Source organism: Cygnus olor, chromosome 11, assembly GCF_009769625.2.
Source record: "Cygnus olor isolate bCygOlo1 chromosome 11, bCygOlo1.pri.v2, whole genome shotgun sequence".
Classification (NCBI taxonomy): Eukaryota; Metazoa; Chordata; class Aves; order Anseriformes; family Anatidae; genus Cygnus; species Cygnus olor.
Window position 1 is genome coordinate 7903456 of NC_049179.1, and position 141525 is coordinate 8044980.

Sequence of the window (141525 nt, forward strand, 5' to 3'; positions counted from 1 at the left end):
GTATTTCATTTATTGAACAACTGAGTAAATTCGCAAAGCAGGGCCATAGCTCAGTAATGAAAGAAACACCAAATTTAATGTACTTATTCTGGCGCAAAGTTCCAGCCACAGCACTATCAAATGTTAGATTCAATCTGAACAGACATTCCTATGATGAACCAAGAACTTTCCTGTTCTTCAGTGTGTGAAATACCTAGAGATACATGCTAGGAGCACTACTTCGTTCTGTGCAGTCTCCAAGCTTATCTGACCAATTTTTAGCTTTGCAAAATCATTTATCAGCTTTGCATTACCCAATCATAGCAGATTTTGAAGAGGTTCAGAGTTAGCAGAGTGTATGTCCTGTTCACTGGGCTGTACTCAATATTCATAACAGTAAAATACGTCCAAATCTTGATTGTCTTGGGACATCTGTGGCAAAAAAAAATGACTTTGTCTCTTCGTAGCTAAGCAAAAGAATCCCCTTGACGTGATTCTTAAACTGCTGTGGAGAAAATAGCCACCTGTTCTATATATCACGCAGTGAGCTACAGCAGCATAACAGGAGAGAAACAGGATGTTTCCTGTCTCCTCTGCTCCCTGACAGGTCACACCTTCATCAAGGATCAGCATTCAAAATGATTCAAGTTCAAGATTATTCAAATTCACATATTGCAGTTGAAGAGAGGGATCTTTTCCTTCCACACTCTAACTTTAAGCCAAGCCCCATTTTCACAATCTTGGTTCAGTTGGTACCAATTATACAGCGTGTCAGCTTGCACTGAAGCATCAACTGAAATGAGTTCACTTTGGTTTGGATTTATGTCATGCTGCCCACTGATGAGAATAAAACCATAAGGAGGGAAAAACAGCGATCTATCTTTATTTTTTATCTTCTTTTAAGATACAAATTGTAATTTTTCCCCACATAAATTCCATTTAAGGAGTATCTGGACCTGCTTGTGCAATCAGCTACACCAAAGGGACTCCACAAAAAGTGCCAGGCAGAACTAGCTCAAAGCTTCTCGGTGATGTGGACAAAACTGTGTATTGCCACATCAAGGCTGAGAAGAAAAGAGCACTGTGTTGTAGAGCATGCTGGCTCATGCCGTATCTCTGCATCAGCAGGAGCCTGCCAACACTGTAGGGTGGGTGCTTTGCTTCCAACTCCTGACTCTGGGGTGGGTGAGAAGGTGGATGGTGGATGTGAAGGCTGGTACAAGCAAGAGGGGGCAAGTACCAGAGTCAAGGCTGGTAGGTTCAGGACCCTTTTGCCTTACCAGAAAATTGGCAACTACCTTTTCTGCCTGTATCTAAAGTAGCCCTTGTGTACAGTCTGTGAGGACTCAGCAAAGTATTGGTATGAACCTCACTCACACTGTCTAGAGCACGTGAGTGCACTTAATGGAAGCAGTGATGTCTATGTCTCATTTCTAGGAAGGATCATGCTAAGCTGTCATGCTGCTCCATCAAATAGCCTTCAGAAAGCTTTACCATCAGTTGGAAAATACCAACTTAGGTTTCCATCCAGTTGGCAACTGCTGTCCATGCAGTAAAGCACGAGCTGTGAAACTGGGTTGTAGAGGTTATGATTAAAAACAGACTCTTGAGATATGAGCTGCTCAGCGTAACTGGGAACTTTCCTCTTCCAGGATTTAAACTGTTCCCCCAAGCTTTGTTTACAGTCTGGCAAGAAAGAAGTTCATTTCTTTAGTAATTTCAGTGCGGAACCTTCACCACTTGATTACCTTTCATGGAGTTACATTAGAGTTACTGGAGCATGGGTAAATTTGTATGAACAGAGACTAGAATTGGTCCAGAGTTAGTTTTATGGCTCATTCTTGAAATTCTGCAAAGGCCAAATTGCATTTTGTGAGTCCTCCTGGATTTTAAAGCTCTTCAAATCTAGGCACACAAGGATTTGGAATGATTTTGCTGGCCAAAAGCCTTGCAGTCATCTCCTGCCCTTTCTTTCTTTGCTGAGATTAGGCCCCTTGGGAAACATGGGAGTTGAGCAATGCCAGGGTGGCCAACAGAGACAGTTTTATACACTTATTGGGAAAAAAAAAAATGAATTCACTTCTCTCCAGATGAGGTGATGGAAGCAGAGTGGAGTGACTGTAGCCAGCATCCACAAAAGGTTGCTGTCACAGTGTCTGAGTGTTAAACAGTTGCTTAGCAGAGTAAGATCCTCAAAGCTTCAGGTGGCCATTCTGTGCACATGGGAGTGAGGGACTTCTATAGACAAAGATGTCAGGACAATGGAGCACCTAAGGGTTACACAGAGGGTTTGTTGACTACTTGATATCACTTGGATACCTGAAAAGGGCCCATGGCATTTATGGATACTGTTTTCCACATCCAGATCAAACAGACTCTCTGCATCTCTAGGCTTTTGATCAAGCATATGATGGAGCAAGCAGTAGGGCCTGCTCACAGTTGTGTGTATCAGCAAGCAAGCTGTGCTCCTCCAGAGATGAAGAAACTTCCTTCCCTTTGTGCTGCTGTGTTCTAGATAGTGCGTTGGCACTTGGCCTGGAAGCACCCGGTGGTTACAAGCATATCGTGGTGACAAACAGCTCACCTCCGTCCAGCTGGTGGCTGCTCAGTCTCTGTATAGAAACCACTCGCTGCATGTCTGCTGTCTTGCATGTCTCTCTGCCCAAGGAGCTCGACTTCTGAGGTCTGCTGGTGGCCAACCGTGATGGCCAAATGCCCTTAGGGCTTTGTTGCTGTGAACTGTACAAGTGAGTGTGTTCGGGAGCTCTCCTCTGTAATTTTATTCCGTGCTGTTATTTATGGTTAAGAGTATTTCTCCACACAAAGACGGCTGGTTACAGATAACTAAGAAGGTGGGAAGACTTCCTCTCAGGAAGACACTAAAATAGAAATGCCTTGACTTCAGTTGCCTGAGCAGTCCTGCTGGTTTAAGGGGCCAAGGGAGTATTCCATTGCCTAAACATAGGTGCCTGTAGCTGTTTTAGATATCCTGTGTATCCACAAGATCTGCACCAGGCTAGCATATAACACAGGCTGTGCATGAAATCTGTGCCTTTTTTTGGAGAGGCAGAAGCAGACTGGGGACAAAACGTGAGAGCATTACAACGTAGGTGGCTGTGATCAGGCAACTGACTTCCAGCCAATCTGTCTGCGGGCTTGGGGCCGTGCTGTGCACTGCACGACTGATGATAACTGCCTGCCACAGTAAGACAAAGAAGGGGCTATGCAGCTATCTGCAGCAACTTGGAGCATGTGTAACATTTCACAAAAACAAAGCTTCTCCACGAGTGGAATACTAGGATAGAGCAGCCATGTTCTCTTCCCTAGGCAAGAAGAGTTCATTTTAGGATTTTCCTTTGGTTTTCCATACTTTGTTCTCATGCCGCTCTCATAAAACATGTATTGTTTTTCTTTTCTCCATGAAAAATAAACATCCTAACCAGTAAACAGATCAGGCAGTGAAGTTGGATTCAAAATAATCCACTGTGGGAAACCCAGCATAGGCAAAAAAGTCTTAGCCAGAAATGTGATACTGCTTTGAATTGTTCAGTTTGTACATATCTGTCCCAGCAGCTGCTATTGTATGAGAACAGAGCTGTCCCCCTGCATGCTGCATGCCCTGAAGAGCTAGTGCTGCGTTAGCTCAAGGGATCAGTTTTTGCACTCGTAGTGCAAAGGGATCTGTTCCCGCTGGCAGGAAGCTCCAAATGCCGCAGGGCTGCAGAATCCAGAGTCTCCGAGTCCTGTTAAAATATGGGCTGTCTGGATGTTGTCCTGTCAGAAGTGGAACAACCTAGAGTTTTCTCTTTGATACTACAGATGGCTGGCTGGCTGAGGAGGGTGGTGAAAAAATGCTGGTTTTAATAGTGAAGGCATAGGTGGGAACAGACGTCATAGTCCTTTCTGCTAGCCCCTTCATTTCAACATTCCCCATGTTACCTCCCAGGTCATGAAGCCAGTTTGGATCAGAGGCAAAAAAGCCCCACCAGGATTCTTGAAATTTTAGTTCACTCTTCCCTGACTCTTGCTGCACTCCGATAAATCCGAGTTCTGAAAGTTCTGGAACTGAAAACTCGTCCTCTGTCTGTCATCCTGCTTCCATCTGAGGCCTGCCGGGGATGCTCCACCAACATAATCTGTGGCAGGCACTCAGTTGTTTCACCATGTTCTCAAAACAAAGAGGAATCTGGCAGCCCCTTGGTTTTATGAGCTTCAGTACAATTTGCTGTTAGAATTTGCTGTATGATTACACAATGTGACTGGAGAGGAAGATGGCAAGGCTTGAGATGGTTTCAGTGGCAGGCAATGCTTCAGTCTTGTACTAGATACTGCGACCTCCTGCACAAACCAGCTGTTCACTGGGAGACAGTTCGCTTGCCCAGGGGGAAAGGAGGTGAGAGTCCCAGTGACTGACTGAATTACAAATTTCTTAAAAGCTCTGTAGATACATATCTCAGTGTTAATCTTCACAAGGTTTCATCATAGGTCTGATGAATTCACAAAGTTTTCAAAGGGCTAAAGCTTTCATGTCTAAGTAGCTGCCACTGCTGGGAGGTAAAGGTGCATCTGGAAATTGAGTGATCCCATGGAAACTGCAGATAGGAATAGCTGTAGTGGGTAAGAGCAAAGATTCTCTCTCCCTGTGTGTCCACTGCCTAAGGCCCTTCCCTGAGACCCTGATGAGCCTGCATATCACTTCAGCAGGCTGAGAGACATACAGCTAGTCTGCCTCTAAACCAGGCCTTGGAAATCTGTGTGCTTGTGTCCCATTCTCTCAATTTCCTCACCTTTGTGTCCCATCTACACAGAAAAATGCAGGACCCTTCAAAAAGTCGAAGGGGTCTTCCATTGAAACCACCTTTTTAAAAGCATTGAGAATTTTGGGCATCTCAGGCTGGGCTGAGACAAACAGCTTCTCTGAAATCTACAGTAGTTTTGATGACCAATGACTTACAGCTTTTACCTAATGTGAGTAAAATAAAAGCTTTGGTATCCTTTTGTGTTTGGCTTCTGTTCTGCCCTGTGACACAAACCCAGAACATACACCTATGGGGTAAGAGTTTATCTTAGCATCTCTGGAGAAAGATGAGTAATTTAAAGCAATCTTGATAGAAAGCAGTGTTATCAGTGTGAGTCAGGGAGACCTTTTGAGCACTAATTCATTGCCCATGTAAATGCTGAGATTCTGGTGCTATTAGGAGGTTACTGATTGCTGAAACTATTCCTTTCAATTTCTCTTGCTGCAGCTGGGAGATTTTTAAGATGTTCCATATGTGGAAATTTATGTAAAATTGACACTGTGTGACTATGGTGCAGAGTGTGTCTGGAACATCTAAATAATGATTTTAATTTGCAGACGATCCTGCACAGGGTGTGCCAGGACATCAGCAATGACTGCAGTGAGAAGTCTGTGTCTGAAACAAGCACCTAATAACTCTTTTTGCAGCAGTTTTTAACACTGAGTTTATGCAGTCTGTGGCAAGGCTGGAGACTGTGAACATATTGCAGTTATTACAGACCCTGAAGTCCAAGTTCCTTTTTAGACACGTCACCAGTAATGCGTTTTAATCAAAAGTATTTTAGTGAAGGAAATTGGAATCATCTGGACATGGCTGGCATTGTGTTCTCTCAAGTGTGATTTATTTCCTAATTCCCTTAATGATCTTGATATCAATACTTTGTGATGAGCATGAAGAACACTAAAGACCTGTAATGCGGCCATTAGCACAGTTTATACAGCAGTGTTACTGTCCTTGGCTTTGTTGCAGCAGCAGAATCTTCAAAATGGGTCACGAAGCCATAGGGCAGCTATGAGAATGGTCAGAATGCTGTGAAAGGGCCATTCTGGGGATAGAGCTTTCTTCTTTGCTAGTGTTTAAGTAACAGCAGGATGAATTAATTCACTGCTTTACTGCCCTCAGTTCATCCTGCTGGAAAAAATACCTAGGACGATACTTTGGGACGTGGGGTGGGGAACATAGTGCAATGTTTCCCCTCACCCCGTAGCCAGAGTCAGAAGCAGGATGAACACAAAATTACGTTTTCAAGAAAGGGAAAAAGTAGGTGAGAAAGGTGTAGTGTGTGCCTGCGTGGCTGTGAAACAGCCGTCATGCCAGAGGACCTGGTTTTCACACAGCTCTGGCAGTCACAGCTAAAGCTGAATGCAGTACTTTTTTGCCTTCCTTCCAGTTTGTTAAAAAGTGACCAAATTTGTTCAAAAGTTGTTTCAAAAGACAGACTAAAATACGGCGGGAGATGTACAGCTGACACAGCTGCAGTGACAGAAGGGAACGCGATACGCTCCCGTAGGCAGTGCCGTGATACAGATCATTACGTTGTTGCTCCCAGAGCTTTGTGATCTGAGCGAGTCGATCGATGCTGTGGCACACAAGATTTCCTGTACAAAACTCAAACAGCTCTTTTCCCTCTCACCCCAGAGAGCATTCTGTGTATTATGTCAGTAGATAAAAGTGATAAAAATCTAAAGTGTAGTACTTGGAGGCATAGAAGGACCTCAGAATAAAGCCCTGAATCTGTTCCAGGGTAGGGAGGAGGAGAGAGGGAGTTTATAACTTTCTCCATCGTTTTTTTTCTTCTTGATTTTGGCTGAGGAACAGAATTTAAGGAAGAGTTCGAATTCTCTGTTGTAATTAAAAGCCTGGGAAGAGCTTCTTTGTATGCTTTTAAAACTTGATGCAGTTGAACAAATTGCTGTTTAGGTCCCTAAATTGTTTGGCGTTTGCTCATGTTAAGGCAAATTGTGGTTGCATTTAGTTTTGACCCCAATACCTTGTGAAAGAGTATTTTGCTCTCTACCAAGTTTAAACATTTGCATGTGCTAAATGCGTGTAGTAAGTATAATGGTCTGTTAAATTAAGCTTGAATGTATTCAGAATATGTTAATTTACTTCGAATAAGTAATTATCATTTTGCCTGAAGCCTATCATTTGGATGCTGCAATAATTAGGGTGCCCCTTAGCCAGGTTTTATCATAGAATAACACAGAGCAAATAGGTAAGAAAATTGCTGGGTGAGAAGAATAAGCTTATACCTTGAAGAAGATGATACTGGGTTAAACGTAAAAGTCTCCATAAGCAGACAGGATTTAAATAAATTTTTGGAGCTGATTCAACAGTGGCAGAGTGACAGAGCTCCTCTCAGAGAGGAGCAGTCACAGCTGGGTGGCTGGAGGCAGCAGTGGGCAATGGCCCATGGAGACAGTTGGGGGCAGCCGCTCATTGCGGCGGATGGAGCAGAAGAATCCAATGGCAGCCTGCTAATGTGCATCTGGTAAAGAGAACAGTGCACATAAATGGGTCATAAATAGATGAGATCAGCCCCAAATAAATGATGCGAACGTACAAACATCCTGGTGTCTGCTGGCTGGGAATGGTGCGAGTCTCCCTCTTGTTTACCCGGTCCGGGAGGCGTGCAGTCACTGTGAGGCACTGAGATCCGGGCAGCAGGTTCCTACAAAAGTGCATTATGGCCTGGCAAGCAGTTTATGACCATAGTTACCCACACATATAGTAAAGGTGCTTTTTAAAATAAACTTTTCACTCTGTAGATGTGGCTTATGTTCCCACCAGAGTCCACTGAGTCTCTGCAGAAGATGGAAGGAGTTAGCTGGCTTTAGAGGGATATCCGCAGAAATACAATATGAGAAGATGTATGTCACACTGTGAGGCACCGTGGAGCAGCAGGGTAGGGAACGCTGTGCGTGGAGCCAATGCAAATCAGTAGACCAAAACAAGCTGCCTTTGGGCGAGGAAGCAGCTCTTGTTCCTCCTCTGCCCCTGCTTGTGGTGCCTTTCCCGCTATGTCCAGGGGTAAGGCACAGGAATGCAGGAAATGACAGGAAGGTGGGTGGTCAGGGACTGCAGCCATGAGTTGCTAAAATGGAAGGTGTTTGTGTGGGACACATGTTTATCCTTTGGAAATAGATGCAGGAGTCTCCTTAGAGTTCTGGGTGCCTTGCCCAGCCCGTTCCCTCCCCCTAGTTAAGGCCTCAGTCCTGCCATCAGCATGCTGGACGGCTGCTCACTTGAAAGCAAACGGCGTTATGTGCTCGGAAGCTGCTCAGCACGTGTGGGCTGTGTGTGCACACTTCTGCACTAGGAGATTGTGGGGCAGGACTTGAGGAAAACTACTGGCATGGGCATAGGGAATTTCTTTTAAGGTTCGTCTGTAAAGTACCAACTGCATTTCTGACTATAAAAATAGCAATAGTGCCCTTTGTATACATGACTTCAAGGGTAGCATTTGTCTTACATTAGTATAATAACTACTGTCTTTGCATTCTTAGTGTTGCAAGAATAGCCAGAAGGCATTCAGCCTGCATGAAGCCTGCATGAGAGATGCTGTGTTCTCCATAACATGTGGTAAAGTTCACTATTGTTTCTGGAAATCTTTGTACTTTGAACGCATCATTTAGCTGCCTGATCATCTGTGTGCATGATAAACTGTGTGCTTTTGACTACTCTTTTATAAAACTGTGGCTATGAAAATGCAATGGCCTTTTATTTTATTTGGGCAACAAAGTGGTGTATGGCGAGACACACCCATTTCCCTGCTGGGAAATTACCGGGTGCTTTATGCCCCAGAGCTGACTGTGGGCTGTGACTGTGCCTTTGCCATTGTTACTCACCACGGGCGTCGTCAGAGGGCACAGGAGGACTAAGCCCTTCTGTTGCCCCAGACTGTGCTGTGCTAGGTGCTCTACAAAGGCAGTTTGAGGATCTCCCAAACTTCAGCCTCTGTATAGGTGCCCGAGGGCACACTCCTTGTCCCTATGGGGTTCAGACGATCTACGTGTGGGTTTCCAGCTCGTATTTTAATGGTGAGCTGGCGGGACAGAAGTAGGATTAGGGCAGCACAGAAAAGAAGCCATTCACACAGCCTCATTTCAGGGCCCCCCCTCTCAGCGCTCTGCACAGCAAGGCCTTCCTCCAGAGCCACACCATTTTCACTTCGCTGGGTTTTTGACACAACCTGGGCCTGGAAGAAGAGGCATGGCAGCGCTGCCCCATCTGTGCAGTCTGCGGGCTGGGTCTCAGGACAACCTCCACTTGTGTGAAATGAAGCCATGCTCAGCGTTAATCTGGTGTCACAGCCGAGCGCCTCCAGCTTGCTTTGCTCAGCCACGATAGCTGGCTGAGCCCACTAGGCTTCGTCTGGTGAAGGATACATGACTGAAAGATGAATACAGGGCTTGTTAATTGCCAAGCCACCTGAATCAATAGGGAGCTCTGCGTGCTACTTTGCATGGTCTCCATGGACCCCATATGAAAGATGAAGGCAGCTGTGACCTCGCTTCACCACCCTTGCCTCAATCAATAGTGACCAGCTTTTAAAGTCCCAAAAGGTGTGATAAAGCCTCTGCTGCATGAAGTTAGCATTTCTTACCATACAGCCCATTGTCCAGAATGAAAGGGCCTAAAAGCCCTTATACTGTGAGGGTTAATGACCAGATGTCCCTGGAAGGAAGCCCATCAGCCCTGGCCCTCAGTGCCAGGAATTACTGCAGCAGATTTCGTTCCTCTTTGCATCTGTGTCTTAGCTTCAGTGGGCACTCCACTTGAGTAAACAGGTGTATGTGTGCAGGACTAGACCCAGAGGTGTCCTGGGAGAGCACTGGAAGGAGAGTTGTGTTCCTCATTTCTGTGGCGTGAAGGATGCTCCTAGTCAATGACAGGAAACATCAGAGGGTTGCAAGTTCAAACCCTTCCATACCTGGGAGAAGGGTGGCACGTGTTTCTAGTCCATATATCCAGCACTTTCTCTGGACTAGTCCCTCTTACGAAGTGAGTGCTTGCATGAATGGGATAGTGGCCAGCGAGGCTTAAATCAGACTGTCCCCTTGTAAAAGCAAGGCTTTAATAATGCACGAACAGGACGATAGCAATGTCTGGAGGAAAACACTAAGGACAGATTTGTGGTTTGCAACAGCAGATGCACAAGCACCTTTAACAGGAAGGCAATGGGCAGCATTGTTTGGAGAAATTAATGAGGAACGCTAAAGTTGTTTCATATATGATCTACGTAACGTGCAGATTTAGCGGTGCTAATACCGACACACCACTCTCCAAGGGCCGTTCCAATGTCGCTGTTTTCATGCAGCAAGCCACCTGTACATATGCCAACTTAAAAGGATCCTTTGAGCAGCTGGCCTTCCTACTCGCATTTTTCTTTCCCCACCTCTCATTATTGATCCCAGAGCTCAAGAGGCAGTGAGGACATCTCACTCCAATGCTAATACTGATAACTTGCTGTCCACATGGGGTATTATTGACTGTATGTTACTCCACACAATTGGACGGGGAATTTGGTTAGCACAGTATAACTGGGGTCTGTGGTGATTGCTGAGGTGTCATTATTAGTCTTCTGTCATGCTCTTGCAGTTGCTAATTAAGGCTTTTATTTTACCTTAGCTATTTTGAATGTTAAAATTCTGAAAACCTCTGAAAAATATGTATAAACCTCTGGTGCCTATAGCCAGCAGCAGTTTTGCTTTTGGAGAAAGAAAAGCCCTGTAAGGCTTCTTCTCCGCAGTCTGTGCCTTTGCAGGTGAGTTTGTGTGTAAGAACAGGTCGTTAGGGATTTGCTGCTCAAGGATGGAGGCAGAAATAAACTTTTTCAGGCACAGATGAATCTGTTCATAATTCAGTTTGAGTGCGAGATTAGTTTCCTCTGAAACACCATCAGAAAGCACTTGCTCACAATCTAGGTCACAGCAACGAGGGCTGTTGGAGGGACTGACTGAAGGCAATGGGAGTGAGGCTGAAATTACCTGTGTACAACAGCAGCCTGAGTCTCAGCTAGATGTTTGCAAGGATAAATATTGTGTGGGAACAGAGGTCTGTACCCACGTAGACTCTGTAGTGGGAAGAAACTGAATTGCATGTTTAATCAAGTCCACACAATGACCTCGTAATTGTTTTACCTGTGCTATTGCAAATAATCTCTGCTTCTGCTCTTGCTAAAAGTATGCTGAATGCTCATTTTTACAGCTAGCTCGTACTGTGTTTTTCCTACAGTTTTACTTCCTTACCCTGAATAATAGATTTGTGCTTTGAGCTCAGTACCATGAACCAAACCTTGATACAGATTAACATGACCAGCAGATGATGTGAAACAGAAAATCCAGCTAGACTCATTCAGCATAAACAAATATTTAGAGGTGCATTGCTCAGACAGTGATTAGTTTGCCAGCTGTAAGTAGAGCTACAGAGGAAATGAAAAAGATGGAGTATGCTGAAAACTGCAGTGGGAAAGAAACTACATCAGGGTACGCTGATTCATAATGCAGCCGGGAAACGGTGGGGTTTAGACTAGGATCTGCTGGGTTTTAAGATTCTTGCCTCTTTGAGAGTCAGCCCATCTGTGAGATGCTTGTTATGTTGTCAAGTCAGCAGTGGAGTGGAAACTTTTTTTTTTTTTTTCCAAATAGGCAGGAGGAGGGGGGAAAGCCCTGCATAAAAAACAAGCTCCCATGAGAGGAAAATATTGTATGTACCTTTTCAAAATCCTTCAGGATGCAGCTGCAGATATTGAAGACAAATGGTTGCTTGAAAATGCCAATAAAGAGAATAATGGAAACAAGCTATGCCTAGAATTCACCTCAGCCTTAGATTCTGAGAGCAACAAAGATAATAGCATAATGGAGCCTATTAATGCACTAGGAGGCTGAAATATACAACAGCTAGAAAGGTAAAGAGTTATTTAGAATCTGAAAGTGATATGTACAAAAGTCTGAGGTGGCAAATCATTGCTGAGATCATGAAAACACAAACAGTAGGTGCTGAATAATGGAAGTACACTATGGCCTCCCTGCCTGCTCTTGCAGGTAGTATGAGGAGCGTCTCTAGTGCCCTCTCCCAAATGAGATATCTCAGTGAACTGTATTAGGTGGAAAATAGTCACAACATTTTCAGAAATACAATTATTTTTGCCAAGGAACATCAAATGGGCGCCAAACCTTTCCTGTCAGTTATGGAACTTTAGCCAGGAAAATTCAGTAGCTTTTGCACAGGGTTTTAACTGTAAAAGCAATCACTTACAGAAAACATCCCAGTAATTTGGGCACTCAACAGTATTGCAAGAAAATTGGTTCTAAATTACTCTTCCTATTTTAGATGATGCTGTGAGCTTCAATCTGATGATATGAAAGGTGCCCGCTGATGGTAAGAGCTTTTTGATGGCATGGAGATTTCTCCTAAGGCCTAAGAAATGAAGAAAAGATCTGAGAGAAATTAGTCTAAACTCTTCTGAAACAGAACAGAATACTAGTCCCCTTATCACTTCACATCTATGCATCTGATATGTGGCAGGGCAGGAAAGTGTCCAGTTGTCCCACTTCCTCTGCTTTTGAAGAATCCTTGGGACGCAAATTCTCTGCAAAGGAATAGAAAGAACATATTTTGAGCTAGCAGTTCTAGAGAGGGGACTGAGAAGATTGAAGGATGGGACACAACAGATAGGAAAACAGAAAGGTTGGTTCATTTCTGTCAAATTCATCACAGGTTTCTTGGATGCTAATGTGGGCACTGTCTGAGTCTGGGTAGGCCTGTTCTACGTACAACAAAATACAGGTGGTCACTGAGGTCTGCTGAGAGCAAGGCTGTAAGTGTACAGGGCGCACACACCATTGAAGCAGTGGTACTTACAGAGCAGTGCTGAAACACAGCTAGCAGCCTGTATTAATTAGGTTAGATCCATTATCCAAGGAGACCATATCATGGGAGTCTGTGACCTCCCAGAGAGACATCAATTACTAACTTCACTAGGATGGCTTAGAAATGATCCAGTAGCCCTTCATGGCCTCTCCTCTCATGTGCTATTGAGAATCTGTCTCACACCTGCCCTTGAAACCTCAGCCTGCTCCCTTTTGAACTTGCCCTGGTCGCTCACTTAGACTTTCTAACTACACATCTGCAAAAATCCCCAGAGCCACAGCATCGTCCCTCCTCAGGAAGCCTCCCGTGCCAGGGAGTCTGTGACACACGGGGCAGTGCTGTGGCAGCAGAAGGGCTGTGCTGTGCCACTGCTCCTGACGGCTGCTGGTACTTGGGGCTTCCCCAGCCGTCTGTCATCTCTCAGATGCTAAAGCTGTTGCAGCAGGAGCAGCCTCTGTCCCACATGCACATCCATTTTACAGCGGGGCCTCTGGTTGGAGGCAGCAGTCCATTACCTCTAAACAGAAAAATACCACTACCAAGAGAACAAAGGCTTTCAGCTGAGATTAACATTTTATTGCATAGGCGGTAGGTATCAAAGGGCTTTATGGCTCTTCTGGAGGCACTTCAGTCCAGTTGGATTAAAATCAGCACAGCTGTTCCCCAACTGGTCATAAGAATGCTTCCAGCAAGCGCCACATCCTGCTGTAGCTGTCCCTCTTCTGGAGGTTGCGCCATCCACTCCACTCCGCTCAGGCTTGCTCTTCCTCCTCCTCCCCCTCCTCCTCCTCACCTGGGGGTTTGGTTCAGGCCTAGCAGCCTTCATCCCAGTGTCTTCATTCCAGTGTCCTCCCTGCACTTCCCAGCAACAACCTTCAGCACGAAACTGATGAGCAGGGAGCGGGGCATGGGGTTACCAGTAAACAGAATGAAATTGCACAAAGGAAGCGATGCTGTGAGGATGGGAGATGTCAGGCTCCTCTTGCGCTCCTCTCCCCTTGACATTGGGCTTGTAGCCAGCGACTCACCTGCCTTGGGGCTGCTCAGCAGAGGCAGCAGGGCAGGCACTGCTTTGTATGGGCCGCTCTGGAGGTGAGGTGGTGAGGACTGCACAGCCACCACCACTAAGTAATTGTTTCTGCCTCTGCAGAAAACTTTGGTAGCAATGCAGCGAAGAAGAAGGGCTGAAGACTCAGGCCTCTGACCGCACCTGGAAGCGAGCAGTAGAGCGTGTACATTTAAAAGGGAATACACGAGAGGCCCTGTGCCGAAGTGGCCAGGACAGCAGGGCTGGAGCAGCTCCTCTTCTGCTACAGAGCTGCAGACGAGTGATCCTGGTGGGAAGCAGTGACAGAAAGAGGGTTTGGAGTTTGTCTAAGCTTCTTTGATTGCTCTGCGATGTGCTGCATCAAATGAGACTCTTGCTGTGCTCTAGCCTGGATTTCACTCCATCTCTAGGATGCAGATGCCATCTGCAGGAGCCACTCGATCCAGCCTCCTGGAGGCCACAATAGCTGTGAAGGGAAGATTTAATTGTAGCAGCTGAAGAGGCATCAGAGAGGAGACTGCCTGCATCCCAAGATGGAAGCACAACCTTCTTTGTGGCGTGAGCTGCAATGGCAGGTGGCAACAAAACTGCCCTCAGCCAGGGGCTGGGAGGGAGACTGCTTGGCTCAGGCACGCTCCTGGTTTAGGTCATAGATTGTAGATTGCAGGTCTCTCCTGGAAAAGCTTTGGGTTTCCTGCCTCCACCAAACATGTTTGATAGTGTTTAAACAGGAAGACTGGAGTCCCCCAGATGACTTCCATCCCTGAATACCTCTTGGGTTCTCCTAAATGCACAGGTCTCTGGGACTCTTACCTAATCATGACTCGAGGACCATTTTCTAACACGGATGATATGGTGTTCTTATCTCAAAATAATATTCGGTCTCTACCAAGGATGGGTATGGTTTTGATTGGTCGCTAGCTTTATGAATTGGATTTTATCTTGCTAAAAGCCTCATTCACTTGCTGTGAATGAGCCAGGTCCCACTAATCAGAAAACAAAATGCAGAAAGTGGCTTGTCCTGCTCTGGAGTTTTTGGTGGATGACTGAAGATTGTCAGGTGGGCATAAGCTGTCTTCATATTAGAAGCATTTAATAACAATCAGCAGTTAAAAAGAGCTTTAATTCTGTCCATACTCCCCTTGTGCACTAGGGAATTGCAGTGCCTGGTGCTGAAGGGCACAACTTTGCAATCATTCCTGCGAACTGTCTCACTAAATAGACCAATTTTCTGTGTTGTGGGTGTATGAAATGTGTTTCCTGCTGGTGTCCCTCTCTGAAGGCATGGAGCTGTGGCTCTCTGCGGCCCAGATGTGCCCAGCAGCGGTGCCCACATTCAGCCCTCCTGGCTTTTTTTCCCTGCAGCTGTGAGAAATGCACATGGTGGTACTTGCGAAATTAAGAGCCCTCCTGCAGTGAGTGAGGAGCAAGCGATTTGGCTCTCCAGCACGCATGGGAGCAGATGGCAGGTGAGCCCTACCTTCCTGGGAGGGAAAATACTTGTGCCCCGAGGTTTTGGGGTGAAAGCTCTGCCAGCAATGTCCAGGCTTGCGAAACTCCTGAGGTAAGAAAGCTGAACTGTGCCTCCCTCCACAGTTTCCAGCAGCATTTAGGAGAGAAGGCAACAGATGCCATCCATTTAAAACAAGCATGTCAGTAATAACCACAGCCTGAACCAAAACAGATGTCATCTCTGTGGCTGTTAAGCCTGATATTTCACAGACTGCCACAAGCACTGGACAGTGTAGCTTGAGGTTCCCCAGTTGCTTGTAGTTCCTGAAATGAAGACCTCGTGCTCACAACTCAGAATTCAGTTAATCTGCCAGCAGCATAGAATATCCCTTCTTCTTCCTGACATCTCTGAGAAAAGACTTTGCATGTTTAGACTCTAATGAGCAACTAGAAAAAGAGATTTTCAGACTCCCAACAATACAGCAGGACCAACAGTACTGTAACCTGAAAATAGACGTCTGCTGTTGGAATAATAAAAGTTCATCATCTTATTCTTTTATTACATGATTTATTTGGAAGTAAGCATGTTTACCCTGCTGAATTTCCCCTTTGGTGCTAATAAACTCTTCACAGCAAGGCTATTCTCCCACACACCATTTGGACTATGAAATATACTGAGCCCCAGAATTAAGTTTTGAAAAGCAGCTTCCATGATACTTGAACCTCTCCTTATACTCAGCCTGAACTCGAGAACAATTCATGTGCTATCTGCAGATATTTATAAGACAGCATTATCATCTGATTTACTGAGAGTCTGCTGAATGTTTGGGAGGGACTTTTAGAGGGGTTTTAGCGTTGTGTACATCTGTGTAAATGGCAGCTCTTGTAAGAGATTAAAACAAACTTTTTGACTTCCTGAGTGCCATCATTTCAGAGGAGAATTTACTGAGGCAAATGGAATTGCTATCAGTGAATCAAGTAATAAACACCAGTCTGAGATAATTAATATCCCAGGGGATGAGAAATCAAAGGAGTGTTATTTCTCAGTGGAGCCTAAGCATGGGTGAGGAACTTAATTTTCAGTGTCCTTTGTGAAGCTGGCTCATGCAACACAGATTCATTGCCACACAGTTAGTGTTAGCAGTAAATGCTTTTTCCTCTGGAATTTATTTATTTACTCATTTTAATACTAGGGATTTTGTGTAGGGATTATTAAACAAAATGCAATTGAAAGTAAAGCTTAAATTCATATTCTTGAAGACTACATGACGGCACTGAAGATACTGCAATACAAACAAATTACAAAAGCTAAGATGTATCTCAAACCATGTGGTATAAAAACAAAATATTCAGTCGGGTTCTTGCTGAAACATTCAACCTGCCTACATGTCAGGAAGCTACATTCTTTGTTCGTTTAAAGCTAACCTAATTCCTGCAACTTTGCTGCTGTAGCACAAGGCATGGGAACATGGTGTATATATACATATATATATATTTTTTTTTCTTACAGGCTGTCCAATAAAAATTGTATAAACCTTTTCTTCAATTTTTTGTTACTAAAAATATGCTAACGTCAAAAGAGCTTTATGATCCTATTAATTAGCTGCCCCAAGCTACAACTTCGACACAGTCTGTGCATAGATTACTCTGTGTTCTACCCATCTCTGTAGATTTACTTGTGCATTTTAGACTCCTGATTGATTGGTCTGAACTCAATTTCTTAAATATCCTACACGGGTTTCTCTAGTTTTCATTCTTAAACTCCTACATTCTCACATATGGAAAATAAACGGCAGTTTTTCTGGTTTTCAATCTACTACAGCTAGATATGGAAATTAAACATTATGCTCTTCCCCTAAATATCCCTTACTGCTTTAGACAGGAGAACTGTGTAAGGTTTACTGCATTCAAGCTCTAAATACAGCAGTCACATGAAGCCTGTATGTATCCAGGATTAAAAGAGATTTGATTCAAAGGCCTGTACTTCCAACTGCTGGACTGATCTGCTTCTCCTCGAGCGGAACGTATGGGAATGGTGTAACTGCTGCATGGCTGCTCCTGCTATTGCCTTTCATCTAGCTTTATAGAAAGGGGAGAAAGGCACAACCAGAAAAGTGTCTTGCATTACACTGGGTTTTCTCTTCCTTAGCATGGTCTCTCTTCTTTATTATACTACTCTGGGACACAGAACTGAAAGCATTATTTAGCTCAGCTTTTTCTGCAACAAAACTGTGTGCACTGGCTGCCTTTTGTAGAAGTAGCACAAAGTGCTTCCTTCTATTTGCATTCTCTTCTTCACTAAGACATTTCCATTTAGCCTGCTTCTGTCAGCTCCAATTAACTATAAACCAGCAGTATCTATCCCCATTTTTCTTCTGGGCAAGCCCTTCCTTGAATTTGACTTATTTTGGGATGTTATACTCCAGCCGGGAAATGGAGAAAACATTTTGGAAACTGCAAAAACACCTTTCTTTTTAGACAGTCACATAACACCTTAAAGGACACCCTGATTCTCAAAGAATCACACAGAATGCAGAACAGTGGGGTAACCCAACTGCTACTAAGCAAAGAGAAAGAAAAAATTTTGGTACAAATTAAGACCATACACCAAGTGGCCAAACATTGTGTTAAATCAAAATATATATGGGATTTGCTGTCCAAAAATCCATCTGATTTGATGGATTTGATGTTCCTTTCATATGAGAAAGGAACTTAAAAACTAAGCATTTGATAATAAAGGATTTAGCACATGAGCAAGAAATAGAGCAAAGTCAGACTTCAGCCAACAGTGGAAGAAAACCAGAAGTAATTTTGCCACTGGCACCCTGTAGACTCAGCCCTGTGAGACTAGAGGTTTCCTTCAGAAAGGAAAACAAGTGGGTCAGCGATGGTGCAGAGCATCCCTGGAGATGCATCTCCTCTGAATTTGTCAAGAGACAAAGCTGCCATCGTTTGTCTGCCAATGCTTCATCTGCCCCTCGTGTCCCTCCCAGCACTGCCCCCCGAGGCTCCTGCCCATGTCCCCGTCCCCAGGAGCTAGCGCGTGGCCAGCACGTGTCACAGCCGCCTGCGCCAGGGAGCAGAGGGTGGCCAGCTGCCGTGTGTGCCAAGGCACAAGGCTGCAGCCCTCCTTGTTTGAGCTTTTAATGAAAAATGACTGCACTGATCCAACAAGAGCAAAAGCTATAAACAAGATGCCGCACATAAACAATCTGTCTGAAGAACCAGATAGCTTTCGGCATTGTGAACTCGCTTTATGGAGCGGAATTGGCGGAGCTCCCCTGGGCAGACGTCTCAGCCAGATCCTCCACCATCTTCCCTCCTGCTGATCAGGGCCTGCCCCTGCTCCCTCAGCAATAATGCAGACAGCACTGTGACCTGGGAATGGCAAAAGGATGCCAGAATTACGGTTCTCAGATGACTTTGAATAAAACTTTTGCAATCAGTGCCTCAAGTCATCCTGTCACAGCTCAGGACGTCAGTGTCAGTTTAGGTAAAAAGGGATGCAGACAAAAGGCAGTTTGGAATCAATTAGCGGGCGAGTCACAGAATCTTCTCGGCAGCCTTCCTGGGTGCCTGAGCCTGGTGACAGCCTGCTGGGGGGATTAGTGCCCCCGGTGCTGCCTGGGCCTCACGGCCGGGAGAAACCAGCACCGGGGGATGGGGCCCCACTGCGCTGCGACCTCAGGCACCAGCACCGTTGTGCTGAAGATCAAGACAAAAATATTCCACCCCCCAGCTATGAAGGAAGATCATAATTTGAAAGCAAGGAAAGAAGAAATCGTGAGGTATGACAGGAAGAAAACCTCCGAAGGAAGGCTAACATCAGAGGGCGGAGCAGCTGCATATCGCGCCTGCCTTTCCAGGGCAGGCTGGGGGAACGCTCGTGTTTTATGGGATGTGTTTAGTTCGCTGGCACATGTCGGAATGGTTTGTGATGTTACTGTTTACTAAAGAACAGGGATGAAAATAATGTGACATCGGTTGCTTTTGGCTTGATTTCACGAGTAATGATGAAATGTACAGTTCCAAAAATATTTTTGGGACATTCTCATTGCTGTTGCCTTCCTCCGTTTCTCCCTGAGGCCGTTAGCCGTTAACCGTTAGCCCTCAGCCGTTAACCGTTATCCGCCGGCCGTTAGACTGAGGCTGAGGGTGAGGCCGCGCCCCGCCCGGCGCGCCGCGTCACGTGATGCCGCTCAGGGGCGGTGGCCGAGGGGCGGTGCCCGCGGCCCCGTCCGAGGCGCTCCCTGTCGGGCAGCCCCGCCCCTCCGCCTCCGTCACCGGCCCCACGGGTCTCGCGAGAGCACGCTGCCCGCCCTCCCCTTTCCCTTCACTTGCCCACTTCCGCCCGCTCCGCGACGTCTCGCGAGATCCCGCGCCCGTTTCCCTGCCGCGCCGCGGCGGCTCTCGCGAGCGGCAGGCGGCCGGGCGGGGCGCGGCGTAGTCTCGCGAGAGTTGTGCGGCCCCGCCCGGGCCCGCTCCCCCCGGCGCCGCGCTCCCCCCGCCGCGCTAATATGGTCGCCGGCGATGGACCCTGCCAGGCCAGGTCAGTGCGGGCGGCGCGGCGCCGACGCGGCTGCGCCCCGGGACCGGGCCTCGCCTCCGCTCTCCGCACCGGCGGCGCGGGCCCGAGCGCGGGGCTGCGCGGCTCCTCAGCCGGGCCGGGCCGGGCCGGGCCGGGCCGCCCCCTCGCCCCCTCCCTCAGGCCGCCAGGCTGCGGCAGCGCTGCTCCGGGCCTGCGGCGGGCCGGGGGCGGTAGCGCGGGGACCCCCCCCCGCCGGCCGCCCATTGTCCGCGGCCACCATCTTGGGGCCCGCGGCGCCCCGCGGTCCTGCTCGCGGGGCCGAGGCCTGGCGGCGGTGCCCGGCTTAGCGGGGCCGTGGTGCCCGTTTGGTGCTCGGCTTCTGCGAGCTGCGTGCGGCGCGTGCCCCGTGGCGGGCGTGCAGCTGCAGCGGGCGGCGAGCCGCGCGAGCGGCAGACAAAGGGCCAGCGGCGGCGGCAGGACCAGCGCTGGGTTCTGGTGCCCCCGGGAGCAGCCCGGTCACGTCACGTCTGAAGCCTTTCTCCCCGCTGCTCGTGATCCAGATTGTAATTCTTTACGCTCTTGCTGTACGCAATCCGAAGGGCTCGGTGGAATGTCAGTGGTGCGATCCCTTCGGTTAGCTAGCGATGGGACAAACCCCAGCCCCTCTGTGAACCCCTGGTCTTCTCCAGAAGGCGTTTTTCTTCTCACTTAACATCTGTCAGGAGGTTTACTTCTGGCTCTTGCTTGCCTGTCACTAGCCAAACACTTAATGACTTATGTTTTGTAGTATATCTGTCTCTTATCTAGGTTGGTAAGGTGCATTTATTCTGTCCTGTAGATGGTAAACTGAGACAATAAAGGTCAAATGTGCATTTAGGCCTCTGACTATGCTGATGACTTGCTTGACCTGTACATACCTAGTAATATTAAAATTCATGTTAGTCACACATCTCCAACATTAGGTGTCCCAATCCACTTGGAAGCTTTTCCATTCATGATTTACTTACAGTCCTAGAGGAACAATATTTTTTGGTAAAACTGGAAATAAAAATCTGGCCTTCTGTCAGTTATCAAGCCTTCCATTCTTTCCTATCTGCAACTTTTTTTTTTTTTCCAGGAAGCCCTTACCAGCTTGTAATTGAAGCATTAACAAACTATCCACAAAAGAGGTTCTACAATGTCTCGAAGCTTGGAGGCACCAAGTATGGTAATGATAACTTTTAACAGTTGGCAATTAGGACAGTACCAGTAGTAAACATGCACCACTTACTGCTGTAAAACGTTAGGAGATGCAATTGTGAGTTTGTGGGCTCTTAATAGGTATATTTGAAAGCTTATAATTTTCTACTTTATTATTGCGTTGTGAAGCTGATTAATAGGTCAGGGCAGGGGGGATAATATTTCATGCAACTTTTTTTCATCAGGGGAGAAAGTGCAGCAGGTATCACCAGAGTCTTACTCTAATACTACAGATCCAAATAATCTATCTTTTGTTAAAAATGAAGTAGCCGAGAACTGGAGTGTAGTGCTTCCAAAAAACTTTTTTTTTTTTTAACAACAATTTTGTCCTGTTTGTTGGTATGCTAATTTCACCTTAACAGCATCTTCAGATAGTGGATAACTTTGTTTACTGGAACGTAGCTTTTATCACAGCTGCTGCGGAAGGATGAGTTCTGGTGGTGTGCAAACAAATGCTTAATCTCAGCATGTCATTAGTATGCTATGTGTCTCTAAGTGATATGTGCCAAGAAGGTTTTTTTTGGGCATCTGTCTGGTTGCTTCCTAAAAAATAGAAAGTATTTGTGTGTGTGATGGGAGGAGGGATAGAACTGCAGATGGGGAGAGCTATAGATCACTGTTAGCTGGAAAAGATTTTAATCTTGCAGATAATCAAAGTATACTTTCATTATTTTCTTAGTTTTCATGTTAAACTCATAAAATACTTATACAAGGTATATATTATTAGAGTTATTTGGGATTTTTTTCAGTTTTGCTTCTTTTAAGGCTGTGTTTCTTAACTAAAATATTGCCAGTGGATATTTCACTTTAAACCCGTGTTTGACAGCAGTAATTACTTGCTTGTCCTTAAAAGGAAAGAGAGGGGAGCTTTTTCCAGGACAACAATGGCTGCTGCAAATTTTGTGCAACAGCTTTGTGCTCTTGCAGATGTCTACTAATGTAATGCTGCAGTTAATCTTTCAGATAAGCACGTGAGAAGGAGGTAGAATGCTTCTGTTCATGGCTTTGTCTGAGAAGCAGCAGTAGGGTGGTAGCAACAAAGCCAGTCAGTTCTGCTCTAGTTTTTCTGAAGGTCCTTGTGGCTGGAGTGAGAGTTTAAACAGAAGATACTGCTTTCTGTCTGGATGAGTGAGTAAAGCTTGGAACAGCAGTGGAAGTAGGTGGAGAAATTCAGAGAAGTCATGTAAACAGAATAGGATAAGAAGGCCTTTCTCTTCCAGTGGAGACTCATGTGCAGAAGTTGGAGGCTTCATATTAACTGCATATTAAACGGATTTAAGTGCAGTGTGGGACAGCACTAATAAGAAATCCATTATCTGGAATTGTTCATTGCATTTGTTGCTAGAACATTAATTTTGGCTGTTGCTTGTTTGTCCTCTGCCTTAGGGCATCTGACTATAATCTGACAATAAGTTAATCAGATTTCTAATGTAAATGTTAATTTAATTATTTGCCAATTTGATAAGAACAATCCAATTTTTCTAGTGTTGAAAACGTTAATCAGTTATGGGTAAAATGGTAGCTAGAAAGACCTCAGAATGATGTAGGACAGAAGGGACATCTGGAGATCTAGGTCCATGTCCCTGCTGGCACTAGGGCTAACTGGGAGAGCCTTTCTCACTTGAGCTCCACCAGTCTGTGAGGATGGAGATTCCACTGCGTCTCTTGACCCTGTGCTTCACCATCCTCCCTGTCACATCATCTTCTCTGTACCCTATCACAGTATCCATTCCTGTGCCTTCTAACTTTTTTGTGTTTTCACTGGACGCGTCTCCGAGTAAGACTTCGCGTTCTCTGCAGTTCCTGTTAGGCTGTAGAAAATTATAGTTGGTTTGCTTTGCTTTCTTCTCTCAGAATGAGCAAACCAGGTCTCTTACCTGCTCCTGTGTGACAAGAGCTGCAGCCCCATAACAGCCCTAGGAGGTTCTTCTCTGGTTATGCTTTGGTTTGTTGAGATTTGCCACCTCCTCAGAGGTCCAAAGCTACACACACTGTTGCAGATAGGACCTTACTGCTGTCTAGCGGGGAGAAGTAATCCCTCTGTGGCTGCTGGCTGCTACCTGGCCCAATGTGCAGTTGGCTCTTATTGCTGCAAGGGTGCCCTGCTTATTGTTTGTAATCCAGGAAAAAGCAAAGCAGGTTGGTTCTGGTTATTTGGCTTTTAAGTGAAGTGGTGGCATTACAGCTGCTTCAGAATAGGTTTGGTGACACTTCTGTATTATTTTGATTGACTCGTCTAATTAGACAACAGTAGATACCTGAGGAAGATGCATGATGAGAACAGTCAGCAAATCCTGTATTGATAGCTTGTGGGTGAACTTCTGGACTAGGCTGAGACCACCAGATCTTAACTCTTTTGGCTAAAGCCTAAACGTAACTGTTTAACCCTCTTCTTCCAACTATTTAATATTTCTCACTGTTACCAAGTCATTTGTTTCCTTGAATTATACTGAGAAGAATGGTATCTGGAGGAAAATGTGAATTAATCTTTTTTTTTGTTGTTTGCAGGGAATAGTGACATGCTTTTTTTCTCCTTCTGCTTTTTTCATTCTTATTTCCAGTTCACTGAACTTCACCATGCCAGAACGCTGTTTCTTTCAATACCTTAATCCAGATCAGAAACAAAGTAACTGAAGTTGTATTTAGTGAAATGTTATCCCTAATGTTTTATGAAATATGTTTATTTTTATGGCACGTGTCAGAATGGTTTCTGTTCTTCATATCACTTTTTATCAAAGACAAAGAAAATGATGTGACATTAGTTGCTTTTGGCTTGATATCTCAAGTAATGATGAAATTTACAGTTCAGAGATGGTTTTGGCATATTCTCATTGCTGTTGCCTGTCACCCATTCTGTTCGGTAATCCCGGCTCTAGATGCCTTGTATGCATCTCCTGCTGGCACAGCGTACCTCTTAAGTGTCACTGACTTAACACAGTGCAGTCAAGACATTGGTATCTTCTGTTCAAATTCCGTATGATAATTGCTCTTCTGCAACGTACGCACTCTGCAGCTCGCCATTCCACATTTTATAATGAAGATCAAACCCAAAAGCAACTGGACAATTGGGTTCCCGTAGCTCTCATCCTTCTAATCCCTAGCAAACTGGACCTCTTTAGAAATGTGAAATTGTAACTTAGCAAAACATAGAAGCTTGAGGCTGTTGCACTAACTAAGTCACTTTGCCTACCCTAGATGTTCTGCCTTACTCTATTCGAGTGTTGTTTGAATCCAGTATCCGTAACTGTGATGGCTTCTTAGTGAAAGAAACAGATGCTATGAACATTTTAGACTGGAAGACAAAACAGAATAATGTTGAAGTGCCCTTCTGTCCTGCCAGAGTTGTTCTTCAAGATTTTACGTAAGTGGAGTGTGTGCTTACATGTGTGCATGAAATACTGTGAAATATCTGTGTAAACTCACTGAGGAGTAGGTGTACTTCAGCTTGAAAATAGAAGTAGCAGCTAGCCTTTTGATACTGAAATAGCTCTTTCTAAATAGCTCATGCACTGCTGCTGCTGTTCAGCAGATATAACATAATTGCATGTGATGGAAGAATAGGAGTCGTTCGTATGCTACCCTGGTTTTAGCGCAGGTTGGTGAGGACGAAGCTGTTGGCCTACAGGGAACACTTTACAGGATAAGTGCCAAAACACAGATGGAAGTGACAGCATTTTGACTGTAGCCAGATGGCTGACAGTTCATTGAAATATATAGTTTGTGCTTGAGACAACTGGAGATAACTATTGCTTGCTCCGCAAGAATATGTAACCCAGTTCAAAGCATGAATAATAGATATTTAATAAGTCTTTTAATGTATTAACTTTCTGTGATTTGAGTATGGCCTAGCTGAAAGGACAGTCCTTCAGCAACTTGCAAATATTAAATGCAGGATGTCTTGGTGAATCATTGTCTAAGTGTTTATGAAGAAGTGAGGGAATTAAAAAAAAAAAAAAGGAATTGTGATAGTAATAATAAAAAGTAACTTCTGTTTAGCAAGCGAAATTAAGAAGACTGACATAATAGTGTGTTCTCCCTTCAGTTTTGTACTTCAGCTACTCTTACCTGTGTAATAACAAGGGTATCAGCTTCTATAAAATGCTGAGCTTCAGAAATGACTGGCTCTGTAAGAACCGTAATACATGCTAAAGTATTAAAATGTATAGCATGAGCATTGTTTGCAATACAAGATTTTATAAGGTAGTAAGCATGAAAATGATGTACATAACACTTCAGAAGCATAGCAGGACAAAAGAGCAAATACAATTATTTTCTTTAAGGTGTTTCTGTACTTTTTGGTATGTTACCTTAAAGCATGCTGTTTGGTGTTGTGAATTAGTACCAATTCCATTAAATTATAAAAATATTTGGACTTCTTTAAAACTTAGAGAATGGAAAAACAGGGTTATACTGTCTGAAACAGAACTCAAATAGTTAGATATAGACTTAGAAAGAAGCTTCTGTATTTTAGAGCATTAATGTCTGATGTTACTGTAGTACTTTGCTTTTTCTTCTCTTAGTGGAATTCCAGCAATGGTGGATTTTGCTGCCATGAGGGAAGCGGTGAGAAATGCTGGAGGAGATCCTGTGAAAGTCAATCCTGCTTGCCCAACTGATCTCACTGTTGACCATTCTCTGCAGATTGATTTCAGCAAATGGTAATACCTTGTTTTTTTTGAGGAAATACACACTCCTATCTGATACTGAACTGTGGGTTCACTCTGGTCTTTGTATTGTCCCATCCCATTAAATCACTTGTCGTGTCTGGATCCCTGGAAGTAGACTTGATGGTACCTAAAAGAGGATCAGATAAAAGTAGAAAAAAATAATACTTTAGAAGGAGAGAGAGAATGGTTCTAAGGGGTTATAGATGGAGCTGACAGAATACAAATTCTGGGCAGGAGATTGCTGAAGTAAACTGGGTCTGTCCTGGTTTCCAGAAGATAATGTCTCAAGAATGAGGTAGAGTGTTTGTCATTTTTGCTTTTCCCTGTTCCTACTGATAAAACTTTTTGGAAGTTTAGTGTAATAGTAAGTCCCTTGTCACAGCTCTGGAGAAATGGCTTTGCAGTCAGATGTATTGAAGGACTGTAATTTCAGCTCGTAAGTTACAACTGTGACTTTATATAGGCTTTGATTTTGCTACAGATGAAGAACGGTTGTATAGATTTGGGGGAAGAGTGTACTTGGAGTCTGGAAAAGTATTAGGACTAGAACACTGTCAGCCTGGTTTCCTTCTGACACACACTGGTGTGATGAAAACAGCCTGGGGCTGCCTTGTGCTAGAAACATAATGCTGCAGAAAAGGAAAACTTGAATTTTATTCAGTGTATGCTGAAGTTCCCTTCTAATGCAGCTCCCCTCCACCCCTGTTCCCCCTTCATCATGGAGCTTTCCCAAAGGTGTGCAGAACCGTGAATTGCTTGTTCTTTGCTCCAGGCTTTTTCCCCTGAATTTTTAGAATTCACAAACCGGGTATGGATATGAGTCATAATTCTGTAGACCTTCCAAGTATGTACAGGATTTCAATTTGGTTAATATCTTAGGAGAGTGGAAAGCATGTTGCATATGCAGTTTCAGTCCTGTGGTCTGTCTAGTGTCTGAAGAGACAGTGGACTCGATTACATTTGGGCTAGCCTGAAATTATCAGCAACACCAAGTATTGACAAGAGGTCTCAGCGTGCTGCTTTGTAATGATAAATCGGGTTTCTGTAGTTTCACTTCTGGAAAGCTCGCAGGAACTCAGCAGCTGCTGACCTGTGATAAGAAACCCTTCCCTGCAGGATGGTTTGTGCTGCTTTTTACAGCTTCTATCTCCTGCTGATCAGAGGCTCATGGACTAAGTTGGGATTTAGACAAGGTATCCTCTAAGGCCATGCAGTATTCTGCAGTTAGATAACTACCTATCTTTCTGTGTTAAAGCTGCAGAAAGCAGTGGCTTTACAAGTCAATGATTTAGTAAATAATAATATGTAAGAAGTCATCCATCTTTCACAACTGGTTTCTTGACTCTCATGGAGAAACTGAATATCCAACAAATAGTGGGTAGTGTGCCATATGGACTTTATTTTTAAAAAAGCATAACTTTTGTCTTCTGACAGAGTTGATTTGAGCATAAAATGTATCTGAGCTTTTGAGAATTTGTATCAAAAGCTTAATTAAACAGTAAGTTACATTTCTTTACTTGAAAAGGCTTTGTCATCTTCCTTAATGGATTGTATGAAACATGTATAGTACTACTGTAGAATAAGAAACATGCTTTAGAATAAGAAACATGCCAGTCCTCTGCTTGCATGAGGCGCTCCCCACCCATTCCAAGTGTAATGCCCTAAGTTTAGCCTTTGCAACATGTTCTTTTTTTAAACATGATCTTTCATGAACGAATTGATGGAGTTACTTGTCTGGTGTTAATCTTTAAGGAAATTCATTGCAGTTCACTTAACTAGTATAGTGGGGTAATAACTAAGTGAGCTTAAGTGGTTAGGAACCAAACAAACCTAATGTTTAAATGATTCTGCTATTTTATATTACAGTGCAATACAGAATACTCCAAATCCTGGAGGTGGTGAGTCACAGAAGCCGACGGCAAAGCTTTCTCCACTTAAAATACAGCCTCGGAAGTTACCTTGCAGGGGTCAGACTGGCTGCAAGGGGCCGTGTAGTGCTGGAGATCTGAGTCGCAACTCAGGACAGTTTTCTGCGCAGATTGAAAACACGCCAATCCTCTGTCCTTTTCACCTTCAGCCGGTGCCTGAGTATGAAAACTTCCTATTTTAATTACTTGCATCTTTCTGTGTTAAGTACTGCCTGGGACAGTTTAGAGAGACACATTTTTCTAAACATACTTCTGTACTTCTAGTCACACATTCTGTAGACTGGTTTCAGCATCTAGAAGGTCTGATGTAGCAGGTTTCAATTAGTCTAAGTTAGTCTAATTAGTCTAAATTTTTGAGAATGATTTTAGTAAACAGTGCAGATGGCCGTTTGTGTGACTGATGACTGTCATTTTAAATGACATTGTGAGACTTACTTCCTTTCCTTACAAGGACAACAAAGCACAGGAGCAATCCTGTGTAAGTTAGAAAGTAAATGGCAATGAAACATTGTTTCATGGCTCAAAGTAAATTTTCATTTCGCTATGGGAGCTTTGCAGGAGTTTGTGGCTCTCAGCCTACACATTACTTCTCTCTCTGTAGTCTCGCAGTCTTTCTGTCACTGAGTTGAAAGTCAGCGTACATCCTGCCTTTATGTAATGGCACAGAGGAACCTCATCTGTTTGTCTTTTCCAGATTTTCAATATTAACAGATCATTGTGTACTGTTCCATCTATGACAATTACATATAATCATCCTTCTTTCAGCTGCCACCTCTTTTCTCTGATAGACTATTCAGATGTCTATCTCTTTGTGCCTGACAGGTGTAGAATTTAAAAGCTGGTTGTCTTTGTTATTTTATAGATATGCAAATGTCCCTGCTCAGTGCAGGTGCAGTAATACAGAATTAGTGATGTTTTCAGCAATATTGATGTTTCTGGCAGGAAACCAGCAGTAGCATTTGTTAAGCTGAAGGTTGAATGATGACTGTCCCTAAGGGCTTTGCAAGACAATATACCTGCTAACCTTCTGACACTGCAAAGAAGAAAGGAGGAAGGGTCATGATGTAAAATCAGCCTCTGGAGAACTGAGGATTTTTTTCCTTCCTGGTGTAAAACAAGTGAATTCCTTCCTTGTCCACCTTCTCAAAGCAGAGGTTATTGCTCTTAAGTTGTGGGTTATTCCATAATGAATAACAGTTTCTTCATTAATATAACTTATAAAAGATAGTTCATGTTAAGAGACTGTACTAATGAGAAATTGTGAATAAAAAGTAGTGCCATAGAGGAAAATGTATGGATATGGAGGATAGTTACAATGTCTTAATGTTCTACCCAGTTCCTAAAGGGCTAGTACTGAACATGGAGGGCGTTTTCCACATGAACTAGTGAACACCTTGATTCTTTACGATAGTTGAAATTTGAGGTGTGCAACTCAGCAGAACATTAATTAGAGGAAAAAGATTCCTTACACTGTAGTACATGATGGGAACAGATCTTATTTTTTGAGATTAAATACTTGAGGCAAACTATACCTAAAAATAAATCTGTTCTTGGCACAGATTAAATCAGTTATTTTTGACTGTTTTCAGAACGTTTGCTGTAAGGAAGGAATTACCTTTGTTTTAATAAACCACTTCATATTTTGCTGCAGGCTTAAACGAGTCTTTTATCAAACAAGCAAAAATAACTTGTTCTTTTGTACTTTGAAATTATGATAGTGCTTGTAAACTTACTATCTGCCTAGGCCTGAGACAGTATTGAAGAATCAAGAGATGGAATTCGGCAGAAATAGAGAGAGACTTCAATTTTTTAAGGTATGTCTGTGAACTTGGGGGCTTTGCGTGTTGTGTGTTTTGGTTGTTTTAAGATCTTGCTCTGTTCTCTGCTGGTGTTCAGGTTTAGATGATAAAAGAAATGTAGTAATTTGGAAATGTCAGATGCTAATTAAATCTAAATTTAATATGTGAACAGAAAATTAGCTAATAACAGGTTTATGGCTTGAAATTTAAAATTGTTTAAAATTGTTAGACTGCAGAGTTTCTAAATGTAGGTGTCACTTAAAGGGGATAAAATATTTCTAATTCTGATTTGAAAAAGTTCACTATTTGATTGGTCTTGCAAATGTGAAGGTAATGGACAAAGTGGGTATTTATGAAGCATTAGTCTTTTTAATGTGTTTTAATGAGCTCTGTGCTGTAGATCTCAATGAGCTTTTGAATAAAAGGTTGGTTTATCCGTATTCCTGTTGAAAATCTTATTGAAGTTAGAAGTGTTGAAGAGAAGCTGGTATTGAGGCATTACTAGTCTCCGGCTGGGCAGCCGTGCTAGTAGACATTGTGTTTAATACAAGTCTTCTGTGGCATCAGCATCTTTTTAGTCATGGATCTGCAGGATTGGTATTTGATCCTCATCCACTAATGTTGTTTATGAATTCAATGCAGTGATCCAAAAATCTTTTCATATAAGGAAACTAGGATATTTCTTTCAGAAAAGCTGCAGATTAGCTTGAATATTATTGAAAAGGGGAAACTGCCAAGCTGAATTTTGTTACAAGTCTCCATGGCAGTTTCTTTTATATCTAGCATGCTGAGTTTGTGTGTATCAAGACAGTTTTCTAAATTGCCTGTTCAGTATTATACAGAGATGTAAAACCTGAACTGCAATCTGCTATAAATATTAATGGTTAGGTTCTGTTGTCCAAATATTAGTCTTAGCTGTGCTTGAAAATTAGTTGCATGAACTGGAAGTTAAGACTTTAGCCCAAAGCCCTGCTTTGGGAAGGTAAGTATGAATTATTGATGCAGCCTTTAACAGGAATTGAATGAATCGATTCAATTGCTAATCATTAAGAATGTGTAGAATCCAGGGGGCTCATGTAACTCATTGACAAATGAGCAAAAGCCACTTAGATAAACAGCGAGTACTGTTATATTGCATATTAGCTTTGTCATTTTAGTTGTGTTCTAGTGAGAGTTGAATAAGCCTTTGGAAAAAAAAAAATCTTATTTCTCATTTTGTAAAAATCACAGTGGAGCTCAAAGGTTTTCAAGAATATTTCCATAATTCCACCGGAGACTGGAATGGCGCACCAAGTTAACTTGGAGTATCTGTCAAGAATTGTTTTTGAAGTTAAAGATTTCCTGTATCCAGATAGTGTGGTTGGCACAGATTCTCATACGACCATGGTAAATGGCTTGGGTATCTTGGGCTGGGGTAAGTATGCGAAGAGTAACTTGATAGCACTTTGAAAGGCGTACTGAGCTGTTTCCTACTGAATATTTCTGTCTCAAGCATAACAAACTGTCTTGAATTATTCTTCAAAATGTTTTTTGTTTAATAGTAATCTCAGCTAGTATATCATCAAGAAACTACTTGAATTTTAAAAGAAAATAGCAAAAGAACTGTTGGTATTGAAGTGCTTTTTGGACATGCAGTAAAAAATCTAGAGAAAGGTTTCCTTCCTCATGGGAAATAAATTCAGATGCGGAGTATTTTCTATTAGGTTGTGAAGTCCAGCAACTTCAGCAGTAGTCTTGCTCAATGTCTTTCATGTACAAATATTTAATGGAAAATATCTGCATTTCTTGCTGTAGCCTTTAGGCTTAACAGGAAGAGCTTTATTAGATTTTTAGAACTTAAAAATATTTAGTCTGTTACTTAAACTGATGAAAACCAACATAATATTCACCTTCCAGGTGTTGGGGGGATTGAAACAGAAGCAGTGATGCTGGGGATGCCAGTTACTCTAACTCTGCCGGAGGTGGTTGGGTGCGAACTGACAGGCACAGCCAGCCCACTTGCTACATCCATAGATATTGTTCTGAGCATTACAAAGGTAAGAGTTCAATGCCTTCTCAAACCAAGTAAAATGTGTTGTGAGTTCCACCATGGGAGAGGTTTAGAAGTAAATTAAATGCTGGGAGTATTTCTGATATACCTTTAAACATTCCAGAGTGTTTTTCCTCTGTAGTGGTTTATTTATAAGTCCTTAAAAAAAAAGTCTGTACAGGATAGAGGAACACAGAGAAGCCTTAATTCCCTTTTTTCTTCTGTTTACAGCATGTAGGCTTCTTCTCTAGCTCAAACTTCTTCTGGATACCTTTCTTCTTCTAAAATCCTGCTAGACACAAGGCCAATCTATAGTCATAGTCTGGTATGACTGAAGAATGTATTTTCTGAAGCCAGGGTTTTGCCATCTATCCAGATTTAGTAGATGAAAAGCTAGTGTCAAAGTATTTAAGAACTTTGATTGCTTTGAAAATATATTCTGGCATAATGCTTTGAGAAGCATCTGTATGTTCTTGACTAGGAAATCTGAAGAACTCTGCTGCGAATGGAGGTGTGTGTAATGAAGTCAAGTTCCAGTCTAGACTTGAGAACTCAGTGTCTTAATGGGGTTTGGAGTATTTTTATTTTTTTTGCATATGTGGAACTTTGTTTTATTTCAGACATTCATGACTTCCTAATTGCGTGCTGTTGCAAGAGGTATTGCTTACATTATCTCTTGAGATAACAAATGTTGTTGTGTGTTCTTTTAAACAGCATCTTAGGCAAGCTGATGTTGCCGGAAAATTTGTTGAGTTCTTTGGGAGTGGCGTTTCCCAGCTGTCTGTAGCAGACCGAACCACAATAGCAAATATGTGTCCTGAATATGGTGCTATTCTGAGCTTTTTCCCTGTTGATAATGTGACATTGAAGCACTTAAAGCATACAGGTAAAGATGAAATTTAAGGTACTGGTTCACAGTAATAGAGTTTCAGATGTGCTAATGCACTTGCAGAAAACTCCATACTTAGAACCCTGCAGAAGATCACTGTTTGTCTTGGATTTAACATAAAAAATCCTGCCATACAATTACGATCTGTGTTGTGGGATATACTAAGCTAAAACTTCTATCCTGTAGAATCTCATGGCCTATCTTGTCTCCATGTATTCCCCATATTTAAGTGAGGCTGTAACTTTTGCACATAGAACGCTGGGCCATGGAAAACTGACTTGTCGTTGAGGTTTGCATCCGGTCTGGTTCGTTTATCTGATAGCTAATTTATTAATATTGTGTTGTTTTTGCTGAACTGTTCTTTTAACTTTCAGAGTCCTTGTTTTTGAAAGCATGTGTAAACTTTAAAGTATAAGAAAATTCTCATATTTTCAAGAATATATGGAATATAGAAAGGCTTGGGTCGGAAGGGACATCTATATATGGAATTAATCCCTTAACCACCTGTAGAATCCTTACGAAATCAACATCTAAAATACTTCTTATGAAGTGAAACAGCAAAAAACCCACAACATGTTTCTGACTTTCACAGTGATTTTTTTTTTTTCCTTTGAAAAGCATTATTTCAATGACATTTTAAGCTAAGGTAGAAGGGTGTCCATTCCTTATCAACCTAGAGCAAATGCGGAAAGCCACAGGGTAACAAACAGCAAAAGCTCATTAACATTAGTAAGCCTCTCTGAAACTGAAGTCTGTCATTTTTAAGTACTAGTTAAAACATTTTTAATACCAAATATGCTTTGTCTGGTCAGCACATAGCAAACAAAACAGGTTTTCTAACCATGGCCAGTAATATGTCATATTATCAACTAAACACATGATCTGTCTTAAATCTCAGTAGGGGAAGAAATTCATGAACTTAAGGGAAAAATCAGTAAGTTTAGAGCTACAATTGCTAGTGTCGAGACAGCTTATTTTGTTCTTTGATCTAAGAGGGAAAGTTAAATGAATTTGAAAACAAATAAAGAACAAACAAAATGTGTTTTAATTGATATGTCATTCTTGATAGCTCCTAGATGGTGTGATACAGAAGTGGTGTGCCTTGGAAAAAGGACTACTTTGGATGTTCAGGGATAATTTTTGATTGAAACAGTCTCAATTTCTGAGAGCTGTGTTTTGTTTTTATTTATTTCACTTTCTCATGTTTGTATTTACTAAGGTTTTGACAAGGCCAAGCTTGAAGTCATGGAAGCATATCTTAAAGCTGTGAAGTTATTTAGAAATTATGAGAGTTCTTCCAGAGAACCTGAGTATTCCCAGGTATGCTTGAAATGACTTGTTTTCTGTACATTTGTTTCTAATAACAAGTAACAGCTGCTGATTTAAGTGTCTCCTGCTGTAACTTGTATTGCTTTAATGAAGTTGTGTTTAACTCTCAATTCTAAACAGGGCATGTTTGCAAAATTTGGGTGGGGTAGGAGAAAGGGGAAATAATGTTCATTTCAACGAAGAGGTATGTATTTTAATTCCTATTGCTCCCAAGTGATTGTGCAAGTCTTAGGGATGGTAGAAAGTTAGGGGATAATGTTTAAAGCAGTTTGAAGAAGAACCTTTTAAGGTTTGGCTAGACAACATGTTTTTACCCCAAAAGGTTGGACCAGATGATCTCAGAGGTCCCTTCTAACCTGGACTATGATTTTGTGATTGATAGCCTTGTACAATGAACCATCTTGAAAATGGAAGGCTAGAGTTTTAATGTCTCGGAACACTGGTATTTTAAACAAAACATGTCCTGGGTGTTTCAAAGGAGTGTATTAAATAATGTGGAGCTGGCATTGATTAATGCATGCTTCTTTTCTTTCTTTTTCAGATAGTGCAAATTAGTTTAAGTTCTATAATTCCGTATGTCAGTGGCCCCAAGAGATCCCAAGATAGAGTGGCGGTTAATAACATGAAAAGTGATTTCCAAGCCTGCTTAAATGAAAAGGTTTGTACAACTGATGTACTCTTCGAAAGGTACTATAATCCACACAAGTAAATGTTGTTTACTCCTTGCACACCTGCTGAGCCCTAGTTATTACTATGTGAACAGATAATCTAAAGATATTATTTTCTTGCTTGACAAACGTCCCTAGGGTAGTAGCTGGTAAATCGTAGGCATGCTCATCACGAACATAATATTCAAAAGTCCTTATTCTCACAATTTAGACTGTACAGAGGGAAGCTTTAGTAATGAGTAGTGTAAGCCTGGGAAGTGTTTTATTTTCCATTTTTTTTAAAGAGCTGCATTTTACTTAATTTCCTAAACAGAATTACAAGAGGAAAAAGTCCATCTTGTGTTAAAGGAGATGCAGAAAGACTTTCAAGATTTGAAGCTACCTAGTGGTCTAGGTTTTTAAATTCTGTTCCATCCACTTGCATGGAATTCTTTGCTTGCAGCGTAATTTGACTTCAGAGGAAGTTATTTCACTCTTAAGCTGGTGTTTTTGGTTTGCAGTAAGCATAGGCATCTAAGAATGTAGATAATACAGAAATGCATGGTCATTTTTAATGTTGGTCATTAAAGTTAAGGGCTAGCAACAATATTTGATCAGAAACATTTCCACTTAGAAGTTCCGTCAAAATTCTTTGGCTTTAGCATTTCTGGCTTGTAATGAGGTATATAAAATGGAATGATCAGTTGTGGTGGGGAAAGAAATCAGAACAGGTTATGGATGACCGTGCTGAAGAGCTGGAGGAGCTAGTTTGCATTTAGTTATCCTTTTCAAATTAGTCTTGGGTATGCCTCTAATTCAGAAACAAGCATTATATAAAATGAGATAGACTCTTAAGGAACTGTTCTTTTGTGTGTAGCAAGAAATACGTGGCATCAACCATCCTTTGACTGGCATTTGTTCACAGTTGTTACAAAGTTAATGTAACTACAAAGAAAGGATGAGACTTATATGTATGGCAAGTGAGGTGTGTGAACTGATGACTTCCAAAATCTGCCTAAGGGTTCCTAATGGGACAGCTGAGTATTAGTCTAAAATGGGTGTTCACTTGTAATGTCATACTTAATGTAGTATAATATTTGCTAACATATTTTTGTTATCTAGACTGGTGTTAAAGGGTTTCAGATTGCAGTTGAGAAACAGAATGACATTGTACCTGTTCAGTATGAAGGAAATGAATACAAGCTATCTCATGGCTGCATTGTCATTGCTGCAGTAATCAGCTGTACCAATAATTGCAATCCGTCTGTCATGCTTGCTGCAGGTATGTTGTCTGGTAGCAACCTGATCTTAATGTTGTGCCCATGTTTACACAGCCTTTACCTTCACTTTTGTAGGTTCTCTGTAATGACTGGAAGGCTTCAAGTGGTACACTTCTAGCCTTAAACTTGTATGTTCAAGAGGTTAGGTAATGTGAGATTTTCTTCAATAATATGATCTCAAAATTTGTCATAAAGTAGTTGTAATAATAGTAATTCAAAAATATTTCTATTTGGTAGCATTTCAACAGGTAACCAGGTTTAGGGCTACCTTCAGGTGGATGCACATCTTGACACAAGTTGATGCAGAAGGTGGGCTTTGTCATAGATGATAATAGCTTGAACTGCATGGTTAGCAGCAGAGTCTGGAAAGTAAATCCAGTTTGCTGAAGAATTGCTCTGTGCCTTAACAGTTAGGTACTACGTGCTATGTCTTTATAAGATGCATGTAATTTTCCTGGAACGGTTAACTCTTCTCAGACCTTGCTTTGTTTCCTTTAAGATCCCTTGTGGCTAAGGCAAGTTTCACTTTGAAGCTGTGTGACCTTTATCAGTGGAGGAGTGTTGTACTGATGGCCAGCTAGAACATGGGAAATATTTTTGTTATAGAAGAGAAAATGGGCATCTACAGAGCAGGAATGAGAGCTAAAACTTGAATGATATTGTTACGAATAAAGTAACTTTATTCAGACAAGTAGTTACTTTAATAAATTGAAGGTCCCCATGGCCTTTTTTATGCTTGGTTTAAATAAGCTAGCATCGTGTAAATGTTATTTTAAGGGGTATACAAAACATAAGCTGTCTTTTTTTTTTTTTGTCTTGTAGGACTTCTGGCCAAAAAAGCTGTTGAAGCTGGCCTAGTGGTAAAGCCCTATATAAGAACAAGTTTATCACCAGGCAGTGGAATGGTTACACATTACCTCAGTTCAAGTGGAGTATTACCATACCTCAGTAAGCTTGGGTACGTTTTGATTCCTGTTCCATTTGTTATTTCAGAAAAATAGTTCACGTGGGTTTTTGTACAGGTTGATAACCATGCTTGCTATTCACTTTGGGATGGCTAATTCTTAAGCTTGCTAGTCTGTCATTTTAGCTACGTGTTTATTTACAGTTGTTTCACTCAATTTTATTCCCACCTTAGAATTTATTGTGTGTAAGTTTTTACCGTAGCTGAGCTCTGAGTTTCAGTAACAAGCTACATATGTGTAAGTATCTTTCTCAGGATGCACTAGTTCTTGTATTTTGAAAGTGGAAGCTGGATGTAAATTCTTCAGGGCAGTTAATATTCAGCCTGAATTGGCCTTTTCATGCTTTCATGGGGTGTTTAGCATGCTTTTGGTTACTTAGTAGAAATAATAGTTAGATTAGGTTCATAGTTCTCTAATAGTGCCCCGCTGTGCTCTGTGAGGAACATTACTGCCTTTGCTTTGCCAGTACTTAAGGAACTGAAACCTTTTGAGGTATTTTATTTGATTAACCTTGATTGGTTACAAAAATTGTCTTGCTTGCATCAATGAGATGCGATGTCTGCCATTAAATTCCTAAAATGCCTAATTAATAAAGGGGAAGAAAAATCCTCTTAGTGACAACTAATAAAAAAGGCTTTTTGCTAACAAACTGCTCTTAATGATTTAATGTGGTACTTGATTTTTTTTTTTTATTGTAGGTTTGAGGTTGTCGGTTATGGGTGTTCAACCTGTGTTGGAAACACTGCTCCCCTTCCAGAAGCCATCAGGAATGCAATAAAACAGGTAGAGGTCCAAGGCTTGTTGAATACAGAAACATACTCGTTACAGTGTTGAATGACAAAGAAATACAGAAATCTGCAAAAGGAACTTTGTTCTTGGTTTGGACTTAATATTCTCAAGCCTCTGCGTTTCAGAGGGAGACCATTGATTGCTATGTGAAATAAATGTAACATAGTCTTCATAGCATACAGATACAAACTGTAAGATAAATACATAGGACCTAGTCTTAGGAAGGATGTAATGTGCAAGGAGTTTAAGGAGTTATGTCCTGGATTGATTTGAACCAGCGGTGTCCAAATAGCTGCAGCACTTTTCTCCGGTGAAATAGAAGGAAGAGGTAACAAATTAGACAGGAGTTCACTGAAGTGACTAGGAGACACATTAGAGTTGAGAGAAATCCTTTTGATGGTAGGAGGAAGAGGAGGGGTAGCACTGGAGAACAAAGTGCCTTTGTGTTGAAGAATTAGGGTATCTTTTTGAAGTGGAATGCTAAAAGCACATCTTAGTCATCAAAAAAAATAACACAAGCTGTTGTAGTACTATGAAGTCCTGAAAAAATTACATCTGGATCTGACTTTCAGGGTGATATAATTGCCTGTGGAGTGCTGTCTGGAACAAAGAACTTTGAAGGACGTCTCTGCGACTGTGTCCGTGCCAACTACCTTGCTTCTCCACCGCTAGTAGTTGCTTATGCTATTGCAGGCACTGTTAGAATAGACTTTGAGACTGAGCCTTTGGGTAAGTATTTCCATATGTCTCATATTTCTATTTCTAATGTATACCTAGAAGAAGTTTCTTCTTGTGCATTTCAGCATACTACAACAGGATATTTGAAGAGAATGCACAGTTACGTTTGACGTTGCTAGCAGCTAAAACAAAACATCCACTTAACTGTTTCTTAAATTCTTAAGATTCTTAAATTCTTCGTGTCTGGTATCTTCTCTGAAGAGCTGAGTGTGTGTACGTATATGAATATAATGTGTATTAATAATCTAAGTATTTTGCTTCAAAATTGTTTTTCTGTTTAAAACCTTCCTCAGGCACTGGCTTTAATGGCAAAAGTATCTACCTACGAGATATTTGGCCCACCCGAAAAGAGCTACACACAGTGGAGGAAGAGTGTGTGATATCATCTATGTTTAAGGAATTGAAAGAAAAAATGGAGGTAAGAATGGTCTTTTGTTCTAAATAACTTAGAGTGCATTTCATTATAGTCTTATATTCCAGTTGAATGTGATTGGATTGTCAGTAATTTCCATTATGCTAAAGGAGGATTTGACTGATATGGTTACCTATATACTACAAGTTACCTTATTGATATTATGTCATATAACTTAAAAAAAAAAAAAAAATCACCAAAAGGTGTTTGCTTTCAGAATGTAAAAAGACTGTAAACAAATTCCTGTTCATTTTGCTTACTTTTATGTAGAAGGGAAACAAACGATGGAATTCACTGGAAGCGCCTGAGTCAGCTTTATTTCCCTGGGATTTGAAATCTACTTATATCAGATGCCCTTCCTTTTTTGATAAACTTGTAAGTACATTGGATCTACCTACCAGACCATATGCATTAGATTTAAGTAAGGGAATAGCTGTTCCAGTAAAGCTTTGGTGTGTAAGTATCAAATTTGATCATCGCTAATACTTGTCTTCTAAATGTTGTTTGTATATTTGGAATGAGGGGAGCCTGTGTATTCTCTTCATATATTGCAGATGCCTGTTATGTCTAAAAGGCTCGTAGAAGAAAAATGGGTGTTATCTATCTTGTTCAATTCCTCCTCATCACATCTCCCCCCTTCTCTTTTAGGCCAAAGAACCAGTTTCACCACAAGCGATTGAAAATGCCCATGTCTTGTTATATTTGGGAGATTCTGTGACTACAGATCACATATCCCCTGCTGGAAGCATTGCAAGGAGTAGTGCTGCTGCTAAGTATCTGACCAACAAAGGGTATGTTTTTTTCATATTAAACAGCTCTGATTATATCAGAGGATTGCTTTACAAGTCAAATAACTGATCATCATTGTTGCTTGTCAATATAAATACCTGTCTGCATCAAGTGGAGATTGTACATGGTTAAGGAAAATAGTAATTGCTACTGGGATTTGTAAGTAATTACTGATCTTGTGGTCCTGTCTAACGTTACATCAAACAACTGAGACCTACTGCAAGAGCTCATTGTTGTAACTGTTAAGGTAACATCTGCTGCCAAATACAGGCCAAAGAAAAAATGACTTCTTAATTTACAAAGTGTGATCTTATGTTAACGTGAGGTTAGTGACTGCTACTGTTACCATCCTCAAGAAGAGTCGGATAGATGTGCAGAACAGATCAGAAGTTCCAGAAGCATGTGTTACTTGAGAAAGTGAAGCCTGGTCTTACAAATGTAAATTTGGTGCTTTAGCTTATTTCTGCATCAGACAGCATCTTGCAGTGGTAGTGGTGGGTGCCTTTCATCTCTTCTGAAATTCTCTAGAGGCCATATAATGAGATGCTGATCTCTTCCATGTCACAACTCCACTGAGTATTTTGGAAATTGTCTTGTACTATATTGCAAAGATGTATTATGATTAGTATCAGTGGAGCATGACAAAATAATAGCCTGTGGTGTGGACTCTGTTTTTAACTTGTATTCAGTCTGAATGAGTAGTATTAAAAGAGAATTAATGGATGTTTGCTCCTAAGATGGTGGTTTGATTTAAGAGTAAAGCTGTCATTCTGGTGCAATATTTATTGATAAACATGCTGTTGGAGGTGAGAGGATAAGTAACCATGCTTCATGTAAGATAACTCCTGTTTTAAATACCATACTGCTCATAACACTTGATAATGAAGTTATGGAAAATGCATTTAAAATTTCAGCTTTCATCTAGCAATGATTTACATGTTCATTATATTATTATAATAAATATTATAATAAAATTAAAAAATTAATTGCATTTGTCAGATAAATAGTTCTTTACTTCTTGTGCTGATAACTTAATGTTTTTGAGATGCCGTGATACTTAAAATCATAATATTGTTCTAAATAAGGTAATCTTTGAAACAACTGATTCCCTTTTAAATGTTTTTATTGTAGACTCACACCTCGTGAATTCAACTCTTATGGAGCTCGAAGAGGTAATGATGCTGTGATGACAAGAGGTACCTTTGCAAATATCAAGCTTCTGAATAAGTTCATAGGAAAACCGGCTCCTAAAACAATTCATTTTCCATCTGGACAAACGGTAAAAATATTTGTTTTTATAGCTACTTTAAAAATGTGATAAAATTTAGAACTCACTCAAATTATTTCATTTCATTCCACAGCTAGATGTGTTTGAAGCAGCAGAGTTGTACCAGAAAGAAGGCATTCCTGTAATTATTTTAGCAGGAAAGAAGTATGGACTGGGCAGCTCAAGAGACTGGGCGGCAAAAGGACCTTTTCTACTGGTACTGCTAGTTGTTTTTCAACAGCTGTGGTTTTTGATGTTTTTTTGGTACCTTAAAAAAAAATAGCTTCGGGTATAAATCTGTTTAGAAACTGTCTTCAACCTCAAATATAATACCACATTTTGTTTGTAAAAATGTAAGTAATTTCTTTGCTAGAACCTTCGTGGAAGAGTGACTGGTCAGAGGAGTAAATCTGAATTTCATAAACATGTAACTTACAAACGTGTAACTTAGCATCCTAGACTCCAGACATTGAGGTAGCTTAGGTATTTACCTAGTGTTGGGCTCTGTTTCGTTTCTGTAGGGATTTTAGCATCTAGCTGTTGTAGACTAATTCCTTGTAATATTCATAATATATTTTGAGTTAGACAGTAATTCTTGCACAAGTCTGGAGTAATAGAAGCAACTACATTGCATGTGGGACTTTCTCCCTGATAACTACAGCATTGTCACTTCATTCTAAAACTGTTTCATACTGTATGGACCTGCTTCAGCTTATTTGCTTTTGTCTAGCTATAAAGCTAAAAGATGTTACCTACTTACAGGACTCATACAAAGCACTCTTTTCTTCACCTTGTATTTTTTACATAAATTATTTGAAGCTTGCTTCTGTATTTAACTGTAACTCACTACTGTACTGAAGTACTAAATTTTGTGTATTTTTGCAGGGTGTTAAAGCTGTCCTAGCTGAAAGCTACGAGAAGGTCCATAAAAGCCAGTTGATTGGAATAGGCATAGCTCCACTTCAGTTTCTTCCTGGGGAAAATCCAAATACTTTGGGTCTCACTGGCAGAGAGCAGTTTTCTATATTGTTCCCTCCAGAGCTGTCGCCTGGAATGACTTTGGATATTAAGGTATCTCTGCAGTATTTTTTTAATTTCTTACTGAACGTGCTCATGATTAACTCCTTTCTGTGCTTTCAGTCCTGATGATTGGAAGCAGGAAAGAGTATTTGATCTTCTTTGAAAGTAAACTGATAGTCTGGCCTAAAGTTTGTCCTGGTTATTAAAGTTTACCAAAGTACATATAAACATATTAGGTAATAAGCCTTCCTTCTATGCACTCCTTATGCAGCCTGAAATCCTTGATTTTTAACTTTTTAGCATTGCTTTCCCCCTTTATGGGCACTCTGTTAGGGTGGAATTGAGTCTTAGCTCATTCAGGTTCTTTGAAAGACAAGAGTGAAACTATTTGAGGGAGGATTCAGCTTTCCATCCTGTGTAAAGGATCTTTATGGTAAATATAATCTGCCATTTTAAGGAAATGGCTTTTTGTTGTTACCAGTAGTGTAGTTACAATACGTAGCATGCCCCCAACTGGATCGAAGCTGGTAGAGTCGTTCTATTCCCAGAAATCTCTGTTCTGCAGTGACAGATAATCAAATTGAATTTGCTTGTATTAGACAAAACTTGGGGTTAGAATACTAACTGAGAATAAGCAAGGGGAGGTGAAAGGAAAACTCTTGATTGTGGTCTCTTTGCTTTTATTTTGAAGACAAGCACTGGAAAAGTGTTCAGCGTGATTGCCTTGTTTGAAAACGACGTGGAGATAACTTTATACAAATATGGTGGAAGTCTAAACTTTGTGGCTCAAAGATTCTTATAGTAACTACTGACTCTATGGGTACCTTGCATTAACTGGTAATCCTGAAAATGCCTTGTGTGAACCCAGGAATCTGTACTGTGGAACTGCAAACAGTCCTAGTGTGCTCAAAGTTACTTCGTCCATGGATGTAAAAGATTGTGAATCATTGTAACTGCAAGAAGATCCTTCCTGATTTTAAATAATATTCTAATGGTGCTATTAAACATTGCTAAAATCAACATGTGTGTTGTGGCAGAGAGCTGTAAGTATGGAGGGGATGTTTTATGAGACCATTTTGTAAATAAACTACACGAAATCTGAAACTGATTGTGCTGAAGATTATTATGTAAGATTTTCTGCAGTTGTTTCCACTTAGTTTTTGCACCTGTAAATCTGTGTACTGCTGTTTGTTGGTTTAAGGGTAGCAGATGGTATGAAATGTTAAAGGCCAGACATGTTTTTTGGCATCAAAGTCTTAGAACAGATCTTCAGTTTTTAATTATCTGCTCTTTAAATTATGGGCTGAGCAAAAAGCAGTCCACAAGGCCCACGGTGTCCTGTATGATAGATCATGATTTACCTTATGGCATTATATCCCATATGGATTTAAAACTGCTCACGCCATGAAGTACTGTGTGCTAGAAGTATGAAGTTTTCATGGGCAACATCTCTGCATTTAAGAAAATGCCCACGATGTATTTTGTTCATGCTGATCAAATATAGCACCCTGGCCTTTTGGTAAGCTGCAATTTGTCATGTCTACCTTAAGGTGTGCAGTTAGTCCTTTATGCCATCAGGTTTTTACTGTAATGTTTGATATCATTAGCCAAAGTACTTTCCTTTAGAATTTTAACCTTTAAAAAAGTTTATTATGATTGTTTAAATTCCTCTGCTTTAAACGCAGTGTATGTCTAATAAATTCTGCTTGTCAAATGTTAACTAGCTGAGATAGCCATACTGCCTTTTACTGCTTTCTAATATGCTGTTAGTTTGCAGCTCTTCTGAACACGTATCAGATTCCCCGGCTGAAGATCTCTGGATACCAAACAAATTTGGCTCTTAGCCACTGCAACTCCAATAAATGTAATTATCAGTGTATTGGTGATAAAAATAATAATAATAATAATAATAATAATAAAAAAATCCACTGTTGCATATTTAATATTAATGAAAGATGCACAGTTTCTGCATAAGTGCTTTTGTTTTATCACTGCAATAATCATTGATTTTTCTAATCAGTGCAAGTGAGTCTTTACTGCTAGCTTCAAGATAGCTATTTCTGTGCTCCTATATCTTGAACAGCTTCATAGTACTACTTACTGTTATGCAGAGATTAACTTCTTTTGAAGGGCAAAGCTGCAATAACTTGCCTATAACTTGTCAAGATTTTGCTTTTAGATTTTTGCTCTTGATAAACGTTGTCTAAAATGTCAAAACTTGTAAGAGGAGTGCATTAGCTTTACTACATGTGCTTTATTTAAATTTATAACCAGACGCTAAGCCAGTTGACTTGCAGAATAAGATGCTATTTAAGGATTTGAATGGTGTATGTTTGACATGCCTAAAATATAAAGTAAAAAACTGACAATTATATCAATACAGTATAATTTCTGGACAGTTCAAATGCTACGTTCCATTTCTTTGGCATAATTCTGATATATCTTCTTATTTTACTGGCCAAAATTCCTTAAGGGTTGAAATTCTGTATGTTTCACTAATGTGGCTGTTTTAGTTGAAATTAAAAAAACAACCAACATTCCAGTGACTCATACCATTGAGTAATAAATCAATGAATTCTTGAATACTGTATTCAACTGAATGCTGAATGAGTTTGTTCTGCAGTACGCTTTTGGCTAATTTTATCAAGAGTTAAGATCTTATTCCTTGTATAACAGCATCTAATACTTCTTTTTCAGCTCAAGGATATATTCTTAATTGAAGAAAATGCATGTTCATTATTGAGGAGCAAGTAAGACTTTAGAGCTGTCACGTAATGATGCCTCATGCAGATGATAAATGAAAATACAGCTACCAGGCTGTTTAAAAAATTTTTCTGTGATTGCTTATGCTTGAGTGGGATCCAGCCTCCCACCCTCTCTAGTGCAGTAACACTCGTTGCTTCAGACGGAGATAGTGATCCAAGCCATTTCAAGGTAAACCAATATTGTGAAGTTAAGTGCAATTTCAAGGGCTGTGACTTATCCACAAGTTATTGTCACCAATAATAGTAGTCATCTCTTAAAAGAGACGTGATGGCTTCATTATCACAGCAACTACCTGAAATCTGCTGCACTCCTATGCCTTAACATCAATGAAAGACAGCTCAAAGCAGAGATGCTGTTAACCTTGAGGCTCATGCTGATAGCGTCTTGGTCTCTCGTGCAGAATGACTCCTACCCTTAAGATCTGTACGTATGAAGTGTAGCAGGTGCCAAGAGGAACAGCGCTGCTTGTGTAGCCATCTCCTGCTTCTCATGTGGTAGTGAACTGCCAATGAAGGACCCTTGTGTGATTATCCATGGCAATGTGCCTGTCCCCTCTCCCAATGTGCAGCAGTGAACATTATAAAGTCCAGGTCAATAACTCAGCAGTGAAGGAGGGACATTTGACTTTGAACATAGTGCTAGGAACCTGTGAGCAACAGTGAAGTTTGCCTTCTGGCAGTGGCAGTATACAATACAGTCTGAGGATTGCTGTGATCACACAAAAAAGCATTGTTCAATCAGACTTTATAGCATCTTAAAACATAGGAGGAAGTGCTCCTTTTTGAGGAAGTGACTGTGTTAGATGTATTTAACCTGGAATTCTGTCTCCAGTTTGATTTGGAGAAGAATCTATTACAGTTTTTCTAAACATTTACTCTGTGCCCTTCCCCCCCCCCTCCAAATGACAAAACTTTGGGATAGTGTTGATGTTTATACACTTTACACCAAAGTTTAAGGACATGAAATTATGTATATTGATAATATTTAAGCAACTGCAAATCTGTCTGCTGTTTAAAGCCAACAAAGCAGTCGTAAGTTTTAAGTTCAGTAAGTATTGTATAGCTGTATCTTATAAAAGTTCAGTTGATGACAATTGTGCATAAAATGTTACTGATGCTGTAAATTATTTTTAATAAAGAAAATTGTATCACAGTTCTTGTAGTTACCATCTATTTTTAATAGATCATGTGGAATAAAGTTAAAATGACACGAAGTCTGAAAGTGTAGGGTGAATAAGGAAAAGGGTATCATTATGCATCAGTGTAGTTTTCTCTTTAGGAGTGTCTCGTGTGGTTTCCAAAGCATGCTTAATCAGTTTAGAAAGAGGCTTTCTCTGTCAGCTGAGCTCCAGATATCCCTCTGGATATTAAATCAAATGACTTCTGAATAATCTGCTTATTTTTCTTAAGGAAAACATCTACTTCAATTTAGAATGTAGATCAACCCATGTATTAAAGCATACTGCTGACTAAGGTTACATTTATGGCATGCAGAGCTTAGACATGTGACAAGTTTTTTCCAGAGTTGACTTGGGGCTATCTAACATTAGCGAGTCTTCAAAGACTTGCATTCAGAAGAGGCAATTAAACTGGTATCCAGTGCAGATGGTCAATTAAAATTTTATTTTTCTTACAGATAGTGGTAGGAGAGGCTGAAGTACAGCTTTAGCCCTGGGGGTTGCCTTATGAATGCAGCATGCTTTCCACCGGAGTACCAGGCAGGCAAGAAGCATGCATAACTGTCTTAAATGTTGGCCCTGCTGTCTGGAAACTAAGGCAGGACTAACTGTAAAATGCGTTGTAGTTATTGTTTACAGAGAGAGTGAGTACCTTCTGATTTTTCAGTAACCTGATATGCACCTTAGTCACACGCATAGCAAGAATGCTTTCCTGTTATCTCTGTTTCCCTTCAGTGAGCTAAACCTTCTGTCTCAGAAATTGAGAGACCCTTCAGTCTTTTCTAGAGCACCTCTATTCTTGAAAAGCTCATTTGTGATTTCATGGGGCTGGGAGGAAAGGGGAAGGAAAATGAGGTGGGTTTAAAGAAGGGGTTGGTCAATCCCTTTGTGTAGAAATATTTGCTCTAAAATGGGGTGGGGGGAAAAAAGAAAGGACCTTGTCTTTGTTACTTGGAAGAAGTTTCTGTCATCTGAATTCCTAACTGCATTAAAATATTCTCAATTTTATTTAACGTTATTCATAACACTGAACTACTGAGACAGGCTTTTTAAATTGATCTACTTAAAAACATTAGGATGTTGGCCTTTCTAAAACCAGTTTTTCCTCAGATTCCCCATGCTGTGATTGTTGAACCTCAACTGTTGTGGATTACTCCTTTTTTGTCATGAGGGATTTCAGAAGAGGATTCTATACTGAAGACGTGTATGTGTGTGGGAAGTGAGCTTTGTCAGCAGGAACAGTCTTAAAATTCTCTGAGACTGCTCAAGTGTTGCCAGCCTGAATTCTGGTACAGTCCAAAGGACAGAGTTGGCTGATGCATCAAGTTTGCTTTAGGTAAATGATTATAGGTCAAAACAACAGTTTTCCAAATCTTGTGTACTCCTAAAATGATTTAAACGCAAACGTAGACCTGTTTCTGGGGCTAGTAGGGGAACGTTTGGACAACGTTTGCAGTTTCTGACAGGAAGCTGCAGATTTCCATGCCGCTAGAGAGCAACCCCAGGAGTCGAGCGGCGTACGGCCTAGTGCCTTGGACTCGTCCTCGCTGAGGGCTCAGCCGCGAGCTGTTGTGCACCACAGGTGCGCCCTGAGGCCTGCCCCGCCGTGCGAGGGTCCCGCGGGGCCTCCCCCGCCCCGCAGCCCGTGAGGCGCGGCCCAGGCCCGGCGGCTCGGGCGCAGGCGCGGGGTTGGCGGCGCCTCCCTGGCCGGCCGGGCCGCGCCGCCCCGGGGCGGTGGCGCGGCTGCGGGCGGTTCCGCGGGGAGGGGAGCGGGAGCGCTGCCAGGGGCCGGGTCTGCGGCGCTCGGCCGCCCTCCTGCTCCTGCCGCTCCCCGGGCTGCCGGGGCAGGCCAGAGGTCCGGGCAGAGCCCCCCGGCGTCTGCTCGCTTCGCGGAGCGGAGGCTGAGGCTCGGCGCTTCCAGCAGCCGGACAGGCGCCGAGAGCTGCGCCTGGAGCAGGCGAGACGCAGCCGGCATCCGCGGTCTGTTCTGCGCCCCTGAGCGCTGGAGCTGGTCGTGGCCGGGCTGAGCGATCGGGCCTGCTCTGACACAAAGTATCCACAAAAGTCTTTCTTACCTTTTGCGGCTGTGAATTGAGAACTTTCTGGTTAGGAAATCAGTAACTCTGTTCCTTAGGAAATCATGCCTGGTTAGCAATGTGCCGGGTTAGGCTGTTACTGGAAAGCAGCTGATAAAAGTGCTGATCATTAATAATTTTGTTCCGTCCGCTTGTTGAGAACAGATTGGGTGCAGCTCACTTAGAAGGCTTACTTCTGGGGGGCAACAGGTAAAGCAGTTGGCAAGGAGCTGTGATATAAGAAACGTGGACTTGCTTAGCGTGTTATGTTTTTTTCCTTGTTTAACGCACTCTTCTCCCATATCTGAACGCAGTTTGTTGCATTAACCACTGCTTCCGATGTCAGAATACAGATTGTGTCTTCCAGCATCTCTTTTTTTTTCCTAGAGACACGATGTCTTCTGGAAGCGACTGCCAACCACAGACATTGAGCAAACCAACATTTGGTGAAAAGGAAGCGACAGAATTGGTTGACAGGGTGTTTGGATTAAAGGTGTCCTGGATCAGGCCTCTCCCCAGCTATGATGATCAGAATTTCCATGTGCGTGTCACAAAAAGCAAAGGTGAGGCCGAAGGTGCAGATGAATATGTCCTCAAAATCACCAATTCGGAAGACAGCCAGGAGCCTGATCTCATTGAAGCACAGACACAGGCCATGATATTTCTCAGTGCTGAAGGCTTTCCTTCAGCTACACCTTACCTTACAAAAGATGGTAACATCATGTCTCTGGAGCCAAGAGGTGAGCAATTGCAAGGACCTTCACTGCCCTATTATCACCCTTAACTCAGTGGTAATTTTCTCTGTGATGTGCTTGTTGCAATACAACAGAGGGTTTGGATCAGTGATAGTCAGCCTGCATTCTGCTCTGTTGCACTGATGCGAATGTGGAGTAATCTTGGATGATTACTTGCTCATACGTGAGCGAGCCAGAGCAAGTTGCAAGAGAGCCTGTGGTTTTCACCAGGCACTCCGTGCTCAGCTTCCACCTGTAGCAGTTCCTGTGCCTGCAGTAGTGGTCTGGTACTTTCTCAAGCCTGTAGATCCTGATCTGTCTTGCACCTCACCTGTAGCTTTTGAACAAGAACTTCCCTGATGAAATATCTACTTTGGGGTGCAGGAATATCATGGTGAGAACATCGGGGTCGAGCTGCCTGTTTAATTCAGAGTGGTAAATATAGAAAAACGTATAGAGACACTGGAGAACCTTGATCAGAGTAAGAGCAGCACCACTGATAAGGTTTGTGCAGTGCTGCAAGTGTCTGTAGGTGTGGGCTTGAGGTATGGCGCAAGATCTTTGAACGAAATCTGTTTTTTCAGCTACATCTGACTTCTGCTCCAGGAGAAACCATTTTGCCTCTTGTGTTAACTAATACTCAATAGCATGTATTGGAGTGAGTGTATTTCTGTTTGCTTGTTAGGTAGTGGACCTGACAGCAAAAAGTACATGGTCAGACTACTGACTTACCTGCCAGGTACACCAGTAGCAAAAGTTGCTGCAAAACTTGCTACAAATCCCCAGATTTTCTATGAGATTGGTAAGCTAGCTGCCAGTTTGGATAAAGCTCTCTCAGAGGTGAGTTTTTGTTGCTCTGGCTTGACAAACTTCATTTTCAGTTGATTTTTTCCTGTCTGTTTCTTCTTGTGTTTGCTGTCAACTTTCCTGACCTGTAAAATTGAAGTTGGTGAATGCAGACTTGAATTCAACTTCCAGGTGCTGGCCCCCATGCTGTAACTGGGGAAGCTGGCTGTTACTAAAGCATTTCCCCAGGTAACACAACCAGCCAGTGCTTATGACAGAGCCTTGGTGATCCTTTTGCAATGCATTTTTGTACCTTGAACAGGGACGTAAGGTTTTATTTTTATTTATTCAAAATTCACCTGTCAGGTATTTCAAGTCTGGCAAATAAGGAGACTGAATCGTAGGCTGCCTGAACTAAAGCATGTACAGCTTGTTTTGAAGCATTTTTGTAAAATGCATATGTCAAGCACAACTGGGTAATCTTTTAATTTGAATTCATTTTGACTTGCTCTCTTTCTGCTGGTCATTAGAACTGTGGCCAGTTATTGCAGTGGTAGCAGTTGGTTCCTTTTTTATAATGGCACTTGTGCTAGTGAAGAGAGATTTGGGACACTTCTCTCAGTTTCTCTGCTTCCAGTCAAATAATCTTAATGCACAGTAAGTTCTTTCTTTACTCTGTAACTATGCAGAATAATAAAGCTGATAAATCATCCAGTGATTGTTTGATACATAAAAGAACTCTTGAATTATTTATTGCCTTTCATTAACCTTTCCTTCTCATGTTCTGGCTACTGGCTTCAGACAATTATGAAATGTGAATTGCTAGCTTTACCAACCGCATTCCTAAGTTACAACAGCATTTTTCCATTGGGAAAGATAATTTACTGTTGGCTTTTAATAGTCTGCTCTTGCTCTTATAATATGATTAAAATAATTTATATAGACCAGCTAGTCTCAAAAAATGTCTGTGACTTCTCCTGCCCAGTAGGAAGCAGTAGATGTGAGTGCAAATTTTGAAGGGAAATGCTCTTCATGCCCGTAACGTAAGAATTATTATTTACCAAGTTTTGTCATTTAAAAGAAAGAAAATTGCAATTGTTACTGTCAAAACTCCCAGATATCACTGATACCAAAAGTAATACCTAAGATACTCTAGTTTTTGATGACAGATCAGAACGTACAGCCTTTTCTATCCAGTTAATTGCTTGGTCAGTTTGGTAGCAAAGGAATGTGCCATGCTTTGTTTTGTGCACAAAATAATAACTCCACCTTCTCTTGTTGGTGCCTTCTTTTGTCTGGATGCGTCTCTCATTTTCTAAGTGGAAAAAAGTGGCTGTTAATGGCTTCACAGTGATGAGGGCTCATGAGATTAAGATCTCTACCTTTTTATTACCTTTCATGCATCTGGTGTCTCATAGTTTGCTGGAATACCTGACTTGTGCGGGGGAAATTGCAGTGGTTGCTCACCAGATGGCACCAGAAAGCACCAGGGTGGTGCTTTATATAGCGTTAGGGACCCTCTGTGGTGATTTGTGTTTTAGGCTTGGTATTGCTCCATAAATTTTCATATAGCTCTAGTTTTAACTATCATTTAGGTATCTTTAAGTAATAGCCTTAATTCTAAGCATTAATTTCTTTTTAAGAGGAAGGCAGCAGCTGTAATGGGAAGTGTTTATATGTGCCCTGTGCAGTGGCAGAATCTGGCTCACAGGTTACCTTAATGAGCATTAGAGGGTTCAAGGATAAGAGTGGTGTACAGCTCACTGTACACCAGTATAAAGAGATGCTTTTCCTCCCAAAATGTCACTTTCCAAACCACCTTTTTTACTTCTAGTGAGAGAGAGAGAGATCCTGTTTGTTTAAAATATTTAGGATACCTGGATGCACGAAGGCAAAGTCATATACAGCTGATTTGGCTGAACTTCCTTTCCAAACAAGTAAAGTGAGATGCGCATAGCCTACTGCATGTGGGTCAATTCGCTGGGGTCTTTGTGTACTGCTGGGACGTTTGGATCCTGTAGACATTCTCATAAGAATAAAATTGTCCAGCAGCTCTGTAAAGTACTTCTGTCTTCAGGATTTATCATGTGCCAGTGGATTCTAAGGCTCAACCCCAGAAGCTGCCACCTTTAAATGCACAGAGTGCATCTGTGTAACTGTTTCTGACACGCTGGTGCGGTTTCTGTCTCTAAGGCTTCGGCAGCTTTTTGTAGTGCCAGCTCAGCAGCACAATCCAAGCTCTGCCTGTGTGCGGCTCCAGCCTTGGCAAGGCCTCAGAACTGCTAGAAAGTCAGTATCACTTGCAGAAACATTGCAGAGAGCATCAATTTTAAATGAGTTCAGCGGTAAAGGACTTAAGATAACTTATGTACCTAAAGAATAGGGGGAAAAAATAATCATGTTTTGTGTAGATTTTAAGATGCTTGCCTGAAATAATCTTTCAGATTATTCTTTTGCTGGTTGATATAAATGGTCAATGGTGTGGTGCTTTTCAGCGAGTCTTGTTTGGAACCTGTTAAAAGGGGCTTTGAATCAAGGCATTTAATCACAGGAACAGGTTTTTAATTATGGCCTATTTTCTCTTGTGCTGTTTTAAAGAAATTCCATCATCCATCAGTAAAAAGTCTGCATCGAGGCCAGTTCATTTGGAACCTGGCAAACGTCCCTCTTCTAGATCGGTACATTTATGCCCTGGGCCAGAACCAATATCGTGAAGTTGTGGAACAAGTTATTGAGCAATTTAAAGAGAAAATCATACCCAAACTAAGCAGTTTTCGAGCCTGTGAGTATTTTATTCTCAACAAATTATGTTGAACTGAGACACAGGTTTCTTACAGGAGATTGGGTTCATGGGAAAGGAAAAAAAAGGCAAAAGAAGCCTCCTTTATCCATAGCACACATGGAAATAATGTGCTGAATTCTGCACTGCTGCTGCTGGCAGTGCAGAACTTGCTGGGGGAACGTGCTGTGCAGTACTGGTAAAGTCAGGTTCAGTTCTTCACCTTTCTGCTGAGGTTGTTTCCAGTTAAGGTCATGACTTTCATGCTGTTTCATCAGCTTAAGAATATATGGAGTACACTACCTCCTTTCATAAAGGTCTAAATAAATATTTAATATTTTTTTAAATTCAACTCACAATGATGTTGTGATAACTTGACAATCTGATGATTTGAAAACTCTGCTATTCTAGCATATCACGGGTGTTACCAGAGCAGAATCAGATTTTGTACCTCTCCCTTGCTGTCTGGCCACCAGTTAGTGGAATTTCTAGGACCCTTGTATTTCCTAGGGAGCAGCAAGACTGTTAAAGGCAGCACTTGATGCAGGGGCAAACTAGTCTGGTTTTGTAGCTGAGTGTTAATTGCAGCCCCTGTGCATCTTTTAATAGACATTGCTTTGAGAAACTGGAAAAAAAACACAAATCTGCTGATTAATAATTATTTAATATTATTTGTTTCTTCTGTGTTTAGGTATCAATCACGGAGATCTCAATGACCATAATATTCTGGTGGACTCCACCTCTCCTTCCTTGGGGGCTCCTCAGTACACAGTGTCCGGCATCCTGGACTTTAGTGACATGAGCTACGGCTACTACGTGTTTGAGGTGGCGATAGCCATGATGTACATGATGATCGAGAGCGCGGACCCGCTGCGGGTCGGGGGCCACGTCCTGGCCGGCTTTGAGCGCGTCCTGCCGCTGACGGAGGAGGAGCGGGGCGCCCTCTTCCTCCTGGTGTGCGGCAGGTTCGCGCAGTCCCTCGTCATAGCGGCCCACACGGCCCTGGCCTACCCGGAGAACCGGGACTACCTGCTGGTCACGGCGCGCACCGGCTGGAGGCACCTCACGCGGATGGCCGAGGCGGGGCAGGCCGCCGTCGAGCAGCTCTGGTTTGACACTGCCCGCGCCTACGGGCCCCGCGGGGCCGCCGACTGAGGCGGGGGCTGCCCCTGCCCCCCCGCACGGCGCCCCCGGCCCCGCAGTAAAGGTGCGCGGCCGCTGACGGAGCCGCGAGCTGACGGCGGGGGCCATGCTGGGGGCGGGGTCCGTGAGGCGGCGCGCGGGCGGCCGTTACGGCCCCTCGTGGCGGGCACGCGCGCGCCCCGCCCTCGGGCGGGCGGCGGCACCGCGCATGCGCGGCGGCCATTTCCGACGCGGCGGTGAAGGTGCGGGAGCGGCAGTCGCGCCCGGGCCTTCCCCGCCGGCAGGGCCCCGCCACCCCCCCCGGGCCCGCCCGCCCGCCCGCTGCCCGGCCGGCCCGCAGTGAGTGCGGGGGATGCCGTGACGGGGCGGCCCTGCGCCGCGCGGGGAGCCTGCGGGGCGCCTGCGGGGCCTTCGTCCTCCGGCGGGGCGGCGGGGATGACTCCGCACTGCGGGCGGGCGGGAGGGGAGGGCAGGGCGCGGCGGGCCGGGAAAGGGACCGGGATCGGGATCGGGATCGGGGCTGGGACCGGGACAGGGGCTGGGACCGGTGCCGCTGTCCCGCCTCGGGGTGACGCTCCCGCGCCTTGCCGTTTGCCTTGCAGGCCCGCTCGCCGCCCGCCCGCCCGCAGCGCCGCGCCGGCACCATGGTGAGTGGCGGCTCCGCGGCCCCCGCGCGGCTGCGTGTCCCCTCGGCGCGGCCTGACTAAGCGGGTGGGTAACGGGCTGTTGTTGCTTTTTGCAGTCTCGAAGATACGACTCCAGAACTACCATATTCTCTCCAGAAGGTACTCTTTAACACCGCGTTTTCCAATAAGCTCTAAATGTTTTAACCCGCTTTTCAGAACCAAGCATCACACAGATAAGCATCGCTTCCCCAAAGGCCGGTCGCGTTTCCGCCCACACGTGAGTTGCAGAAATCGTATTTACCTGCCCGGAGTAGTGCCCGATTCTGTACGGACTCCAAAGGTCAAATGTGGAGGCTTTAAATTCTTTTCTGTTCTAATTCAAGCGGTAACGCGCGTACGTTTCCACCAAATTCCACTGTTGCATTTTTTAAATAATTCAAATAAACCCTTACCGTTCATCTTTTGTTTGAGTGTGGATGGGTTTTGTTACTGCTTTGCCCCCTAGCCCCTGGAACACGCATAGCATCCTGCTGGTGTGATCGTATCTTCCTATTATTCTTGTACGTACTGAAGCAAGCACTTGCAAATCACTTTTTTCCATGTATTGTAGAAGTGATTGATACAAAATCTAGTATAAATTTTTTTTCAGTTAAAACTCATTTTGTCTTGTTCTCCTGTTTCAGAGAGTTCTTTTTTTTTTTTTTTTGCTTAGTAAATTTTTTTTTTCCACACTGACTCTGCCCAAGATTGCCTTATCAGATTTGTGGATTTCTCTTTTCTGACTCCTTCCTGTATTTCAAAAAAATTAATCTGCTAGTGACTGGTGATAGACTGAAGAACTAATCCTAAGTTGCACACCAAGCATCTGTCATATTCTTGCAAATTTAAGTCACCTTTTTGCATATTTGGTCTCATTCAGTGCTACTTTATGGCTGTTATAATTTAAATTGTTTCCTAGGTCGATTGTATCAGGTCGAATATGCGATGGAAGCAATCGGACATGCGGGTACTTGCTTGGGGATTCTAGCAAACGATGGCGTTCTGCTAGCTGCAGAGAGACGCAACATTCACAAGCTTCTCGATGAAGTTTTTTTTTCAGAGAAAATATACAAACTTAATGAGTAAGTTGAAATGATGACCAGATGTTCACTGATGTTACCGCTAACTATTCAGACATTTTAGCATTGAGCCTGGATTTATTTGAAATGTTTGTATTTGTTTTGTTCAGTGCTACTGGTGTGTACGACTACTTTGTCGTTATTGCCTTCAGTGATTGTTCTAAAGAAGCATCGTGTTTTTATCTCTAAAGAGAATTTTCCAGGTGGAATAGCCTGTTTCCTGTTACTTACCCATACATCATAATGTTGTTACATCACTCTTAAACTGGGAGTTCTCATGTTACAAAATACCAAGGGGTGGATGGGTAATAGATAATCCACAAATGACTGCGCTGCGTCAGCTCAGCATCCTCTTTTAAGTCTTTTTTCCCCTTGTATTATTCAAAGATAGTAAGACAAATCAGGTAAAACATGCCTTAGCTTTCTTTGCCGCAGCTGTAGCAGAGATGATGTATGTCACTGACATGACCTTTTAGCTCTATAAAAGTTAAACCTGTTGTGGAGCTTCAGCCTTATTGTAAGGTGCATATGAAACACAAACAGGCTTTCATCGGTCAGTTTCCCATTCTGAATTATTTTGAAAGCAGATGGAACTGTAGGAAGTACTGGATTTCCAAGGAGGTGGTATAGTAACTGCAGTGGAGTGGAGCCGGCCTAGGCCGGCTCTTCCGTCTTCTGAAAAGCTCTTAATTTTGCTAAGAAGAATCTGGATTGTTGTCTGGTAGTGAAAATTCTACAGCAGTATCAGATTTGGCAAAAAAAAAAAATTAAGACAATTAAGAATTAGATAAAAGGTGTTAGATTAAGAAACAGTCAAGGATGCAAACTGTATGTTGCTGAAAATGAAGATTAATTTTCAGCTAAAGCAGTTAATGATGATTTTTATAATCATCAATATCTCTAATTCACATTTACATGAATGCAGTGTGTGATTGGTGAATCTCACTGAAGGCTGTCACAGAAGCTGTATGGCTCCTTTAGTATTCTGGCATGCTGTCTGTGTCAGGTGGTGCCCAGAATAGATACTTGCGTGTAGCTAGTGGCTCTTGTGAAAATCCTCAGAATCTTGTCAACATGGTTAATTGTCTTTGGCATAGTCCTCAGAACTGTATGAGTAGCTGACCTGCTTGTTTTCTGCTGTCCACCTCTGCTCCTGCCAAAACAGTTATACTTTCAACGTACTCTAAATGCAGGAGCTCAGCAATCTGTTGCATGTGGCAGCTGTGTAGTTTTGATCAGAGAAACCCAACAGCAGGTAATCTGCTTGAACTACTACGTGAAGATGGGTATTTATTGGAGACTGATAGGAATCCAGTTCATTCGTGTGCTTCTCTTGCAGGGATATGGCTTGCAGTGTTGCAGGAATAACTTCCGATGCCAACGTTCTGACAAATGAACTGAGACTGATTGCCCAGAGGTAGGTTTGCCGATAGTTTTTACTTGCCTGCGATGCCAGATTCAGTTCTGTCTGTGTATTAAAGCAAAATGAACACGCACTCAGATTGTTTGAAATAGAACAGCTAGATCGGAGAGGCTTTAGCTTAGGAGCTTGCTCTTTTGTTAAATGTACCAGGATACTGTCAACAAAATTTTTGAGAACTCTTTTGTCTTTGATACTAGGTATTTGTTACAGTATCAGGAGCCCATTCCTTGTGAGCAGCTGGTAACCGCGCTGTGTGATATCAAGCAGGCCTATACCCAGTTTGGAGGTAAGGAGGTGTGAGGAACCATAGTGCTTTTAAATGTCTAAAGAAAGATTCTGTTATGTAATTTGAAGCAACTGAGTCTTTGGACAGTTCTACTGAATTCTTCTGTAACAAGTTAAAGTGAGAAGAACAGTAGCCAAATTTAGGAGGGGAACAGGCAGTCATAATTAGTAACAAACTTGATTTGCTATTGAAGATGCTGCTTTTTAGTCACTGAGAAACTGATGGCTGAGGTTCAGGCCCAGTGCTTTGAGTGCTCTTGAGTTTAGTGAACGCCTTCCAAAAGACCAACAGAAAATTGTTTGCTGTGTAGCCTTTTAAAAGTTTCGGTTACAAGTTCCATCGTAATGAATAGCAAGTATGTTTTTTTCTGCTACATGTAGCAGGGTATTAATATTGTAAAACTTTAATAAAAAAAAGTATTTTGGTGGATTGAGGAACATGTTAGAAAATGGCACTGTAAGGAGTGTTCCTTAGAATGTGAACTGACTATTCTGGTGTTTTATGTATATGTAGTGTGGAAGAATGACCTTTAATGTATTTGCCTTTTGACTCTTATAAATTAAATGCTTTAACAACTAAGCTACGTACTTTAAATGCTGAATTTTGAGTTAAAGTTCAGAGATGATAAATTCCAATTTGTGGAGATGGAGATGAGCTGCTTATTGGGGTTAAATGAAATAAACCTCTGCTATTCCCCCTCCTCCCCCTTCACTTAGAAAGAAATAATGCTGTAGTGCTTATCTCAAGTAACAGAAGTGCAGAACAGTCTGTTAAATCCTAGTTCACAGGAAAGGGTTTGAAAAAGGAAATCAAAGAAAATAATTGTGACCAATCTTGTTACTAAATTTAGGTTACTAATGGCCTTCTTTCCAACAGGAAAACGTCCTTTTGGTGTTTCATTGCTGTACATTGGCTGGGATAAGCATTATGGATTTCAGTTGTATCAAAGTGATCCTAGTGGAAATTATGGAGGATGGAAAGCCACATGCATTGGGAATAATAGTGCTGTAAGTTCTGTGTTTCAATTTCTGTGTTTTTCCCCTCCCCCAAAGCAATGAAAAAGTAATGAAAACAAAAGCACATAAATTGCATTGTACTAATTAAACTGAATTGTTGATTATGAGTACAGAGCAGAAATGGATAAATGTACAAACACAATTACTTATGTTTTGATATTATCTGGCAAAAAACTTTTTGGTTGATTGCCCAATGATACCATTTTAATTTCTGTGGAATTTATAGGCGGCTGTGTCAATGCTAAAACAAGACTACAAAGAAGGGGAAATGACCTTAAAGACTGCGCTTGCGTTAGCCATTAAGGTTCTAAACAAGACCATGGATGTTAGCAAACTCTCTGCAGAGAAAGGTAAGCAGTTCTCCAACATGGGATAACACTCTTTCCTTTAAAAAAAAAAAAAAAAAAAAAAAAAAGTTGTCAATTCCTATATTCCACATATGGCTTACTGGATTTTTAGTGCTCACGTAAAAAATCTCTGACAATGTAGCAGCAATCCTTGTTAACTTTGCTGAGAGACCTACCTATGACTTGGTTGAGGATGATCCACTGTGGTCAGCTCCAGGGGCTAGACCACAGTTCAGGGACTGTAGCTAGGCCACATGGATGCAGTAGCAGAAGTGGCTATGTGTCTGTTGGAAGAATCACTGGAGAGGTATTGGGTGTGCTGCTGCGGAAGAGGACTGCTGCCATCTGGCTCGACATCCAGGCTTTGTTGATTAGGTGGAGGCAGGACAAGAACCTTCTGCTTCGCTGCCAGTTGTAACAAATCTTAACCCGTCTAATGATTGCTCTTTCAAAAGGACAAAATGTAATGCCGCTGTCTGTTCCATATGTTTCAGTTGAAATTGCAACACTGACCAGAGAGAACGGAAAGACAGTAATAAGGGTTCTGAAGCAGAAGGAGGTGGAGCAGTTGATAAAACAACATGAGGAGGAGGAAGCAAAAGCTGAACGTGAAAAGAAGGAAAAAGAACAAAAAGAGAAAGATAAATAGAATATGAAATCAAATATCCTGTAGATAATACAGGACCTGCTTCAGTAAAAGATAATCTGGATTTCTGTTTTGTAGCAGCCTACAAATACGCCATGGGGGACCCAGAATTACTTTTGCTGAACCAGGTCCTTAATCATCATTCAGATAATTAGTTTTCCGCTCCTTATATTGACCAATAATTGCTTTAATTCTTGAACACTCTTTCTTTCATCTTCTATTTTTTATTATGGAATAAAATTTAAGAAGAATAGTGATGAGTGTCTTTATTTCCTCAGTAATGCCTGGTTATGCACAATCTTGAGGGAGTTAATCGCTTTAAACCATTAAAGGTATACGCTAGTTGGTAAAGAACAAATATGGTGTTAGAATTGTTAGACTTTTGTGTGTGTGCGTGTGGGGGGGTCTTTTAAAGTAGTGAAAGGGGCTCCTAAGTTTGGAAAATCATTCGTGATCACTTCACAAATACTGAAATAAAGTGTGCTGGCATGCCAAGTTTTAATTTTGGCCTATTTTGTTCTATAACAGGCTGTGTCAAACTGATGGTCTTGCAAGCAGTAGTATTTTAAACATGCCCTGTAGCAAATGTGTTCAGTTTAGCATAACCTTTCATGAGTGCATGTGTTTTCTACAAAATTAATCATATAACACTAGTTATAGTCACACAAACTAGAAAGACACTTTACAAAGGCCACAGGAAAATGATAAGCTAACTTGTCTAAATACAAATAGTTAAACAATAGTGTGCAATTTTTAGGCCACGTTGACTATTTTACATTTTATCCTGAAAAGAAATATACATGTTTTATATTTAGCTTAGTGTTGCTGATACTTCCCCAAAGAATTCAGTTCCCTTCTGTCTGACAACAGGCTAGAAAACTAACCAGTTAACCACTTGAGAAATCATAATATATGTACATGAATTAAAAATCAGAACAACTTTTGTTGAGATTATTATTTTGCATTCAGAATAGGGACAAAGATTTCTGCTAGTTCTGAAAATGATTGGGAATTTATAGAGGAAATGTAAACAAGTTAGTGAAAATTGTTTTACATCCTTTCAGTTGTAAAAAGCAAGATGAAAAGCCCACTCAATTGACCCATTCTTAACTGAGAGGCCTTACCTGCTGTTCTTAAACTGTGCTACTGTTGATTCAGCCTCTGTGACTGACCCGGATTGATTGTGGGTGTGTGCATGCGCGCGTGATATCCGATGTTCATAGGATTTAATATGACCATTTAAAGAAAGTGAGTGAATCCATACCTTATTTTTAACCTATCCCAGACCTTTTCACTGATAAAATGTACATTGTCAACAGGGCCAGAAATTACCCTTAGTCTCAACAAAACCCATTTTTGAGCTCATTGCTGTAAGGCTTGGTGTTGAGTACAGAGGAAGGAATCTGGCTTGAGGTGTCTGTGCTATAGCTTGCATAGATGTACCGCGCTCACTTCAGCAACCTCTGTACGGGCAGCGCTGTGGAGTGATGTGGGTTCTAAGCAGGCTGCAGCACTGTTGTTAATTTTGCAAGTCTCAGTGCAGGACAATTGCTTTAGTCTTTTATACTCAGTACTTTGTTTTCAAATTTTATAGCTAATAAAGGTTAGAATTTTTTTTGTACCTTGTGCAATATTAGATCTTTGCTTCCATATCATAACATAGGAATGATATGTAACAAGTTCTGAATAGTTGCAGACACCATCCGTTGAGAAAGGTTTAATCTCCACTATACATGGAGATTACAGTCTCCTTTATAGGACTGTATAAATACCTCAAGCTCCATTGTTATGTAGAAAATTTAGTGCCCAATCTTCTTATGCTTTGATGCCATAAATGCAATATTTCAGCATCTTTTGCAGATTTCTAAATCACTGGGGATGGCTGTTATACAAGAGCTCAGAATATGCCCTAAAAGCAGCAATGCTGAAAGGGACCTTTTTCCACCTTGTCAAAGATCACTTGAAACAGAACGTGATAGACTCCAGCAATGCTTTCTGTCTTCTAGGAATCCATTAGAGCATTTACGTCACGGTTCACCAATGTATATAAATCATGCAAGGTAATCTCACTGGTGTACTACAAGTATTACTAGATAGTTTAGGTTATAAATGTATTAAAATATTTTTTCTTAAGTTATGCTATTTCTAACGAAAAGGGGAAAACAAATACATGTAGGTCTTTGTTTAAAGAACTGCCAATAGTATTTCTTTGCCAAACACTACATCATTTCCCGGTAAAGGGGAACTTTTCAGATGCTGTATTAATCAAACATTGGAATGATTTACATTTTCTCATCTCTACTCTGTTACGTGTAAGGAAACATGATAAGTTGTGTAGTTACATTGCATTTTAAAAGGTCTACATATTGAAAGGTTTTGTTTACTAAAAGTATTCGCAAATATTTAACAAGTGTAATCTTTGAACAGTAATAACCATTTTAATTTTAAAAGCTCCATCTCTACCAAGTGCTATTATTAGCTGATTGTGAGATGAGTCTCTACTGCCTTGGAATATGCAAGTAACTACAATATTTATAATAAGCTATACGCTAGCTAACACCCATATCCAAAATATTCAGTAACATTCCGCTAAACCTCATGTCTGATTCTCGTCTGCATTTGAACCTAGGACAGTAAGCAGATGCTGGAGATCTTCTGTTGAATTGAATCTTCCTGGGACATTCTGACACCTACTGCAAATTTCTTACCTGTTTTTCCTAGAAATAGAGCAGCCTTTGACTGCTCAGGCCTACTGTGTTGATTCTGGCTTTGTGTGTTTAAAAAAAAAAAAATCACCACTATCTGTGCCTTTTCTGGGAGTGGTTTGGGGATAAGTCGTAAGAACAGAAAAATGATTCTGGCGATACATTTCTTTGCTAATCAAAATGATCTTCCTGTTCTTTGTATTTATTTATTTATTGGGTGTATGTAGTGTTTATGTAGAGTTTACAATGTATTACATAAGTATTTCAAATATTTAGCTATTGCTGTGGATTAAATGTTATTTTAACACCAGAACTTCATGTGGTGCTGTGGAAGGTGGCAAATTTTTCAAATTAGGTAAAAGTATTTACTTGAAATTGTTTGCATAATATGATGTTAGTAAACTTAAAGACTGGATAGTTTATATCTCACTTGAGTGCATGATAGAACTTGCTAGGACAGGTACTCACACATAGATTGTCCTAATAAACTGTAATGTGTTTTGTTACTCTTAAGTAGTTTAACGGATAATGAAACTACTGCTTCTCTAGTAATACCTGTGCTGTCTCTTGCATTTGTCAGTGTTTAGAAAAAAAAAGTTAGCTTGTTTTCTAGATTAATGTATTCTGTTCAAATAAAGTCAATTCAACTTCTAAGACTGCTTCTTATGAGTGATTTACTGTATTGTGCACTGAAAGATAGAAGATTCCTTTAGATATGCATCCCAATTCATCTGAATGTTTTTCTTCGCTTAGTTAAAATAAAAAATACACACATTAAGATGCTAAAGAACATGTTAAATTTGACTGCTTCTTCTGTTTTGTAATGGATTCTCAAGGTCATTATTCTTTCAGTTCATAATCTTAAAACTAGGGATAATACTTCTCTGCTGTGTGGTGAGAAAGAATATGCTAATTATTACAAAGCATTTAGATGTAATGCTTTTAGAGGCCACAGAGGTGTATGTGATATGTGATGCATGGATTATACATAGCTATGTATACACAAGACATCTAAGTCCAAGGAGTTAATACACTTGGGTACAGCAGAAAAGAGAGAAGTGTTGTAGTTTCAGACCAGATGAGGTTCTAGGACTTCTTTATATGTCTTTCATGTCCTTTAAAGAAAATTTTCCATTACAGTTTTTCTGTAGTAAAAGTTCTCCTTATTTTAAAGTTTTAAATGCAGTTATTTCTATTACAATAGGAAGAACTGCTAAAATAAATTCTCTGAAAGAACTGACGAGTACCCTTTGCTGGCTATATAGCTCTTGACTTTCATCTGGAGAAAACTCAGCTTCGTAGAAAATTTTTGAAATATTTCTGATTTCACAAAGAAAACTGAACAGCTTGCTATTTTTATCTGTGATTAATTCAGCATTCGGCTTTCCAGTTAAAGTACTCTTTGGTGCACAGTAAAAGCTGCCATCAGCCAATTTACTGGAGATTCACAGAACATGATTCTGCAGGGACCTTCAGACGTCAGCTCCCACTGAGAAGGACCCTTTGAAAGATACCAGACATTGTTCATGTAATTGTTTTGCTTTTCACTTAACATGATGCTCTCAGTATTAACGTTTTGCTCCAAGTTCAAAGCAGAAGGAAAAAATTGGTTTCTTATTTATTACTACTCTTTTTCTATAACAGTAATAATGACATAATTAACGTATGCCAGATGATGTTATATAAAATATTTAGCAAAACATTGGGCATGTAACCTAGACAGTTTAATCCTTTTTTATCTTAGAGCATCTGTTTTTTCTAGTTAGGACGCAGCTGCAAACAAATTCATGGTTATGTAATAAAACCAGTGTGCTATGTCCTGCATGTTTGAGTGGCAGCTATCTTTAGCACCGATAACTAAACGTCATGGCTCTGAAATGCATTTACTGCAATGCACATAAGCTGTTAATAGAAATAGGGATTTTACGTGATAACCTTACGGTAGGAATAGCAGGTGCAGTGCAGCGGTGGACCAGTTGCCATCCAATACTACAGATTTCCAATTTCTGTAGAAACAATGCCGAGTAATTTTGGAGTACTTGGAAAACATCAAAACTCCAGTGCAACACAAGAGAATAGAATGCTTGTGGCTTATTTTTCTTCTTTTCATTGCCTTTTTTTTTTTTTTTGTGCCACACTTTGGGCTAAAATATGTTTTTATTTATTGTAAAATCTTGCGTCGGCCACTGCATGCACACTGAGCATTTCAAAATAAGAGTCATACGCTGCATCCTTTAACACACGTTTTGATTGTGGAGGGCATGCAATGTATAAATGGATTCTCAATATACAGCATGACCATATTCACTGCAGAGCCTTCCAATCAATACAACTTGCCACCAGAAGTGTGCTGGAAGAAACTGCTGTGTAAGCACCTGTTTTTCAGATGGCTTGTACTGACTGCATTGTGCCTTGCACTGACACGCATAGCCTAAATATGGCTGCAGGACAATAAGACAATACAGAAAAAGATGACTTTAAAAATTAGGAGTGTGATTGAAATGCTGAAGTACTCCATTTTGGTTGATGAACAGATTCATAGTGTACAAAAACAGATAACTATTCTTCTATAAAATGAATACTTGATACAGAGAATTTTGATAATTGACAATGTGCTTAATGAAATTACTTCTTAGGATAATGTTCATTCTAGGAAGTCTAAAGTTGTAATAAATAATCCGAGTTGAACAAGGTCCATTTTTTCTGAGCAGTCTGCTCTCTAGCACTTCATGTAGCAGATGATGAGCACCGGGTACAGCCATTAGCCCATCTCTCCAAATCTTTTCTCTGTGTAAACGTAAAAATCTTCACAAACAGTGCCTTAAAGACGAAAAATGTATCGCTTAATGCCAGCTGCTTCCATTTTCTGTGGAAATGTGTAGACTCTGTACATTAACATCAGGATGATTTAGGAAAGATCACTCATATTTCACAGCTTGTGCTTTTAAAGGTGTCCTTCCTAACAGCTTTTATTTACCTGACATTGAAAAAAAGTTTGTGTTTGGAGCATCCATTATTTGTCGGATATCCATAACACACATGAAGAGGGGAATACCCTAGGTCTTTTTAGCTTGCATCAGCTTATCTATTTCTGATGACGACTGCTAAAACATTCCGGTTTAGAAACTTAGAAAAAGCTTCTCAGTTTTTTTGTATGGAACGGAGGTTAAAAAGTCGTTTGCTCAGGAATCTCTTTTCCCCTGAAATTCGGCCAAAAGCACCCCTCCCAGACGCGCATGTTACCAGAGTCGAGCTCTGCGCTGCCCCGGGTCGCTTTACCTTGGTTATTCACCGCTCGCAGCGCAGCTGCCGCTGGGGGACAGACGCAGCGATCGCGGCTCAGCCCCCAGCCCGGCGGGAGCCCCTCTGTGACCGCGGCAGCGGCCGGGAGGTGCCCGAGGTTCCCTCAGGGGCACCCGCCAACCCCCGCCTGCCGCGCACTGGCTCCCTCACGGGACACTTCTCCTCCCGGCAGCCCGGGGGGCTCCGATCTCGCGTCTCCCGAGCCTGGGGCCACCTCGAGGCAGGGCCGCTGGGGGAAGGGGCCCAGGAGGTCGCCTGTCGGGGGCTCGTCCCGCCGCTCCCCTCACGGAGGGCAGACGGGGACGGGGGGGGGGAGGGCAGGGCGCTGCCGCCCCCACCGGCCCCACCGGCACCGCGCCCGCCCCTCGCGCCCTCTCACGGCTCCCCGGCGGGGCGGGGCCAGCGGCGCCCGTTGGGAGCGGAGCCGAGCCCCGTTCCCGCCGCGGGGCGTTGAGGCGGTGGGGGCCGTGTCCGAGCCATGGCCGAGCCGGGCGCCCGGCTGCGCTGCGGCCGCCCCCTGCTCCTCCTCGCCTGCCTCTTCGTGCCCGTCCTCGGCAAGCCCGGAGCCGGCCCCGCCGCCCGTGCCCCTTACGCCGGTAAGGCGCCCCGCGGGGCGAGGGCGGGAGGGCACGGCACGGCGCGGAGCGGAGCGGGCAGCCCTCTCGAAGCCCGGGCAGCCGCTGCGCGGGAGCGGCTCGCCGGGACGGGCGCTGAGGGGGTCCGAGGGCCCGGCGGGGGCCGCTCGGGTGTGGCGGGGCTGAGGCCAAGCGAGGCCGGGCGCGGGGCGGCCGTTGAGGAGCGCTGAGGAGCCGTGCCCGGCGGAGGGGAAGGAGTGTCCGGCGAGCTGGGCTGCACGCCGCGAGCAGCGCTGCCGAGGCGCCGAAGCGGCTCTGCCTCGGAGTCCCGCTCCTTTCACCCCTCACAAAGCCGCGATCCCAGGTCCGCGGTGCCTGCGCTCTGCGTTGGCAGCCGGCGGGAGGGCAAACTTCACAAAGCCCGTTCCGGTCACTGCAGCGGGTCCCGCCGCCCCAGCGGGCGGTGATCCTACACGTCTGTAACGCGGGTCCTCGCGGTCTGCCACGCGTCAGCCCGAGGGTCTCGGGGTCGGGCCGGGCCCTGACACCTGGAGCGGGTGTGGGGAGGAACCGGGCGTGAGGGGCCCGGGGCCGGCGGGGCGAAGCCAACGCTCCTGCGAGGAATTACGGATAAATAACCACTTCTGAACACTCTGTGTAAGGTTTGGGCACGTTGCTGAGGCTCTTGGAAAAAAATCCTGAAGTCACAACTGCAGTATTCAGAAGCAGAAAGGAAATTAATGAAAAATAAAATTGACTCTTTTGAATGTTAGCACAAAGTTTAAGAATGGCCATAAGTGTGGCTTAAGGACAGTGAATTGTTTTGGCATCTTGTTTTTAGTTCAGCATACAAAACTGCAATCTGTTACTGCTAAATATGGTTTAAAAGAAAAGTCCTGGTCTCAGTATTTACAAAAGCAGTGCTTTTCATCGTGGTGAAAGATCTTGTGAAGTGGTATTACTATGGGGCATTATCTAGCACATACGGCAGTGTATGTAAGTACCTGCAACCAGGTTAGGCCGAATTTGGCCTTTTGGCATAAGCCAGTAGTTGTAACTTTGAGAACGCACCATATGTAGTAAGGATAAAGCTGTTTTTTCACAGCGTTTGATCTAAAATAAAATGAGATTTGCTGTTAAGCTTAGAAAACATTACTGCTGCCTATTATTAAGATATGGGCCAAGCTGAAATAATAACCTCAAAAAGTACAGTTGACATACAGGTAAAATTATTTTAGACTGCTGTTTTGCGTGTGGTACAGCAATCATTCTAATGAGCAGAAGTGAATTATGGATGTGACTTTGTTTTGATGATACTGTAAAAGCAAATGAAAATAAATTTGATGTTTCCTTTAGTTAATAGTCTAGTGATGGACTAACCTTTTATCCTGGATCATTCTGATTTGACAAGATGAAGCATGAGCTGATTTAATATACAGCCAAATCATAAGTTCTGTTCCTTGCTGTGTATCTTAAACGAGGAGGCGAGATTTAAATGCACGGGTTGAGCCAGGAGTTAACCACCACCCAGAGCACTGCTGTGCCGTGTGTGGGGCTGTGGTGGTGTCTCCTTGGGAGCTCGTTCACCCCAACGTGCGCCGCTCGGCTTGACACAACCGATCCTTCTCCTGACCAACAGGGAGCTGCAGGCCTTCCTCCTTGGAAGAGGCTCTTGCGTTGTTATTTATTTATTTATTTTTATTTTTACTCTTAATGTATTTTTTCTTTCTTTGGAGATTCTTAGGAAGAAAAATGCAAACACTGATTTGTGGAGAAATGTTGATTTGTGAGAGGAACAGGAAAAGGAAGTACTTGGGTACTTTCCCACTTTCCACAACGGTTAAACCTGGTTTTTATTTGATATGTTCTGAAATCTCCCGCTCTGCCTCTGTTTTTATCAGAGTTTCTGAATATCTGTGAGCTGTGTTCGTATGTTCCAGTGTGTCCAAGACTGGAATCAAGCTGCATGAGCAAACTGCTATTGTGGGCGGAAGATAATGCCAGTGTGCAACGTTTGTATTATCCAGGGCTGTGCTGGCAACTTGTCAAAAGCCCAAGGCCTGTGTCCTATTTGCATAAAGATTTACATCCATTGATAAAGTGTTTACTTAGGTTTGCTTCCATGATGCATGCCCCCTAAATTAAATCTGTATGAATAAATGGCTTGACCTTTAAAATTCTATGTACTCGCTCTTCCTTTTACTCCCTGTGCTGTCCACACTTTCTGTGTAAATGTTTTCTGCTGCTTGCACTCAGCATTCCTCGGTGCTGCCTTTGTGGTTCATCCTCAGTCCTTGCTGGCAGGTCAACAGTCGGGTGAGAACGATGCACATCTCCTGTGGTGAGCTGAGGCTAAAAGTGGCCTAAGAGAGGTGACAGACTCCTGCATCTCTTAAATCCAACAAAAAAGGGCCCAGTGGCTTCTGAGATACCGGAACTTCTGCCCTGAGGCTCTGCCCACGCTTCTAGGCAGCCTGTTCATAGGCCTGCCCTCGCTGCTGGGCAGGGAGGAGGATCAGAGTTCTCTACCCTGAAAATGGAGCAGAGTGTGGGTGCCAGTGGACTCACAAGGAAGCGCCCCGGACGTGGAGGTGGTGCTTTATCAGGAGACTGCCGCTAGCCCTGGCTTTGCTGGAGAGCGCAGGAAGGTGTTTGGCACATCCATGTACTTACCATAAAACGTGGCTACTCGGAAAGGGGCAGTTTGTGCTCCAAACAGCGCATCTAAAGAACGCTACACAGGGAAGGGACAGTCTGCAGCTGATCGTGTGTTTCCTGATTAACTGCAAACTGTGTGGCCATACAGTATGCTGATCTGTTATTTATAGAACTTGCACATGCATTCGTTAATGCGAGCAGTAATTATCCCTTGATGTTAAGCTGGTAGAGGATAGTCTAGTTGTACTTTTCAACTACCAAGTGGAAAACTTTCATTAAAATTGAATGTAAGAAATGTCTTTCCTGCTTTCTGTCTGCAGGTCATGTACCTCTGTTCCTAGTGGTTAGGGCCAAGCAATATCACAGTTCAAAATCCTTGGGAGTTTCATGCCTGCAATAAGTCACTGGGTGTTGCTGCTGGTTGGCAGGTTATTGCTGTGCTAGGTACAAGGGAAAGTAGAAATCCTCCAAGGAACTTGAAAATCCTGAAATGAATGGAAAATTTTAAAAGTTACTGTGGTAGCTAGCGCTGTAAGGGGTGTAGTCACACACAGTGACAGAAACACAGGGCTGTCACTCGCAGACTGTTAACCTTTGAGGTATCCAGACAGTGTCTGAAAAGAAGAAAGCAGAACAATTTTGCACAAAGAGCCACCAAGAAGCAATGGTTAAGAAAGGCTGCCTTTCCTGTGCTGGTGGGGTTTGGTTTGGCTTTGGTGTGTTTTCTGTGCTTGTGGTGGCGTTTGGCTTTATTTCTTAGCCAGGGAAGAAAAAAAGACCCGTAGGAAGTACAGAACACAGGGACTGCCTCTTCGGGCTCTTGCTCAGTAAACTGGGCAGAATTGGTGGTAATCCTGCTTTGACTTAGGGGCATTCTGGTAACATTTCGTTTTGTGCTTTCTTGATGCTTGCTCCTAACTGGGTACTTGAACTGTCAGCAGCTGACAGCAATCCGGTCACTAAGGCACAGAAGGAGAAGTAGGGAAAAATACTGAGGGCCATACAGAAACTGGCGCAATCATTTAAAAGGGGGGGGGAGGGGAAATCAATGAAAAGATTAACGTATTAAATTGAGCATAAAACGTTTTCACGTCTCTTCTGATCAATGAAGTGGTGGCAGGAGGTTCTTGAAAATGCAAAGAAAGCTTTAGACAGAAAGAGATCTGTGTAGGTACTATTGAAAATCATCTTGTTCTGCTTTTTCCTGTCTGCTGCATTATAAACGTGGCTTGGTCATCACCAGCTACCCAAACGTTGTGATGTGACCAGGGCTGTAAACTTAGAGGAAAAACACCAATGCTGAATGTAGAAAAAAATGGAGTTTATAGGAAAGATGGAAATATATTTCTCTCCAAATGACCGCTGAACAGTTTTAGAATAAGGTGTAAACTGTTGCTGTTGCACTTGTAGCCTTCAAGGTGCTTCCTTTGTTATAAATCATGTAAAATGTACTAAAAAGAAGAGAGTATCATCTTAAAAATGCAAGTGTACTGAAAGCATATGTACTGTGCATATGCGTTCAGCGTTCTGGTTTGTGGGCAAACTAGTTGTATTGTAGTCCGTAGTAGTTAGATTTGTGGAGAGCCGCCTATACGTTATGCTAATGGGTCATTAAAGAGTCTAGCGTTAACCGGAAAGTAAGAGTATTTGGCCACAATTATTGTCCTTAGTAGTGTTATTTTCATTGTAGTGATATTTGGTTATATATCTGCATTAAGAATATGTATTTATTTTAAATCTGCACCTTAACATTAGGTTCCTAAAAAGTGACCCTTACCCATCTCCCCTGGACCGTGAATCTCTTCTCCAAGCACACCAGGTGGTGATCCAAGGACCACCCGAGGTTGCTACCACTCAGCCCTATCAATTAGGAAATGCTTTGACTTAAGTCATTTATTCCTGGAATTCCCACGTATTCTTTTTCTAAGGAAGCGTACACGTTTTGTCACTACTTTTATTACTGCTTGCAATTTCTACTGAGCTTTTCGGCAAACAGGATGCTTCAACTACAAACTACGTCAAAGTTGGTGGCTTTTTGTTTTAAATCATGAGTGTGCTTTGCAGAGAGAAACTTTTGGCCAACATCTAGCACTTCCTCCTATGACTGAGGGCTCTTTCTGTGCTCAGCATGGAATCACTCTGGAAAAGATTGAGTGGGGAAGAGTTTCAGGTGTAAATAAAAGTAGACATTGCCACTGGGTTTGTCACGGAACAGGGTGGCTACTACCTTGGATTTAGGACGCAGAACTTACCTGATGTCAGCCAAAGTAAAGCCACGTAAGCACAGGGGTGCTCAGAATGGCCCTTCAAAGGCTACAAAACCTTCCCGGAGTGTGGGGCAGTGCGCTGGTGGCGGAGCTGGGGGCTTCCATCTCCTCACTGTCTGGTTTAGGGCGGGACTCACGCTGCGGATCGTCTGCTTGCTAATCACGCTGCTCATAGGTTTTATCCCCTTTTTGCTCGCCTCCGACCGGTGTAGCCGGCCTGCTGTCCTAAGCCATTAACTGTATTTCACCTTTCATTCCTCCTGTACTTGTTTTCTGTTTAGCACCAGTTCTTCAGAATCTTTTTCTTGGTGCTAACACCAGTAACAAACTTTAACAGTTACACACCTTATAATCTTAAAAGCATACAGACACACAGAAAGGAGAAATTGAACACCTGCAATTTGTGTGATGGGTGAGCTGTGTGGTCCTAGGAAATAAAACATCCAAAGGTGGGGGGTTGTTAGTAAATGTGGTCATCTTATTAATTGGTGAGTATACTGTAGGTCTGAGTGAAAAAATGTTTGAAAAACCTTTTTTTAAACGGGGAAAAGTGTTAAGGGAGCACGTCCTTGTTTAGCACAGCATAAGAGAAGCAGCCCCTGGACAGCGTGTACCCTGGAGGTGCTGTGCTGGTATACCAGAGGTCGTCTTACAGGAACATGGAAACTGTGGCAGTGCAGCTCTGCCTCTGCATTGCTTCAAGGTCAATTATCAGAGAGAAGAATACCCAGCTGTGTCGTCGCTGCAGATTGTTCAAAAATGCAGTACAGTGTCCTAACTGTAAAAGGGAAATGTAATTAATGCTAATGCAAAAATCGGGTATTTATGAAACATTAGGCTGAAATATATACAAAACTATCCATAATTCAGGAAATAGGGATATAGAAATAAAGAAATTAAGTTGTATCCTCAGGAAGCATTCTTTCAGGTGCCTGCAAAAAGCAGGACCTGGCAAATCCATGTAGTTACAAATAAGAAGTTGTCCCTGGCTGATGAGGGTACTTGGGGCTTATAAGGTATTCGTGAAAATAAGTACACCTTAACCCAATAGTTGTTATGGGTTGCATGCATGCAATGCCCTGTTGCTGCATCCTTTTGGGCACCAATCCTTATGTCCGAAGCATTTCCGTGTGTCCGGCAGAGGAGCAGCCAGGGTACAGGGCGAGCTCACCGTCTGCTTCCTGCCCCTACACGTCCCTGTGGTGGCAGGGGCAGGCGACTGTGCAGCACATGCAGGTAACAGGGGCAGGCGGTGGCTGTACATCACACGGGTAACAGGGGCAGGCGGTGGCTGTACATCACACGGGTAACAGGGGCAGGCGGCTGTACAACACAGAGCTAACAGGGGCAGGCAGCTCTGCAGCACACACAGCTAACGGGGGCAGGCGGCTGTACAGCGCGCGCAGGTAACAGCTCATTGACCAGCAGCGTGGTGTTTGCCAGTGAGTGAACTACTGCGTAAACAGAGGGGTATTTTGAAACAGGAGGGTGGGCTGTATGAAAACTGAAGTGCTGATTTGGCATGCAACAAGAGCTGTTCGGCTGCACCTTAGTGTACGGTGGGATTTACAGGGAAAAGGGGTCCTGCTGCTCCTGCTTTGCTGGTCCTTTGCTGAAGCCACAATTCTGTTTTTATCCTGACTGTAAAGTTTCAGGCACAAAGCAGTTAGGGCTCATAATGCTGTTTCTCCTGGGCTGTCCCAGAGCTGCAGTGCAGGAGGTAGGGAGCCCTCACAGGGCTGGGCTAGCAGCGCAGTGCTTTGATGGATGGCAGGAAACGAAAAACTTTGGTGCCCTAGGTGTCTAGGCCCAGCTAAATTGGTGCCCTAATAGGGTTAGCCAGTCAAATGCAAGCCCTCGAACTGTTGATCAAGTTGTGAGATGGATCCTGAAATTTGTGTTAAAGTGAGAGCTGATGTGCAGTGTGGTGCTACCTGCCCAGGCTCAGCTCAGTAATCTGAGGCAATTGTGAAAGTTTAGTCCTCTTGTGTCTGACAATCTGTGGTTCACTGAATGCTTATGATAATAAACTTCAACTAGAAATTGTTTATTTAACTCATCCTTTTGTTTCCTTTCCCTTCTTCAATGAAAAAGCCTAAATACCATGACTGATTTGTCTGCATGTGTCATTCACTACTTTGTCTACGTCTGCTATGTGCACCAAATTCACCTCCTTGCCAAACAAAATAATGTTAATCTTTTAAATCTCTACTCGTGTGGACGTCTGCCTCTGTTTTTAATCCAGTTATGCCATTCTCTGGTGCTTTTCTATTCTTGATGCATCTTTTTTTAGACTGGTAGCGAGCACATCATTTCTAGAAAGGTCATGCCATGCGTTTATGTAATGGGGCATTTTAAATCTGCACTAAAAAGAGATGATTGTTAACGTCTTTCTTTGGTTTACTCTACCCCTTAGACCAAATGTAATAATTGTGAGGTCTTTCTTGTGCAGTCATGTCAGTCAGGTTAAATCCCATCGGTGACCTGCAAAAAACCTTTCCTAAAGCAGGTGTTCCTGTCTCCTACTAGTTGCTCTGACCTCGGCCTGGGTGTTGGAGGCCCTCCCGAAGCTGTTTCTGTCAGGGCGATGCCTGCAGCTTGCACTGCTTCTGGAGGCAGTGCTCTTGTTCCACGCTGCCTTCACCTGAAAGCTCTTCTTACTCAGGTTATTTACTGGGTATGGATCTTTCCTCTTGTCCTCCTCTCTCCCCAGATCTTCCCCATGTTCACCCTTGTCGTGTTATTTAGGGTATATAATTTTTTACATGGTGTCTCATAACAGAGAAATGTGAAGCTTTACCCTAGTTTGGGTAGCAGTGTTTCTACTGATCGTACTTCAGTGAGACAACAGGGGTAAAGGACTGATCTCTCGTGGATCCTTTAAGATAAAGGACAGCAGTTGCTTGATGGGGTACCTGGGATGACTTAGATACCTGCTTTCAAATGTGGGCTGCTCTCTGCCTGCAGTTCCTACATTTACAGTGCTTTTATCCAAAGCTCTTCCAGGTATTCTGTTTGCTGCTCTTTGTAAGCTGCCCACAAAGATTTTTGGCTGTTCTGGGCCATCAGTTGGTCTCCAGGCCTTGAGATGAATCCCTGAGTGCTCTGAAAATGAACTAACTGCATGCTATTATTTAAAGAGAAAGGCGCCTTCCAGTCTATAAAACATTAGAATAAATAGAGGAATCACTGGTAAATAGATTAGCACGTGTTTAAAGTACAAAATGGGGTGGGGGGGGAGTGCTCTTATACATCTTATGCATCATAGATGCATAACCATGAGAAAAAAGAAGGCATGGAACATGAAGATAATTGTATTTCAAACAGGAGCACAAGTTATGTGGTATACTGAAGACCTGTATGGTGTGGGTGCAGGTTTTAAGAAGTGCCACCTTGGTTTAGAATGATAGAACTTCAGTCCCTTACAAATGAGTTTTCAGTTCTAGAGACTTTCTGTAATTACATGGCACCAGGTCGATGACAAAAGTGCATTTGGCCTTTATTATTGCTGATGTTATCTTGTGTTCGTGAGTCATAGATTTAAAGACTGTGATAGTGGTATGGAGATGCTAATAAAAGCAGGTAAGCTATAACATTCTTGCACAACGTTGGCCACGCTTCCAGATGAAAGGGGATAAGATGAGAAATTTAATAATGCATCAACATAGTTGCAGCTGTTTGGAAGGCAGATGTACTCTGTTCATTTAAATCAATGTTAATAAGTTACTTTTGTTGTATAGGCGTATCTGAACCGTCTTTTATTGCTAAAAGTGAAGATCGCTTGTTTAAACACTTATTTGAAGACTATCAAAGATGGGTTCGTCCAGTGGAACGCTTGAATGATACAATAAAAATCAAGTTTGGTCTTGCAATCTCTCAGCTAGTAGATGTGGTATGTATTTACTTTTTTCCCTACTTACAATTTTTGAATGTAGTATGAGGTGAAATAAGTGTGCATATTTTAGCTTAAACATGGTAGATTAAACATTTAAAGTGATTATAAGCGTAATGAGAAATACATTGTAGAAGGGGGGCATGAAGAAGTGATGACAAAGTGATTGAAAAAACAAGGGGCTTTTACGTTTAGTAGTTTTCAGCAAAAAAAAAAAAGTGAGTGAAGTGCTTAAGCCTAGGGAATTGTGTTTTAATGTGCTTATTCACTAGGGGGAAAAAAAAAGGCAAATTTTTAGGCCTTACCTGTCTCCTCTTTTAAAATTCAGTAACACTTGCAAATACTACTCCTTTTTTCCCCTTCCTAACCAGGAAAAAATAAACAAATACCCTGAAAGCCTTCAAATACGTTGCTTCCATAGTAAGAAAGATTATCTCTTGGCATTACTTGTCATATAAAAAAGATGAACCAGATTTTTTTTTTCTGAAACTTTTAATTTCAGAATATTCTTTTCATGTTGAATACATTGGTTATGGCTGCAAGAGGAGTTTTTCATCTTATAGCTCTTTTCCTCTTAGAAAATCAGTAAGACTGCGTGAAAAACAGTCAAAATAAAATGAAGGGAGGAAAGAGGCACAGAAGAGGGAAAATGCACCTTTTAAAAAAGTAAAGTTTAAAAGGCTCTCATATAAATGTACTTACCAAAGACCAGAACGTTTTTAGAAGTGCTTTCTGTATTTTAAATTACAAACCTGTATGAACTATAGAGGTTAATTACTATGAATGTGCTGTGCAATCTTTTTCATAAATGCACTTCATTTTTATAGGATGAGAAAAATCAATTGATGACAACAAATGTCTGGTTGAAACAGGTATGTGTAAAATATGAGTAAAAAACCTGAAGTTTCATAACTGCAAATCAAAAGTTGGAAGTAACGTTAAATATTTATGTATTGAGAACTTAAGTGCATAAATTCTTGTTTTGTGTGTTACCTTTACAAAATGTCCCTAGAAGTGCTTTAAAGGATTAATTGCTATAAAAGTCAGTTTAAAAAAAAAAAAAAAGTAAATTGGGAGGAAGAAAAAGTACCTGATTAAAAGAAATCTGACACTGCACTGCATGGCTGCATGCAGACCAAGGCATGTGTATAGCCGTAAAAGTTACTGCTTTGGTACATAAGCTTTCTTTTTAAAACTGCGTTAAGAAAAGTATGATGGATTTGTGTAATCGTTTGTATTATTGTTTTAATGTATTTCTGTTGTCAGAAGTTGGATAACTACCACTGAAGAATTTCGGAGTTGTATATGCTTGCTACAGAAAGCTACTTTTTCCTCTTAAGAATATTTGTTTCTCATTAGGAGAAAGCCTCAGGCTTGATAATAATCAAAGTCCAATGGTACACTGAGTGGCCACTATTATCTTGGGAAATGATTCTCACAAATCATTCTCAATTTAAGCTTGAGGAATTGTTGCAGACCGTAATTCTACTTACACACTAACTAAATTATTTTTATTTGGCAACTTCCTTTTGTTTTTCTTGGTTCTTCCCATTCTCTTCTTCTCCAGTAACTAGGTTCAGGCATTTATTTTCTGGAAAACTTTGTTGCTACTTAGCAAATATGAGATAGATAGGAATATGTTGATGAGAAAACTTTGTTCCCTCTTAGTAATTTCTGCAAAACTTGTTGCAGTTAAACCAGTTCAAATAAAATAAGAACTGACCTGAATGTGTTTAAAATTGTCTTACATCTAACTCTTAGAAACTTGCCTTTTTTTTCTTCTTGAGCTTTTAGTTCAAATATAAAAATACCAAAATACTACTATGTTTTTAATGGTGTTATTTTTAGCATTGCTGGTGGAAATAGGATGGTGAGTTGCAGCCAGTTTTTTTGTTTGTTTTGATGAAAAATTTTATATTGCTTCTGATCAGTTTCCAAACTTCTCTATGTTCATTCAGAACCTGTTTTTTCCTTCAAATTTGTTTCAGCTTATAATATGTTTTATTTGTGTAAACATGCTCTGACAAAGGAATTTAATATTTTAAGGTCTCTGCAGAAATACTGTGAATTGGCTCTTATAACAGAAAGCAAATGTGATATCAGTTGTCTGTTCAGCACATTCAGTGTTGTATGTTTTAGAAGACTTTTGGAAGTTTGATGCATTTATTTAATTTAAACTGCCTTTATATCTGTTTTCTTCAGCTCTTGTCCTGCCTAAACAAACTTCACAATTATGGTTTTTTTAATTTCATGCATCTACAGGAATGGATAGATGTAAAATTAAGATGGAATCCCGAAGACTATGCTGGAATAACATCTATTCGTGTCCCATCAGATTCTATTTGGATTCCAGACATTGTGTTGTATGACAAGTAAGATTTTGATCTTTTCATATAAAATACGTTTAGTCTTTCTCACTTTACCATCCAAGCTGCTTGTACAGGCCTCGCTGAATGGACCATGAATATACATTTAATAGAGCTAAGAATGTGTGGAAGACATTAGAATTTGCCTCCAAATGCATATCGATTTTGTTGCTATGTAAAATGCAAGTTTTCATTTGCTTCTGTATGGTTTCCAGTCTTTGAAAAGTTTATTTCCACTTATTCATATTAGCTCTTTGTTAATTAGAAGACAACGTCTCGCACAGTGTTGGGTACAAACTAATAGTGTAGAGGGAGTGTGTGATGGGAGAGGATTAACTAACTCATGCTGTTTTAAGTCATATTCAGCATGGATTTAAAGTGAAGCACCGTCAACTGTAAGTTTGTTTTCTGTAAAGTAATGGATCCCAGAAGAAATAAATTTTGAATGAACCTTTCTGCTTAATTCAGGTGCGTGTACAACACTTTTACTTTTTATGACTTGCTGAGACAAGAAAAGCTGTTACACTGATTATAACTTCAAGTTTGGAGGTGGCACCCAAGTATTATCTGTTTAGAGTGTTTTTTTTTTCTTGAATAGTGATAATTTCATGAAAGTTAAATATATTTCTGCTGTATTAGCAACAGAAACATTGGAGTTTGGTCATGGGGCTAAAAGTCAGGATTTTTACAATCCCTTGCTTTAATCATCAGAACCACCAAAAGTTGTACAGATCTTTTCATGATTTGAAAATGTTCTTCACTATTGAAAAGCTGTCTACCTGTATGAGATTCAGGTTTAAAAAAAACAAAACAAAACAGAAAAAAACACCAACCAACCAAAAAAACTTGAGAAGTGGACTCTGCAATACAAAATTTTGAAGGAGCAAACAGCTGAAATGACATTAGCGAAACATATTTTCCTATTTAAAACACACACACTCCGTCATAAATGCATACGTATATCTCTCTTTCAGTGCAGATGGACGTTTTGAGGGAACGTCTACAAAAACTGTGGTAAAATATGATGGCACCATTGCTTGGACTCCACCAGCTAACTATAAAAGTTCTTGTACTATTGATGTAACCTTCTTTCCTTTTGACCTCCAAAACTGCTCTATGAAATTTGGTTCCTGGACTTACGATGGCTCACAAGTTGATATAATTCTAGAAGATTATGATGTTGACAAAAGAGACTTTTTTGATAATGGAGAATGGGAAATAGTGACTGCAACAGGGAGCAAAGGAAATAGAACTGACGGATGCTGCTGGTATCCCTTTGTTACATATTCGTTTATAATTAGACGTCTGCCACTCTTTTACACGTTGTTTCTCATTATTCCTTGTATTGGACTTTCATTTCTAACTGTCCTTGTCTTCTATCTTCCTTCAAATGAAGGTGAAAAAATTTCCCTTTGCACTTCAGTCCTGGTATCTTTGACTGTTTTTCTTCTTGTCATTGAAGAGATTATTCCATCATCTTCTAAAGTTATCCCACTTATAGGAGAGTACTTGGTGTTTACTATGATATTTGTGACATTGTCCATTGTGATAACTGTCTTTGCTATCAATATTCATCATCGCTCTTCGTCTACACACAATGCTATGGCACCTTGGGTTCGCAAGATATTTCTTCACAAGCTTCCCAAGCTGCTTTGCATGAGAAGTCACGTAGATAGATACTTTGCGCAGAAGGAGGAAACAGGAAATATGAACGGATCAGAATCATCTAGGAACACCTTGGAAGCAGCTCTAGATTCTATCCGGTATATTACGAGGCATGTTATGAAGGAAAATGAAGTTCGTGAGGTGGGTGTATTAGTCATATTACGCTAATTTTGTTAGAAATTAAACAAGTAATGGTTTGCTAAGTGGTTGCATATTAAATATGCGCTAGGATTTCCAATTTTTGTACTTCATGGGAAAGAAGTATGCTACAATACGGAGATATTGGGCTGTCCTTGGATTCTTTATGTACTTCTGTTTTTTTCTAGAAGTAAACTCATGTTAATTATACGTTTTCAGTCACTTGGCTGTTATAAGAGCATATACTGGAGCTGTTAACATACAGCAGCACTGTAGGTATTTTCATGATGAAAGAAATAGGTATTTCTCATTTTAATTTTGTACCTGAAGGCTACCTGAAACATATGTTTGGTTTACATCTTTACAATAAATACTGCTAAGCCTTATTTTGGAGCTTTTGATTCCAAATAAAAGCATTTTTTTAATTCCGTAATTTGTATTACTTCAAATACAGGCTATTACTGTATATTAGCCATTTTATGCTGAGATTACACATGGACTCAACAATCTCAAGAGATTTCTTGTAGCCCTATCATTATTGGTTTTTAAATTATATCGAAAGATGTCTGAGGGTTGTTTTTTCAGTCTGTACATTTGCACTCTGAACTATCTTTAGTGGATATTTACACCATGCAGGTAAGAGCATTATGAATTTATTTTCTTTCCTTGCTTTGAAACTGGCACCACCGGAGCATGAGAGATCGACACGCTATTTTCAGGCCAGTATAGAAATACAGAAGTTTGCTGTCTGGTCTCATGATGTTGCTACATGTTTCTGACAGTGAAGTCTGAGATTCTTTCAATTTACACAGAAATGATTGTCTTCAGAAGTTGCTGGTTGTTGAGAGGTATGTGCTCCTATGCTAGCCTAGGAGTAAGCTAACTCCTCTGATGCAGCTTCTCAGGATTCTAATATTATCGCAAGAGATACAGCCTGGATTTTGAATAACTGTAATATCTACTGTACTGGTATATCCACTGTACTGTTAAAACAGGATCAGTCTATATGCAATGCATAGTATACCCATGCCTTGTTTATACAAGGCAAATAAAGTAGTTTGCTATTAAATATATAATTTCCAGTAAAATGATGGTTAGCTTTCTTTCTCTTACTGAGCCTACTCTGTTTTACCTGTGAGTGACAAGAAGATGATTTTGTTTTTTTTTGTGAAATGTTGCTGCGACTCTAAACCTCAGAACTGAATACATAGATGATGGGGGGACTCACCTGTGTTTTGTTATTTGGCCTCCAGAGAATGCAAGCTTTACCTGCAGAAAGTTGTTAGCCCTGATTGTTGAAAATAAAATGTACACAACTAGTGTTGTAGCCTTGCCTCTTAGGAAGTAGTAGGCCTGGGAAATGTACACAGCTCCATTTCAAATGAAAAATACTTGTCTGGCAGGGTTTTAATTTGTTTGTGTAACTATGTTACACGTACTTGCAAAACTATGTATAGATGGGAGTAATCCTATCAAAAAGGAAAACAGTTTTGAAAGTACTGTGAGTGTTCTCCTTGGTGTGTAATTTCCTGCAGTGATAACTTCAGTTTTCAGGTTTTGTATATAATACAACAGCTGCTGTGTACTGTTAATCTTATACAACTTTTGCATCTAGCTCCTGCCTGGGAATTCTACTTTATGACGAGGCTGTGGCATGAATCCTAAGTCCTTGTGTGTTATAAATTGCCTACAGATTTTTCTTTCTGTATAGTTGAGGACGTTCAATGCTTGTCAGGGTCAGTTGCTCCATTAAAATCTAATATTTGTGCTGTATGGTTTACCAGTCATAAAGAGAAGTTTGTTCCTGCTCTAGGTCATAGTGTGATTCTTATATATATAGTGTGTGTTTGTGTGTGTAAATATGAAAGAGGGGTTATCAAATTGACCTGATTGGGAGGGGGAAGCAAATGTGAAGTGGTTAACTATTGCAGGGTCTGATGCTGTATTTCTACCTGCTCTTGCATGTACTGAACAGCTCTTATGTGTTCTTTGATTTTTAGGTTGTTGAAGACTGGAAATTTATTGCTCAGGTGCTTGATCGAATGTTTTTATGGACTTTTCTTCTGGTTTCAATAATTGGATCACTTGTGTTGTTTATTCCTGTTATTCATAAATGGGCAAGTATAATAGTACCTATGCACATAGGCAGTACAAATGCATAAAATATTTTTGGATCTGTCTCCTGCTGACGTCTGTCTCTAAAAAGGTTTGCAGTAACTCTGTTTCCATGCATGTTCTTTATAGGCATGTTTCTGGTTTAAAAAAAAAAAAAAAAAAAAGGAAAAACCCCAAGCCATAAACTTATTTTGATGCTAAAGCATGGCATATAGGATACCCAGAAGTCAATTTGCTTAGTGCCAGTCTACTAATATACTTCTAAATCAGGTCAGGCTCAAAAGAACCTTTTCAGGCACTTGCATGTATATGTCAGAAACAGTATATACTGACACCTGCTGAGAAGTACAAGGATTTAAATTTTTTTAATGACGATTGCTGTAGTCTCATTATTAAATTACTATGCAAATTGTTCTATTGCATATTAAATGTTTGCAGATACTTACACAGTAGAGTTGCTTATTTCTATTTATTATAGTATGCAAAGGTGAATTTGTATTGGCATCAGCTGTCTTCAATGTATTGTAATTGTACAGTTTCTACAGCATAAATTAAAAATGATGATAAAAATATCTGAACTTTATGCATATTCAGCATACAAATAGTGATTTGGTTGTGTTGTGTCTTTATAAATTTTAAGTCGAATTTGCTGCTGAACTTAAAACCTTTTTAACTCTATCATACTAACGTGAGCATATAACATAGTAGGCCTTAAAACGCTTACAGGATACATGGCTATTGAGATCTCTGTATCAGCTATGGAAAGAGAGGCAAGGGCAATTAAATGAGATGTCCAAGTTGCACAACTGTTCTAATAGGTCAGAACATCCAGATTTCTTTATTCTTGATGAAGATTGTGATACTAATCTTAGTTGCAAACATGTTGCTTTTTCCCGACCTTGTTTGTTTTGCAGAATTAAGTTTTTAAGCACAAGTAGCAGGAATTTGGAGAATTCATTTCTGAAGGAAATAGGCTGAAAATGCTTATGCCATATAACAAAGTACAGGTGATTAAATTTTCATGTTTGTTAAACCGAATTTAGCAAATTACCTTTATAGGTTCTCTCACTTACAGAACCATATATAACTGAACAGCAAGGACTTAAAGCTTTCCATCCTTTCTTTTTTTTTTCTGAGTGTTGAAAACTAAGTAACATGTGTATATATATATATATTGCAACTTTTTAATTATATCATTAAAATATATTTTAATAATGAATTTAAATTCAAATTCATTTCAATGTCACTTTTCTTCAAAGTTTTATTTCTGAAAGAGATGAGATGGTGTTTTCCTACACCTAAGTTTTGATAGTTACTTACTATGTTATTTTATAACATATTTGTATCCTGCAAGACTAATGGAGTAATGTCAAGGAAGAACAAATCTTGGTAAGTTTTTTGTTTGGTTAAATTCTCAGACCAATTATAGCATGTTTAGGTGAAAAGTTTAATGTAAATTGTTATATTGTTAATAATGTAAGTAATAGTAGTTATGGATTTGGGGAAAAGATACATTTTTCCTCTATCACCTTTAGAATAGCTCTATTTGACATTGTACTGATTATAATACCGATTGCTCATGTCATAACATATATAACCGGAAGTTTATTTCAAATTCTTTCATCTGCAGGATGTTCTTGGTTTTGTATAGCTTCTTCAGTCTCATGGGCAGGGAAATGATGCCAACCAATGTTCTATTTTTTTTATAATTTTTAAAATCTAATTTCAAATAATTATGATTAAAAAAGGAATCTCTTCTTAGATATACAATTACATCTGTCATTAGATATCAGTATATTCTGTATTCCCACAATAACTTATTTTAAAGTTGAATTTATAATGATTATCTGATTTAATCCATTAATGTAATTTTTAACTTTCTCAGTATTACTAAGACTAATGCATCAGTAACTTTGTGTGAAAATGCAAAGTACTTTAGCTATCTTCTTTTCTCTTCAAAATCAAAATTTTTTTATAGTCCTCCTTGTTTTTGAATTGCTTATTGAAATTTATCTGAACAGAAAACAAAGTAAGGAAAGGTATAGACTATATATATATATATATATATATATATATATATATATATATATACACATACTAACTCCCTTACTGCATCTTTTTGTTCAATGATGACCGGAGGATACTGCCCAATTATATCATGAGATGTTTGGCAGCGTATTGGCAATGGAGTCCCAATCTTTATACTAGTAACTAACAATTTTTGCAAATCCTTGAAATTCTTTAAGGTGTTTCTATAATCATATGATATGTTCAGATTAGAAAGATGATGCTCAAATCCTTGGTGTCTCCAGCCCATCCTGAGATGTGTTTGAAATGAAAAAAGAAAAAAATAACAGACCCAGAAGCATCCATAAGCTACTTATGTAACTCGTTTCTGAATGTGCTGAATTGTACCTAATGCTGCTTTATATGGCTTTTGTCACTTGGTCAAAATAAATGGGAAAAAAAAATCACTATTTTCAACAGCTTCATTCTCTTTATTTTTATAACAGTTACATCATTTGATACCACTGCATTTCTAAAAAGTTTCCAGTTTGGTACAGAGAGAATGGTTCATATCGTTACAAAACATTTTCTCATTACAGTATTTTGTTGCATGGTTTATTCATTATTTATTATTATTAAATGATTTGCAGATATTAATTAAAAAAAAAAAGTCATATACCCAAGAGACAATTTTAGCATACTTTACAGGAATATTTAATATCTACATGCCTTCTGTTATAATAAAACACCGTGCAGGATGTTTCTGTGTCCAAAATATCATACCGCATTTTGATACTTTGCATAACCCACTGACTGCATCTTACTGTGTTTGATTTGTATACAGTTTTAAACGTTATTATGTTTAGATGACTTTGACAGACTCCTCATGCAGTGACTATACGGGGATACACAGACACTACATGACAATGCTTTAATTACCATCATCTATTACTCACCTATTTCTTTTTCTTCTGTAATAAATGTGCCCATAGTCCTTTCTTCCCACAGTTTGCATCAGTTTATACACTAGGTGGCAATGTTCTGCATTCAAACAATTTGGTATGTATGCTTTCTAAATCATTTCATCCTCATGAGGGCATTCCTTAAACTAAATATGAACTTATTCCCAGAAGATCCTGTCAGGAATTCAAGGTACTTAACACCAGACAAAGTTGCCCAAAGTATTCTACTTGTCTTGACTCTCAGAATATTCATGCAATTTTCAATTTCTTTACTAGCTTCTTAAAACATTAATAGAAAGTTTAATGTACGATCTGCATCTTTTCCAGTTATTTTAAAAAATAGCTGGCAAGTATAGTGCACATTACTTTGGAATTAGCTGTCACAATGGTTCAAAATACTGTTTTCATGTTTTCACATTTTTTAATAAAGCCTTCTTGGTCAAGCAAAGTTGAGGCCAAGAAAGATCCTTATTCTACTACTGAAACACATAGAAGAGAGATCAGGTGCTGGGGTAGGAGTGCAGAGTTTGGTTGGCAAAAGTTTTATTTGACTTCACAATATAACATTTTGATTTTTTACATTTCATCTCCAGCCATCAAAGGTTGTAAAAACAATCCTGCTGTTCCTAGAATACATACCAGGATGAAAACCCATAGAAAAATACGATCAATTACCATGGCAACATATTTCCAGTCATCCTGAATCTGAAAAATAGATCAAATAGCAAGTAAACAAGTTTATTAGATAAGTAAGTTGCATTAGCCATTAGGAGCATTTCATATAGCAAGCACTGATTTTTTTTTCCATATGTAGGTTTTCTTTCATGTATGTACAACTTTCATGTTGCTGTTTTCATTATTAAATTAATTCATCTTGAAGAAGCTTTGTTTGAATATGCTATTTGTGCTAAAGCCAAAAGCTATTTCTTCAAATACAAGGAGTTGTTCACCAAGACACTAAACATCAGGAAGTACAATTTCTCCTCTGTATGCTAATACTGAAAGTGAAAAGCCTCACATTCTTAAGTGATCAGGTTTGCCCAGAAAAAGCTTACTGAAGTAGACTGTTCCTATTGCTCTTTAAGCAGCATGTAGCAGACAAAGATTAATTGGTATATAGTTATTTGATATGTTTCCTATGTAATACTGAAATTTTACCATGTTCTCTGGCAAGATGTAAAACTAATCTCCTTACCTCACATTTAAGAGGGAATGAAGTTTCCAATTTTTTTTCCAGTGGACATTACAACAAGAGTGACATCGAATATATATGTATCTATGTATGTTACATATTAAGAGTAACTACATTAGGTGATCATTTTAGGTACTCTTCAGATCATAATTTAAATTTAGACTTAATTTTTCTTCAGAAAGGGTAATATGAAATGGGAATTTTTTTATTTGTTTTTGAAGTCTTTTGAAGCAGTTCTTGAAAGCAGACTTCTTAAAAAAAAAAAAAAGCATTTTCTGTATCAACTAATTCTAAATCAAGTTCTAATTTCAGCATAAACAAACTTCATCCTAACTTTAAGTGCCTTACTGCATAGGATTTAGATTCAGTGATGATTGTGGTGGTGTGGTTGCTGTTCTTAGAATGTTTGAGGAATGTTGATAAACAGTTTTTGTTTTGTTTTTTAGTGCATCAAGATGCAGATTTATGAAAGATGATGGTCCCTGTCTTACAGCAGTTGTCTCATTTCACTTCATTACTTCATTCCACAGCAGCAGAATAGGAAACGTCTTCACTGTGAAGGAAGTTTAAGTCTTGTTCTCTCTACTGATGGTCAGGTGTAGGGAGAATGTAACTTTCTAAGGCCACAGAAACAGCAAATTCCACTATTAAGATTATAATTTGGAAAATCTACACTGTAAGTCTTGTAGGAGTTGATACTGAGCTGGCTGTCTAGTTACCGTAACACGCTTCACCCTGTATACGTGTTGTCAATGAAAAGAATGCAACAGAGCTGCTCACCAAACTTACCTACATTCAAAGTTGCATGTATTTGTAATATGGCTTGTGTAATTTACTTGTATAAAATAATGGTTGGTATTGTTTTTTTTAAAGATATCTTTTTTTCTTACAAAATATATTAATTGCAAATGCTGTCTGCATTTTGAGTAATAGTAAAATACATTCTTACCTCTTTTGCTTCGTTCTGCATTTTCATATTTTCTGCGATGTATTTAACACTTTCAATAGCATCTCTCATTTCTGGTGACAGAACTGAAAATGAAAACAGAGGATCTAGAGATTCAGAGCTTGAACTTCTTGTGAGATTGCCACTGAAATCTGAGAACTTCATTCTCTGATATTGGCAACAGCTGCATGCTATATCTTGACATACAAAGCCATCTTTGCAGCATTTGGTTTCAGAACTGTTGAAGCAATTTAAGTTTGAAAACTCGGAAGTGTAAAATGGTTTTGACTTCTGATTAGTCTCTTCATCGCTGGCAGGCCTTGTCATAAACATGATCCTGGGAAGTAAGTTCAAGAAGATGGTTCTCACCCACACAGGCATTGTGTGTGTCTTGGGTGTTCTGTAGTGTACATTAAGTACAAATACCGTAATGACAATAGACAGAGTTACAAATATCATAGTGAAAAGGAGGTATTCCCCAATCAGTGGAATTACCAGGGACGTAGAAGGTATAGTCTCCGTGATAACAAGAAGAAACACTGTTAAAGATAGAAGGACTGATATACAGAGTGTCACTTTCTCACCACAGTCTGAAGGCAAATAGAAAACTAATACAGTCAGAAAAGAAATCAGTAGACATGGAATAATCATGTTGATAGTGTAAAATAAAGGTAAACGCCTAATATAAAGAGAGTATGTGATGTCTGTATATATCTCTTCACAGCAGTTATATTTGATGTCATGTTTATACCCAGGAGCTTTAATAATAGCCCATTCTCCACTCTCCCAGTAATCTTTCAGGTTCATTGTAGAGCCAATTAAAACCAAGTCAATCTTGGCTTTATCGTAAGACCAGGAACCAAACTTCATGGTGCAGTTCTGATAGTCAAATGGGAAGTAGGTTACATCTATTTTACACGAGCTTTTAAATATAGCCGGGGGTATCCAGGTCACATCACCTGTGTATTTCAGTAGGGCCTTTGTCTTGTCATCGACCTGGAAATCCCCAACTGCACTGTAAAGCAAATAAAAGTAACAGAATGTAACTGATCCAGGTAGTTTCATGTAAACAGTTCATATACATTAGATCTTTAATCTGGTTTGTGAAAGGCAGCAGTTATGTGCTGATGTGGAACTGAACTGCATATGCAGCACTGTCAGTGGCTGTCATAAATTTGCACAGTTAAAAATTAAAATAAACAACTGCGTAAATTTACTGTGGAGAATTTGAAAGGTAATATTATCTTTTACAGGAACAGGACTCAGTGCAGTCAATATGCAAAACAGCAAATGTGAGATCAAGCAAGTCAGAACCCAAGGGCTGATAAGAGGATGTGCAGTATTGGTATTTCCACCTCATCTGTGGACCATGGAGGTAGTAACTATAGATAGAGGGATTAGGGTTGGGGTGTGTCTTTGCCTGAGTAGTGTATTGGTGTATTTTTTCTTTAAGTCCCACATTGTTATCTTGATCTTATAAGATCCATGTGACAATTTCATTTGTTCATATGAAAAAGTAAAACTAAAAAGGTAGTTAAACTTCTTTGGGTCTGCAGTTAGAAAAGGAGTGTACAAAGGCATACATGTAAGAACAGCAGTAGGGAGATGTGAGATGTTGAAAAGCAGTCTTTTTCAGCAAGTCCAGTGAACTTGCTGTTTGTTTGTTTTTTTTAAATAATAAATATCCTCCCTTCTTCCTAAAGAATACAGTCATAGAATGGTTTGGGTTCGAAGATCCTTAAAGATCACCCACTTCCAACCCCCCTGCCATGGGCAGGGACACCCCCCACCAGCCCAGGCTGCCCAAAGCCCCATCCAGCCTGGCCTTGAACACTTCCAGGGATGGCGCAGCCACAGCTTCTCTGGGCAGCCTGTGCCAGTCCCTTGCCACCCTCATTGTAAAGAATTTCTTCCTTATGTCTGATCTAAATCTCCCCTCTTTTAGTTTAAAACCATTACCCCTGAATTAAGCTTGAATTAAGAAGATAAACATGCAAGAGTCTTACTTGTTATATAAAACAATATCTGGCTTCCAGATCTGGCCAGATGGTACTCGGATGAATTCAGCACCTCCATAGTCTGCTGGATTCCACCGAAGCTTGTAATCATTCCAAATCTAATTATGGAAGAAGTAAGTCTACATTATGTTTGTGATGAAATTGAAATTCTGTGGACCAAAGTCAAAACAAGTGCTGTCATATTGATTTTAGGGTTGTTTTATTCTGGACACTACAATGATTAGATGTTTCTTAGTTAAACATGTATGTTTAGCGTTTATTCACATGGAGACCATGGGCCCATGGGGCTAAGTATGACTTAGGCATGTACGAGTCCCTGTACAAGGGATGTGTACCCAGTAGATGAGAAAAGATGAAAGTGTAGGATGTGAATAGTAATTTAGGTCTCAAGAAGCCAGGTCCACTGTTAAACAGTGAAAAGGAATTGTTAGGTAGCTCCATTTCTAGACAAGAGCATTGAATGAAGGACCCCTACAGCAGATGGGTTGGGAAAAGCTGCAGGTAGCATCATTCAGCTAAGTAACAGTCTTGTTCATTAGCGCTCATTAAGCCCCAGTTTAACCAATTTGAATATTAAGCTGAAACTAGATATTAAGTTGGTTATTAAGCTGTTATTTACAACAGTAAATATTTGCATTTTCAACCTATAAAGTTCCTTGTAAGTGAAGTTGATACTTTTGCTTTGTTGTCACTTTTGTGGTGACTAAACAGCACAGCATGGCCAGGCCAGGGACCTCCACGCTGAGGTGTTTCCTCTGTACATTTTCCTATCCACCAAGACACTATTTTGGGGATTCCTGAGGGAAAAAATGTATTTGGAGGCACATTAAGCGTTGGAGGGGTGAGGCTGCAGCTGACAACTCTGACCCTGAGTTAAACAGCTGCTTCCCGCGGTACGCCCCGCCTGTACGCGCTGTGGCAGCTAGAGCTGACGGCAGAGGAGGGCAGCGGGGCTAGCAGCGGGCTGTGCGGCCGGTCATGAGGGGGCGGGAGGGGCAGGAAGAGTCCCCGGGCTCCGCGGGCCGCTGGCCGCGGCTACTGGCGGAGGCGCTGAGGCGCCGCGCGAGCCGCAGGGGGGAGGTAATGCGCCCGGCCCGGCGTCGTGACCGCGCTCCCGGTACGGCAACGGTGCTGAGAGGAGCGGCCGGGGCTGGGGCGGGCCCCGCCTGTCTCCCTTCGACGCCTCTCGGGGGCTGCGGTGTTCCTCGGGGGGGGAGGGGGGAGGGGAGTCACGCCGCGCTGTGGTGAGGGCGGTGAGCCCTACTTACGTGCTTGAGCCACAGGTTGGTTTCCATTATCTGATTGACTTCGTCCTGTAAAACAGAGCTCCGTCGGGAACGGCGCCGGCCCTCCCCGGCCCGCGGGCGCGCCGGGGGGCCGCGTACTCACCACCTTCACCAGCTGGGACATGGACACCTCGAACTGGATGATGACGGGGTCCGAGACGTTCTTCACGGGCCGGACGAACTGGTTGTAGTTCTTGAAGAGGGCCGCGTACAGCCGGTGCTCGGCCTCGGAGCCGCCGCAGCCTGTGGGGGCATGGCGCGGTGAGCGGGCACGGGGCCTCGGGCCCGCTCCCTCACGGCCCGGGGGAGGCCCGGGATGGCAGCTCCGCCGCCCCCGGTGGGCGCGGGCAGCCACCCGTGACAGGGTTTTCTCACGTGCATCTCCCCAAATGCGCTCCAAAGATAGTTTGAAGGGGTTACTGAGGAGTTCGAGGTGCAAAACCGCATTTCCACCACAGGCCTAGGCCCCCAGGCCTGCGGGAGTCGCAGGGGTGCGGAGCTGAGGAAGGGGAGAGCAGAACCCCACAGACTGGGCAGTGTGGGAGCAGCTGGAGGGTTTGCAAAAGATTCCCAATAAAGGGTAACTTTCTGCTTTCTAGTCCCAGTCATGTCAGCGTGATAATAGTGGTGATAGCAGGGTGCTTGTTGAAATATGCAAATAAGATAAAAAATTAATAAACCATTGTATTCAGTGTTGTTCAGTGCATACAAATAAATGTGGTCATTGCCTGTTTGTTATTCTAAGTAATGTTTATTTGCAGTATACTCCTTTTCTACATTTTGCTGCTGATACTGCTGCTCATGGTGCCTTGTGGCTGATGGGAAAGCTGTAAGTTGGAATTGTTGAACAACAGGCTCCTTCAGCTGCTTAGAGTGAGGTAGGTGTGAGAAACTGTGTTTCAAACTATGTTTTTATTCCCAGATCTAGCTAGACAACGAGCATCCTGGCAACTGGACGCTATTCAAAAGTCAATGCCCTTTCCTTTTTAGGGGACTCTTTTTTAAAGTCACTGCTGGACAACACGTTTTCTAGTACTTCAACCTAAAATAAAAAAAACAAAACTATTTTTGTATTTTTTGGCTATCACTGTGAATTTGGCAAAGACACAGACCTTAAGTCTGTTGAACAAACTCTACAGTTCCTCTGGAGCACAAATACAAATCTACAGATATTTGCAAAGACACATTTTTTTTTCCTCCAGGCTAGTGTTTTTCAAGGGGGTGAAGACAGGGAAAGCAGAAGTATCTGCAGGTGGCTGATCTGTTAGCAGATGATCTTTGTAAGAGCTTTTCTCTCCCTCAGATGAAAGGTTCCCCTCATGTCAATCTGTATTCAGTGAAAACTTCAAAGACAACTTTATTTTCAGATTAGTGAAATGACTTAAGCCAACTTGCTAATTAAAAAATGAACACACTTCTTTGATACTTTTTAACTATTAGCCTTACCCTAATTATTTTTTGATACCTCATCTCTCAGATTGAGACTTCCTGGAAGAAATACTCAATCTTCTAGATGAATCATGTTAAAGCTAGATTGTAACTACACTTCATTATAGTCAAGCCCAAATTGCCAGACTTTTTATGTGTCACCACCGATCTGATTAATCTAGCACCTGCTTTATCTAGAGAGTAAGCGTATTAATATTTTTTCTTTTTAATGTAAATGCTTCTGTGCTTTCTATATCTGCAGATATAATGCACGCTGTTTACAGCACATATTTAATGCTTTTTAATGTTTTTTCTTTCTTCTAGTCCTTCAGTATTCTACAATATATCAAACCAAATCTTTACATGTATGGTGCACTCACTTCTTAATGTTAAAATGGCTCTGTATGTCTTGTTTGGCATCTTGATTCAGAACTACTTAACCTCTTCACAAGAAGGAATTAAAAAAAACCAAACCACTATGTAACAAAAAGCTGGGGTAGGATTCTGAACGTTTCTTTCATTAGTTTGCAATAAGCTTCAACATTTCTTAAAATAATTGTCACCAAAGCCATCTTCTGCTCACCTCTTTAGTCCCCCCTTTACCGACAAAGAAAAAACAAATTAAGGATCACTCACCTTGAGAGAGAATGCAAAGAGCAGCGGTTAGAAGGAGAGCGTGTATGCTCTCCATGGTGTTATGAATTACTGTCTGTCGACAGAGGCTGCTGAAGATGAGCTGAGCTGCCAGGATTGTACGAGCATAGGAAGTATGGGCAGCTCCGCTCCTCCGATGCGTGAAATGCCTGGAAGCAGCAGACGGCAGGACCCTGAGCACAGTTCTGCGCAGTGAGCTCCCATTAGACTTGCTGTGCTGCCCCCTTTCCAGCTACCCGGACTGTCAGAGCATTGAAAACAGCAAATAAATTGCAGACAGAATAGATATTATTGTAGGCAAAGAGTGGTGTCCTGGCAAGATTAATAAGCAAGAGTCCATAAACTGGTGCGTAAACGAATCTGGTACTCTGACGAGGCTGAAGATTTTTCCCGTCAGCTGCTATAGAGGATTTTTCTTTAAAAAATTCTCATGCCAAGCTACTAGGAGAAGTCTAGTTAATGAAAATCTTATAATTGAATTGTGCTGAAATGGGTTTCGGCATTAGGGACACCTGATTTAGCAGTGAACTGAGATCATGAGACCTGAATTTCCAGTTATGCTTTTAACGTTGAGGTTTTTTTTCTGACTGTGTCTTATCCTTGCAAGTGGTAGTGCTAGGTGTTTCACTGTAGCCTGGTTCTTCACGGTATAAGAAGGATGTTGCTGTTCCCAGGGGTAATTCAGCACAAGCATAACTTCCCAGAATCTAAGCCCAGAGTGATACAGCAGCCAGGGTCTGGCAAGAGCCAAGGGTTTGAGTTGGAGGCCAAACTTAACCAAAGCACTTGAGAATAACTGTTGGTGGACCATCCCTGCTTTAATGGGTTATAAAGGTGGAATTTGGGAAAGGGAATAAGAGCATAGGATCCCAGCCTGATCCCGCAAAACCCCGTTGTTCAAGGAAAAGGAGATGGGAGAGAATGGGACACTGTATTTGAAGTTCTGGTGAAGGTTACTTTCAAACCATAACCCTGTGTAGAAGAGATCCTGGAGGCTTGTAAATTCTCACTGCAGAGGAAGTAGGTTCAATTTTTTCCTATTGTCACGGATTTTCTTCCTGAAGTTAAAAATCAAAACCAAAATGACCCAAAACAAACAAATAAAAACAACTGAAGCTCCCGCCAGGATCTTTTTTAGCAGAGTTTTTATAGTAAAAAGTCTTCAGGGGAGGGAATATTGCACCAGTCAAGAGAGAGAAGTGGGAATATAGGTTTTTGTTTGTTTTTTCTTGGCATGTTTTTCTGAATTTAGACCTTTAAGTAGGAACATGTAGCTGAAGTTGAGGTGTAAGGGATTGCCTTTTTCCTCTTGCCTGGGAAAGGCTTACTGCCAGGGATCATCCCATATCAGCCTTTCAGAGCCATCAGTGTTTGGTTTGTTTCCTCTTCAGTCAAAATCATGGTTTGCAAAGTGGCTCATTCCCCAGGTGCCCATCAGCTTCTTTGTTAACTTGTGTATCGCTTTTTGCCTCCCCCTGGCATGGCCAGGTGGCGCAGGGCTCGTGCACACAGAGCTTGCTGGACTCATCTGGGCAGTGCGAGTGGAGGGAGGAGGGAGAACAGTGGGATTTCATCCGGTTGTGGGTAGTGGTGAGAGGGAAGCGGTGTGAGATGGGGAGCAGCCCCTGGTGGGTGCTTCTGTCCCTGTTGTTAGGGAAGGATAAATGACGACCCCATTTGGCGCTGTGTTAAGAGGCAGTGCTGAGAGAATGAGCATTAGGCTGGGTTCAGCTGCTCTTGGCACAGAGCTTGTTTATCCAGTTTCCTCTATCTCTCAGAGCATCATTCACTCCATCCCCAGACACATGCTCTCATGATAATTTCTGTAATTCTATTAGCTTGGAGGAAATAGGCTTTACTGTCCATTTGATTTTATTATTTTTTCCAGAGAACTCAGCGGTTTTGTCTTGCAGCTTAACCCTTTGTGAACACATTTTCTTGCCTTGCCAGGATTAGCTGTTTTCCCTTTCTGCCTTATTGGTTTCCATGAAAGAGCAACATTATAACTGGGATTTTTGTTTGACTGAGTCCTTACTAGAAATGAGCTAAAGCTTCAAGAATCAGATCCTAGTCTGTGTTCCCAAAAATTCTGTATCCAAAGCTGAAGAGTTTGGAAATGGCTGGTCTGCAGAGGCAGTGAAGAGCCACTGTATCCAGAGGTAGAGGTATTTTAGCTTAATTTGCCTAGTTGCTGAAATTTCCAGCTGTGTTTGTATGCATAGATGTTTTATCTCTAACATTATGTGATGAAGCTCCTGGTGAAATCAGCTCAGATTTGAGGTAGGATTATTTTTCTGGCCAGGGAGAGTGATACGATAAGAACACGTCACCATGACTGCATTGCAGAAGTACATAGAAGAATTTGTATGGACAGGGGAAAGCTCATTCCCCCAAGAACATCTGCAGTAACAAACTTTGTAGCCTTTGCTTTTTAATGATCATGCTACTTTGAAATGACTTCCTTTTTGTTAAGATTTGTTAAGATCAAATCTTGATCAACTCAGGTGATGACAAAAAGAATACCCTCACATCGTACTAGGGAATGGAGGTGGCGCCATCAGAGCCTTTTCTTCACTAGAAGGGAAGCAAAAGCTGGTTGTGCACTTTCATTGAAACAGTTTTAGTGGAAAATATGTTTTGAATGACCACAGTCTTCCTTTTTTAATGAAAATTATTGCTGTAAAAACCTTGAAAAGTGGGAATGTTAAAGTTTATTTTGTTTGATGAACTGGGACCTTATCATATTCATATTATCCTGCAAGAATACATTTTTAATGTTTCAATTTCTCTGGAAAATTTCTGGTTTGAAATTTTGTCAAGAAATCAAGATGGAAAACCCTGTGATTCTTGGACAAGTTAATCTGAGATGGTTTATGTCTTACGTAGGCAGAGCTGCTGAGAGTTAGGCAAAAATAGCATTTACCAATTTGAAACCACAGTTTTAAGAGGTCAAAATTTTGTGAAATTTTAGCAATTGGTGAAATTTTCCATTCTGAAGTTTGCTATGGATGGAATTACTTTTGAAAATTTGACAAAAATGCCGAAGTGGTTTCTGAGAACATAACTTGAGAAAAGCATATTGCTTTACTCGTGATTAAAAAGGAGTAAGGCAGCCATGGTACGTGGAAAGCCCTAGAGCCCACCATATCCTGAACGAGGAGCTTGAGCCCTGATGGGATCTTCCTGGGGCCAGGGGTGTGCCTTCTGAAAGCCCTTTCTGGGTTTGTCAAGTCGAGCCCGGGATTTGCCTGAGCTCTGTGGTGGCTGCTAGCTGAGCTGCCAGATCCTTTCGGAAGCTCTCGGCTGCGCCAGGGGTAATGGAGCTGAAGGCTGCAGTTACAGAGCCAAGCGTTACCCGTCGCTGCTGCTCATAGGATCAGACTAAGTGAGACAGGAGCACTGGGGGCCTTGTTCAGATGTGTTCAGGCAGTACGGGGTGGATGAAGCAAGAGGGTAATTATTGGTAGGAGACTGATGGAGGCTGTGAGAGCCAGATGGAGCCGGAGTGATGTTGGAGGGGGAGAAAAGGAGCGCAGAGGGGTCTCTCAGCATCTGCCTACTGGTGGGCTGCGGGGTCTGAGGACCACTGGCTGCAGCCTCGCTTGCTTGGATGGATGAGTCCCTCTCCCTCCTGCCCTGCAGGTGGGTGCAGTGATTGGAGACAGTGTTCAAGTCTGTGCTTGTCTGTGCTGCCCCTTCCAGACTGGCTGTTCAGGGTTGTAGCAGGATGTAAAGGGGCTTCACCTTTACACTGTGCAGCACCAGCAGCTGCTCTGGCTTCCCTCCGGCTTCTCTGTAAGCAGAAAAGGCTGTGTAGCAGCTGTGACAGTGTGCGCGCATGTGCTTGTGGTGTTCTGTGCCACGGCAGCTTCTGGAGTATAACCTAACATGGGGGAGTGCCTCCCTGCAGGGCACAGGCTCCCCTCTGCTCCCTTGGGGCTGCGTGTGCTCCATCTCATCTCACTGCTGTGAGCAGTCTCACAGTTGCCTGCAGCCAAATAGCTCTGCTATTTGGGTTTAAGAGGGAGAAGACATTTAAGAGGGAGAAGGCATGGAGGAAGGTTTGATCCCTTCCAACTCTACGCCACCCACCAGGCACCATGGGAAATTCCCGGAACAGTTAATGTTCGCGGGGGGGACCAGAGCATTGGCACCCTCTGGGAGAGGAGGATGAGGCAGCTCCGGTGGTCACGGGGCACACCAGCACTAATAGGGCCGTCCCACAGGCCTCCTTCGCCCTCCTGCCCTGTCCTTCACGGCACAGCTTGACGACACAGCCTAAGTGGACTGGAAGGGAGGATGAGAGTGTTACAGCCGTTCCTTCTTCTAGCCTACGGCCTAGGGGAGATGCTGCTGCTGCTCACAGAGCCTTCCCCACCCCACTTCAGTTGCTTTTTCAGTGCATCTTTCTTAAGCTGCTGTGTTGCAGTGCTCAGGCCCCTGGGGAAGGCCACTTCTTCAAGCACTCCAGTTGCAGGTGGTGGCACTGGGAGCAGTGGGGCTGCAGCAGGGGGCAGGGGTGGCAGCAGTGCTGGGAGTGTTCAGCACAAGGGCTAGGAGCAAACGCAGGGGTCAGCAAAGGTCCTGGATTATCTCTGAACAGTTGGAAAGGCTTCTGTGTGAGTGGTTTGGCATGTTGAAATGTGCAGTTGTCTGTAGCTGCTAGGGAATGGTGATCTAGGTAGGGATGTCGCTTAGTTCTGATGAGGGCAAATAAACCAGAGGTGTCTTCACCGGCAGCTTGCTGAATAATACACGTTTAAGTATCTGCTAATCCTCCCCTGGGACGGGTCGGCCTCAGGTCCCTTTCAGAAGAACTAGTAGGTTTTAACAGTTTGTTCACCAGTCACTAGTTGTACCTATCAGTGGTGGTAAAATTGTTCTGTGTCCTGACAGCGTCCCTAGCAAAAGCTGAGGTTGTTTAGCTTGAATCAGCGGCCCACTTCTCTTTGTGGAGGTTATGAGCTGGCTGGGACAAAGTTTGGTGAGATTGTCCTATGGTGGGAGTCTTAGGCCCTGATCTGCCCTTTGCTGAAGGCTTAAAGACTGTAGTGTGTTAGCTAATGATAGCTTTCATAGCTAATTTGTTGAGGGTGGTATTTAAACCTGTGTTAACATCTCCTCAGCAAAATGCACAGATATGTTTGTTCTCAGGTGTCTAGCCTCATTCCAGCCACCTTTCACAGTTGTTGTGTCCTCTAGATGCTTTCCTGGAGTTTCTTTCAGCCTTTAGATTCGTGAAAGCATATGTAAACACTACTTACACGAGCTGTTAAACTTGCAGGAACATTTCAGGACTAAATCTATATAAAGGAGAAATTTTACATTTTATTTATATTTCATCATTGAACAGAGCATATAAACGTTTGTTAACAATATGTTAATTTGGCCTCTGCTGATTGATCTAGTAGCAGAAATGGCAAGGTGAGAAACCTGTTAGTGGTTACCTCAGAGGTATGGCTCTGTTTCTCTGTTCAGTCTTAAATATCACACTCAAAGCAGCTAAACAGTGATTCCACCTGTCGAGCTCTTTATAAATCAGACACAAATAGTTTTGATGCATTTGAAAGAACTAAATACCTTCTTTGAAGTATGGAAAGTGCAGTATTCTAAGGAAAGAAAATGGCTTTCCTGAAGCAATGTATATAAAATACCTTTTAATAAATAATCCTTGTGAGCCAAGCTGGCATATTGTACAGTAAATGCCTTTCTCTGTAATGTTCAGACGTCAAACAATTGACAAAAGGGCCAAGATACCACCAGAAGTCCTGAACTTGTTGGAAAAAAAGAAATGTTTTTGGATTTTTTCCTATCACAATAATCTAGCAAGTCAAGTTCTACTTTCCACATCCCTACCATAAATCTGATGTGAGAGCAACTCAGCTGACATCAGTCCGGATTTAACAGAGGGGAAACAGAGCAAAAAGAGACCCAGCATCTATGTAGGCATTGACAGTTTTAAATGACAACTAAGGGTTCACGGCAGCAATGTGGTTTTGAAAAAGTGGCTGCAGAAATAATCCAACAGTCCCAAGGACACAAACAAGGACGAATATCCAGAGAAACAGCCTGTCCACTACCATGGCAACATACTTCCAATCTTCAATGACCTGGAAAAAAAAAAAGCCAATTAAAGGTATTAGCAATTTGTCGTATTCTTTTGCTTTTCCTCTTGCTGATGCAGAGTCTTTGATTATGAAAACAAAAGGAAATAAATCTCAAGGTTCAGGGAATAAAATCACTTCAGACTTGGGAAGGATTCTTTCTCCTGCAACCATTCTGAGCAGTGGAGAAAAATACTGTAAATTTATCTAAGATGTCTTTGGTGCGTCAGTGCCTGGTGTCAGTCCGGAAGGACCCACACTACAATCCAATTAAGGAATTTTTTCTTTAATTTTAGTTTGCAGATGCTATTAATCTCAGTGGACAAATACAAACAGTATTTACTGCTGTTAAACAAGGTTAGCTTCTGAGTTCTTCTCTTATCAGCAGTCTTCTTAATCAAGGGTTTTAATGTGTATTAGTACTGTTGTTTTTATTAAAATCTCTTTGGCCTTGCATGTGTTGAAACACAACATGAGCCTTAGTTTCTGTTCTCAACCTGAAGTGACTTTGAGGCTATTATCGTAAAGGATGAATACATCAATCTTCATTTGCATCTCCTCTGTCATTGATTCTAGTTACACGTGGGACATCATCACCTCAGTGACTTTACCATACTCGTCAGTTATCTCACGTCTTACATTAGAACATTATATAGATTTCTTTCAGCGCACCCTTCTAATTTCCACTGCTGCTAATGGGAATTGTGCACTTCTGAAAAGAGGCTATAGGAAATGTACATGAGCGGTTGTTATCAGAGCGTGGTAATGAAGATTGCAGAAATTAAGTTTATGAATCCAGAAAACAATGATACGTAATATCAGAAGACCCTGTGTAAAAAGCATTCAATTCATTTTTAATGCATGAAATACCCTCGGAAATTGTTCTTAGCCTCTAATGGAGGCTCTGTAGATCCTTTAATATGCAATATATTCTTGCATGAGTTTCTGAGGTATTAGAATATTTTTTTCCTGCTCTGTAAAGCGTGCCTCTGTTCAGTCAGTTCCAATATGTATAGGCTCATGTCTAACATTAACTTCTGATCTTCTTTATTTATATTGACAGTAATTTCAGTTAATAGAAAACATGAACTACTCAGCAGCATATTCCTCAAGGGACTTCTGCAATATCAGAAGCCAGACTATAACATTATTTAGTCTGCTGGGCTGAAGGAGGGAGAGCGCAGCAGGAATATAGAACCTAGAGTCTGAGTGGGATCTGGGACTGAGCGGGGTCACAGAGAGGATGCCCGACAGTTTTTCCTAACGGTGGTCTAAACAAATCCGAACCACTTGAGTTTTTCCAAGCATTATGTGCAGTGTATTTATATCAGCTTCAGTGTGCTAGCTAGTTACACATGAGTAGGGCATGTGAACAGGACACCAGCAACACTTGAATCCTGTACTTCTCATAGCTGATAACAAGTCTCACTTAACTCAAACGGAAGAAGTAACGTCTCTGCTGGCATTAGGGTTTTGATTCTACCCACTGTATTTGCCATAACAGAGCAATATAATGTCTTGCTCAGTTATGGACAGAGATCTTAGGATGAAGGTGTCTGCAAGTTGTTTTCCCAATTTTACTAAATCCTTCTTCTGTGCACACTTAGGTAAATTAAAGCTTGAGCTGCAGGTACGTTGTTTCTGGTTAACATGGGCTGATCATGTTAAAGTCTTTCTGAATACATTGGGGAAAAATATTCTTAAATGGCATTCTCCCAGACCTGGAACTCAGTATTTTTTTTCCCCCTGCCAGACATTACTTGAATGTCACAATGCAGCTTTTTTGAGGATGTTTTGTGATTTACTGGGTAACCACCATTCTCTGTTTTTTAGAAACATCCAAGTTACTTTCTAGGAAAGCATTGGCTTTACCAAATTACTATTCATTAAGTTGTTTTAATGGCAAACGTTATTTCATCTGACAACCTATGGCTAGAATCTCTAAAATCTTCAAGCTAGCTAGGGAATTCAAATCTCCTTCCTAAAGAACAGCATGCTACAGAGGACAAGGGATGAAGTTCGGAAAGACCAGGATGATTTCTCATTTTTACTTACACTTTGGTCGTTGTCATCACTTTTCATGTGCTCTGCTATAAAACTGACTCCATCAATTGCTTCTTGGACTTCAGGAGAAAATTTCATGCCTGTTCTTAACCTGAAATCTTGATGGTTGCTGACATTGTCAAGAGTCTCAGTGATTTTCATATCATATTTTTTGGCAGAAGCTGTGTTCACAAAGTAAGTAGAGTTCTTGTACAAGATGGCTGGGTCTATGGAAAGATTCTCTGCTCTCATCTTTTTGCAGTTGCACAGCTTTTGCCGTGGAGAATTATTTTCTGGACGCTTCATGAACAGATAGGCTGGGAGTCTTTCAAGGAAAACCAGCTTTACCCAAGGAGGCATAGTGTGAGTGCTTGGAGATCTGTGGTGGACATTGAGTACACAGACACTGGTAACTATTGAGAAGGTGACTAGTACCATTGTAAACATGAGATACTTCCCGATCAGCGGAACATCCAGAGATGTTGGAGGGACAATTTTGGAGATCAGCAGTAAGAACACAGTCAAGGCAAGCAACACAGATATGCATAAGGTCATTTTTTCACCACAGTCTGAAGGCAAGTAGAACACCAGGATGGCTAAGGAAGTAATTAGCACACAGGGAATGATAAGATTGATGGTATAGAAAAGAGGTTTCCTTTTAATAATGAAGTCATATGTCACATCGACATAATTGGGATCCAAAGGATTTACAGTCCTTCTTCCTGGGAGTGCTACAATGTCCCATTCTCCACTGGGTGTGAAGTCATCCATGCTTGCCATGGAAGTTTTTAGTACCATATCAATTTCTGTATGATCATATGTCCAAGACCGGAACTTTAAGGTGCAGTTTTGTTGATCAAATGGGAAATGCTTAACCTCGATCTTGCAGGCACTCTTGTAAATGGCTGGAGGCAACCAGCGAATGCTTCCATTATTCTGTACGATTACATTTGTGTACAGTGAAACTTCGTATGTGCCATCGGCACTAATGAAACAAGGGAGAAGAAAAAGGAGAGAAGACCAGCAAACATTAAAAGGAAAAACAGTTCAAAACAGAAAAACTCGCATTCTTTGTCTTGTGGGCCTCAATTGTTGCTAGAATTAAAGCTTAGGAAGATTTCAGTTTTGAAATCTATGTTGTAGGCAGCTATAATTTGATAGCTGCATTTCTCCCAGTTAGAAAACTGGTATTTTGGCCAATGCTTACAGAAAATTATTTTCATAAAATGGTTATTAAATAATAAATTTGCATGTCCATTTTGTCCAAAGAACTGAAAGTACTTTTAAATATTTTTTACGGTAATTAGGGCTTACTGCATCTTTGAAGGCTGTGTAAAAATGAGATCATCCAGCAAGAAAACAGAGGTACCTTTGGTCTGGAACACAGCCACTGCTAAGAGCATACAGCAATACTCCTAAATGACTTAGACAAGGAAATAAGGATGTGCAGTGCTAGTTAAAAATGCAGGGAGAGTGCAGGCAGAGGAAATGTAATTATGTAGTTTATAATTGATTAGCTTGTTCCAGTTAATGCTTACGTATTACAAAACCAGGCCAGACAAGCCACAGGGTTCTTAATGCCCACAAATGATCTTGGCTTTGTATCTCCTCCAAATTCTGAACTTCCACCAGGAGAGTCTCCTGTGTTATGATGGGTCCTTTAATTCAGGGAGAGGATCATTATCAGTCAGTAGTCAGTACGGTTTCTTTCCCAGTGTTTCTGGGCAAACAACATGGGATTGTTTATCCTATGAAGTATCCTGAGGCAGAAATGTGGTCAATTGTGAGAAATTTCATTGAAATCTAGTGTTTCTTAGTATATTCACTGCATCTTTTCAAGCACGCTATGCAACGCCTTTCAAACTCAGCCAGTCCTGCTACCCAAGGAAATTGTAACAGTAGGGAGGAGGAACTTTCAGTGACTCTTTATTGACAGAAGAGGAAACTCAATTGCTTTTATTAAAAGTGGGTTAGACACTTGTTAGGCTGCAAAAGTGAGTCTGGACTAGATACATCCCATTTCCTTTTGGATAAACAGCTACATTTGTAAAGAAGCGCATACAATTTAGCAACAATATGTTATCTGCAAAACTAAAATACCAAATTCAAAGTGTAAACAAAGGAAGTTCAACTGACTGATTAAATAGCACCCTTTTACTCCAATGGGAAATTTGCTCCTTGGGAGTTAATAAGAAAGTCTAGTGAATCACCTGTCCATTGACAAGTCATAAAAATAGAGCTATTTCAGTGCTAAGGTTGATTTTCCTGAGCAAAAAATTGCTGCAAGTATCCAAGGTTTGGCACATGTATAGCTGCTCTCCAGATTGGTTACACTTGGCGATGCAAAGACGTCCTGGAGCCTAGCACTGCTGAGCTGAGACCCTTGCAGCTAATTCATGTAGGCAGTGAAACAAGTAAGTGCAGAAGTGAAAGGCTACAGTGTGTAAGGGTCTTTAGTTGGTTGCCAGTCAATGAGTGTATATATATATATATATGTATATGTATTTTTAGTAAAGAAACTGTATCTTGTCTCTCACGTCTCTATTTCCCTGAGTTAGATTTACAGTTAAGCCATAATACTGCATAGACTTCTGGGCTGAGAATATGCAGGTGCTTTTGCTTGCTGCCCCTGCCTGAGCTCGGAGACTGAGGCCAAGCTGCTGGTGCTGTCTCAGTGTCCTCCACAGCCCTCTGTGCAGCCTGCATTTGGGCAGAGCTGTGTGGTGCAGGAATGCTTGTCTGTCTTCCTTGTTAGGACCACCATGGACTGACTCCTGCCTACAAAACACTGCTCCAGCAGAAGAAAGTTACAGGGGGATTGGTCTTCACCTAAAACTTTAATTTCAAGCTTTGTACTGATGTAAAAAAACAAAACAATATGGTGTGGCTAAAAGCTTGTTTCTGTACATTTAGGAAGCCTTTAAAAAAACGTTCCTTGCCCTTCTTACAATCCACTAAATGATACTATTTGGGAAATAAGGAAGAAGGAAGCCGGGGGCGGGGACACAATTTAGCAGAACAAGATTTGACGAGGCAGAGTACATCCTAAGCCACTAGCTGAATTATTTTGTGACTAATACAATAGTTTTTAGTATTTAAATATTTCTCAAATCTGATTTCCAGTAGTAGGATTCCAGGGACTTAATTCAGTTATATATAAACTTCCTAGGTTTCCCATCTGTACATGTTAGTAAACCACCCTGTGTTCATGAATTCATTGGTCTTCAAAGTATCATGAAAGTGTATTATAAGTTTTGGTTATTGTGGTTTTTGTTTGTTTGTTTTCCAAAAAACTTGATATTATCTACTTCAAGGCTTTGCTAGAGACTTAAAAAAACAAAAAAAAATCAGCAGTTGTTTGTCTGAAAGAAAAATCGAACTATGTTCTAGCCCCAAGGTTTTATTTTTCTTAGTACTGTGAAGCAGTGGGGTCAAATGTTGACAGATTTGTTATGTATTCTTATAATTGACTTTTGAATGCTTTATGAAAATAGAATATAATCTGGTTTTGAAAATTAATATTAACTCATGGAGTTCTGTTGTCTGTGAGCTTGAAGCAGATTTATGTCCTGTAGTCTGTGGTGGAAGGAGAGAAGAAGTAGGAGATAAAAATGTAGCACAGTGCCTAAGATGTCTGATAGACTTCCAGATGTCTTTGTTGAAACCTGGTCAGTGTGCAGCTGTGCTTGTACTTACAATTCATTCTTTCCAAGTAGTCTAATCTGATAAAGACTTACGTCTCGGTTGTGAGCCTTCTCATCGATCTTCTGGTGTTGTAACAACTCATGCTGCAGACTCGCCAGAGGTCTGCTAGAATCTCTCTGCCTAGAGCCCCGATTTTGCTGAAATGATCTTTAAGGCCAGTACCTCAGTCAGATGTACTTGATACTGGCTAAAAGGTCTACCATTTAGTTTCAGACTTCTGTCAGACCTACATCATTGGTTCTGATGCTTTTTTCTCAATATGTGGTTAACATTTTGTTTGCTGTCTGTATAAATTAGGGATGTTTTACTTACTTATTGTAAAGCACAATGTCTGGCAGCCAGATGTGTTTTGCAGGTATTCTCAGCGTATTTATTCCTTCATAGTCAGAGGGCTTCCAAGCCAAACGATAATCAATCCACTCCTAGAAGAATAATTATACATTAGCAATGGGAGTATCCAGACCAGCACAAACAAAACAATCACTGTGATGTAGGGAAAGCAGTGCTGTTTGTGGTTTGCAAGATCATGCCTCTGTGGGTTTTGTTACCTGGTTCAGCCAGACATTTGTAGTCATGATCTGCTCCCGTTCATTCTGCAGGGGAAGAGACAGAGAAAAGCTGTCCTCTGAAATGTTCCATTTTATTGCAGTAATAAGATTTATTCTTTCTGGGCTTTCAAGGATATTTCCAACTGTACAGAATGATTTTGCGTGGTGTATGTCAAAACAGGCAGTTCTCTGCTGGTAGATGCCCGGCTTTGTGTACACACTGATAATGTATAGTAACCCCACAAGCAGGTAGCTCCAAGTGGCTTTTAACAAGGACAGTTGTGACTGGTGTGAATGCCACTCCTTGGGAACAATTTCTCCCCTGCAAGCTGATTTTTTTCCCCTGTGGATCTGATTTGAAACAGGAGGCAAACTTTGGCCACCAAAAAGCTCTAGAAGAATTTGTGTAGGGTTAATGTAAGGTTTGCCATGTAAGCTCTTATCTAGGAGGTTCATCTTCATGAAACTAGTAGGAGTTTCTACCAGAAGACCTTATAGCGGTCTTTCAGTACCAAAGGGGGCCTACAAGAAATCTGGAAAGGGAATGCTTTGTCAGGGAGTCCAGCGACAGCCCAAGGAGTAATGGCAAGCAGTGACATTATGTGCACAGCCCAGGAGAGATCCTGACCTGCTGTAACTTACTGCAGCCTTACTGAATCCGGAGAAAGATCTTGATTTTTGATCAGTGGGTTTGTATTGGATGAAGATCTGGCTGCTGTCCTTAGGCATAGATAGTTGTAGCTGCATTCTGAAATAAAACCTGCAAATTGCATGTATGGGCCCTGCCTACTACATGTTATGCAAAGTAGAAAATAGTGGGGACAGAGTAACACCAATCTAGCTTTTACTTAGAGTGCTGTGTACATAGTAATGAACTAAAAGGCATAGCTTAATTTGAGCTTACCACACTGATGAGCTGTGCCAAGGAAACCTGCAGTTCTATAGATACCAACTGGGACGAGTTGACAGCTGGGCGAATTAACTTATTGTACCTGTCAGGACTCAGTAGGTGGTTCATTAGCTTTTCTTCAGCATCTGCTGCGGTGCTTCCTGTAAAACATCACATAACAGGGTTACGGAAGGGACACCAAGTGGCATGATGTAGAGATCACGGAATTCCTGTGCATCGGGTCATCTTCATGAAGTAATGAGGGCTTTTGATTTTCTAAAGACCATCGTTTTGCAGGAGCAGAAGGGTATGGTGCTTGCACCAGTATCTGTTCTGCTGAAGCTGACTGTCTTTCACAAAGCATAGATCAAAAGCAGATAATTCAGGGCCCTATGTTTTTTTTCCCCCACAGTAAAATGCAAAGCTCAGAATGATAGGTACTTTTGGGAGTGCGTTCAGAAACTAGGAGGAAACCCACCTTCTTAATAACACAGGAAGAATGTTTCAAAGATCTAAATGGAGGGAGTCTGGGTGTGACTTTTCGTTGTCACAGGAGACAAGGAAAGAGTTGCCGGCACAGGTATAAATTGGAAGACTCTGATCTGCGTAGGGAAAACCGGAGGATGAGCTGCAGGAGTCATAGGGTATTTTTAAGGATTGGGAGCTCTTTGGTAGCCAGTGATGTTTCTGTTTCAGAATAATTTTATATGAAATCCAGAGGCACTAATATAAGCCTTACTTTATGTGTAAAACCAAACCTGATTTATGGACTAGCACAAATGCTTTAAATCTTAGACAGCTAAAGCTGGAGTCTAGTAACTGCAAAATACAGTATCTGCAGGCTGCTGTCAAACAAGCCTGAACATGCCCTGTGGAGCAGGATGGCTTATTGCACAGCTCCAGAGGTGACTGGGTCCGATGTTGTCGTGTTTGCTTTTTTATGGCATGGTGGCGGACTTTTCAAACCAGTGTTGACCATGTAATAATACTGATGACGAAGGTCCTGGTAACAACCTGCCAGCAGTATTGTCCCTTTGCAGGAGAGAGATTCTGCTGTATGTAGAGTAATTCTGTGTTGTGTGATACACCTGACAGTGATGGACACAGGCATTAATGAAAACAGATTCTAGTCTAGTGAATAGCATGATTCTTCAGTAGGAAAGGGCACCTAACAACCCTTGAAATTGCAGAAATTAAAAGTGTGTCTCTACAGCATATTTGCTTCCATGTGAACTGGTCTGTAAGTTGCTAGAGGGAACAAATCTCTCTTGAAACTTGGTAATTTTGAATTACACTCAGATATAAAAATACCATAAGAACTTGTTTCTGATCCAGTACGAAAGTGGGGAGACATCAAAGAAAATTTAATCAAACAGATCTTTCATATCTAAGAACAGCTTTCACTCAAGCTGTGGGGAAAGGATGAGATAAACAGCAGGCATGCTTTAATTCTCTTAAAAGGCGTATGTGCTACGTCATTGGTAGCACAGATTTTGTCACACATCCTTAACTGTAACAGTGTCCTCTAGAATAGGCTTCTCAAGTACATCCCAAGCCATTTGGGAAAATATCTGTGTTTGTTGGGTTGGTTTATTTTGTGATTCACACTTGCCTTGTACTCCTGCACAAGTCATTATGAAAACCTTAGTACGATGTGATATTTTAATGTTAAATTCATCCCCAATGTAAGCCTGCCTAATCAAAGGCTTATCAAGCTAAAGCTATGTTGATCCTTGCTAAGCTCCAGATTCTGTTTTTTTTTTTTTTTTCTTTTGTATTGCAATTAAGATGGAGCTAAGGTTTATACTGTGTAGAAAATGGGGCTTCATTCCAGGAATGGATTGTTTTGTGTTTACAGGGATAGCTGAAAAGTCTTGTGGTAGCTGAAGAGATAATCTTGATTAGTTATTTTTATTTTATTTTATTTTTAATTTTTAAGCAAATATTTGTGCTGCTGCTGCATATATAAGTGACATAAGCTGACTGCTATAATTCAAATATAAATAAATTGTCATTTGGTTTGTTTCATATAGTGGTTGCTGAACGTTGCTAGCAAAGAGAGTGAATTCTTGTTTGAGTTGTTAAATATGTTTTCACTGTGTTCCCATCTTTCTGTAATTATTCTAGTGTATGGAGTGTTTGCCTAAGCAGTGAGAAAAGTGAAAACTGCAGAATATTTACAGAAACCTAATTCTGAAGTTACAGTAATCACTGCTTGTTATCTGAAACCTGATTTGGGAAGTCATGGTCATCTGGTCGGCAAATCACAACATACTGTGGGTCTCCATGTCTGATGAGAACAGCTCAGATTTCCAAGTACTGACTCTGTCAATAAACTTTATGCAACTGAATGACTGCCATGACTTAATTATAAAAACAGTCTGTTAAATAATGAACCCCTTTGAGATACTGTTATCTGTTCTTAGGGAAGGGGTTCCTATAATGAAGAATTATTAACAAAATTGCCATGCCATCCCAACCCTTAAAGAACTTAGTCATCAAAAATTAAGGTCAGAGGGGCTACTCTACCTCACTCAGCTGCCTGTATCACTTGCCACTAGATGTCAGCAGTGCCCTGCCTTAAAGGTTGCCAGGACTAATCTGTTTGTAAATAAAGTGTAAAAATGAATGGCTCTTGAATAATTTTTATAATCTACTTTCCATTACCAATCTTATAGTAACCAGATGGCACCTAATGAAAACAAAATTGCCAGGCATTCAAGTTTGTCCTTATATGCATTTCATGATGTCAGTGGTTGCGCATTTGAAAACTCCTGTTTTTCTCCTCAGAGTTGGAAGAAATGCAAGTGCACTTTTTCCCCTCACAAACTCTTTTTTTCCAAATAGCAGTCATCACCACAAACGCTGCAGAGAGTAAAACGTTGCTTTTAGAGAAATGATTTTAACAATAATGATGGAGCAGCCCTAATTTGGGGGTAAAGTGTGTTTGTGTACTGAAAGTAGTAATAGGGAAAACACATTGGGATGGATCCTGAGCTAGGGAAATTTTTGTAGCTTCACTGAACATGCTACACATCTCCTCCATGACAAGGAAAGCAAATTACCCCGTAACTTGCAGCACAGATTCTGCAGTAAGTTTGTATTCTTTGTGTAGGGTTATTACCATTAAAAACAAATTGCTTTAGGATGCTTTCACAGTAGAAGAAACAAAACCAGATGTGATTCACTACTCTGTGCAAACTTTCCTTTCTACATGGTCTAAGTTAAATATAAAAAATGAAGTAACTCCTCAGCCTGTGCTGTATTGCTTATTTTCAGTGTAGTGACAAATACATCGGCATGATTTCCACAGAACAAAATAAGGAGCAGTGTCGACAAATACAGGCAAGTGCACTGTTATCACTGTCTAAATTGTAGAATTTAACTTAAGACATGCTTCCCCCATTTCCCTAATCAGTTATTTTAATAACTGTTGAAATAATAATAGTTTAGAAATAATATATTGCACAACCTATTGTCATTTTGGTCTTTCCTCTCTTGCAAATGGCTTATGTTGACAATGGTGACATACCAAATTCCCACCTATAATTAGGAAAGAGCAAGTAGGATGCAGCAATAAGACAATCCTATTATCTTCTCTGAAATTACTTAGTGATGTTGTTACTTCTCAGTGTACTCCTGAGTAAAAAGATTTATATGGCGTCTTAGGACAATGCACACTACTTTGGAATGATTATTGTTCCTAAGGAAGTAATAGTGACTTTACTGTATTTTAAAGGCTATTTTAACTTCTGCACTGCAATTAATGCAAATAAAAAGGAAATGCTGATGGATTCAGAAATGTGTAATCTAAAGTAGGCCCTCACCCTGCAGTTGTTACTAAGCAGATGTTTTCTGAAGTTGGCTTTCAGTAACAGAAGAAACAAAACTGCAGGTTGACTAGGTACATATAGGAAAATGTGATTTTTGTCCCAGTTCACTTTCAGCCAGTTTCACTCCGAACACTTCAGTGGAGTCTCTCCGTGGGAAGATGCTCCCAAGGTAAATGCACTATTGTGTGCTGCTGTTGAGCTGTGCATGTTGGCTAAAACATAGGCAAGAAATTCTGACGGGCTAAAGAAAATGTTCTTAATGTATGTTTATATTTTTAAATATATATTTATGTATTCCAATTGAAATTAAACATTAATTATGTACGAATCAAACAATTAGGAAATAAGAACTTTGCAAATACACAAACTCGAGTCAATAATTGTACAGAGGGGTGAGATCTCTGTCATTTATGCTTTATGTCTTGGTTCATTTTTTCTTTTTTCATTCTAAACGCAATACCTGCTTTTCCTGTCACAGATAATCCTGGGAGCATCTAAAGGAACATTCTTTACTTGTTATCAATGTCATCTCCTACTGCTCTGTCATTTTATGTCCAACTTACTGCCTGTCCATATGCATCCTAGTGGATTTGCTGATACCGAATGAGCCAGAAACAACACTAAAACAATCAATTTCATGCATCTTCGTAAAGTCTGCAGCCTACTGAGGTGGTAGTTACAAATGGTTTGAGAGCTTATATCACCGTCCTATCTCGTAGCCCTGAAAGCTAACACTGTTCTGCAAACTGTATCTGAAAGAAAAGATCACTTACCGTTAAAATAATAGGAGCCCACTACAAAGAGAAAGAGGGTGTATGTATTCCTCATGGCAATAAAAAGAAGAGCTGGATTATTGTTCTTCAATTAAGACAGCTGGCAGTAGGCTCTGTTGTCAGGGTTGCACAAGGAAGAGATGTAAAAGCAAACCTGAATCTTGGAGGTATTAAATCCCTGGAAAGAGACAGACAGTAGGACCTGGCAGAAGCATTCTGCAAAGTGGAGTTTTCATAAGCATAGTGGTCCCTCCCCCTTTGCAGCTGTTTAAAGAGCTTTGTGGAGAGGAAAAGCACATAAGAAGAGGAACATAATGTGATAATGTTGACTAAGAGGAAATGAAAGAGCAAGCTAAGGAACATGATCTGCAAAACACAACTGCTTAATTCATGCTACTAGGTAACATTTAGAAGGATTTCTGGTTAATAAATGCAGTGGGTGGGAATAGCTATGTGGGAAGAGCTGGATATAACTTTGTGCCATAAGACCTGTTAGTAAAAGTCATGTCAATTAATTACAGCCCTAGCAGAGGCTTATCTTCTGTGTCAAGAGAAACAGTCCATTGCCTGTTTCCAGCCCTCTTCGACTCCAAGACCCGCACATGTGATCTCTATAAACTAGAACTCTAAAAGGCTTTTTGGGAGCAGCTGGAGAGGAAGGGGGAATTTGCTGTCATTAGCATTTGACAGGATTTGTAGAAGAAAGCAAATGCAGCTTGGTGAGAAATAGCCAATAGCCATAAAGACATTCCAGAGCAGTGTTAGAGAAATTTTATGGAAGTTATCATTTATAGCTAAAGGGTTCAGCAGAGTATAGAGTATCATGTTTTGGGACTTGCCATGGGAAGAGGTATAGAAAGAAGGGATGAGAAGAGCTTAGGTGTCCTTTGGAAGCACTGTAGGACAGACTGAAGTTCCTGGTTAGAAAACATATGTTGATCTTCTAGTTACTATTTTATCCCCATATTGAGATTCCTCTCTGCATATGATGGCCACAGGATGCAGTTCTGTGCTCGTCCCATCTCCCAGCAGTCTAACTCCCAGTGGAGGCATTCCTTATTTACCAGCATAACCCATGTATGTACCAGACCCTTAATCTTTACTTCTGCATCAAGCACAGTTGCTGTCTAACTGGGGCTGTTTGGAGAAGGGCAACTGCTGCTATTCTGGGGCAAGCTGTCTGTGTAGCAGTGAGCAATTAATTGCCTTCCCTTTAAGCACTGTAGCCACCACCTATTTTTTTTTCCTCACTAAACGGACCAGCATGTTGTGGCTTTCTTGTCTTTAAAGGAGCTACCATTAAAGGTAGTACAATAAATAAATAAACTCTATTTTTTTTTTGTACTATCTACAATCTATGTTACATGTCTGAAGAGTAAATTGGTTGGTTTGGGCTCATTTTTTTTAGTGGTGGAGGATGGATTCAGTGAGACAAATGGAAAAGCTCTCACTGCATGGACTTCTATTTAGATAAAACAAGCTGTTATGAGTCAGCTTTGATGAAGTGGCTTGAACTGTTGCCTTTCCTTCCTCTGAAAATTCAAGGTATGTCAACTATACCATATCCTCCACTGAGGCTTCCCAGTATTTCTTTAAAAAGCTTTCAACCGTCCATCATGAGAAGGATGGCTGGTACCTTCTCACCTTTCTTCACCTGCAATCTCGAGTAATCTCCTTTAATGTAACACCCTCAGTTATAATCTCTTAAGCTTTATGGTGTTTTGTTAATTGTTACTTTAAAAGATAATGATTAGGTCCAGCCTGGTGTCGGAGGTCTCTTGTGGTGGCTTCTGCATGTTAGTGTAAGTCTTTTTTATGCTTTCATCACTTCCTTTTCTCTCTTATTCTCTCTGTGTTTGCTGGAGTTGATTTACAGAGGAGGTTAGAATTCTACTTTCAAAATAGTGTGGAAATTGAGGGAGGAAAAGAATGGTTTCAGTGGGACAAACAGGAGAATAGTCACTGTGGGGACATCTGCTTGGATGAAAAAAGCCAGTGCAATCCAAGTGATTGCATATGAATGGACTAACTGCAATGAAAACATAATACTTCAAAAGCTGGAGGAAAGCAGAGAAAGCACATGTTGAAACTGAACTTTCCTACAGCAAATTGCTGTTTTAATAGTCACAAACTCTAGTAAGTATGTGCCAAGGAAAGCGTTTATGCTGAGCCCTTCACTCCTAGCTCCTCACCATGGTGTGCTTCGCTTGTACCTCATCAAAGGCCTCTACCATCAGACTTTGCTACGGTCTTGTGCCCGCTGCTAAGCAATGTTGTACGGGAAATTGCTCTCAAGGAGCTGCGCCTTTAGTTGTTATGGGTATGGTTGAACAAAGTACCAGTCTGTTGGGGAAGAAAGACTGCATCTGTTTCTCTGTTTTAACTTTCTGATGTATGACCTATTTATCCTCAAAGGCAAATCTTACATCTGCCAATCCGACCTCTGTGCTTCAGCAGCAGTCACAGGAGTAACAGATGTATGCACCCTGAAGCCATTGCACTTGTGCAGTCTACACTGCTTGATGCTTGAGAGTTGAATAGCAGCTCAAGGTATAACAAAACTGACTGGGACAGATTCACCAAAGTGGTGGGTGGTCACAGAGCCAGAGTCACAGATCGTTCACTGATTTTTGCTGCTGAAGCTGAAGATGGACAGGGAGAATGACCACAGCTGTGTTTCTTCCCTTTGGCCATATTCTTTCCTCTGCCATTCATGTCTGTTCATTCTTACCAACAGGTCACTGAAGGGCTTCCTTGATCACTTGTGCTATGCAATCCTTTTCCCTAGGGTGATATTATAGAATTCCACTTGTTCATTAAGTTGATATCCTGAAATGACAAGTCTTTTCGTAGACATTAGCATATGCACTATTCTGGATTTGCATGTTAATACACTGTGCAAGCATGGGAATAGCATGGCAGAGAGCCATCCACTCAGGATTGTTCCTGGTGCTGCAATGCTTTGCATGACTTACAGTCTTAAAGCTTTTAGGTACATGAGGAATATAAGATGGCCAAGTGCACAAGAAAACTGGCAGATCCTTTTCATGGATTTGTCACAGTGATTTGAAGTTTCCACTTGCATTAGGAAAGAACCAGTCAGAAATGCTGGAGCTTCCAAAGCAGTAGCAGCCTGGAGTGCAGTTGCTCACCTTAGTGAGGCAGGTACAGATAGAGGGATATCACTGAAAAATAAATGCTTCCAGGTGGAAAGCAACAATTAGTTTCCAGCAGTTGTGACATTGAAATGAATTTCAGGGCTGAGCTCATGTCTAAACTGGATCAATAAGGGACTTCAGATCATCTTCTAAAATACTGGCCTTACAAAACACAGAAGACCGTCTTTATGTTGTGCTTGCAGAATAGCTGTCACTTGCTGGATGAAAATTGCTACAGAAGATGTCAACTAATGGCAAACTTTGTTTTTCTAGCACCTTACATCGAAGTGAACTTCAGTGATACCTGTCAAGGTCTTGGCTCATCTCATCAACATCGAGGCATACTTGGCTTTCTGATCAGTTGAAAAAATGGAACTTCTGATACGTGAGTTCTCCAAATAGCCATTGTGGCCCACTGTAGTTAAAATCATAGTTTTGCCTAGTCAACACTTTTTAAACAAGCTCATTAGAACAGCTGTGTTGGGGTTAACATTCTCCCTTTTGGGAATATTTTTTTCCCTGCAAGCCTACTTACAGTTCCATTAGAGATGTGTGATACCAGAATCACACCAGATTGGTACCTGAGCCATTCTGGTTGCTAATGTTTTTGAGATAAGTTGTACTGCTGTAGCCTCACTGAAGAAGGTCACACGACAGCACTGGTAAGTCTGCAGAGCAAAACAAAACTGTGGCACTGTAGTTCCATTAACTGTCAGCTGGATGACACTAGCTAGGTCCTCCTGCCAGACAACTATTGGTAGGAAGCAGTGGGAGGGGCATGGATGCATGGAATATTTGGTATATTGTAGTCTAAAACTTTGGAATTTAATAAGCTCCTTTTTCTTGCCATTTTTTTTTTTTTTTTTTGATTAGTAGATGCTTTGTATGGGATAATTAGTTTTCATCCAGAGGTATACTCTATGGTGGTGGACCATGTCTACATGTGAAATAATGTCATAAAGTCCACTTCTTACAGCACCTCTGTACTTATATTTGCCTTCCCAAATGGGATCCGATTAACATGGACAAGTATTTGTGATAGGCTGTCTTCAGGCATTGTATCATTGTATCACACTTTTGTAAATGACAGTGTGAAACAGGGCTGTGGATGCTACCAAATTTTCAGATAAATAACATTCCTTTAATGTTTTGAACAATGATGATACTGTATGTCGATACCTGATGTATCATCACATTACAATCTGCTCCAAACCAACAAAATGTTCCAGAGAATTGCCACTAATAGTACTGTGACAATAACACAAATGATGCATGCAAATGATTCAGTAGCAATGGATGTGATTCTGTCTCTCCTTGTCAAAATATGAATGATTAAGGATCAATGCAAAAGCCACCTTTCTACTTTAGGAATATGTCTGATGGTAGACAAATTCACTTCTGGAAAAAAAATGTTTTCCTTTTTCTGGTTTATTTTTTAAAGTCATCACCATATGCTTTATGAGCTAGCAGGTGGGTTATGTTTGTAGATTCTTTGAGGCAGTAATAGTAAAGCATCTGACACTAAATGATTATTATCAATGTCTTAAACCTCCAAACTGCACAAGTGTAACAGGTTCAGAGTGTTTTCTAAAGCACTGCAGAAGCAGCAGCTGAGGGTGTGTTATGCTATTTTGGAGCTGATGCTTTTATTTTTATCAGTCTTTTTTGCTTCCTCTTATATGCTTTGAGATTCATTGCAGGCTTGCCTGTTACACATAGAGCCCAATGTTTCAGTTCTGTGCTGAGCAGTACCAGTATAATAATAAGCCAGTTTCACGATGTCTTAATGTATCCACTGAAAGTGTAAATTTTCAAACACACACATATTTATATTGCTTTTTGAAGTACATCTGAGATGTATGTTTGTTGGGATTCAGGAGGTTTGAAGTGGGAGTGAACTAGTGCTCTATTCAAAAAGAGCAGTCTGCTGTTGGATACATCATCTTGGACGTGCCTGGGCAGATTCAGGAGCTGGAAAAGGTTTGATGAAATGTTTGAGGATAGTCTTATAATTTAGCCCACTGGCTTCCCTGTTTGGGGACAAAACAGTTGAGTCTAATATTATCAGTTGTTTGGGAAACTCAAAGCTGTATTTTTCTCCTGCTGTGGTGATCTGTTACCTTGGATATCGTAGAAGTGAGAAGCCCATGTTCATTGTTCACTCATGTAGCCCAGATTAATCAGTGTTTGTGAGTCGTTTAATCTAAACTTTGTGATGCTGTAACTGTTTATCTCCATTAAATCACTCCTCATATAAACTGTACCATGGAGGGATTAAGCCCAGCTGATCAATTAGAGCTTTAAGGGGGTAACCTCATTGAAACACTCTATACCAAACCCCTAAACAACATTACTGAATTGACGCCAAGACATTGTTTGAAATGTTTTTATTCTGAAGTAAAGATATCACATAGTGAAGATCAAAAAAAAGCAAATTTATAAATATGTAGGCAGAATTTTCATGTTGTATGACAGTGCGATTGTTCAAGTGAGTTGAATAAATGTTAAAAGATAAAAATATTTATAGAAACCATCCTCTGTATAGATTTTGATTGTCTTGAGCAAAGACAGGCAGTTTATAGGGATTTCAGTGTAATAATATTTCCTGATTATCAAACTGAAAATTTAGTGGAGGCTAAAGAAGAAAATGGAGATGAATGTTATCACTAAGATAATGAGAGACTTTTCTATGTGAAAAATCATGAATGGAATCTGAAAGAAACTCAGAAATAAGACTGAATTCTAGCTCTGTTTGTGTTATGTAAAATTCCAACTGATAGGAAAAAAAAAGGATGAGAGATTTGGGGATTGACCCTAAATTCTCTTCTTGATTATAGAAAATAATGACTCTGAATAAAACATAGATTTCTCCACTATGGATGCCATGCTTATGTCACTGGCAGAAAAGATGTTCCCAAAATCTAGATAGAAATTTCCTTCAAGTTTACTTAGGGGAAGTCTCTAGGGGATATGAAGGAAAAGTACAAAACATCTTTTAAAAGATTGTAAACATGGTTGGTGTTGTGGTAATGGAAATAATCTTGTACTTGTTGAAAAGTGAGATGGTATAACGTCACAGGGAGGAGAGGGGAGGTGGACCTGTGAAAGTGCCACTCCAAAACAAGGCACAGTAACAGAAATCTAGGTAGCCAGTTCATGTAAGGCAATGTTGTCCTCAGAAGGAGACCTTATTGATTTCTTTAAAAACGTAAAGCTGACGTGCACAAAAGAGGGAGATGAACTAAAATTCCAACTTGGGGAAGGCGCTTTTAAGGCTTCAGTAGATCAAGTCTCTCTCAGTGGAAAATGCAATCTGGGAGAAGATTCTAAGTAGGGTAGTCCCCGACTGGCTGACTGCAGTAAAATGCCACGTTTTGTACTGATTCACTGTACGTTTCTTGGTCCACATCATGATGCTCATCTCGTTCCTTAAGATACGTAGTGGATTTGGGTCAGGTAGCTCTGTGACCATTTCTCTCTGTGTTATACCGCAGCAGCTGAAATATCCTGGGGAGTTAATTCCCACTCATCTATAACTCTCATGACCTCAGTTATTGTCTTCCCTCCAGCCTCCTCCGTTTGAAGGCTGTGGTAAACACCGTGATGTCGTTTATGTCTGAAAATTTTCCAAATTCCTTCTTTCAGAAGGCTTTCAATTTGTATAGAGCAAAGAAACTATACCTTGGTGCTTAAATTCAATTCTGTGACATCAGGTGCTCTAGAAATATCTTCAGATAGTTGCATTGTCTTTTCCAAGACTGCATCTGTGCCCATTTGTTTAAGTCTGTCATCTGCCTTTGCTATTCCTGACTGCAAGTTTTTGCTGGTATGTGCTGCAGCTCTTGCCTGAGTTTGAAATATGCTCTTAGTGGTTGTTATGTTCTTTCAGGTGGTGGTTTGGTCACTGATTTTAGCTCTCCTCAGGGTCTCATCCATGAGCTTTGGTCAGTTGTTCTTTCCTGATCACTGATGCAATCTCTCTCTCCATTTCAATCCCGAAACTAATATCTAGAATGAATTTGATGCTTACCTCAGAAAGGCTCACATCAGCTCAAGCTCCTCCCTGACTTTGGTAGGGGTATCAGTCTGGTGGCAAACAGTTATACATTCTTTTAAAACATTGTAAATGAAGCCGTGGTCATTTCTGTAATGCCTGTATTTTTTCTGAAATTAATAAAAAGAGGCTAAATATATGGATGTTTAAGAACACATTTTAGCCAATACCAATATGCTCCTATATGCAGCGTAAGCATTTCTTTGGGCTTGCACTTTTTGAAGTAAAAACTCTAAAAGTAAATTCCAGGAGTAAGTAGCTCTATTTCTTCTGTTTATCTACCTTGCTACATTATTCTGACTAAGAAACCATGCTTCCTTGCCTGCCAAATCACTGTGAATGTCGCCTTGTTTCCAGCGTTCCTGTGACAGCAATGTGTTACATCCCTTGACAGAGCTCCCGTGAAATGTTATTAGTATTTACAGCATGCTTTGTAGATTTACTAGAATCGCCCCTTTTAATCCCAATTACTTTATTCTGCTTTATCAAACCAAACCTATGGGTCAGTTAGTAAGGCTTCTTCAGTATTTATACCTGTTCACTGTTTACTCTGGCTGCCAACATTTACAAGTGTGTAACATTCCTGTGAAATAAACCATACCTGTCCCAAGAGTGAAGACAGGAAAGAGTAATTAGACTGTGCTAAGGCAAATACACATTCAGTGAGGCAGATTAAAATTATGCTTTACTACTGCTTTTTTCTGCATAATTTCTACCAGTTGTGGTAAGCTATTGAGAAGAGCTCTACTGACTATGAAAAGTAGGTGTTATGAGTAAATCACATGCAATATTTTCAATCCAAGTGCATGTGGAATTTAATGGTGCAGGGCCAGACCTGCAGATCATGCTCACTGTAGTGTGGTGTGAGGTTTATCTCTGAGGTTGGCAGATTTTGCACCAGACAGAATTGTATTAGGAGGATCCCTGTTTACTTGGCAGTAAAATAATTTTTCTTCTCAGGATGCCTCTATATTCTGCAGGGTGCTAATAGCAATAGAAAGCTTTCTGCTACATAAATGGTCATTTGGAAAACCCATAAGTGCTGTCGTGCAGAGCACATCATTGCAACATGTGAAGAATTTTCCTTGATTTCTGAACATCTCTCTTCTTCACTGGGGCAGAACTGCCCATTGCTACCTCCTTTCTTGCTTTCACTGTGTTGGGCCCATGCCAGGTTAGTAATGGGTGTTTTGTACACTGGGGCTTTTAGGACAGGGCATTGGCATGCATGCGTTATTCTTCTGTTATTCAGATAACCTGTGTGCCAGGAAAAAAAAACCCACAGCTGTTTGTAGTGGTGTCCAGAGGTTTCGGTTTCACACCCATGATGAAGGGAATCAGAGCACCCGTATCTGCCTGTCCCAGCAGAGGAATAGGAGAACAGTGAATGGCAATTGTGCTGTTTGACATTTACCTTTTTATTTAGAAGTGCTGCGTTTCAAGATGTGTAATTTGGAAAGTGCAGAAAACAGAAGGGTTTAGGATACAAGACTGAGAGCCGAAAGACAGGGGCTTAGTTCTCAGCTCTACCATGAGTCTCCAGGGTCTTGTCTAGGTAAATACCATCGCTGTTCGGTGCTCCAGCTTCCCCGGTTGTAAAGCAAAGATAAGGATTGCCAGAGAATTAACTAATGTTTGTAAAAGGCTAGGATGGCAAGGAATGAAAAGGAATCATAAAAGCAGAAGGAAGCCCAGCATTACTGTGGCTTTCACACTTAATTTCTAATAACACAGAGGTTTTTGCTTGTTCTTTAATACATGCACTGAACCAGGGAAGGGAGAGCTATCAAAAGAGATGTTTGCCTCCCTCTCGTAGGTGCCCTGCCTCCCCATGGCAGCTGAATAGGTCAGCTCTGAGTTGGTCAGGGAGCATTCCTAAGGGTTGTCACAGATCTTCTCCCAGCAGCTCACATGGCTCTGTGAAATCACTGCTGGCTGCTCTGCAGTGTCAGCAAGGTAGATGCTACATGCCCCTTACCAAAGGGCACTAAGAGGGAGCAAACACGAAGTCGTCTTTCATCAGAGAGCTCTGTTGTTAGCTACAGAGAGCTTTCTGGATTTATTTCCAAATTGATTTGCAGATCTTGAAGGGGATTGAAGGTCTGGAATGGATATATTGGCTCTATCTGTCGTGAAGCTAACCTGGCAGTAAATACTGCTTCATCAGGGCTGATAGTCATTAAAGTCCTTTTAACTTTGTAATCCCTTTGTTTGTTTTTTTCTTCTTCTTGAAGACAAAAACCCAGATGTGGCTATAGTGATGAACACATCTTGAGCAATAACCTGCATTATCACTGCTTCAAAGGGAGGATCATTAAAATCACATTAAGAGTTGGCAGAAGTCCATTAAAGCGCTGGGGACAGGCTGGACTTCCAGCTTCAACGTTTCAGGCTTCTGCACTTTTAAAGTACGCAGGCTTTCAGTGCAGCACTGGGGGTTGTTAGCGAGATTCCTTTTTATTTTAATTACTTTGGCAGGACATAAACTGGATTTTATTTGCAGGTAAGGTTTAACAAAGTTTTGGGGGAGGCCAAACAGTTTATGGCTGCTGCCAATGAGAGCTGGATCCCTGTTTGGAGTCAGCTGTAGCCCAGCAGAAAGCTGTCTCATGGCTCTTCCGTGAAACCTTCCTGTGTGGAGCTCTGAATCACAGACAGCCGTGAGAACAAAAATTTAGTCTCTGTAAGAAGGCAGAAACACCTGCTGCTTCTGCCTCTGGCAGATACTGAAACTGAAGGTGCAGACAGTGGGAAGGGTCTGAGAAGAGTGAAGCGGATAATTCCAGAATAGTTGTCTACAGGAGCATAGAAATTCAAAGCAGAAATTCTTTAGTTCGGTTTGATGGAACACAGTTTACTGTGATTTTTGTGTCAGACCTTCTTAGAGGCACTGACAAACCTGGCTATTGATTGGAAAGTATTTAACAGATAACATGGATGTTTTCGATGTCTATCAACTCTTTAAAAATTAAACATGCTAAGTGCAAGGGAATAAGGCCAGGACAGATGTATAGGGCATGTGGTTCTGTAAATACAGAAGTGCAATAAGCTTAAAAATTTCAATATGAGTGACTTCCCTTGAGGTCATTTAAAAGGTATTTGGTATTATTTTGGGATTATTTGGGGAGTGAGAGTGCATTACACATTCTCTATATGAATAGCTGGGCAGCATTTCATTAAAAAAGCCTCCCAGAATTTTTTCAGTCACCTCTCTCTGGCAGGCTGTCTGTGGAAGCAGCATTTGTGCCTGCTCCTAACAATTCTTTAAGACTCCTTGTGACACTGACCAAAATGGTGAAATGTAAACAAAGAAACGGCAGATGGCAACCGAGAGCTTGAATTCTGGTGCATACAGTGCAATAATAAAATGCTTATAAAGGAAAATTATGCAAGATAATGAAGTATTTCCATGTTCTTGGATTTACAAATTAAGTATTTGTATATCAGCTAACAAAAACATTTTAGAGCCATATTCCTGACAGCCTTTTTTTTTCTGGTTGTATTACTTGATCTAGTAAAAGATGCTATCACCCCCTGCAAGCCTTGCCTCATATAGATCTTGTGAATCTTTCCCAAACACCTGACCTCTAGCATTTCCTCTGATGTGTCTTCTGGTTTGGTCTACTAGGAAAAACTGAAAGAATAGGAAGCCGTCTAGAAAGCATTCTAAATGAGATTCTATATTCATTTTTTTTTCCAAGCCACAAATAGAGCTCCCTTGTTTACTAGACAATAACCTATTATCTCAGTTTTGCACATCAGTAGATATTTAATGGAGGGATATGAGCATCCAAAGACAGGCACTTCTATTGTTTTTTTGTAATTTAGAGCAAGAATGCAAAGTTGAATTTTGATTTTTATGTATGTGAAGTTTTTAAAGCTCCACCAATGTCCCAAATTTTATTTCTCTCCTTTGCCTTACCTAGCATGCCACAGCCAAATTTGTTATTTCCAAATCAAAGGAAGCAGTTCCTTCTGTCAATTCAGATCTGCTTTTTGTAAGCTCCTTTAGTGCCTCTGGTCCTATCATCTGTGCTGTGCGGAAAGGAATAATTTGTGCTGACATCATATAATTGCCCTGAAGAAAAATATGTTGCATATCACCAAGTAAAGGGAGAAATTTATCTATAATTTAGGACAATAGTAGGGTTTAATTCAAAGAGTCTTAGAGCATCTTGCATACTGACAGTTTCTACTGTCTTGGGATTCTGTTATGTGGATATAATAAGATATGACTGAAAGGAAATCGTTATGAGGACCTCAGTTTTGTAACTAATTCTAAGGCTTATATCCTTTATGGCAGCTGTGCTTTTGAGAACCCTGCAATCATTTGTTTTAACAAGGAAAAGGCCCCCCACAAATTACGGACGTTCGGGGAGGTTGTAATAAGGAGCAACAGGCAAGGTTTGCCTCTCCAGTGGCAAGCCAGCGTGACAGCCTACAGTGAGCCTCTGGACTCTCAGTGGTTGTTCGTAGCTCCTTAGCCTGCCAGGCCTGTGCTCGGGGCCCTGCCTTCAGCACGGCACTGCACTGCTGCAGATGTTTGCAGTGGCCTTGGGACATCCACTTACTCTCTGTTTTCAGGCCCCTGTAATGTCCCTGGGGAGCTCTGTCTGGCAGCAACTGACCATATCTTTACCTTCCGTGTGCACCTTATCGTATCTGCATTTTTTCCCAGCAGGTAGCTAGCATGGTCCTCTGTGCCTGGGCTGCTGCGCAGATGCTTGCGTGTACCCAGAGGAAGGAAGCTGGAGCTGGGTTTCAGGGTGAACCAGCTAAAGGTGGCACTGAGAAAATGCACAAAGCTCAGAGCCGTAGTTCTAAACTCCAGACCCTCAGCACAGGATGCTGTCTCTTTGGTGGGCTGCTGTCCTACAGCTGTGCTGTCCTCCTGCACTACTCACAGCTAGAGAAATACCAGAAGGGCAGCTTTTGGCATTGCTTGTGTGGTATCCCTCTGCTCTAGGATGTTTTTCAGGTAGTAGACTCTGGGATTTTGGGCCAGACATGCTTTTTGCTTTAATATTTTATATTGTGTATCTGTTCCTTGTGTTTAGCACATTTCACATGCATGTCTGATCACTGGCTTTGCAGTGAAATATACAGTAACAGCTTTAAAGAGTGCTGCAGAATGATGGATGCTATGCTTAGTCTGGGTTGCACAATAGCCATGTGCGTTTGGGAACAGGCCACCTCTTCCCTGCTGCCAGTGCCTTGTGCAGGCTCAATAAGTAACAGTGTGCTTTGACTAAGCTTTGCAGATAAGCTTTTTCTGAAAAGCAGAGCCACTTAAGCCCGGGGTGGCTGTTTCCAGAGCTCTTGTTGCAAAAGTCTTGCATCCACCTTTCATCATCCAGTTTAGAGCTAATGGTACCCATGTGCCTTGGCTGCATTAGTCAACGCTACAGCTCTCCCTGTAAGGCTTTTCTTCTTCTGGAGATGATGAGTCCCTGTTTAATACTAACACAGCATGTTTGGGGCACACATTGGCTAGGCAGCTGAAGTACAACTAGTCCTCTTTTACAGATAGGGAGACTGAAAGTGAGAGATTGAAATTTAGGCAAATCATGTAGCTAATCAGTGACAAAATTGGGTTTAGTATTAGAATGTAGTTCTCAGTTCTCAAAAATTGTCACGTATCTGTGGTGCTTCCTTAGAGAGGGGGATGGATTTGTATCAAATCCAAACCTTCCCAGTCTTTGAGAGAAAAGCTTCTTTGACTTTTTCCTCAGTCCTAGCAGAGGACCATGTCTGGTTTCAGAAGAGTCTGCCGATAAATAAATGACAGGTTTGCTGTAAGGTTCAGTATGCTAATGCACAGCAGGTGGAACGATCTATGTTCTTCGTTCCTGCATGTGTTAATGGAGGCACAGGATTATTCACTTCATAAGAATTTTACAATTATGTATTTGTGTGACAACTGTAGATATGTAGACTCTAAAAGCAGAACACATTATGTGTGTCCTCCCTGCTACAGACCACAGGATTCTTACCTCTCACATACAACTAAAGTTAATCTAGAGCATAATGGCAAAACTTCTGCTTTTTCAGTTAGACAATATCCATATCCTTAAATCGCAGAATTCTGATGGTTAATTATTTTGTTAAAATTTTGCACTTTATTTCTAGGTTTCAACCACTGCATATCATTATGTCTTTGTCAAAGATCCTTTCATACTCTGAAATCTCCCCTACTAGACAAGTTTTAGATTCTTAGCCTTCTTCTGGATGAACAAAATAGCTTGTGTTTCTTGGTGTCTTGTTAATAAAGCAGGGTTCTTTTCCCAGACCATAAGTCATTCTTGAAGCTCTTTTTGTAGTTTGTCAAGGTGCTCGGAGTTCTTGTGTCTGCAGTGTCAGGTAGAGATCTGACTACATGCTTAATGGATTACTTCCACATTTTATTTGATTTTTCCTTGTTTGCAAAGGGTCATCTTTGTTCTTTAAGTTATTGGCTCGTAGCACAGCCTTTGTGTCCTGGGATGTTGTCTTCAGCTAGCATAGGTCTAGTATAGATCATGATGCTTCATGGCATATAAGGCAATATATTGCCTCTGGTTTAAGAAATTGAGGCTCTGTTTGTGGAGATGATATATCTGATTCACTAGATCATACATCTGATTTGGCAAGTAGTAGATATAACTCACTGGGTCATTTATTTGTTTGAAAAGTAGTGCATATAAGGTAATTAGCAAACTATCTTAGTTTCTTATTGCTTGCTTGATACATGATATGATTCTCCTGAATAATTAACATGTGTGTGAGAGAGATTTATCTCTAGCTGTCCTTATAATGTCTGTCAAATTGTTTTTGTGACATGTCTATCCCAATGCCTGGTTAAACACTATAGTTTCCCTGTTGTCACATAAAATACAGCAGCAGTCTCTCTGAATGTGAACATGAGTTAAATATAAACATACAATGTATTTTTTTCTCAGTGGAGATAGTGTATTTTTAGAATTCAACTGGAACATTACAATTTCTTGTATGTAATTGAGAGTCTTCAGAGACTACTGTGTCTTGGAGAGCTAAAAATCTATTTTGAGTGCTACCCAGTGCAGTCTACATTTTCATCTGCTCCATGTTTGGGGAAGTGTGAAGCATGCGAGCGTGCAGGAGAACAAAACCAATCGCATTTTCACTAGACTAGAACTGCATCTGATTTCTTTGGTACAGTCCCATTTGAGGCTGTAGGAGTAATTGATTTACAGGGGTTGGCAAAAAACATATCAGGCGAGATCAAAGCTGAACTAATTTATTGAGCATTTCTCATGTGGAGTTTCTTTAAAAACAAGTTTTCATCATTCCAAACAAAATGTTTTGGTTTTATATAGGTTGAGAACATTGCAGTCACTAAACTGGAGATATTCTGGGGTGGAGTGCTTCCAGTCTCTGATTGCTACTGCTTTGCTTTCCCAGAGCTATTTAAGTATTCATATCCCTCTATTTCTAGTTCCTCTGCTTTGAATGACCACTTTGCAATACTAGGAGCAGGAGACCTGCCTGGTTTCAAGCATGTGCAGTCATTTGAAATTCATAGTTAGCCTGGGTATTTCTGCTTGCCCCTACCTTGTGTAGTAAAGACATGCCCTGCCTTGTTATGATTTACAAGACTATTTGTTTCTGCTCAAGTATCCTTTTGTTAACATTTCAGTTACTTCTGAGTGTAATTAATTTTTGTCATATTGGAGCTACAAGAATTAACAGCTGTCAGGGAGAGGTCGTTTTTCACCTGAAGACAGCTACTGAATGTGAGTGCCTGAGAACAAGGTGAATCCTTTGCCACTAGAGCTGAGTGGTTTGTCTGAAGGATCACATGGATCCTCTGAGCTCTCCTGGTGACCTGAGTTCCCTTAGTCCTCGCGCTTCTTGAGAATGGGCTTGGGCTGCTGCCATTGAAACACAGAGCTAAAGCAGCCTTAGGAATGGGAGATGAAGGGGGTTGGAAATCAAGGTGTTGAGAAACAGTTTGGTGGTTGGAGGAGAGTTGGACCAGATGATCCTGGAGGTGTTTTCCAACCTTATGATTCTATGAAGGAGGAGAAACTTCCCAGAGCGCTTGGAATGTGGGATTTCTCTATAACAGCTAGATGTGTCAGGATGAAGAATTTAAAATGGCTTCAACATAAATGTTTAAAAAGAAAATGGAGCAAAAGACAGTTTAATCTAAATGTTCTCAACCATTCTATATACAGGAGTTTTAAGTATCCCCTAAAGAATACTTTTACAACAGCAAAGACATATATGCCATAGAAAATGGTACTGTTGATTTAACACTAGCTATTTTCTTCTTTTTTTTACTTTTGGAGAGGGGAGAAAACAAATCTTCCTTAATTAGTGATCAGCTGCATTGAGTTTCTGCAAATTTACTGATGGAGCAGGCAGGGGCTTTTGCAACTTCCATTGACATGAGGGGAATGGGGAGAGGCTGTTCTGCTCTGCACAGCTGCACATTGCTTGATGGCAAGTCCTCGTTCCAGAGGCTTGTGGTGGTGGAGGGATAAAGCTCCCAGAGGCCAGGCTGTAAGGCTGTACTTGGTGGGCTAAGGGAGGGTGTAAGGCAGATGAAAAAGCTTGGAGAGTTTGAAAAACTGTAGTTGTGAAAAACATTAATGCATTTTTTTTCCAGTTGAAAGTCAGTTTTGAAATTTGCAGAACTGTGAGAGTAAATTTTTTCTTTTTCTCATTTAAAAAGCAAGTATGTTTTGGACCAACACAGATATCCTTTGCAAAATTTCCCATTTTGCTGAAGAGGTTATGTTCTGTTAGAAAAGTGACTGCTGTTTTTGAATAAGCGTAATTAATTGTCTGTGCAGGAGTGGTACCCAGTGGTAATCCTTCCTGTATGTGCATCTGGTCCAAGGATGTCACGAGCTGGATTTGCTTCTGCTTTATGTAAGACTGGGTAAAAAAGCGTGAGGAAAAAAGTGCTTAGGGTTTTAAAATCAGGGGAGACTTCCTTTCACTTCTAGATTACATCTGACTCTTCTCTGTGTTAGAAGGCTGAAGTAGCAGAGTACAAGTGAAATGGCTACTACAAAGAATCAGGAGCAAGATGGCATAGGGTTTCCCTTCTGTTCATTTAAAGCTAGCATGGAGTTTTTGAACTTGCTTTTATTTTTCCTATTCTGAATAATTTGTATTTTGGAGAGAGGAAGCAGAAGTGTGGTGTATGTTAAAGATTCATTATTACCTGCTAACTTAGATGTGGAAATGGCAGAGATGCCAAAAGCTTTGCCTCCAGCAATGTCAAGAGAAACTAGCCTTGATAAAGTGTATCCTTCTAAGGTGCAAAAAATTCTTTCAAATGTATCCCTTAGGTTTTGATGAATCCTTGGGGGATGTGGGAAACACAACAACTCACTTTTCATATACAAGATTTATAATCCATTTATAATCGAACTGTATTTTGTCTCCCTGACATCACGCTCGGATCAGGGAGGCTGTAGAGTGGCTGGCATGGAAGAGTAGGATTACAAGCATACAAATGTCTGCCTTGGAAAGGAAATTGGATTTTCAAGCCAACAGAATTTCCCTCTGCTCTCAAAGCCTAACTGTAGGCTTTGTCAGCTGGAGCCAAGAAGGAGACAGGGAGATGCTGTTGATCAGTGTGCAGAAACTTTAAAGAGGGGGTTCCAAAACACTCATGTTCTGTGTAACAGGTCTCTGCTTACAAAGGAATTATTCCAGCCTTTATATGACTAAGTGGGTTTCTTCGTAAAACAATTTTGGAGGAAAGTGGTGACAAGTGAGCCCAGAGCATTAGCATGTGATGTAGTAGCTTATTTAGATTTTTTTCACCCCTCACACCTCCCACATTTTATATTTCTCTCTGTCTGTCTGACTGAAGTCAGTTGCTGTGTGGTAGGTGGGGAGAAGTGTCACGTTGCCAGCTCCCCCAAGTCCTGTCTCCACCAGCTTGCACTCGGAGGACTCTGATATCCTACCTCCTCCTACTACCCATCGTGTGTTTTCAGAATCCCTTTGCTGGGGACGTCACCAAAGCTGCAGAAATAGAACTGCTCTGAGCTCACACCCCATCAGCATGAAATGCTGTTTCCTGTTAAACTAAGCAGTGCTGATTATACACAAGTCATACTCTGCAGAGCGCAGATGAATATCAGTCCATCACTCAGTCCATCCATTTTGTCCTGGCACTCATCCAGCATCAGTCCATCCATTTTGTCCTGGCACTCATGTAGAGTCTGAGTGTGGGGCAGCAAGGTGGTGAGCCTGGAGGGAGGTGCAGATCCCACAATGTCTTCCCCACCCCTTCTGCTTTGGCAGGCAGTTATGCTCTTCACATTGAGGTTTATGTTGGCTTCATTGCTGTCTTGTAAATCATTTTTTAGGATGTTTCTTATTACCTTATTACATGCACTTGCAAAATATTCCAATTAAGGCAGATTAGTATTTTACTAATATGATTTGGATACAGGCTGTTTTCAAGCAGCAGCAATAAGAGGGAGAATCTCAAAGCACTTGGTACAGGGGATAAAAGACTCCTGTTTGGAAAGGTTGTGCCTGAAACTTCCCTCTGTGTTGTAGTTAGCACAAAAGATAGCTTTGAACTAACTAGTCAGTGCAATACAAATAATAGAAATATTCTGACATGTTGCTAATCTAAATGAATCTTTGGTCAGTGCTGGAAACAATGCAGTGCTTTCAGGTACAGTTGAGGGGCTGCCTGTGCATGTAGTCAGTATTTGTGCAATATTGTTTCCCCAGGAAGCCCTTAGTTGATAAAGGAAGCCTCATTATTTTGAGTCTTTAAACTGTATGACAAAATTAAGGCGAGGCTCAGTAGCAACCTGACAGCCTGCTCTGCACTGGCAGCTGCTTCAACCACCTTGTAGCTACTCAGCCACGAGGAATAGTTCACAAGATGGGGGTCTGAACAAGATGTACAGAGGTTTGGGAGGTCATGCTAGTCAGCACTGCAATGCATATAGGTCAGACAGGTGTCTAAGGAGTCACATTCCACAAAACTGTAGGTAGTCAGCTTGTGAAGACGTAAGAAGGGCGTGTTTATAGGTAAGAGCTGTTAGTCCAAAGCTAAATACCAGAATGATTGGGGTACGTTTGCGTGCATGCCTGCGGAAAGAATGGGAGAATCCTTAGTAATTTGCCTGGCAACATTTCAGAGCACCTGAAAATCGTCACAGTACTTTGTATAAGGGTACTCTTTGAAATGATTTGCTTGGGGTCATACAAAGAGTCAAGATAACTTGATACTATATCCAAGGCCAGGCTCCATAGTACATGCTTCCTTTATATAAAGTAAGCCATACTATTGTATTTGGGGTTAATGTGCAACTATGTTCAATTTTAAGTGGTGCTGTATTCTAAGGAGTTGCTACTGCCAATAAATAAATAAATTATCAAAAAAAAAAAAAACAAAACACTCCACAGAAACTCAGATTTGTAGTTGCATCCTTTTTTGTGGCTGGGGTCATTGAAGGAGAATTGCTTATAGTCATGAATAAATTGGAGTCGAAAACTTCAGGACTGGCTGGAAATGGTGTCTAATTCACAAGGCTGTGTTTTGTATAGGTTTCCTGATGCTTTTAATTTCAGGTGAGCATATTGGCATTTCTCTACACTGCTGGTTGCTGTTGCTGCAAATGTACTGGTGTGTTTGGAAGCTTAGCCCTTCTGGTGAGCTAGGCTTCAATAAGCTCTGAAGTTCAAAAGTTACTGGGGGCCAAGTAGACAGAAATGTAACATGCAGAAGTCTTGTTTACTTGAGAAGCAAGGCTAGGAATATAAAGCATGAAGTCACTACCCATCTAAGTTGAGGAACCGGGCTTCTCCTCTTTGTAGTGACCCTGTTTTTATTTGCTTTCCACTCAGATGGTGTAGTTTTTATTAGGCTGTTGCTTATACTGAATCTTCTTTCCCCAGTCCTTCCTCTCTCTCTCATTTGAATCTCTCAGCACTGGCTTATCCCAATATCTTTGTGAATTAACTTTCCTCAGGATCTGTATCACTGTTTAATTTATAGGAACATCCTTTCCTTCTCTCCCATCTTCTCTATCTTTATTCTTTGCACCTTCTTACTCCTCCCTTGCCTTTACACACCTCCTCCTCTTCTGCTTCACACTTCAGCTGTTTCTGCTTCCCATTTTATCACACTGGTGGGGGACCAGCAAGTTGGAAATGCACGAAGTTTCTTCACAGGTGGCTCTTGCAATGTTTGCCACTAGCCAGCTGGAGAACTAAATGCTGGAAAGCCAGATTCAGTCCAGTTTCATTGAACTCCATGTTACAGTTTTCCCTTGTCCCCGTGTCAGCTGGTTCTTTTCTGCTTACTTTATCTCAGAGCAGCATTGATGCTGATTTTGTGTACTTAATGGCTAGGCAAGAGACCCAGGCTCGGTGTTGGTAGCTAAGCCTGATCAGGTATTATGTTCTTTGAATACAGCAGAAGTGCAGAGCAGGGCTGGAAGAGGGCATAGAGGCTTGTGAACCAACAGGAACTGTAGGTTTGGCACATGATAAGGGGTGGACTTACCACCTGTGTGGTCTTTATTATGCCATATGGTGTCAAGATGCCACCTTTGGCCTAATGCTCCCATTGTGTGTGTGTGTATTGTGCAAAGGAAGTAGTGTCAGCTTCCAGAAGTTGCTAACCTGTAAAACAAGATGCCAAGAGCAAGGTAGTGGGAAGAGAAAACTGGTGAGTCTGCCTGGAGGTGGCTTAAGCTGTCCCGAAGAGCACTGAGCAGGTGCAAATCCACTGGTGGTCCTGAACAGGATGAAGACTGGATTTCACTGTTTCTGAACATCAATGATTTGCTCCCCTTCAGAGGTCAGTTATATTTTCTCTGCCCAAGTGCAAGGGAAATGAAGTCAGCAACCAGAAGCAGAACCTAAAAGCTTGCTTAGGACAAAGAATAGAAAGCATCCTGTATATCATGTGTGTGAGGGTAGGAACCCTGGAATTTCATCCTTTTATTTTCAGTTCTTTTCTGCAAACAGGTACAAAACTCAATCCAATGCCCACAGAAGTCTCTAACAAAATTTGAGCTTGGTACCCAATGCCTCATCACTGCAAATTCCTCATCTCCAGCTAAAAAAAACAGCACTGTTCAGCTGCTTACAGCCCAGAAATATTGTGAGTATTTTTCCATGGCACTCTGTAGAAGGAGCAAGCAAGTAAGCTAGTGTGCTGAAAAAGCAACAGAGGCCCAGAGCCACATAGCAGGTACACAGCACAGCACACCAAAGCAGTGAGCCTTTGGCTCCTCCTCACACAGAGGGCAAGCCATTCCCTGCCATTCTCCAGGGGTACATGGACATGGAGCTCTCATTACCTATGCAAAACTGGTTTTTGTGTAAGGGGATGTAAGTTTACCCTGGCAGTGCCTTTGTTGAGCATCTCCTGTTAAAACATGAGGCTCTGTCTGAGTTTGGCTGTCATCACAGCTAAGAAGTAACTTGTTACTGTTGGCTAATACACTGCTATGAACTGAGCTATTTGTGGGAGGGAGCTCAACTTAAACAAATGTCTGTCAAACTCGGGCACTAACCTGTGTACAGTTTTCCTGTGTCAAGGTTGCCTTGATCAGGAGAAGTGAAAAATGTATGCTGTAAGTCTGGAGATGAGATATTAGAATTTCTGGCTGCTGACGCTCTGTTGCAGACATTATGGGTTTAAACGATATGATAGGTCAGCTAGTTTTTATTTTTCCTTCTATCACTGTTCAGAAAACAATTTGGCTCCATCATTCTGATGAATGCCACATAGCAGTTGATGGCTTTTGCAAGGCAAAAGACAAATAGCCCAGCTCCTGAGATATGGCTTGAGGACCAGCTATGTATTCTGCTAGAAAGATTGCTGTCCCTGGACAGCTCGCAGAGGACACAGCCTTGAACTGGTTCCTGGTGCCTGCATTGCAACATACTCCTTATAGCATGTGCTTCTGAGGAGGTCATGTCATATGCTGCTCCCGTTTGGCTCTCAGTTGTGCATTTTAATTAGAAGATTTCTTTAATCCTGCAGCAATTAAAAAAATCAAATTCATCTACTGCTATAAAGGATGCTTACCTGCAGGTTGTTTATTGCTGATAGTTTACTTAATAAGTCATTTAAATAACAGGAAGGTGGGAACAGCCAGAAGGTGATATGTCGTATGTTAATAGGGATCCAATAGGTGCACGTAGGTAAGCACACATCAGTAAAGGTCTCGATCTGTTACAGTCTCAGTCGTTTCAGGAGGGGAAGCCTGCCATAGTGCAGTGGTGATTTACACTCCAGCATGCGTAGCTGTCTTATCCCAAACAAAAAGACAGGATCAGGTAACTGAATTGATCTTATATGCTCTTAAGAGTGAGTTGGAGAGATTTTTTCACTAAAAAATCATGTCACGCTGCTCTTTTTTCACCTTACAGAGGGAGCAGACAAGCAAGTTCTCTGCTTTGCATACCGTTGGTTTTGTTCCTGCTGTGATCACAAAGGGGAAGATTGTGCATTGCACTGTTGGTGTTTCCTTAAAGTCTCCTGTTGCTCTACAGGGAGAAGAAAATGGGGAAGAAAAACCACCAACAAAAATTGAGTGGAAAATGCTTTCTGTCAGTGCTGCTTATAATGTTGCAAGAGAGGATGATTACTTCTCTCCTTGGGATTTCCAGAACAGCACTAGAGCTCACACTCAACTTCACGACCTCTGAATGATAACTAGGTGCTAGCATTTTGGCAGATACTTACTGATCTCAGATTTAGGAAACCTGGGAAAGGAGGGAGATTTAGACTCTGCTCCTTTGTGCTGTCCTTGAAAGGCTTGCATAGCTGGGTGTAGGCACTGTGTTTCTGCTCTGATTCCCTTTGAAGTATGCAGCAGCAGCATTTAGCGTTGTAAATCCCAGGCTGTCTCCTTTGGATGCAGACCTGCCTAAGAAATCTGGACAAGACTGTCATTTGGTTTGTCTAGGTCACTATAAAGGAAGTTTTGAAGCCTGTCTTGCTGGGCTTCTCTCTCATACTGCCTTTACTTTGGGAGACTGATAGACATGTATAATAAGATAAATATTTTGGCACGTACAGCAGCCAGTGAGGTCATTCTTGGGGAGCAGAGAAAAGTACGCGGTAGTGTTGTATACGTAGGAAGGTGATAAGACTGGGCAAGTCCTCTTTGTTCTTGAACAGCTTTTAGCAAGGGCTGGGTAACCATGAACTGTAGCTGAAAACAACCAAACCATCCCTTGCCTGAGAGCTGGGGTCGATTAACTGCTGTGCTTCCCTTGTTCCATTGGGATGGAGTAAGGGAATGCTCCCAGCACCGCTCCTGTTCGTCCCTTCTCTGTTTCTGTTGTCAACTGGAACAGATTTTTGAAGTCATCTCTTTGCTATGCTGTGGGTAGAATTATCCCTGAAACAACGTTACTGAGGTCAATGACAAGATGAGCCTGGATTTCCAGAAATTCATTTTCTGCCCAGCCTGTAGTAATTTATTTCCCTTGTCTTTGTCCATGACTTCACTCCAATACAGCGTGGTAAAGTTGGGAGTATTCTGGGACACTCAATTTGTGTAGCAGATGCTTTGGAAGATGCACAGTGCTGGATTGTTTGTTTTCTCTAGCCAGTGTGAACGCTAAGTACTAGGCTAAATCCTTTCGGATTAGATAAGCGAGAGGAAGAGCGACTATTTCTAGAGAGTATTTTCTTTCCATGGCCTTGACTTTTGTGTGCTTACTATTTTGCACTCAGTTGGAATCTGCATGTTTGGCACATTTGATCTTTTCAATCTATTACAATTACAAAGATTTGAAGTAGCATCCAAAAAAAGTGCTGATCCCTTCAGGATGGCACTCAGCAGTCAGCACAGCACTTTGTCACTGCTCTGCTTGCCAGCGTGCTGCGTGCTATTTATATCTCTGCACATGCACAGACTGTGGGAGCCTTGATGCGCAAATAAAAGGAACAAAAATCAATATGTTGCTGACATTGGAAAGATAATGGTGGGTTGTATGTTTGGTGCTTGGGTCAGCTCTCCAGTGTGTAGTGAGCAGAGATGCTTCTAATGCTTTGGAGCAGTAAAAAAGTATTAATATTTAAATATATATGCCTTGTCCATTCCACTTTCCTGAAAGGCGTGCAATTATATATCCAGCTATCCCAGAGGCCTTTAAGAAAATGGACACACGCAGAGCGTTATAGTGACCTCTTTATTAAAAATTTCATTGTCTTTTGCTCTATCCTGGCATTGCTGGTAGAACTGTCAGACTCTCTTGTAAAAATTCTGATGTGGAAGAACTGACATGAAGAAAAATAATAAATACTGGATAATGCCAGCTCTCGGGTTTTTCACCTGTTTGCCAGAGCTCCCCACGTCTGGGTTGGAAAGTTTTTCTGTGTAGCAAATGCAGAATAAAAGCAAAAGGGTTTTGAAAGTACGTTCTCATGTTTTTTTGGGGCTCCTTACTTGCTCTAATCATGGAATCATTTAAGAAGTCACTTCTGCTTTCAGGGTGCTTAGGACTTAGAGGACATAAAATGAAAAGCCAGTGGGTAATGGAAATAGTGAAATTTACTCAGTTTACAAATGCATTTAGGTTGTGTGATGCTGTCTTTTTTTTTTTTTAAAGACGAAGGGCAAGTGTTGCACGAAATAGAGAGGGTCTGGTCTCTGAAACGGTGTGCGCTCCAGGCTGTAGATATCAGTGCAGCCCATTAATAACAATCAGTATAGAATAGTTTCTAAAAAGTTTGCTCATGGATGAGAAATACTTTTTATTTGTAATGATATGCAGTTGGTACTCTCATACAATAGAGAGCACTCTCCATATAGCATAAATCTTACTCCCCTTACTTCATAAATACAGAAACTGATGAGGAAATGCAAGTGACTTGCCCCAAACTCTCTCTGTAATGTGTGAATTCCAGTAGTTCACAGATGAACGGCCAATAACTGGGCCTTAGCAGTAAGCACCCTAGTTTTGTGTGGTATGAGATGAAAGTGCACAGAGGAGATCAAGGAGCTGGAAGAATTTCTCTGTCAGCTCCCAAGGCAGAGCAGGGAAGGTATGGTGACTGCAGGAGATGAGTCATTTTGCCTGCGGAAGCTGGGAATGGTTACAGTGCCTCCAAGGGCAATGGTTGAAGGAAGTATGCTTAAACCTGGTCTAAAAAACACAGAAATCACCATGAAAATTTGTCTTCAGGTGTTTCCTGCCATGCAGGGAGAGTGATTTCTCGGTAGCACCAGTAGGATTAAGCACTGTGTTCCTGTTTAATTGCAGGGGGCCCCGGATACCCGTCTTGGCCTTCTGTCTCTTTGAAATCCTTTTCAGTGGACTGTTGTCTCCTGGTGCTAGGCAGTGAGGAGCAGGGGCACTGCTTTGGGCAATCCTTGTCCAGATACACATTCTCAGGGGGATGCTGTCACTGCTTTGCTGCCACTTTGTGCCAGCTCAGTCCTGCCACATCTGCGTAGTCACCCTGTGACTGTATTGCAAGGATGCAGTGTCTGGCAGGGAATGCTTAGCAAACACTGCTTCCTCTGCTGCTGTACCTATGCAACACAATTAATTTGGTTCATTCTGAATCAAATTCATTGCTCTTTACACAGTAATTGATTATTCTTCCTGCATCAGCAGGTCTTGTAAAAGTTGTCCTTAATCCCAAAGTATAAGATGCCAGGGTTCCAGATGTGGAAAAGATAAACACATAAATAAGGAATCCATCCAGACACCTCTTGCTGTTCTCACAGTGTTGAAGGTGTTCTCTCTGAACCAGCATCAGTCCCACTTGAGCACGTATTTGTCTTCCAGATACGCTCTGCAAACAGCAATCCAAGTGCTCTCAACAAGTGCCGGGGCGGGGGGGAGCAGTCGTGGTGCTGTGAGGCGTTTGGGCAGAGCTGGGTGCAGGCTCCCTGTGACTGTCAAGCCCAATGGGTGCTGTGAGAAACAGTGATGGCTGCTCAGTAGCTTCTGCTATGACATCTCAACTGTGTGCAGGGATTAAAGAAAAGAATTACATTTTCAATTTTATCTTCATTAACCATAATTTCCCCCCTCAAAAAAAAATGTAGGCAGGAAAAGGTGACTAGGAATTAACACCTGGGGTAAGAACAATCATACTGGAGCAACTAAAGGTCCTTACTCAAATACCTCATCTATGCTGGTGTTGGTAATACATAAGATGCTTAGGGAAGACTGTAAGAAATAGAGTAGCACTCATATGCGGGTATATCAGAGAAGTACAACATAATCGTTCCAAACATCTCCCTTTTTACGGCCTTTGAGTATCAAACTAACATTTTTATTGACCCATTAGTAATTATTCCATGTTATTTTCTTGAGGGGCTATAAGTAATTTAGTCTATTACTAAGTACACATGTATGTAGTTGGTGGTTTTTTACCCTTGTGTGCATTACTATGTTTTAAGAACATTGAATTTCAATACCCAGTCATTTAGTATTGTGGGAGATCTTTCTGAAATTCCTTGCAGTTGCATTTAGATTTAATTTTCCAGAATAACTGTATTTGTACCAAACCAGTCAAGCAACTTTCTTATTCAAGTCAGTTATGGGACTGCAAGGAAATTTAGCTTTGAGAGAGACGTCTTGATTGCATGTGTGTTTTGAATATAAACACAGATTTTTAGGCTGATGCTATTCTGCTAATGATAGTATAGCTTTGCTTTTTTTATTTTTTTTCAGATTTAAATGTCTAAGGACTAAGGCTAAGGTCCAGAATTAAAAAAAAATATAATTTGATTACAGCTATGGAGAATTGGTGAGATAACCTCCTGTGTTTACTATCAAATTTCACATGCGTGCATAGAGACAACACAATCTACTTAAACTCCCAATTTCTGTTCTTGTTAGTTAATACAGTTCTTGCATTTATAGAAGAATGCATGTTTTCTATGGAGACCAGGAGGAAATACTGAAGGCTCATTTATTTTAGGTATTTTAATGAGAAAGTGTAGTCTTGCTTTTTACGTTGATAACTTGAGATGGCTATAGTTCAGTATTCGAAGGTGTGATCTAAATATTATGTTGGATTGCAGCAGTAAGTAGGGAGTTGGTTTTCAGTCTGGTATGAATTTGAAAGAAGAGAAAAGGCTTGATTAAATGTGGCAAGCAAAGTTTTCTCTCTGTAAAGATGCAGTAAAATAAGAATATTTAATAAAGTATCAATAATATAAGTTTTCTTATGAACTGGTGGCAGAAATGGTTTCATTATGTACAAGAATTGGATGAAAAAGGTAAATTCTTTGGACGACGAATTTCTTGAAAGGGAACTAGATGTTTTTTTACAGTAGAAAATGAGAAATGCCTTTCCAGAAATGCAACTGAAAGGAAAGGTGCCCTTTGTGGTCTATAGCTGACTGTAGGTGCTCTGGGATGAACAATTTATCATAGTAAGAGACATCCATCAAGCCAGTCTTTTCATGTGAAAATTCACTGAAGACATCCTACCTCTTACCCCAAGAACTCCAGAGTTTGTCTGAAATGGAGCACTTAATGCTGTGCCATGAATGAAGCCTATTTAATGCTTAATAAGTCATGTTGAGAAAAACCTGCTTTGTTGTTTTCTTCCTCCCCAGAGGCAGCTGCATTTGAGGAGTGTGTGCCTATTGTGGGGCTGCCCATAGCTATTTTTAATGAACAGCAACTATACGTTTCTCTAATCAGAGGCTTCACTCTCTTGCACATGTATTCATTATGACCACAAGTGCGGTTTTACCAAGAAAGCTTCCAGATTCTTCTAGGATATTTGGAAACTTCTCAAAACCAGACTTAACTAAGCTGATGCTTTCCTTTTATAAATTCATCTATGACCCTGGTCCTTTCCTACTTCCATCTCAGAATTCAGAAAAGTACGTGGCTAATACTGATGGATGTGCGCACTACACTGGAGCTTCCCTCCTGTAGTTTCTCAACACAGCCACTGTGAAAAATGTTGTGTGGTTGTGGGCTGGGCAGAACCAGGAAGGCTTTCTTGAGACCATCTAGTTCTTGCTTGATGTGAGGACAAACCATTTCCTAGGATATGAAGTTAGTTCACTAAGTTACTGTCTCTGCTTCATCCTTTTGAATTACTTCATCTGAAAGTCAGTGGCTATTTAATAGAAGTTTAATGTCTCCTTTTCAGTACTTCTCCTGGGGAAAGTAATTTGAGGGAAACAGAGGGAAGGATTCTTGACATCACTAATTCACCATTAGCTACCAATTATATTTGTGGATGTCAGTATGATACACAGAAATAATGCAGAATGACTTAATTCTCTGCTTCTTAATGCTGACCTGCTGTGCTTTCTGGTGAGCCCACATAAAAGCACTTTAAAGAAGAGGAAGATACTAACCAGTTCTACTTATCTATCTCTCTATCTATCTCTCTATCTATTTATTTACTACCTTTTGAATGTTTTACTTTATGAAGCAGGACTTGATTTTGCCTCCCAGCTCTGGTGCCAACCCCAGTGACTGCCTGCCCAGAGGCCTTTTGAGCCCCATATGGAAACAGGTGTGGTTCTCAGGCTGTTTTGAGGATGGTGTCTTCAGCAGTGAAGGCAGGGGATAACAGAACCAGGGAGACCTTGTTAGTGTTTGTCCACAGGGGTCGCACCTGAACTGTGCTCTGCTCTTGCGTGTGCAGTACTGCAAGCAATTAAGCTTGCTTGGATGGAGAAAGACACAATTTAGTAGTCAGCGTAAGTAACGGCAGCATTAAATTATTGCTGTGACAAGATACTGACCATGGTTTATTTTCATGGCTAAGTTGCAGTCAGATTCGTGTCAGCAGACTCACAGGACTGGTGTGCACTTGGCAGTGCACTAAGTTGTAAGGGATAAAGCAGTTGTGGCCCTCTTCACTGTTTCTCCCTGTGCCAGAGAGCTGAATGGGCCACAAGTGAGCACCTGACAGGCTGTAATCTTTTGGATGGAGTATAAATTGAGCCAAAATTAAATGCAGTTTACCAGGCTGAGGAAGGCAATGGTTTGGGAGTGGGCTTGTGTGCTGGTCTCTGGGGGGAGTGACAGTCCCCAGGGCTGAGCAGGCAGCTGGGAGGGGAAATACAGCGAGAGCGACAGTTTAATCCACCATGTGTTGCCGTCATTTCATGTTGCAGGTCAGGAAGCATCGATAGGAAGACGAGATTTCTTACATATGAACTTGGATTTTGTTTCTTATCTGAGAATAAAGAAGTATTTCTACCCTTCTACAGAAAAGAGTTAAAGGTTTTCAGCTGGCTGTAGTGCAAGAACATGCAATTTACGTTTATAGTACAGTGATTCACTTAATTTTTATGTTTTCCCAGATGTGAAAAAAGGAAATTGCAATATCAGAAAAGATCAGACCCCCCTGATTTCTTCACACGTGCTAAGAAACAGTGAGAAATGCAGTGATGATGTTGTTTGAGTTACTGCTCTGAATAATGGTCATTTGCCCAGCAGCTTTTCATGCAACTGCTTGTCTGCTAGTTTGTACAAGTCAGTTGTAGTTACTTTGTATGTTCTGTAAAAGGATGCTACTTACCTGAGACATGTGGAATGGAGAACTTAAGATAATTACAGGTAATTCAGTGGTTCCCTTATCCTGATATCTTTATCCTTTCACAGCTAATTGGTTTTAGGTTTTAATATTTTTTCTTTATATCACATCTGTGTAAAAAAGCCGTACAAGTAGTAGAGGAAATAAATAGGCCCCAAAAAAGGGAAACCTTGGGAGGACAGAACGATGTGTAATATGTGAACAAAGGTTAATTTTAACATCAGCAAATAGAAATTTTTCTGGTATATTTGGAAGAAGTTGGTTTTATGATGAAAGACTACTTTTAATTCAGAAGTTGCTTATAAGGTCTCTGGTTTAATCTGGACATACGAGCAGCAGAAGGAAGATTATGCAGAGAGTAATATCCTCTCAGGGCTGTTTGAACTGAGTCTCAGACTGGAAGTCAGGAAACCTGTTGTAGACCTGTCTCTGGTTTGCAGCATGATTTGGGGCACTGCACCTCAACCCCATCAGCTTTCATTTCCTCTCTGACCTTGGGTATATTTTGTCTATTTGGGATGCAGATACATTGTAAGTCAGATTCTCTTTGAAGTACTTGTGCAATGCAGTCATGATCTCTGCTACTGAAATAATCTGTCATTAAATCTGTCTGGGTAAGGGGCCTTTCTGAGACTTTTTCTAATTTAGGAGCCATTTAAGATAAGCAGATCCTTCCTCCTCCCCCCAGTGCCAGTGATTTTTAATTGGAACTGAATTTTCAATGCAATCAGAGGAATATTTTAATTTGCTTTGCACTGTTGTCTCTTCCTCATGGTACATTAGCATTGCTGGAATAAGTAATCTTCAAACAAGTTCCCCAGCCAGGAGCTCGGAGCACCTCCCTTGGCCCTGTCATGATGATGTTAACATCACATAACACCCATGCTTTGCAGGGGCTGTGGTTCTGAGCTTTCAAGTGCCGAGTTCCCCGAACCTGACTAAGTCAGGCAGTAGCTGTGTGGAATTTCCTTCTGTTTGTTTGTTTGTCCTCCTTCTGGTGACTTCAGAGTTACTGTTACCCAGTCAGATCCTAAAGGGATGGTAAAAAAAAATGTGACTTTGTCAGTCATTGCGTGAAGATGAACGTCAGTGTGCTGGGTTTTGTCTGGGGCTGTCAGAGGGGAAAAGGACTTGCTAATGAACAGTGAAGGGAGAGGCAAATAGAGGGTGCACTCCTCCTTCTTAAAGTAGGTCAGTCCTCATTAGGCAGCATTTTCCTATGTCACTGTAGCAGATAAATCCACACTTCTCTGAATATAAATGGACTTGTGTTACATCTGTGGATGTGAGAACCATCACTGGGCTGCATGTTTTAATTCGTGCTAATGCTTGCTCAGCTCCTGTGCAGCATGCTGAGTGTTAACTCTTTGGAGAAGTTTGACTTGCCTTTGACTTAGTCTCAAGCACCACAATCCTAATTAGGCTCTGCAACAAACATGCAAATTGTGCTACGAGTGTTTCAAGTAGCATTTTCGTGCTTATGCGTATAGCTCTTGGCTGCTAATCAATGTGCAGAAGTGCACTAATGTGTAGACAGTGTCAGGAAACTTCACTAGGATTACTTGCAAAGAGCAAATTGCAACACTGAGCTTCGTTTCGCTGAATGGGCTTTCAAACGCTGGTTCAGCTTTAATGCGAACCCTTCAGATCTGCAGTTGCACCTGCTCCTGAGATGCAGACTGCTGCATGCTGATTTAGATGGCGTAGGCTGCTTGAGTGACCCCCTGGAGTCATCCGGAGGAGTGAAATGTCGGTAACACTTTGAAGCTAGCAGCAATAGAGCAATAGCATTTAATGGTTCTCCTCGTGTATTTGTATGGAGTATTTTTTTATTGTTGTTTGTTTTGGTATTGGTGTTAGTAACATCATTAATTCATCTGTTAGCTTTCCCAGTGAAGTTCTCAGTTTCTCTGGAGCTGGGAATTTCTTAGGGGGGAGCTTCATACTGGTGCTACGAGAAAGGAAAAAGTACTCAAGAAAACAAATATACATACAGGCATCTATATTTATCTATATATTTGTATGCATAAAGTAAGTGGAGAAAGTGATTTAAATAAAAGCTTCTTCTAGGGAATATGCAGCAGGTACTTTCTCAGGCTGGTGCTTTTATATGCTACAAATGGAATTCCACTCAAGAATACAGGAAAATGTCCGTTAATTTTGACTGGAAGGAGTTAATACCTATTTAATATGCTGAATGATTTAGAAAAAAAAGTCTGTTAAAGCATGTTTTGCATTTAAGATCAGTGATTTACATACAGAATATTTCTCGTAATACTAGAGTGAATTGATGTAGTTACTCGACTGCTGGGTGCCCAGAAATTAAGAACTGGTAGATTTTAGCCTCTCTTACTTGGATTTTAGTCTGGGATTAGAAGAAGAAAATATACTTTCCAGATTTTTTCAATTCTTACTTAATTGAAACAAAACGAGAAGAAAGTACATTTTTATGCACCTGTGTAAGAGACAGCATTTGTGCAGATGTTTACGCTGATCTTCTGAATGTGTTCAGTCAGCAGCCTCCATCACTTCAGTAGTCCGAATCAGTTCAAAATTTTGTAGAAAATGTGCATTTATTTTGCATTTAATTCTAACTCATTTAATGAAGGCATAGTGCTATGAACCCTTGATGTATGATGCCTTTCAAATTACATTTTAAATAATAGTTTCAAAAAACATTCAGAAAAATTAAAACTTTGTATTTTCCTGAGTAACATCGAGATACTTTTTTATAGCATCCTTCATTTAAATTCCATTCCAGTATGCTTTATTTAATGAATAATATAAACCGAGGTGCAGTAGGTGGTATTATACATGTAGGGAGAACTTGAAAAACTTAAAGACGGGGGCCCTGTACTACAATACCACAGGGTCTGTTCAGCTGTGACTAAGCCAGAAGCTCTTGACTGAATATTGGGTGCAATCCTTGTTGTGCAGTGACCTCTACAGTTAGAGCGATGATAAAGGCTGCTTTTAGCCTGTCTGCTGGTCCCTGACTGGCATCTGCAGTTGCAACTCATGTCAAAAGCAATCTATGTAACTACTGTAGAAAGACCCAAGGGGTTTCAAATAAAGTTAAACTTGTAACAGCCTGTCCCCATGTTGTTACGGAATGAAAATCATGAGCTAGCTTACATGTGCTGCTGACATCAGCGTTGTAAAAATACCACGGATTATTCATTCTTGATAAAACTTGACAGAGGAAACTTCCTAAAAATTTACAGTGATGACAAACTTTTGTATGTGCAGTATAGGATTTCATTTAGGCACAATTCTTCCAGAAGTTTAGCAATGGGTTGTTTTAATTTTACTTCACTTTTACATTTTCCTACTTATTATTGAATTTTGTCTTTTATGGCTTCCTTCATTTCCAGTGCAAAGATTCTAGGTCATGTCTTCTGGTGGAAATTAGTGCTGATGCTAGCAGAGGTTTGTCAAATATACCACAGTAAATTGATTTCTTTTTTTTTAGTGTCTACAGGTGACTGCTGCAGTGACTCTTGTCAAGTATATTATGATAGAATCTCAGGAATAGATTAAAATCAGGGCCCTGTTGCACTGCTGTGCACTCAGAGACGTCATCTCTGTTCCGAAGAACATCTATTTGTACTGTCCCACATGGGTCGTGTCCATGAAATGGTGGAGGGAAGAGTATCCTGCTCTGTCTGCAAGATAGGCAAGGAACGCCTTGTCCAGCTAATGCAGGAATTCTGATGCAAATACCATTTTGAATCAAGAGCTGGTGAACGGCTGTCCTAACCTCATTGTTGTCCCCTCTCTCAAACATCAAATGTGAAATTCCCCAGCATTACAAGGTTGTTGTAAATGAAGACAGTGAGGACTCCAACAAGATCTTCAAAGAGTTTAATAGAATGTCCAGCATCTCTGAGCAAGGTGTGAGGCTGCAGGCGAGCATGGTCACGGAGTTCCTGGCTGTAGCAAAGAATTTTAAGGGATGTTAGTGGCAGCCACAGCACTGATGGTATGGCTTTTCTGTGCCTTCAAGCAGTTCTGTGTTCCCATGGTCTCCTCCGTCAATAGGTTTTGTGATGCTCAACCTCTGATATTCTTGTTCAAATAGGTGTTGACTAAAACCTGCTTTTTGTTTTTTCCTTTCCTGTTATTTCATCCATGTTGCATGGTGCTAGTAGTGTCTTTCCACACTTGACCACGCCTCGAAAAGGCAGACAGGTTTCCTCACAATGCAGGTAAAGTTACACATTGGAATATGACAAAATGCAGGCCGGGCTTGCAGAAATCTTAACAGCACTGCCTTAGGCACGTAGCACAGTGTGGTGTAGGGTTCTTACACCTGTCTCAGGCTGATGTTCTCTGACACTGGT

General features: G+C 41.2%; 6 protein-coding genes and 2 long non-coding RNA genes across 13 annotated transcripts; 5 read left to right on the forward strand and 3 right to left on the reverse strand.

Moving 5' to 3' along the window:
* The first annotated feature begins 19563 nt into the window (after positions 1-19563).
* IREB2 (iron responsive element binding protein 2) lies at positions 19564-43360 on the forward strand. Its single transcript, XM_040570649.1, has 22 exons — positions 19564-19702; positions 20799-20888; positions 24116-24281; positions 25441-25578; positions 27454-27675; positions 29260-29329; positions 30545-30728; positions 31211-31350; positions 32058-32229; positions 33452-33552; positions 34103-34219; positions 35331-35490; positions 36311-36446; positions 37152-37236; positions 37815-37971; positions 38274-38398; positions 38663-38767; positions 39041-39183; positions 40313-40460; positions 40543-40665; positions 41334-41519; positions 42160-43360. Exons 1-22 carry the CDS (start codon positions 19684-19686, stop codon positions 42268-42270), a joined length of 2898 nt encoding a protein of 965 aa, XP_040426583.1. The 5' UTR covers positions 19564-19683; the 3' UTR covers positions 42271-43360.
* A 3295-nt stretch (positions 43361-46655) lies between these two features.
* On the forward strand, positions 46656-53575 carry HYKK (hydroxylysine kinase). 4 transcript variants are annotated; one of them, XM_040570656.1, is made up of 6 exons: positions 46656-46993; positions 47874-48226; positions 48906-49060; positions 51605-51788; positions 52477-52992; positions 53531-53575. In XM_040570656.1, the coding sequence occupies exons 2-5, from the start codon at positions 47881-47883 to the stop codon at positions 52938-52940; spliced, it is 1149 nt and encodes a 382-aa protein (XP_040426590.1). In that variant the 5' UTR covers positions 46656-46993; positions 47874-47880; the 3' UTR covers positions 52941-52992; positions 53531-53575. The 4 variants fall into 4 exon arrangements, with proteins under 4 accessions (XP_040426590.1, XP_040426589.1, XP_040426588.1 ...); XM_040570655.1 differs by lacking the exon at positions 46656-46993 and adding an exon at positions 47102-47463; XM_040570654.1 differs by lacking the exon at positions 46656-46993 and adding an exon at positions 47102-47368 and having other exon boundaries at positions 53531-53574.
* PSMA4 (proteasome 20S subunit alpha 4) lies at positions 52987-58643 on the forward strand. 2 transcript variants are annotated; one of them, XM_040570660.1, is made up of 9 exons: positions 52987-52992; positions 53531-53575; positions 53671-53713; positions 54513-54675; positions 56012-56089; positions 56293-56381; positions 57258-57388; positions 57624-57747; positions 58239-58643. In XM_040570660.1, the coding sequence occupies exons 2-9, from the start codon at positions 53573-53575 to the stop codon at positions 58391-58393; spliced, it is 786 nt and encodes a 261-aa protein (XP_040426594.1). In that variant the 5' UTR covers positions 52987-52992; positions 53531-53572; the 3' UTR covers positions 58394-58643. The 2 variants fall into 2 exon arrangements, with proteins under 2 accessions (XP_040426594.1, XP_040426592.1); XM_040570658.1 differs by lacking the exon at positions 52987-52992 and adding an exon at positions 53125-53170.
* A 1998-nt stretch (positions 58644-60641) lies between these two features.
* On the reverse strand, positions 60642-64751 carry LOC121076377. Its single transcript, XR_005823484.1, has 2 exons — positions 64375-64751; positions 60642-62596 (listed from the first exon to the last, which is right to left on the reverse strand). It is a non-coding gene; the product is annotated as an uncharacterized LOC121076377 (long non-coding RNA).
* Positions 64752-64802: 51 nt separating this feature from the next.
* CHRNA5 (cholinergic receptor nicotinic alpha 5 subunit) lies at positions 64803-80305 on the forward strand. The gene is made up of 6 exons (XM_040570653.1): positions 64803-64994; positions 73639-73790; positions 74618-74662; positions 76053-76162; positions 77131-77962; positions 79960-80305. Exons 1-6 carry the CDS (start codon positions 64877-64879, stop codon positions 80119-80121), a joined length of 1419 nt encoding a protein of 472 aa, XP_040426587.1. The 5' UTR covers positions 64803-64876; the 3' UTR covers positions 80122-80305.
* Positions 80306-81285: 980 nt separating this feature from the next.
* CHRNA3 (cholinergic receptor nicotinic alpha 3 subunit) lies at positions 81286-91483 on the reverse strand. Its single transcript, XM_040570650.1, has 6 exons — positions 90550-91483; positions 88589-88728; positions 88468-88512; positions 87188-87297; positions 85185-86196; positions 81286-83748 (listed from the first exon to the last, which is right to left on the reverse strand). The coding sequence occupies exons 1-6, from the start codon at positions 90602-90604 to the stop codon at positions 83620-83622; spliced, it is 1491 nt and encodes a 496-aa protein (XP_040426584.1). The 5' UTR covers positions 90605-91483; the 3' UTR covers positions 81286-83619.
* Positions 88417-111999, forward strand: LOC121076378. The gene is made up of 3 exons (XR_005823485.1): positions 88417-88482; positions 89247-89363; positions 111894-111999. It is a non-coding gene; the product is annotated as an uncharacterized LOC121076378 (long non-coding RNA).
* Positions 95913-108758, reverse strand: CHRNB4 (cholinergic receptor nicotinic beta 4 subunit). 2 transcript variants are annotated; one of them, XM_040570651.1, is made up of 6 exons: positions 108463-108758; positions 103872-104017; positions 102968-103012; positions 102732-102841; positions 98727-99699; positions 95913-96677 (listed from the first exon to the last, which is right to left on the reverse strand). In XM_040570651.1, the coding sequence occupies exons 1-6, from the start codon at positions 108515-108517 to the stop codon at positions 96537-96539; spliced, it is 1470 nt and encodes a 489-aa protein (XP_040426585.1). In that variant the 5' UTR covers positions 108518-108758; the 3' UTR covers positions 95913-96536. The 2 variants fall into 2 exon arrangements, with proteins under 2 accessions (XP_040426585.1, XP_040426586.1); XM_040570652.1 differs by lacking the exon at positions 108463-108758 and having other exon boundaries at positions 103610-103949.
* Positions 112000-141525: the final 29526 nt, after the last annotated feature.

Excerpts from the sequence above, each read along its gene's own strand:
- CHRNB4 (XM_040570651.1), bottom strand. The coding sequence starts at position 108,517 with ATGAGGAATACATACACCCTCTTTCTCTTTGTAGTGGGCTCCTATTAT. Across the intron at positions 104,018-108,462 it reads GGGCTCCTATTATTTTAACG|GAAGCACCGCAGCAGATGCT; the intron begins GTAAGTGATCTT and ends GATGTTTTACAG. Across the intron at positions 103,013-103,871 it reads TGGCACAGCTCATCAGTGTG|AATGAACGGGAGCAGATCAT; the intron begins GTAAGCTCAAAT and ends CTTCCCCTGCAG.
- CHRNA3 (XM_040570650.1), bottom strand. The coding sequence starts at position 90,604 with ATGGAGAGCATACACGCTCTCCTTCTAACCGCTGCTCTTTGCATTCTC. Across the intron at positions 88,729-90,549 it reads TCTTTGCATTCTCTCTCAAG|GCTGCGGCGGCTCCGAGGCC; the intron begins GTGAGTGATCCT and ends ATGCCCCCACAG. Across the intron at positions 88,513-88,588 it reads TGTCCCAGCTGGTGAAGGTG|GACGAAGTCAATCAGATAAT; the intron begins GTGAGTACGCGG and ends TCTGTTTTACAG.
- CHRNA5 (XM_040570653.1), top strand. The coding sequence starts at position 64,877 with ATGGCCGAGCCGGGCGCCCGGCTGCGCTGCGGCCGCCCCCTGCTCCTC. Across the intron at positions 76,163-77,130 it reads GACATTGTGTTGTATGACAA|TGCAGATGGACGTTTTGAGG; the intron begins GTAAGATTTTGA and ends TCTCTCTTTCAG. Across the intron at positions 77,963-79,959 it reads AGGAAAATGAAGTTCGTGAG|GTTGTTGAAGACTGGAAATT; the intron begins GTGGGTGTATTA and ends TTTGATTTTTAG.
- HYKK (XM_040570656.1), top strand. The coding sequence starts at position 47,881 with ATGTCTTCTGGAAGCGACTGCCAACCACAGACATTGAGCAAACCAACA. Across the intron at positions 49,061-51,604 it reads TGGATAAAGCTCTCTCAGAG|AAATTCCATCATCCATCAGT; the intron begins GTGAGTTTTTGT and ends GCTGTTTTAAAG. Across the intron at positions 51,789-52,476 it reads ACTAAGCAGTTTTCGAGCCT|GTATCAATCACGGAGATCTC; the intron begins GTGAGTATTTTA and ends TTCTGTGTTTAG.
- PSMA4 (XM_040570660.1), top strand. Across the intron at positions 54,676-56,011 it reads AAAATATACAAACTTAATGA|GGATATGGCTTGCAGTGTTG; the intron begins GTAAGTTGAAAT and ends CTTCTCTTGCAG. Across the intron at positions 57,389-57,623 it reads GCATTGGGAATAATAGTGCT|GCGGCTGTGTCAATGCTAAA; the intron begins GTAAGTTCTGTG and ends TGGAATTTATAG.
- IREB2 (XM_040570649.1), top strand. Across the intron at positions 29,330-30,544 it reads AGAGACTTCAATTTTTTAAG|TGGAGCTCAAAGGTTTTCAA; the intron begins GTATGTCTGTGA and ends TAAAAATCACAG. Across the intron at positions 34,220-35,330 it reads AAGCCTGCTTAAATGAAAAG|ACTGGTGTTAAAGGGTTTCA; the intron begins GTTTGTACAACT and ends TTTGTTATCTAG.